At 35.8% G+C, this 144,179-nt stretch overlaps 2 protein-coding genes and 1 pseudogene across 2 annotated transcripts in view; 1 reads left to right on the top strand and 2 right to left on the bottom strand.

Moving 5' to 3' along the window:
• Positions 1 to 15,390, bottom strand: part of AGMO (alkylglycerol monooxygenase) — a 209,080-nt gene extending 193,690 nt beyond the window's left edge. Inside the window, exons 1-3 of the mRNA XM_032876503.1 lie at positions 14,967 to 15,390; positions 13,413 to 13,543; positions 951 to 1,102 (exon numbers count right to left, since the gene is read on the bottom strand). Of these exons, the coding sequence (XP_032732394.1) occupies positions 951 to 1,102; positions 13,413 to 13,543; positions 14,967 to 15,089 (406 nt within the window). The 5' untranslated portion in view covers positions 15,090 to 15,390. The remainder of the gene's footprint in view (positions 1 to 950; positions 1,103 to 13,412; positions 13,544 to 14,966) is intronic.
• A 54,766-nt stretch (positions 15,391 to 70,156) lies between these two features.
• Positions 70,157 to 132,467, bottom strand: MEOX2 (mesenchyme homeobox 2). Its single transcript, XM_032873942.1, has 3 exons — positions 131,582 to 132,467; positions 86,171 to 86,343; positions 70,157 to 71,678 (listed from the first exon to the last, which is right to left on the bottom strand). The coding sequence occupies exons 1-3, from the start codon at positions 132,093 to 132,095 to the stop codon at positions 71,454 to 71,456; spliced, it is 912 nt and encodes a 303-aa protein (XP_032729833.1). The 5' UTR covers positions 132,096 to 132,467; the 3' UTR covers positions 70,157 to 71,453.
• LOC116878986 lies at positions 74,886 to 75,002 on the top strand (annotated as a pseudogene).
• Positions 132,468 to 144,179: the final 11,712 nt, after the last annotated feature.

Below are 144,179 nucleotides of genomic sequence, written 5' to 3'. Positions count from 1 at the left end.
CACACATTGCTCGGTTATTCACCCTGATTTCAGGTCTCTTCTTGCCATCTCCCATCTAGTTTTTATTATTATTCCAGATTTCTTCCTTTTCCTTCCTTCCTCCCCACCCACTCAACCCAACCACCCACTGAAATGCTCAGTTCTACTCTTAGGTAGGTTTTCAAAATTAGCACTTTCCTCCATTTCCCTTCAGAAATGCTTTTGCATGCCTTCTTCCTCCTTAGAGACCACTTGCTCCCCTTACCTTTACAATCATTCTCCAACCTCTACTTAGCCCTACAGAGGTTTAGACTGTTTCCTGTTCTTTAACTTCCCTTTTCATAACAAAACATTTCTTTGGAACGTACAGCCAAGAGTCCCAAAAAGCAGACTGAGTGAACCAGTACTGTAAGAGGGCTTTGAATTAGATGCGAAATTTTGCAAAACTATGGCAATACTGAAATGCATTACGGTTAGTGCCTAGATGACTGCATTTTCATTTGCAATGTGGAATTACTGCCAAGAAGTTGACTCTAGCTTATGTATGACAGCACACATTACCTAGGATTCAGAGCTCTTCTGAATGACCACTGATAATTGTGATATGAAGTCTTGTATTACATGCAAGAGTCTGGAGAGTCTTCCAAGCATGTCATAATAAGAAAAATGGAAGGCAGTATATTAAAAAGTAATGTTACAGCCATCCCTTTCTCAACTTTTTTACAAGTTAGATACAAGTGATGTGAAAAATGTATCTCTAATAATTGCACTTTTTTTCAAAAATGACCAGATTTTTTTCCACTTAAATTTCAAACTCAACTTTTACCATTAATCTTTATATGCTATAAAATAAGCCATGTTATTCATTTATTCGTTCATTCAATATTTATTGAATACCTACTATGACTAAAACACAATTCAACAATTCACAAAACAAGGCATTATCAATAAAACCTTAATTTTCAACTTACCATGGGCCATGCGATGGAACCAGTAGTAGCCAAAATCAACTCCTAAGAAAGTTAAATACCAAGTCCATGGAGAATGCCAAGGCAAACTGATGAGCCTATAGTTCTCCCAGATATAAATGTAAGTGGTCAGTTCGATGCTCCTAGAAAACAAGCTGGAAAAATAAAATTCACACACAATGATCATACTACATTTTAAGTGTAAAACCATGTTAAAACATTTTAGGTAACATTTAAAAATTAGGGTATTCGGGCGCCTGGTGGCTCAGTGGGTTAAACCTTCTGCCTTCGGCTCAGGTCATGATCCCAGGGTCCTGAGATTGAGCTCCGCATCAGGCTCTCTGCTCAGTGGGGAGCCTGCTTCCCCGCCCCCTCTCTGCCTGCCTCTCTGCCTACTTGTGATCTCTGTCAAATAAATAAATAAAATCTTTTTTAAAAACTTAGGGTATTCAAATACAAAAATAAAATTCTTTCTCTCTTCTTTTTTTTCTCACTGTTCTATCATACCTTTTAAAAGGCCCAATTTCACATGCTGCCTCATAGTTATCATGGATGCCAACTATTTACACTCTTAGTTTCATAGAATTTAGGATGCCATTCCTTTTTTTAATGTCTCTTAAAATAATTCCATGGAAGCCATACAACATAAATATGACAAAACTACAACTTATTTTCTGTGACTTTCATTTCCACATCTTAATGAAGAGTACAATAAGGGTGCTTTTTTAAAGGAAGTATAAAAGGTATAAAGTTTAAAGGGGAATGCAGAAATGCCTACTCCCTTAAAATATGTTAATCCCATAAAATTTGCCTTTAGACTAAAGTTGCTTCTGGTTAACTATTCTCTTTATTTCTCTCTATTCCCTCCTTCTTTCTTTTGCACACACACATATACACATACTTTTATGTTTTTAGATGTTATAGTTAGGATCAAAAGTTGGACTTTCATAGCATTTCAATAATTCTTGTAATAATATAAATTACAACTCTCAAGATAAAAGGGAATAATGTTTTCTTATAAATAAATTATAAAAACCTACTTAGCACAATAGGTATCAAATTATACCAGAGTGCTATTATTTTTTTTTTAAGACTTTACTTATTTATTTGTCAGAGAGAGAGAGAGAGCACAAGCAGGGGGAGGGGCAGGTAGAGGGAGAAGCAGGTTCCCTGCTGAGCAAGGAGCCCAGTGTGGACGTAGGGCTTGATCCCAGAACCCTGGGATCATGACCTGAGCTGAAGGCAGATGCTTGACCAACTGAACCACACAGGCATCCCTCAGACTGCTATTATTGAGAAGACAATAAATAATTGGTACTGGCGAGGATGTGGAGAAAAGGGAACCTTTGTGTAGTATTGACGGGAATATAATTTGGTGCAGCCCCTGTAAAACAAAGTATGGAGCCTCTTCAAAAAATTTAAATGGAAATTCCATATGATCTAGTAAGTCCATTGTTGGATACTCACCAAAGAAAATGAAAACAGTAATCTGAAAACATATATGTATCCCTTTGTTTACTGCAGTTTTACTTTCAATAGAAAAGATATGGAAACGACCCAGGCGTCCATCAAGAGAGAATGGATAAACGTGATGTACTGTATAGGGACACCTGGTTGGCTCAGTTGGTTAAGCATCTGCCTTTGGCTCAGGTCATAATCCCAAGGTCCTGAAATTGAGCCCTGCATGGGGCTACCTGCTTAATGGGTAGTCAGTTTCTCCCTCTCCCTTTGCCTGTCCCCACCCCACCTAAGCGCGCTCTCTCACTCTGCTGTCTCTCTCAAAAAAATAAATTAATTTTTTTTATTGTGGCAAATACATACAATGGACTATTACAGCACCATAAAAAGAATGAAATCTTGCCATTTGAGACAACACAGATAGACCTAGAGGGACAATGCTTAATGAATTAGATAGAGAAAGACAAATACTACATTATTTCGCTTACATGTGGAATCTAAAAAAGAAAATAAACAAAAAAAAATTTTAAAAACATTCATAAATACAGAAAACAAACCAGTGGTTGCCAGCAGCAACCAGGGTGAGGGGGTGTGGGGTGAAATAGGTGAAGGTAAAGGGGATTGAGAGGTATAAACTTCTAGTTATAAAATAAATAAGTCAGGGGGATGAAAACTAAAGCATAGGAAATACAGTCAATAATACTGTAATAACTGTATGGAGATAGATGGTAACTACACTTATCACGGTAGCACTGCATAATGTACAGAACTACACAATCACTATGTGATACACCTGAAGCAATTATACAACACTATATGTCAACATCTATTTTAAAACATCTTTTTTAGGGATGCCTGGGTGGCTCAGTAGGTTAGGCGTCTGCCTTCGGCTTGGGTTACAGTCCCACAGTGCTGGAATGGAACCCTGCGCTGGGCTCCCTGCTCAGTGGAGTCTGCTTCTCCCACTCCCTCTGCCTCTCCCCTCTACTTATTCTATCTCTCGCATACTTTCTCTCTCTCAAATAAATTAAATCTTTAAAAAAAATTTTTTTCAAAACTAGTTAAAAGAAGTAATTGTGTTTAAAATGCAGACACCAGAATATGTATTATCACCTATGCTACCAAGTTTCTATACATTATGATTTCAAGAACTTCCTCAAAAATACATCATATACTTCAATTTTATTAAGTGTAGCACTTTCTCTTGAAATTATCTGTAATCAAATTTAAGTTTAAACTAAAAATAATCATTCCTTTATCACTTCTATAAGTTTGGTTGAATGGACTTTTTCTTTTATATTTATCATTAATATGTAAAATAGGGCACCTGGGTGGCTCAGTTGGTTAAGCAACTGCCTTCAGCTCAGGTCATGAACCCCGAGTCCCTGGATGGAGTCCCACATCGGGCTCCCAGCTCCACAGGGAGTCCGCTTCTCCCTCTGACCTTCTCGCCTCTCAGCTCTCTCACACTCACTCTCTCTCAAATAAACAAAATATTTTTTAAAAAATGTAAAATAGATTAATCATTCTATTTAATAAAGATTCATTTATAAACCAGGAACAAATGATGAAATTGTTAAACATTCTAATTTTAAATATAAGCTAAATATAAGAAAAAACTCAAATTAGTCTATTATTACAATTCACCATTTTAGAAGTATTGCCCTCTACATAGTGAGTATCTATGAATTACTTTTAACCTTATGATATGACTATAACTATGATGTAATAATGTTAAAATTGTCTCATATGTTGCCTGCTTCAAGTTATTAATCTCTAACATAAAATGCTGTGTTACTTCACAACAGCAATACAAATAATGAACAGAAATGTCAAATGCCTACATTTTTGAAAAGGACTACACATTATCAGATCTTAAAACCCAATTTCGAATTTTTTATAATTGTTGGTTCTTAAACTGGCCCCTCTATATGGAGAGTAAAGAGAAACCAAAGAAAGAGGCAAACCAATCCAGAATGGTGGGTGGTAGTTTTAATAAGCAAAGAAACTTACACAGAAGGCTGAACTTGGGCAGCCTCAAGGTAAGTAGATCTCTATACCTGCCTGCTAGTCATATATTCAGTCCAGATGATCTCAACACCTTATTCTCTCTTAGGCTTCATCCTTAAAACAGCAGCTAGTGAGGGAAGAGTAGCAGAATATACATCCAAGGACAGGGGAGAAGGCAAGGAGACTCTGATTGTCTGAGTCCAAGTACGAGGGTCATCCAGTGGACACATTCTCTCAATGATCTTCTCCAACAATTATATGGCTAGAAATAGCAGTTTTGTCCCTAAGTGAGAGTCTTGACCAAATGGAAATGCCTAGGCAGAACTCCTGTCACTACCCAGACCATGCCCTGGATATTTCAGAATCCCTATCAAAAGGGCTCTAAGCTGCTTGTAGGACCTGCATAGGCCTCCTTCCTGGTCCAGTCCTCCACAGAGCCAACCTATGCAGGTGTGTAAACTAGATATGACAAGGTAATCCTTGGTTTTTAGATATGCAGACAGAACTAGGACAAGCATTCTGGAATGTTCACATATAAGTGTTTGGGGTCTGTCATGAGATAGAACAGGCTGTGGGCCAGGGGCTCCCACAACTGTTCTGGAACTCTGAGGAATCCAATTTGTTATCCATGTTATTTATTATTGTCTTTATGGCAAATTATGCTCAGAGACTGTCTTTGCTAATAATTTATTTAAGGCAGGTTACTGTGCGAATTACAATTTATAATAATAATATTCCACAAGCCAGTAGCATACAGGATCATGCTTCTTAATAAGTCAATAAAGAAATAAAAACTCCAAACCAGTAACAGATTAATTAGACTTATTGTTTTAAGCAAAAGGGAGATGGAAGAAAGAAAGTCCAGATTTAGTGAAACCTTTCTATGGGTTGATTCTTGGAAGAATGAGCGGAGGCAACCAAGAGCTGATGTCTAGCTGCCAGCACAAATTGAAAGTCCCTGTTGCGAGGGCACAGGGCTGGCAGAACAAAGGCACCAGTGTTGGTAGGCAAGATGATTTTTCTCATGGGGCCGCCGCAGTTTCTACCACTGCCAGCAAAGAGTAGCCTCACCATGGCAGGAGCAAATGTCCCATGGTCTTCAGTGAGAGATTTAGGTCAGCAAAGAGTAGCCTTGTGCAAGCTGAACATTTTCTTTATGTTCTCCTTCTTATTTCTCCTTTCTTTCTCATTTCTCCTTCTTAAAGGACTTTAAGTCCTCACAAATTCTTGATAGTTAAAGTTTAAATATCTATTATATTACATGTGTATATTGAAAGCACTCAGTAGCACAGTAATTATAATGACACTGTCCTGACAAGGCTTCCTCAATGTAAAGAAATTTACTCTTATATCAAAGCAACTTCACTTGAGTGAAGTTAAAAAGCAGATTTGCAATCATGACAAACTAATACACAACATTTATCAAGGTGGGGGATAGAACAAATTTTATCTTAAAGCATGTCAGCTGGGTTGGCAACTTTTATATATTTAGACAATGGCTTCTTAACAGTGTCATTGCTGACATTTATTCAAGATTGTTCTTTGTTGTTGAGGCCTGTTCGCTGGAGTTACTCAAATTATGAAATCTTAAAATTGCTCCCTATTATCCATTAATAGAAGATTAAACATATAAAATTCAACTTTTAGGTAAAAAAAAAAAACAGTGAATAATATCAATTTTGTTTGGTTAAATCTAATAATTTTTTCTAAAATAGGGATTCTAAACTTTGGTATTATTCCCATTTGGGCCACATAATTCTTTGTTGTGAGGGCTTGTCCTGTGAATTGTGGAATGCTCAACAGCATCCCTGGGTCTCCATTTTTTTTTTTTTTTAAGATTTATTTATTTTAGAGAGAGGGAGAGGGAGAGAGAAAGGGAGTGGGGAGGGTCAGAGGGTATGGGAGAGAAAGAAGTCCAAGCAGACTCCTCCTCACTGAACACAGAGCTCTATGGAGGGCTAATCCCACCACCTGCGATCATGACCTGAGCTGTAACCAAGAGTCAGATGCTTAATTGACTGAGCCACCCAGCTGTGCCCCTGGATTTCCACTTACTAGATAGAGCCCTTCAAACTAGTTATTATAATTAAATGTCTAAATATCTCTTGAGGGACAGAACTGTCCCACTCAATAACCCTTTTAAAAAAGATTGATCCAGGGGCGCCTGGGTGGCTCAGTGGGTTAAAGCCTCTGCCTTCGGCTCAGGTCATGATCCCAAGGTCCTAGGATCCAGCCCTGCATCGGGTTCACTGCTCGGCAGGGAGCCTGCTTCCTCCTCTCTCTCTGCCTGCCTTTCTGCCTACTTGTGATCTCTGCCTGTCAAATAAAATCTTTAAAAAAAAAAAAATTGATCCAGAAAGAAAAAAATAAAATAAAACTCAGAAAGTACAACAGAACGTTGAAATAATCTATAGCTTTTTACTTAAGCTTTAGTACATGCTGTTAAAGGAGATCCATTTATGGGTTCACTGAATCATTCAATAAATTCAGGTTAAGAGCCTGCTGGTACAACACGAGACTAGGAGGACACATTGGTGAACAGGGCACTCATAATCACCTGTCTCATCAATGTTCCATCCATTCAGAATCTTTTTTTAAAAGGTGCTAGCTCCTTTGTCAGTTCCACGGACAATTGAAATAGGCTTTAAAGATACTAAGATTTAATAAAAGAGGGTCCCTGGAAAACTTCCACTTACAAAACAAAGAGAACCTGCCTGCAATTGAAATACTTTTTTATTTCCTGTACAGGTGCCAGGTCTTGAGCAGACACCCAATTTATTACTGTGTCAACTTACTTATTAGGGTTGACACAAATCGAGCTGAAATATGCCTGACATACTACAGTCAAGACTTTTTTTTTCACACTTTAGCAAGAAGCCAAACCTTCCCCAAAGCAAAGGGAAAGAGGGGAAAAGCTGTGGGAGTTAAATTCCCTGCTTTCTATCAGCAAGATGAATATGATCCTCTTCCATCATAAATGGGAAAAAACAGCCATGGAGTACCCACAACTAAAAACAATTCAGCAAAGGGTTACATCTGGGAAATTATTATCAAGCTCTGGAAAGCCCTTGATTGCAGGAAATAGCACCTACATTTTCAAAAATGTTCCCACCAGACCCTGAATCATAAACCAAAGATCCTTCCTCTTTTTCTTCCCAATTCCTCCATCCTCTCCCAGCCCCGACCCCCAGCATATGACTCTGCACTGTGGAATTCAGGCTTCAACTCTCTAAACTCCATCCTGTGGGAAGAGACGTATGAAATATGTATGAATGTAGTGAGATTAGTTTATCACGTGGAGATGAAATTTTGGGAGGCAGAGAGACTTTGCATAACAAAATACTAGATCCTTTTTACTCAATAAGTTTGAATGCAAGACAAAGAAAATGGCCTAAATATAAGGAGGCATGAGAATCCTCTAATCAACAACCTGCATTATAGAGGCTTTCCTCCCATTGTCTTTCTTCTTCATAATTTCTCCTCAAATAGTTACTTTCTCTTGCATCTGAGGTAAGTCTTTGGTAAAAGAAAGGTAGCACTTTAATAACATTTCTCTCAAAACTAGAAAATTATCCTGCCAATGTTTAGTTACTGTAAAATCTGGCGAGGTACTAAATTGCTATCCCTGGACTGATTGTTGTGTTTTTAAAAAGAAGTTAGTTCATAAATTATAATTTATAAAGTTGAGACTTAAAAATGATCAGTGCATTGGAATAAATATTAATGGAAGATTGAGAATTACAAAGCTATGCAGTTCTCAAAGTCATCTCAGTATGAATGTACCCATCACCAAAAGCAGAAAGTTAACTTTGAATATGCTGTCCACTCTTCAGAAACTCAGGGTTAATTTAAGATATGAGAAAATTAGGCTAAAATGGCCCTAAAATTCTCTAATTCTCAAATACTCCCATGCTCTAATCATTTATCAAGTGAAATTTGATGTAATGCTCTTATTGTAACCTTAAAATTTCAAAGCGACTTACGAAGTGAAATTTTTTACTCAGTACTCACGGATATCTGCCAATTTATACTATTACATCACTGTCATTAGAGCTGTGTGTACTGTCTGATTTGGCCAGATAACACAAAAATGAAGAAAATCAGTAGGACATCTTTGTTTCTAATAATCCTGTCTTATAAATCAGAAAATAAACCATTATTTGAATGGGATCATTCTAAATCTCCTTACAAGCTTCACAAAGTTATAAACAAATACAGCTGAACAGTTAGATACTGATTTTTCCAAGAAATTTTGTTGTTTATTTATTTCAAAATCTCTTAAACCTAGCCCAGGAACTTGCCCTATCTGTAAAGCTACTGCCACTTTTGCTCCATCTAGTGGAATATTGATTTTCGCTCAGTATTAACAGAATACATAACGTAACCTCTACCTCCTAAAGACAGATAACATCTGTACTGCTATTTCTTACTGTGAAATGATGTTACATTGACGAAGCAATCACTTAATTTCCTTTTACAACAACCACAAAAACCATAGACCTTTATAAATACAACATGACAAATTTGGAAGAAGCAAATTTGCTACATTCTTTACTATGCAAAAAGTAAATTACTTAAGAATTCCATTTCTCTATTGAGTAAGTACAAGGAAGCTTGCTTGCATAATTAGGGACGGTTAGTCTAATAGCAATCTCTGAAGTTCCACAATTAACAACAAAGACAAAGTCTATTTATAAAGTTTGAGGTAAATGTTAAGAGGAAATGAAGCATTCTCCACAGCAAATATCATGAACAAACCAGTAAGTTTTAAAAATATATTTTCTTTACCGAGGGGGTTAATAAAAAGTTACCTTGAGATGTTAATATTAATAATAAAATAACATTATTAACATTACATAAATGCATTTATCTCTTATCTTGAACAATGAATAACTATTTATTAAGGTCCTCATCCAGAATGACAGGCACTGATTTGTTAGTAGTCTGATATCGCCAAAGGCAGTACTGCCTGTGATGCTACGGTCTAGTATAAAATTCCAGTATACAATTTTCCTTTATTCTCCAATCCCACCCCAAGGAGTGAAGTATCCTAAAGAAATTTAATTTCCTCCTCTTTAATATTTTTTTTTTAATGAATTGAAACTTTCTTGTCAGGAATGGAAAATTCCGTGGCAGTCATGGCCTGTAAAACGGTGCATATGTATGGTTCAACATTGTGAAGTTAGCTCCATACTAAAATTTGGCAAGGACCCATATGTATTAAAACTGGAGTGTCCCCAATTTATTTGAAAATTTACCTACTTAAATTATCCCTCAACCTATTGCAATTTGATTTATAATCTGCTGTTTCAACAAACTAAATGAACCCATTAAAAACAAACATACTGTAGATATTTATATCGGGAATAAAATTTCTCTGGGGAGGATGCAATTTATGGAAGCAGAAACACTGGAAGGAAGTAACAAATTGAGGTCCTGGTTTTCTAATGAAGAATTGGAAATTGAGTTCTGCCTAAATAAGCAGGAAAAAAAGATGTGATTATTTTTCACTCATTAGCATTTAAGTCAGTAGCAGGATATTTCACAAGTTTTAGATACATTTTTTTAAAGTAGATTTAGTAAGTATTTGGTTAAGTTTAATTTTTACAGTCACATGTGCAAGTAATTGATAGAAAAGCAGATTATCTACATATGCTCCACTTCATTTAACTATGACAAATAAAAATATCCGTCTATAACTTCAGAACTAGATCCTAACGAGGAAGAGTCTGCCTACAAGACTCCAGAAGAGCAAAACAGATGCAGGTCTGCCCAGAATCTGGATCTTAGGACAGATGGACTTTTATTACAGGTCATCGTCTGTCTGACAGGCTTATAAACAAGATAGAATCTTGTCTGTGATAAATATTTTCCCTTACATAAATATTTGAAAGACACAGTATGTATCTTTTCTATCAATATGCTAAGTACGTTACTAATCTTCAAGATACTTTGAATTTTATGTAATGATGAAATTGAGATCCTCAAACAAACATTGTTTTCCCTCAAAGTCTGCATACAGCATTTCCATTACATGAAGGGCAAAGTGGAAAAACATGTTCATGGTTTCACTTTGATTTCTACAACTTCTTTCGTCAGAGACCACATGCCTATTTGGAATTATTATCCTAAGTGCAATTCCTCACAAGAAGATTAACAAATGGTATAGTACCATTTTTTCTCCCAATTATGTATTTTAAGGATGTGGAAAGTCCCTGTTGCTGCTGTAGAAAATGAAATTAGTCCCTTGGAGAGGATATGATCAATGCCGTGTTAATCTAACCTTCAGCTGTTAATGATTTGCACGAGGATTCCCCTTGATGCTGAAATATTGTTTTATGAGTTTCTGTTAAATCCCCCTTCCTGTCTTTCACTGAAAGGGGACTGAGTAGAGTGGATCCTGTGGATCAGCTTTTCTTCTCTGCTTCTGTGTGTGTGTGTGCGTGCATGTGCACACACTTAGTAGGAACAAATAAGTGAAAATATTTTTGCATTTCTCTTTCAGATAATTTGCTTTGCTGAAATGTTTTAGGTAAAAGGTTGTAAAAGATCAAATTGTTGCAACCCTTACAAAATTATCCACATTTCAAAATTTAGAATTGCTGGACACACATACAAAAACAACAGCAACAATAAGCAATTTGCTAATTCCCGTTCAAAACACAACTGTGGAAAAATATGTTCCACATTCAAATTCACTTCTTTCAAAGGGCGCCAGGGTGAACAGCTTGTGTCAGCTTCCACAGTGTTGTGGGGAGTGGGCTGTGAAGGAAAGGAGCTGTATGTCTCATCCCTGAAGGACTGCTTTGTTTTGGTCTCTCGCTTTCTCTCCCTCTCCCTCTCCCCCTCCTGCTGTCTTCTCTTTCTTTCTCTCCCTCTCTCCCCTCTCCCTTATGCATTGGGGGTTTGTTTATAGCAAACATACACATATATATATATATTTGATTCTGGGGTACCTGTTAAAACTTTGTACACTTTTTATCACACTGCTGAGCAGAAACATTGTGCTGAGAACGCAGTTTCTATTTCTAGTAGTTACCAAGTTATGGCAAGAGAATAATCTAATTCCACTTGTGACCGAAGTCCAACTTGAAAAAGTAAAAGTCATGCTGAAGCATTGAGTCAGCTTGATGTTTCCTTGAGTTCTTAATAAATTCATTCCAACTCAACACAATATATGATCCCTAATTGTACTGGCAGGGCATCTCTCAATTATCAACTTATTCTTCTAGTTCATCACTTGTCCGATTTCCATGAGCTTGTACACTTAACTTCCTCAAACTACAGTAACCAACTGGGTAGTTTTCAATAATCAAATCTATGTATCCTCTCAGTATGCTTAATGTATTTCTTATTCAAGTCTGATCAAAGGAGACATGAAATAGAGAAAATTATGCATAATTATAAACTCCTATTTAGCATATTAGGGGAGTTAACTGCAAATAACTTGGGATATTATCCTCTAATTCTGACAGCAACGTGCAACCATATGAGTAGATTTTCAGTCATTATTATGATGATTATCAGAATTATTACTATTATTATTTTATACCCATTAGCCTACTTTTCCATGGTAACATTTATGAAAGAAATTTTCCTTTCTAAACAATTTTATGCAATTACATGAAATTATTCTACCTTTTCTCAGATATCTTTAAGTTTTTATTTTAAAAAATCCACCTTGGTTTCCCACTGGGTGGTTCAGAAACATTCCAAAGCAATGAGCACTGATCAGAAGTAAAGCTCTTAAAACAGTAAAAGAGGCAATGAGTGGGAAGTAGAAATGAGAACATTCATCAGCAGTGCAGAGCACAGAGTTCTAACGGAAGATTCACCTTCTGCCCCTTTGGTAAATCCTCATGTACTGAAGAGCCTCCCATGCATTGCTTTTCCTCTGCCTACATTATAATTTACTCTTTCTAAAATGTAGTGGGTCATTTATTGTTTACTGTTTGGTACCTTCATCATCTAATCTTACCAATATAGCACTACAAAAATATTAATTTTTAAAAATCTAGAATATACCAGATACCATTCCAGGCATAGGGGTTAAAATTATGAAGAAAGATCCCTCTTACTCTCAAGTTGCATGCAATCTATCAGGAAGGACTGGGAAAAAAACAGGTGAGCATAATGCCATGTGACAATTCTGCAACTGGGGTAAGCACAAGATTCCATGGGACCACAGTGAAGTGATGCCTCATGTAGGGTTGGAGGACAGAGAAGATTCGCTGAACAATGTGACTCTTCAAGAGAAGTCTACCCTTAGACCTAAGAAATGAATCAGTTAGCCACAGTAATGGCTTTCCAAGCAGAGGGAAGCATGTGTGACATCTGAGCAATGGCAAGTGGTAGAATATGAAAGGAACAAATACTGCAAAGGGGTAAGGAGAATGAAGGGAGCAAAAGTAAGCGTAGATAGACAAAGGCTTCTACAGTTCAGGAAAAAATAATTCAAACTTTATCCTTAGGCAATATGGAACCTATGAAGAATTTTCACCAGATCCAAATTATAGAAATGTTTTGTTGAAAATGAGGTAGTACTAGAAAGAGGACTAGAGACCACTTGGGAGACCACGTAGTAATTCAAAGCTTTCTGTGATCTTTATTAGAGAGTATCTGTACCACAAATTGCACAGCACATGAATTTGGCTGGGGCAAAATTAATTTTCTAGTAGATAACTAGACTATATAACTCAGGGTCAGACTAGGCTAAGGCAAGTGAAACACTTACCTTGGGCACAAAATTTAAGGGGGCAGCAATAAACTCGGTAATCAAGATAAATAACATTTAGAGTAGTATCTTTAAAAATGAATACGAAAACAAATCCATGGTGAACGAAATATCAAGAATTTAAATAATGACAGCAACTGGGTACTTTGAGAATATATGTATATATGTGAAAACAAACAAACTCCCCATACAGTGGGTTCGTCTTCCATCTTACTTAGATAATTTCAGGTTATTCATTTAGCATGGCTAACCAACTAACTCACCTTGGAAGCCGAGAAAAAATGCCGGCTGATATTGATGTTAATGCATCATCCAAACGACCTGATGGCTTCCCTTTGAGAATCCAGCTGACGGCCAGTTCAAGAAGCATTAAGGAAATGAAAAATGGAGTTGCCTGGAAAGGAAATGGCACAAAAAAGATGCTATTGTGCTTGATATAAAATTCTTCCACATTTCCTGATTAGTCATTCCAGAAGTAGGAGGCCCAGGGTGCCATCTCATAGCAGGAGAAGGTATATACTTATCCTAGAAGATCACTTCCTCCCAACAGGCAAAGAAATCTGATTATTTCAGACATATACTAAACAGGTGCTCAAAATCTATCATCCAATTTGGAAATGAAATATAACCATATATGTAACCATGATAATTCTGCCAAGAAAATAATAAGTTTAGGAGGGATAGGTTTCAAGTTAGACCAGAAAAAAAAATTAAAATAAGCACAATAATCAGAAGTCTATTATCTCTATGACTAAGACCCTCTTTAAAAGGCTTCACTTAGGATACACATATTTCTAGTTTTTCATGTTAAAATTACAGGAATGACAAAATTGAAACTGTAGGAACAAAACATTTTCTTCCAAGTATTTCAGAGAATATGATTGTTTAAAATGTGTATTTAAAACATCATTCAAGTTTTATTCACTCAGTTTTAGCTCTGTGCTATAATAAGTATTTTTAGGCTCCACTACGGATGACAAATGCTGAAAAAAGTTTGATGTTATAATACAAAAAATAATGATTTATAAAGATGGGAGTATCACATTTTCTCCTTAAAAACTCAGAAAGGAGTAATATCAAATCCTGTAAAAGCTATGGGTTATACTCACTTGGAAGCTAGTCATGAGTGCTGAAGTTTTCTAAACTGAACTCCCAAGAACATATTCTCTGATGTCATTTTTTTTTTCCTTATTTCTGTTCTGAACTCGTAAGTGTTATAGGAACAAACTTTGACAGGGTGGGGAACTTAGGTATTCAAGTTCTAATTCTGGATATTTCCACTTCCAATCATAGCCAGGAACCAGAAGTAAAAAGTGCCTCTGAACACTTCAGAATTTCAAAGAAAACTTGGTTGAAGTTCAAACTTAGGAAGTCAGAGTTGGACTCGGTCAGCTCTATATCCATTCTGCAGAACTACTCTACCAAATTAAAGAGGAAATTGTTTCCTGGGAGGTAGTTTTCCCTTTAAAACCAAAACTGTTACAGAGTTTACTGATGTCATATAACCATTTGACACTGAGCTTCTGACAACTAAATTTGTAACACCACTGTGTCTAGGAAAACTTTGTAAAGTTTTATCATATTCTGCAGTGACATATCCAAGGAAAGGAGTTTAACAGGAGAAACTGGTCTCTGATATTGTACAGAAATTCAATTCAAGTAGAAATTTTAATATGGCTCCATGCCTTTATAAAACTGAATTATTTTTATTAGAATTTAATAATTTGAAGAACAAATGTGAACAAAACCCCAGGATGGGTTTAACATACTTCTTATTAAGACAAACACAACTGTAGCCTCTTCCCATATAGTCTCACCTGCTTTACATAATCAGGCACCTCTTCCAGGGTTTGGAATGACGTTTCATTGGGCTTCACCATGTAAAACATCATGCGAATTCCCTGGGAAACTGAAACATCCTGTTGGGCTTCTGGGTTCATGTCTGTCCTTGTCTGATTCCCAGCTGGAGAATATTTGCGATTCAGTGGTTGAAGCCAGAGGCTGAACAAAGAGGACCAGAACTGTGGTACACAGAACAAGCCCTTTGTCAGAGAACAGCTAGGAACAGAGCTCCATGGAGAACACAGCCAACAGCAGATTCTGTGTAGAGAGACAGGAAAACACAGGGACCAAGAAGGAGTTCAGAGTTCAGTGGGTGCAGGACACAGGAGGGAGGGAAAGGGGAGGAATCATGCCCAAAACAAAGATAAACACTGGAGTTTGACTGTAGGTGGAGTAACTTAACATTAAAAAAAAAAAAGAAAAACAAACAAACAACACAAAAACATGATACAGCCTTAGAAAGGGGAAGAGAAAAGTGCTAACAGGTGAAAGTTCACTCTGAAAACATGGACAGCTATTCAAGACTCAGAGCACAAAATGAAAATTCTTTTTTTTTTTTTTAATTCACATTGTGTTCTGTTTGTTTTCTTCTCAGAGTCCTATTTCCTCGAAGCACAGGGTGCTCTAATCTCAGTAAGGCCAAGCTTCAAAGTCAATAAGCACTCACTATATCACACTGGTTATTGCCTATAGATTTCTGGACTTGTACAGTATTAACTTCTGAATGTTTGCAAACCTATTTAGGGGCATTTGGCTTGTTACATGATCCACCATGTTTAATGGAACCTTGACTAATCATATCTGTATTTTTCTGAGCACTTATGGGGGACTCTCTGATCAAAGCAGCTGTCAAGATATTGCTGCAAAACTGTATCTGTGTGTTGCAGGAGGAGCATAAGTTGATTATGCCTTTCAGGGAGGTTAGAGGGCACTTCATTGATTGCATCATCAGTGAATGAGTGGAGGTTTCCTGAACAGCTTCAGCCCTTCACCTGGAATGGCTGTGATCACTCCTTAGCTACCAACTCATCTTTTAAACATGTTTATATAGATTTCACTAAATTATCAATACATGATTATTTTAGAAAAAATAGAAACTACAGATAAACAATAAATAAATTGTTACCCAAGGAACACTATTAACATTTTGGTATATGAATAGTCAGTTCTGCTGCTATATGACATACAAGCTGCTAAAAATCAGTATAATTTGCAAAGCTGTACAATAAAAACCATGAGGCTGATGAGAAAAATGGGACTTGGGTATAATAAAACTCTTGGGTATAATTGAAAACTCTGTAATGATCCATAAGGAAGAAAAAGAAGATAAAGACCTAATAAAAATTGTACTACACTTTTACACATGCATGTTACATGGTTAGGAAATGTACACTACAATAAGTATGGTGCTTCATCTTGAAAAAGACCTGACATTTGTTTGTGGAGGTGGGCATTGGAAAAGTGGCAGAACCTGAGTTACTGTGGAGTCATCAATTTATTAGAAGTTCCCTCCACTCAGTATGTGGTTAGACTTTTTCATTTTTAAATTTCTTTTACTATTTTTTTTTTTACCAGCTACAGAGGTGTATATGTATACATTCCAAGCAGGAATACAAAATCATTTTAAGTATTTAAAGTGACTGAACACTAATACTAAGAATTAGTTACAGAAACAGTAGAAGAGGTAAAAAATCAAATAAGAACAAAGAAGAAATCTAGGGATTAATATCGATAGGAAGTCAATAGCATCTTTAAGCTATAGGGACAAAAAAAAGGAGGGCGTGTTAATACTGCGCAGGGCCTGGGCAGTATTAACCGCAATGGGCCTAATAAGATCACTGGCCATGGAACAAACCCCAAAAACAATAACCAAAGCAAAGAGAGTTAGGAAAGAGTATGATGGCTACTCCCTTACAGCCAACCAACCTCCCAGAAATACTTCCCATTGGCTTAAGTGAGTCAAAGCCAGTTAAAAGAAAAGCCTGGAAGAAGTCTCCGGCCTGGAGGGACTATGGAAGAGGGAAGAAGAAGGGGAGGAACGGGTCCAAGGAAAAAGCCAATCAAGGACCAGCACACCATTGTAATTTACTCAACTGTTTCTCCACTGCAGTGCAATTAAATCTAGTTTTTCAGTTTTAGCTAATAAATTTAATGCAGCAATGAACATCATGGTATAAATATCTCATACAGTTATGTAGGTTTTGTATTAAATAGATTTCTAGCAGTGGAATTATGTTATTGAAGAGTATGTAAAATTTATGCTTTGAGAGTGGCTGCCAAATGCACCTCCAAGATTGCCTTTCACTCTTGTTAACACTAGTTACTATCAGTCCTTTATAGTTTTAAGCCCATTGGGAAAAATGACATCTTGCCTTAATTTGCATTTTTCCAGTGACTTTGAAAATCTTGGCAATATACTTATTAGTCATTTGTTTTTCTTTGTGTGTGATTTATTTTTAAATATATGTTGCATGTGATTTTATATTTTCTTTCTGTACTGATTTATACAGTATTTGTATTCCATATATATATATATGAAATATATATATATATATATAGCTCCTGTATATGGCAAATGCTCTCTCTCTATATATATATCTCTCTCTATATATATATATGGAATATATATTCCATATATATATATATCTCCTGTATATGGCAAATGCTCTCTCAGTCTTTGTTTTCAACTTTGTTACCTATATGTTGTCATACAGCAATTGTAACTTTGTGTGTCCCGCTATCATTCATTTTATTACTTCTGCCTTTGGGTCTTGTTCATGACTGTTTTCTTCACCAGAATTCTACAAAAATAACCTTCTGTGTTTTCTTCTAGTATGTTTCTAGGACTTTTCAGTTGTTCCTTTAGTCATCTGGAGTTCAGTTTGTATATGGTATGAAGTCATTATTTCATGTTATACCCTCCCTATCTACCCTAGATGATCCCAGGTCTTCCCATACCATTACTTAAAGTCAGTGCCTTCCACACTATTCTTTGACATGTCTGTACCGTCTCCAGACTCTCCACTCTGTCCTACTGATGTATGTATCTATTCTTGTACTGTATCATGTTGTCTTAATTACTGTACCACCATAATAAATTCTAGTAACTTGTAGAACAACTTTTCATTTGTGAGTTTTGTTTTTCAAAAAATTTAAACTACTTTTCACATTTGTTCTAATGGATCTATTTAACATAAACCTAAAAAATCATATTGGCTTTTAAGTGGAACTTCACTGAATTCATGGATTGATTTGGAAGAATTGACATCACAGGCACTCAAGAAACCTGTCTGGAACAAATGAACATAGACATTAGCATCATTTAAACCTCATTCTGTATTTGAGTGATGCCAATGCAAATTACCAATTCCTTATCCTCTCCATTCTTTTTTTTTTTTAAGATTTTATTTTTAAATAATCTCTCCCCCAGTATGGGGCTAAAGCCCACAACCCTGAGAGCAAGAGTCACGCACTCCACCAGCTGAGCCAGCCAGACAACCCTATCCTCCTCCTCCTCCTCCTCCTCACCCTCCTTCCTCTTCTTTGGTACTGGCACAGGTGGCAAGGTTTTCTTTCTTCTCTTCTCTATTTTCACCAGAAGGTATACATATCATTGTATATCTTACCATAATTTTCTCTTACCTATATATGTGAAGAAATCCTTAGCTAAAAATAAAATCTCTACTCAAAAATTAATCCCCCCCCCCAAAATCAACAGAGATAAAACACTTTGGCTAGAAACCCATCAGGTGAAACAAGATAGAAAAGATGGTTTAAAGCCTATACCAGAACCAGCAAGAAAAAGCCAGAGATAGTTCCAGATGCTTTTCTGTCAGGTTTCTATCCAAAGATTCCTAGTCAATGGTGCTTTTTGGCAGTCCTTTCTTTCACCTAATTAAAGTGGAAATGCTTAAGAGCCTGATGTGAGTGATAAGCATCCCGTGAGAGCTCAAGACATGACAACCTGCGGCACTATGCTCTCATCTGCAAATAAATCAGAACAAAAAGACATCAGAAGCTTCTTGTATTGAACGGACACTAAAATAAATAAATAAATAAATAAATAAATAAATAAATAAAATTTTTAAAAAAATGAAACTGATATGGGACTTCTAATGATACTGATAACTGTCCAGTCAAGAAAGAGAGATCACAGTAACTTGAACAGGGGAAGCTTAATACAAAGAATTGTTAGTTTTGACATAGTCTGTAGAAATATTTTTCTAGATATGTCTCCTCAGACAAGAGAAACAAAAGCAAAATTAAACCATTGAGACTACACCAACCTAAAAAGCTTTTTCACAGAAAGGGAAATCATCAACAAAATGACAAGGGAACATCCTGAATCAGAGAAGATACTTGGAAATTCTATATCTAATAACGAGTTAATATCCTATATATAGAGAGAGGATATTTAAAATATATATATTATAATAATATTAAAAATTAAAAATATATAATATATATAAATATATAAAATATATACACATATATGTATATATACAAATTTATACATATATAAATTTGTATGTATATATATACAAATTTGTATATCTCAACACTAAAAAATTCAAATAATTCAATTAAAAATGGGCAGAGGATCTGAACAGGTATCTTTCCAAAGAAGACATATAGAGTGCCAACAGACACATGAAAAGATGTTAACATCACCAGTCATCAGGAAAATGCAAATCAAAACCACAATGAGATATCACCTCATACCTGTCAGTATGACTGAAATAAAAAAGGCAAGAAATAACAAGTGTTGGTGAGGATGTAGAGAAAAAGTAACTCTTGCACATTGCTGGTGGAATAAAAAATGGCATAGCCACAATGAATAACAGTGTGGAAGGTCCTCAAAATAAAAAATAGAATTAAAACAGGATCCAGTAGTTCCACTACTGGATATTTACCCAAAGAAAATGAAAGGACTAATTTGAAAATATATATGCACCCCGATGTTCAAAAGCACTATTAATAATTGCCAATTATGGAAGCAACCTAAGTGTCCATCCATAGATGAATGGATAAAGAAATGGAACATACAAATGGAACACTACTCAGAAATAGAAAAGAATGAGATCTTCCCATTTGCAACAACATGCATGGACCTAGAGGGCATAAGGCTAACTGAAGTAAGGCAGGCAAACACAAATGCTGTATGACTTCACTTACACGTGGGATTTAAGAAACAAAAGAAATGAACAAACACAGAAGAAAAAGACAGACAAAAGGGACTCAAATATGGAGAAAAAGCTGTTTGTTGCCGGAAAGGAGATGGGTGGTGAGATGGGTAAAATAGATTAAAGGGGTTTGAGAGTACACTTATTGTGATGAGTACTGAGTAATGCAGAGAATTGCTGAATCATTATATTGCACACCTGTACAATAACATAACAGTAACATAACACTGTATGTTAGTTCTAGTTCACACAAGTAAATAAAAAAGAATTGTCAGCTATAATAGGGAATTGGAGTAATGAGGAAGTGCCTAATAAAAATTGGGGAAACTCTAAAAAATATGGGAATAGCAGAAGTAAGGAGTAGCTACTACCCTCAGGACTGAGGAACTTACTGGAAATTGTGTTGGAAGAGGTCAGTGAGAGGACCACATTCACTAGTTGACCATCAGACTGTACTCTCCCCTGTCCATGGAATGCACAATCTGCCCAGTATGCCCACAGAATTGTGTGTTCAACAATGACTGTCCAGGGCCTGGTTCTGACAAAGCTTAATATCATCTTGGCTAGCATAGAAAAAATACTTAAAAGACTCAGATCCATTTTCACAGTCAGCCAATAATGTATGAATTTGGAGATGAGAAGCAATAAACTTGTTTTTTTTTGTTTTGTTTTGTTTTGTTTTTTTTTAGAGAAAGAGAGAGAGAGATTGAGAGATTGAGCAGGGGGAAGAAAGAAGGGGCAGAGGGAGAGAGAGAATCCCAAACAGGCTCCACAATCAGTGCAGAGCGTGACACGGCGCGGGATCTCACAACTTGGAGATCATGACCTGAGCTGAAATCAAGAGTCAGATGTTTAACTAACTGAGTCATGCAGGAACCCCAAGAAGCAATAAATCCCTAACTAATACAGGACATGACACTTTTTAATAATTATAGAAAATCTTCTTCACAGTCTCTTCTACATGTGATATTTAGCCTTAATATTTATAAAATTACAAATCAAGTAAAAAAACAAATTTTTAGGGATGCCTGGGTGGCTCAGTCAGTTAAGTGGCTGCCTTCAGCTCAGGTCATGATCCTAGTGTCCTGGGATCGAGTCTAGAGTTCCTCTCTCGACAGGGAGCCTGCTTCTGCCTCTGCCTGCCTGTGCTCTCTCCCTCTCTCTCTCTGACAAATAAATAAAATATTAAAAAAAAAAAATTCTTATGTGATGCTCATTGTAAGAGAAGGGGAGAGAGAGACTCTCCACATACTATTATGTATTTTCTTTTAGCTTTTAACTTTTCAAAGTAATATTAACTCTGAATTCAATGTGCCTTTCCCCCACTTAGGTTACTCAGTTCTGCCTCTTGGATGCTTGTGGAATATTTTTGTGCCCTTGAAATTAAATCATTTTGGTGTGTTACTTCTTCCTATAGAAGAAGTAAGCCTCTTAAAGGTCATATTTCAAACCTTCCTTTACTTCAAAGTAATTTTCTGCTTTTTTGTTTTTCCTATTATTTTTGTTCCATTTATTTTTTTATACTTCTTCACAAATGTGATTTATCTGTTTATCAGATCCCATTTGTCTTCCATATCCACATATTGTCTCTGAGCATTTTCATATTTTGTTTTCTAATAATCTCTAACTGATTTGTTCAAACCAATACTTTTGGTATATTTTTTCTTCACTGTTTCTTTCTTCCTTCTGGTTCTATTTAAATTTAAATTTTTTAAATTCTACAATGACATTATTTTTTTTCTTAAACTCTTCCCTTAACTCAGTTCCCCTATTATGTCTATTTCCTATCACATAATTTCATTTTCCTTCAACTTTATTTCCTATTTAACTTCTTTATGTGCATAAAACAGTTCTGCCTAAAATTATTCTTACTATCCTGGGGGATGGTAAGAAGTCCTTCATCTACTTTTGGTAATCTCCTTCCCAGCCCTCATCCCCAATTTGTTTATTCTTGAGTAAATACAGGTCTTTGTATGCTTCTCCCACCCCCAAAAGATATGGATAACTATTTCTTGGCAATATACCTCCAGGTATATATGGCATATCAGAATTTAGGTTCATCTCATCAGCTCAACCTAAAGAGGTGGTGGAGGGGATGTGGATATGGTCGGTGTCTACCAATCTCTGCATGGTTTTTTAGTGGGTTGGAAATATTTCTGGCCAGCTTTCCTTCTCTTGATTCTTGCTCTTTAGCCTCCTCTACTCCAATCATACAAAAAGACCATTTAATATAGTCTTTCTGTAATTTCTATTTACTGAGACTGAGGAGCGTTGATGGCTCATTATGGAGGGTTTTCAGTAAAAAAAAAAATTTGCCTTTTGATTTTGGACAATATGACAACAAAAGAATTTGTTTACAGAAAAGCTTCTCGGTCCCTGGCTTTTCTCTTCTGTGAGAAATTCTGTTCTCCCTTCCACCTCAGATGGTTCCATCCTCCTGAGCTGTCATTGGCCCTAAAGGCCAAAATCACTCCTATTAGAGTGAGCCAGTCTCAGCTACATTTCTTATCACCTGTCCTGACCATTTGCAGATTACAGGGTTTATCTAATACAGCAGAGGGATAGAACTCTGCTTCTGAAAAACTGGGTTGGAGAAATACCTTGTCATCCTTCTACTAAGTGCTAGTAATAACACTTCAAGGTAGATGCAAGAAAGGGGACCCTGACCCACATTCCTATTGTTTCTCCTTTCATTATCAGAACACCAGTCCTATCAGATCCCACCCTTGTGACCTCATTTAACCTTAGTTATCTCCAAACCCAGTAATACTGGGGGGTAGGGCCTCAACATATGAATTTTGGGGAGTCACAATTCAGTCCCTAATACTTCTCTACACATCCTTCTCTTTCATCATTTGAGACAATTTCTTCTCTTATACCACCATCTTTAAAAGTTTATTTTTTCTGCAATTATAAAAACAGTGTATGTTCACTATAGAAATAGAGAAAAGTGCAGAACATACTTAGGAAAAAAAGTCATAATCCCACCCAACAGATTAGTGCCTTATTAATATTTTAACATACATCCATGTTTAAGGTTTTCTCAGAGACATTTCTTTTTTTTACATAACTGAGTCCACAGTCTATGTGTAATTTTAGGTGCACTTTTTAAAAATTGGAAGCCTCATGATGAGTGACAAAGCCTAAAAATGGCAGATATTTTTAGGGCTCTGGGAGAGCTCTCTATCAATTTAGAATATTATTTTTTAAGTTAAATTCAATTACCAACACACAGTACATCATTAATTTCAGATGTAGTATTCAAGAATTCATACAATTTAGAGTACTAGATAAGCAAAATTTAAACTTATATGTCTTTTGTGTTTCAGTTATTATTCTTTGAGGCTAATGGTGCCCTAATATCAACAAAAAACACTGGAGGGTTTTGAATAGAAGCATCACATAATCCAAGGTAAGTATTAAAATCATCAGTCTGGTTTCCCTGTGAAGAACAGACTTTCAAGGGGGAGAGGCCTGTAGAGAAGTGATTGAGGTAGTCCAGGCCTGACATGTTGGTGACTGACTTTCACTAGGATGGCCTAAGTGGAAATAGTAAGAAGTGGAAAGATTCTGGATACCTTTTAATGGTAAAGCTGACAATGTTTACTAACAGAGTGGATGAGGAAACATGTACTTTCAAGTTTGGTTTAAACAAATTGAAGAAGAGTTTTGTTTACTACAACAGACAAACCGAGGGATCTGGCTTTAACCATGATACGAGATGCCTGTGGGCATCTAAGTGGAGATGGGTCTAGCAGTTAGATATAAAAATCTGGAGTTGAAAGCTCAAAATAGGAGATTCGGCTATGAATAGAAAGAAGAAGTGCTGACAAGAATAGAAGAGCTACAAGCCAAACATAAGGATGATTTCCATGTATAGACCCTTCAACCATGTCTGTATGCATAAACAATCCTAATTTTAATTTGAAGTCCATTTTTGTTACATTGATTTTATTTGCATGACATTTTTGTAGTTCAAGTACAGAAAACACAAAATATAATCTTCACATTACTATGAATAGTCTCATTACAGAAGTAATGGAAATGATCTATCCTATTCCTATTTTAAGATACAGTATAGAAAGCATGTATTTTAACAAACTGCCAAACTGTTTTCCAAAGTGTATGTACCATTTAGCATGGTATTCCCACCAGTATGAGATGCTCAGTTGCTCAACATGCTTTCCAGCCCTTGGTATATGCAGACTTATTTTTGTTGTTCATTATCTTTTTCATATCTAAAAGGCTGTATAATTTGTGGAGAATATATTGTCATAAAACAATGTTCATTATTTTTATTCCTATATGTTTTGAGGGCATTTTTAAAAAAAGAATACAGCTATTTGTTGCCAAAATGTTAATATTGTCTCTAAGAGTGTTTGAATCCTTTGTATTAATACTTTTCATTAGAAACTGGCACCATATGAAACTTAAATCAATCTCTATTTTCTTAGATCAGATTTTATTACTTTTGGCCAAAGTCCTTTCCATGACTTAGAAGGCAAAGATCAGGTAGAACAGGATCTCTAAAGAAATTTATGGCATACACTTGAGTTCAGAGCATAAAAAACAAATAGTATTTCAGAAGTTATTTCTTTAAAATCCCATCAAGCTAATACATCTCATTGTTATTTTAACAGTAGTCAGTGCCAAAAGAACAACTCAAAGTGCTGCACACATATCAGTGTCAGAATGGATGTAACTCGCTCTTTATAGGATTGATTTTGAGTCAATGTTGGAGTTGACCCAACTGCACAGAGCAGAATAAAAGAATGTGGAAGATCTCAAGAGTATTTCTTGAAATAGCTCATGAGGTTCTCTGTAAAGAGAAGAATTTCTTTTGGAAAATACAAAATAATGCATATACCACTTAGAGATTAATCTCATGTGTAATAAATATTTTAAAGGTTCTGACAAGTCCAGCAGCAAATAAATTTATTTTAGTTTGCTCAAGCTGCAGTTTCTCAATTGTAATTTGCTGCAGAATTCATATTACTCTCACAATTGTGAATAACCTGTAGAACATGTATTATATACTGCTTGTTTTGGGGACTGCTAGTTAAATTAGGGTCTCTATATGGCCACTTCTCTTTTAGGGAAAGAATGGACACTTATCTTTGGTCATGGTAATTATTGCCCATAATCTAAGGGGAAAATCACTATGAAAGACTTATGTATGATTCAAAATAAGTAAAAAGGCAAGATTAGTGTTCTATACTACATACAAAAGTGTGTTTCTAATAATGCCAGCAGATCAGACAAAATCCTTTACCTAAATATCCATCACAGAAACTGCTGTATGCTGATGAAAGGACCTGTGAACCTTCTTTTATGAAGCAGAGTTGAAGCAATTCAGCGTAGACATAAATCCAGGTCTTATCATTCTCTAGGACATGTGGTTAGGAATTTCTCCCTAGTCTCAGTACCAAGAATAATGTGTTTCTCCTGAACAGCACTGGTGCTGTTTAATTTTATGGATGCTATGAATCACCTACCTAATCATGTTTCCCACTTCAGATGGTTTAATATGTAGCTTAATGCCAAATTTATGGCATAAATCTAGCCAGTGTGTAGCATTCAAATAGTAGCATACCAAACTCACCCCTGGATCCACATTAATTCCTGCCTATATTTTCCTTGTTTAATTTCTATCACCTATTTTTCTCTGTTGAATTAAGCTTTATTGAGTATATGGGTGTTAGATATTTAATTCCATCTTGTTGTGAGGTAAAGAAAAGTTAATAGATTGTTTAATGAGTAAAATGAGCAATTCTCTAGTTAGTGCCTCATTTTGAGAGGCATTCTCAGGAGACACCTGTAAATTGTCATTATCCTCACAGAAGCACATACTGTAATTAAGAAGAGGCAATACTGGGGCGCCTGGGTGGCTCAGTGGGTTAAAGCCTCTGCCTTCGGCTCGGGTCATGATCCCAGGGTCCTGGGATCGAGCCCCGTATCGAGCTCTCTGCTCAGCAGGGAGTCTGCTTCTCCCTCTCTCTCTCTCTCTCTGCCTGCTGCTCTGCCTACTTGTGATCTTTGTCAAATAAATAAATAAATAAAATCTTTAAAAAAAAATATCCACTGGGATCAGCCTGCTGGTGATGCAAGTGAAAAAACTAAAGATGTTTAGGAACTAATTCATGATCCAAATCCAAACTCATGAATTTTCATTGTATTTAATTTTTAAGAATTATCTCCCCAAATAAACACACATCAATATTTTTCAATCACAGTTGACTTTTACTTCAGACTTCTTCCTGGTGGAAGGAGATTAAACTTCTTATGTGTTTTGGATAAGAAAGGAACCTTGCCATTAAGCACTTCAAATATCCAGTGGGGATATCTGAGTCCTCAGTTTGGGATGTAGCAAACAAAGGTCAATGATGGCCTTAGAAAAAAGCTATTAAAACATGCTTCCACATGGTCTCCCCATGTCTTCCTTCTCCAGGAAGTTCAGGAATCCTCCTCTGGGGAGGGGAATTCTTGTTGGAAAAGTACAGTCCCAAGTTGTTGATGTAACCTGATTGTATAAGTTTGTCCTTGATGCTTGATGACTCCACCACACCATCAGAATTTGTTCGAACTATAATGAATCACTGTGATATTCTTGCTCTTACCTAGTAAAGAATCCTTGTATCCCATTTGAAATCAGAAGTATCTGAAAGATAACTGTTCACTTTTATTGCCACTGCTGGAAAATTAATCGCCCTCTTCAGAGGGATGAATTGGTTCCCTCATGATCTGATCGCTTTTTTTCATTCATGAAAGAAACTCCTCCCAAGTCATAGGGTTTTTCAAAATAGAAGGGAAGACACCTCACACAAACATATCCAAAGTCACATACTTTCTGCACCTTCCCCAATGTCTCAGGATTACATCAAAATTTAAAATTTCTACTACTCAGAAGTCAAAGTTATGAAAATGAAAAGATGACCCAGACTGGGAAAAATTTTTTACAAATCTTATATTTGAGAAAAGACTTGGATCCAAGATCAAGAAATAGCCCAAAACTCAAAAGCAACCTACTTTAAAAAGAGATTTGAATAGACACTTCACCAAAAATTATTCAGATGGCAAATCAGTACCTAAATAATCAATGTCATTAGTTATTAGGGAAATGCAAATTAAAACCACTACACATCTATCCATTCTAGGATAAAATTTAAAAGGCTGGCGATAGCTAGTGTTTGTAAGGATATGGACAAAATGTGAGGATACAGACCTTCATTAACTATTGATGGGAATGGAAAATGAAACAAATCATGATGGAAAGCTGTCAGGCAGATTCCTTAAAAATTTATACATACACTTATATCATGGTCTATCCATTTAACTCCTAAAAATGTATGTAGAGGAATGAAACTACCCACCCATGCAAATACTTATACACACATATTCACAGCACATTTATTTGTATTTATGACAGACAACTCACACTAATCCATCGGTTCATTATGTAGCATGCTAAACGTCACCATTACCACATTGAGTTTCCAGGGAATAATCAGTAGTTCTTTTGAATTTCACTGAACAGCCTATACCTGGGAGTCTACCTTGATTCTTCTATTTCTTACTTTCCATAATCAGTTTAATATTGATTCCTATAGGTTCTACTAGCAAACAAGTCGGTATTGGACCTACTTGCAAACTGCCAAGTCAAATAGAGGGTCACAAACAGAATTTTAAAATAAAATACATCAGGAAGAAAGATAATTAAAATGTTTCCAAATGTCAACATTTCTTATCAGGTATATAAATAAGCATAATTTTATGAAATTTCATTAGTTACATAAAAACCAGACATTAATACACATATCTTACCAGTTGAAATTTTATTTTTGTTTAAATTTAAATTGCAGTTTAAAAAAAATTGAAGACCATACCTCCAAATCTGACTCCTTTCCCACTGTTACCATCCATCAAGCCTCCTTTCTGTCTCTCCTGCACCATTATAATTACCTATCTAACCAATCTCATTTTTTCCCAACACACTTTGAATCTACTGCCTACATAACAATTAGGAAAATCTTTTTGTTATGTAAATCATATCAATCATTTTTCACCTTAGAATTTCACATTCTGTTTCATTGATTTTGGAACAAAGTACAAATTCCCATGGCTACCTTATCTGGCCGTGAGTATAATAACATGAACCAGAACCTGGCAATCCCAGCAACAACCTCACTGCATGCATCCACTTCCTTCATTTCATTCCCTGTGATTTTTCTGTCAGTCTTTCAAATGCACCTTAGCACCTTTAAGCTTATTTTTGCCTCTTCCTTAAGTATTTTTCATGTCCTCTTAGTCTCCTCGGATCCCTCTCACTCTTCATGAATACTGTAACATGTCCTCCTTAGAGCTGTCTTCTTTGAATACAAGCTGACTCCTAAATATCTCACTTGAATACTACATACATACTTGGAATATGACATGTCAATATTGAAATCATCATTGTTTATCACTGCCCTCCTCCTCCTATCACAATTGTCAAAGCTGTGATCTTTCCTAAATCATTACCTCTGCAAAGGTTGCCATTTTTTACAGTTTACATGTTTCTATGGAGTTTAGATACATTCTGAGTATATCAGATTTTTGCTTATGACAGATTGAGGGAAAGAAAAAGAGAGAATGTTTGAAATACACAGTTTCATAGGATTTTTGAACTTCATAGATCTTATTTTCATACTATGACATAATCTGCAGCATCCATGCTTATCTCTAGGACTGTGCAATGTCCTACTGTGTGTGTTCATGGTGGGCAGTGGTTTAGGAGCCCAGATCATTCCTGCATTAGGGCAGAGGTCTCTCAGCCCAACAGCAAAGGGAGGACAGCTGCCAAGTCCTAGTTTCAAATTAGTTCCAACCTGCAGCAGAGTCTCCTACAAGTATGCAGCATTGCTGAACTTCTTCTTTTTAAAATCCATTAATATGGTAATAACACTGAAGACTCCACTAAAAAACTATTAGAACTGATAAATGAAATAAAGTTGCAAGATATAAAATTAATACACAGAAATAAGATGCATTTCTATATACTAATAATGAAGTAGCAGAGAAATTAAGAAAACATACCTATTATATTACAGCAAAATAATAAAATACCCAGGAAAAAACTTAACCAAAGGGGTAGAAGACCTGTATTCCAAAGACTGTCAAACACTGATGAAAGAAATTGAAGATGACACACAAAAAAATGGAAAGGCATTCCATGCTCATGGATTAGAAAAGCCAATATTGTTAAAATGTCCGTCCTAACCAAAGTAATCTACAATCTAATGCAATCTCTATCAAAATACCAACAGCATTTTTCATCACACTAGAATAAATAATCCTAAATTTGTATGGAACCACAGAAGTCCCCAAATAGCCAAAGAAATCTTGAGAAAGAACAAAGTTTGAGGTGTCTCAATCCCAGATTTCAAGATAAACTATAAAGCTGTAGCAATCAAAAACAGTATGGTACTAGCAGAGAAATAGAAACAGAATACAGAGCCCAGAAATAAACCCATGATTATATAGTCAATTAATCTATGACAAAATAGGCAAGACTATACAAGGGGCAAAAAACAGTCTCTTCAACACATGGCGTTGGGAAATCTGGACAACTACATGCAAAAGAATGAAACTGGACCACTTTCTTCTATCATACACAAAGACAAACTCAAAACGGATTAAAGACCTAAATATGAGACTTGAAACCATAAAATTCCTAAAAAACAAACAAACAAAAACAAACAAAAAAAAACATAGGCAGTATTTTCTTTGACATCTGCTGTAGAAACATTCTAGATATGTCTCCTCAGGCAAGGGAAACAAAAGCAAAATTAAACTGCTTTTGGGCAGCAAAGAAAATCATCAGCAAAACAAGGTCACCTACTGATTAGGAGAAGATACGTGTAAAGAAGATATATCTGATAAGGGTTAATATCCAAAATATATAAAAACAAATATAACTCAATACCAGTAATGATAATAATCCAAATAAAAATTGGCAGAGGACCTAAATAGACATTTTCAAAAAAAGACGTACAAATGGCCAACACACACATCAAAAGATGCTCACCATCACTCATCAGGGAGATGCAAATCGAAACGAAAATGAGATATCACCTCACACCTGTCAGAATAACTAGAATCAAAGACAAGAAAAAACAAGTATTGGGGAGGAAATGGAGAAAAGGGAATCCACTGTTGGTGAGAATCCAAACTGGTGCAGCCACTGTGGAAAACAGTATGGGAATTCCCAAAAAAATTAAAAATAGAATTACTAATCAAGTCATTCCACTACTATGTATTAACCCCCCCCAAAAAAAAAACCCAAAAGCACTAATTTGAAAAGATACATGGACCCCTATGTTTCCTGCATATTTAAAAATGCCAAAACATGGAATCAACCCATGTCCATCAATAGAAGAATGGACCCTGATATGAGGAAATTTGAGAGGCAAAGTAAGGGGTTTGGGGGTAGGGAAGGAAAAAAATGAAACAAGATGGGATCAGGAGGGAGACAAACCATAAGAGACTCTTAATCTCACAAAACAAACTGAGGGTTGCTGGGGAGAGGGGGGTTGGGGGGGTGGGGTTATGGACATTGGGGAGGGTATGTGCTATGGTGAGTGCTGTGAAGTGTGTAAACCTGGCGATTCACAGACCTGTACCCCTGGGGGAAAAATATATTATATGTTTATAAAAAATAAAATTAAAAAAAAAAAAGAAGAAGAAGACTGTTTTCTTCTCCACCTTTCCAGCCAATGGGTTTCCACTGCCACATCGCATCCTTAGTGAGCCCCTCTCTTGCATAACGTTAACAGTTTGATCTAGGTTGCAATCCTAACCAAGTACTACGTGATTTGTCTACTTTAAATGTTAGAAATAAATAAACAAGATGTGGATTATACAACTATACAAATACTGTTTATTCCTGGGTAAAAAATAGGTGAAAATTATATTTCTTTTTCATATGTTCCAATGTCAGAAACTCTGGACTATGCAAGAAAAATGTTATTGACATTCTTATTTGAGATACTCTCTCAACTGTTTAAAATCTTGCCACGTTTTATTTTGCTTCATATTTGGAACATAATTTACTCCTTTCTTTTTCTCCCAGGTGTTTTTAATTGTTCTTTTTTGTTTGTTTCTTGTACTATTTGCCTTTACAATACCTCAGGTTTTTTTTTTTTTCTAGTCTTTAATTATGTAATCATTTCCAACAGTTCTGAAAATGGGGTGCAAAACCCCACGGTTCCCAAAGACCTTTTCAGGGGCTGAAAAGTCAAAACTATTTTCACAATAGCTCTAAGACATTATCTGTCTTTTTCATTGCGTGTAAAAGCAATGAACACTACCCATGAACAATGGTTAAAATTGCTAACAACAAATTATGCTAGTTAGGAATCACTGTACTCTTGGGCACAACAGACTGGCAGTGCAAAACAACAACAAAAAAAAACAGTTACACTGAAAAATGTCCTTGCTCAAGAAGTTAAAAATGTTAATTTTATTAAATCTCAATCCTTGAGTTCATACCTTTTTAGTATTGTGTTTGGCAAAATGGGATCTGCTCACAAAACACTGTTGTTGCATAATGAAGTATAATGGATGTCTTAAGAAAAATAATTTTTGTGATTGACTTGTGAGCTTAAATATCCATTTTTTTATGGAAATCTTTGACATCAAGGAATAATGGGCAAATTACAGTTATTCAGGATTTAGTACTTAGAGACATTTTCAAGAAACTGAACTAAATAAGCTTGCCACTTCAACAATAATTCTAGCTTCCTAATAAAAAGTATCATCTTGGAAAATTTATATAGGCCACCATCAGCTTGAGAGTCTAATTCTGTTACAGGTATTTTCCAATAACTAATGCATGTCATTGCAAAAGCATGAACAGACAAATGATTCAAAGTGCAACACAGATGAACATATTTAAAACAACCTCATTAAGGTATCATCTATGTACACAAACTGTATATTTAAAGTACACTATTTATATCTATTTATATACCCATGATACTATTGCCACCATCAAGATAATGAATACACTTGTCATGCCCCAAAGTTCCTCACGACCTTTATATTATTCTATTTCTGCCCCCAAATTCCAACCCCATCAATCACTACAAATTAGTCTACATTTTCTAAAATGTTCTTTGAATGTAATAATATAGTAGGAGCTACAGTCTTTTTCATTTTGGCTTTTTTCACTCAGCATTTGTGAGTCATCCAACTTGTTGTATGTATCACGTTTATTCACTTTTATTGTTGAACAAAATCCCTTATATGGATATTCTACAATTTACTTATCCATTCATCTGTTGATTAACATTGAGTATTTTGCAGTTTTTGCTATAACTAATGAAGCTGCTGCAAACACTCATCTGCACATCTTTGTATGAACATATGCTTCCATTTCTCTTGGGAAAATACCTAGGAGCAGAATGGATGGATCATAGAGTAAGTGTCTATTTAGCTTTTTAAGAAGAGCCAAACCAGGGCGCCTGGGTGGCTCAGTGGGTTAAAGCCTCTGCCTTCAGTTCAGGTCATGGTCCTGGGGTCCTGAGATTGAGCCCCGCATCGGGCTCTCTGCTCAGCGGGAAGCCTGCTTCCCCCCTTTCTCTGCCTGCCTCTCTGCCTACTTCTGATCTCTGTCAAATAAATAAATAAAATCTTTAAAAAAAAAAAAAAAGAATAGCTAAACCACTTTCCGAAGTGTACCAATTTAAAATTCTACCAGCAAGCAGTATACAAGAGTGAATTCCTATCTATTGCAATAGTTGGTACAGTCAGTCTTTCTTAACTTTAGCCTTTAAAATAGGTATGTAATGATATCACACTGTGGTCTTAGTTCACATTTTCCTAATGAACATTAATGTTGAATATCTTTTCATGTGCTTATTCACCACCTGTGTTAATTTTTCTGGTGAGTGTCTATTCAAATATTTTGCCCATCTTTTTATTGAGTTTGGTTTTCTTTTAGTTGTTTCAGTTTGTTTTTTTAATTGAGTTTTGGGAGTTGATTACAAATTTTGATGAGTCCTTTATCAAATATGTGTTTTGAATTTATTTTCTCCCTATCTCTCACTTATCTTTTTATTCTCTTAACAGAGAAAAATCTCTTAAAACAGACTTTTTTTTAATTTTGACTAAGTCCAGCTAATCAACATTTTTGTTTTATGTATTATGCCTCCAGTGCTATATTTAGAAAAATCTTTCTTAAAAAAAAAACTTTGTCTAAGCCATGGAAACAAATGTTTTCTCCTATGTTCTACAAATTTTATAGTTTTAGATTTTATATTAGGTATACAAAATATCTTGTTGTCTTTGTTTATTGTGCAAGATATAGATCAAATTTCATTTTTTTGTATTTGGATAACCAATTGTTCCCACATCATATACTATAAAGACTATATTTGCCTTAAAGCAAAAGAAATTCAGTGGAGAAAATATAGTCTTCTTTGTTAAAAAACAGTTGTCCATATATGTGTAAGCTTATTTCTGGATCCTGTATTCTGTCCACTACTTTATTTTTCTATCTTTACAACAATATATTTTTTTGATTACTATAGACTTATAGTGAGTTTTAAAATCAGGTATTATTAATTCTCAAACTTTGTTCTTATTTAAATTTATTTTGCCTCTTCTAGATTATTTGAATTTCAATATAAGTTTTAGAATTTGTATGCCAATTTCTACAAGAAAAACCTAATAGGATTTTAATTTGGTATTATATGGAAATCTGTGGACCGATTTGGATAGGATTAATATCTTAAAAACCTTCAGCCTTCTGATCTATGAATTTGATACATCTTTCTACTTTTTTAGGACTTCTTTTTTTCCTCACTCTGTATTATAGTTTTTTGCATATAGTTGTTGCATAAATTTTTCAGATTTATCCTTATTTCATAATTTTTGATGCTATTGTAAATTTTATTCCTTTTTTACTTTCAGTTTCTAGTTGTCACTGCTAGCCTATAAAAATACAATTAATCTTGTTTTATATTCCACAACCTTGCTAAATTATTTCTAGTAGGCATTTTGTAGAAAAAATATATATATATAAATAGTATATGTCATTAAGAAAAAGATGTTATTTTGATGTTTTATTTTTGTGTGTGTGGTTTTTCTTCAAGATTTATTTATTTGACAGAGTGAGAGACAGTGAAAGAGAGAGCACAAGCAGGGGGAGTGGCAGACAGAGGAAGAGGGGGAAGCAGGTCCTCTGCAGAGCAGGGAGCTCAATGTGGGGACTCGATCCCAGAAGCCTGGGATCATGACCCAAGCCAAAGGCAGATGCCTAACCGACTGAGCACCCAGGTGCCCCTGTTTTTGTTTTTATTTAGAATATTTTTTATTCCTTTCATGATTTAGGCTTTGATACATGGTTACTGATGAGTATTTTTTATTTTCCAAATACCTGAATGTTTTCTAGAGATCCATTATTGATTTCTAATTTAGTTACAATGTGTTTAAAGGATGCATTTTGTTAAATTTGAAAACTTTTACATTTATTGAGACTTGTATTATAGCCTCCAAGATCCTCTATCTAAATGTTCCCTATGCTCTGGGAAAAAAATTAAAAAGGAGTGTATTCTGCTGTTGTTTGGTGAAATGGTGTATAAATACTAAACAAACAAGGTTGCTATTTAAGTTTTTATATCCTTAGTGATTTCTGTTCAATTTATTTTTGAGGGGGTGGTATTACTATCTCTGAGTATAAATATGGATTTGTTTCCTTTTCTATAGTTCTATTAGGTTTTTCCTTCATGTATTTTGGCAGTCTGTAATTAGGTGATAAATATGAAGAACTGCTATTTCATCTTAATGCAGATTCTTTATCATTAAGAAATAGCTTTCTTTAGCAGTGGTTGTATTTTGGCTCTGAAATCTACCTTGCTTAATATTAATATAACCATTCCAGATTTCCTTTGGTTAGTGCTAACATTAGATATCCTTTTCTATCCTTTTGCTTTTGATCTATTTGCATATTGTTTAAAGTATATTTCCTATAACCATACACTGCCATTTGGCCTCACTATTACATTCAATCTAACAAATACTTTGTGATAACTGTGGTACACAAAACATTGACATTTAAACTAAGTATTGATATAGCTAGATTTAAGTCTATCATTTTATATACTTTCTGCATGTTCTGCCTATTCTTCAAGGGTCTGCTTTTTGTTTTTAATTATTTTTTAAGATTTTACTTATTTATTTATTTATTTATTTTAATTTATTCAAAGACGGGGTGGGGGGCAGGAGCAGAGGGAAAGGAACAAAAAGATTCTGTGCTGAGCATGAGCCTGACATGGGGCTCAATCCCACCAGCCTGAGATCATGACCTGAGCTGAATTCAAAAGTCAGATGTTCAACCAACTGAGCCACCCAGACACCCCTTGACGGTTTTTTTTCTTCTTTTTCTCCATAGTTCTGTAGTTATGTTTGACATAATTGTGGTTCTAGTGATTATTAGCAGAGGTTGATATTACTATCTTTGCAGACACTTAATCCCATGTAATTATTAAGGTTGTCAATCAATTCATTCTAAATTTTAGCAATCCTTATTAAAATTACTTGGGTGCAGGTATCAATATAAAAAAATTCAAAATGAACTAATTGCTAATTTCCAACAAAAATGTAAAGGGCATTATTTTTTATAACTTGTTCAAAACAAGTATTGTACTGCATAACTGGTTTCTTGTTAATTCATATGTAAAAATCCCAAGAAATTTTGGCTGAACTGATACAATGGAGTATGATTTTACACAATTAATTTTTAGCATTACCACAAAGTGCAAAAATTGAAGTAATTTAGAGGAAGCAGAAAGAAATACTGACATTATGACCTCTGAAAATAGAGATAGTTGGATGACTTCTATCCTCATGGCTTATAATAAATTCTTAACATAGGAAGGCCTGTTCTTTAGATTTCACTGTGGCAAATTTGGCACAGACAGTGGCCTGCCTGGAAAAACTCCTTTGTGTTGATGGTTGATGTATAAAGCAGAGTTAAAGGCCTGTATCCTTGGCATAATATGACCACAAAGAGAAGGACACATGGCTCTAGTTTAAGTAGGTTTTTTTTTCCTTAATGAATGTTCTTCCTGCTTTGAGGTACTGGGATTTCCCCCCTCCCAACCATGCAAATATTTACAAAGCATGTGCTTGATAAAAGTAGAGGTTCCGCCCCCAAATTAAAAAAGCACAATGCAGTATGCCTACAACAATAATTAATAAAAAGTTTAAAGTGTGTTCTTCATTGGTGGTATCCTGGGACCTAGTTCTGGTTCTTATGAAGAGTAAGATCTCAGCAAGCATTTTTGAATCAATAAATGTCAAAACATACCATCTTTCCTTTAGAAGAGAAAATTCATTGAATTTTCTTTTATGGACTTCTCCTGTCTGCAAGGTTACCATTCCATGTAGGAAACATCATACCCCAGCATATAAATCATAGCAATTATCTGGGCTAGGATAGTAAACCCCTCACACCTCAGACTAGAACTTGCAACAGTGTTATGGTAAAAAGGGACATAAAAAGATGGTTTACCATAAAATATAGGAGTAAAATCAATAAGAGCTACAGAAATTGAGAAAAGTGACCAGAGAGAAGGTAAGATATGAGTTAGGATGTTGACATATGGGTTAGAGTAAGAAAGGGAACAAAATATAACAATTGGGAATGTGTATGTTAAAGTCCTAGAGGCAAGTTCTAGAAACAAATCAATAGCTACATTTTGCTGGGTGGGGCTGGTGCATTTGTGTACTGGAGCTAAATCAGAAGAGGTATCTAATTGTTGAATTATGAAAGACTATGAAATGCCCAATTATGACAAATGAACGCTGTGTTTATGAGGCAAAACTGGTGTGTGGAAATGGTACTAACAGGAAATCAATTCAGCAGAATTTGACAGTTGGATTGGAAGGAATAAATGGTAGAAGCAGAATGACATTTAGCAGACTTCAACAATGGCCTCAGATATGAGGTGGTCAGAACCTGGCAGTGATGATGGGAATCAGATGAAAGGAATGGATGAGGGATGCCTGGGTGGCTCAGTGGGTTAAACCCTCTGCCTTTGGCTCAGGTCATGATCTCAGGGTCCTGGGATCGAGCCCCGCATTGGGCTCTCTGCTCAACGGGGAGGCTGCTTCCTCCTCTCTCTCTGCCTGCCTCTCTGCCTACTTGTGATCTCTGTCTGTCAAATAAATAAATAAATAAAAATCTTTAAAAAAAAAAAATCTACTGTTAATATAGTATTTAATATTGGGAAACTAGATACTTTTCCTTTAAAGCTTATAAGGAGGGCATGTGTTGTGATGTGCACTGGGTGTTTTACGTAACTACATCAAAACATCAAAAAACACTACTTCAAAAACCAAGGATGTACTATATAGTGGCTAACTGAACATAAAAAAAAAAAAAAGAAGATAAGGATATCCCTTCCCTCCACTCCTACTCAAAATTGTCCTGAAGTGTTAGCTAATTCAGTAATACAATGAAAATGCATACAAAATGGGAAGGAAGATATAAACCTATCTTTTCACAAATGACATGATTGTCTATGTAGAAACTTTCAAAGAATCAACAAAAAGCCTTGTAGGATTAATAAGCTATTATAGCAAGTTTTCAGGATTATAGGCCAGTTTACAAAGTCATTTAATTTCCTATATATCAGCAATGAAAAATTGGAATTTGAAATTCAAAACATAATACCATTTACATTAATACCAGAAAAAGAAAATAACAAAATAAATACCTATCTTTATGAGGAATAGTATAAAACTCTGAAAAAAGAAGTAAAAGAAGTTCAAAATAAAATGAAAGGTGTTCTGTGTTCTTGGATAAAAAGAATCACTATTGCTAAGATTTCAAATCTTGCCAAAGCATCCTACTTAATATAATCTCAGTCAAAATTCTGGTAAGTTATTTTGATTTTGAAGGTAATATGGAAGTAAAAAGGCCTAAAATAGCCAATATGGTGCAGAAGAAGAAAAATGAAGTCAGAGGACTGACAGGACCCAATTTCAAAACTTAATATAAAGCTAGCATAATCAAGAGAGTGTGGTATTGATAAAAGAATATAAAACTGTATCAACTGATCAGAGCAGCCCAGAAAATAGACTCAACAAATACAGTAAATTGATCTTGGACCCAGGAGCAATGGCAGTTCAAAGGAGAAAAGACAGTCTTTTCAACATATGGTGCTGGAGCAACTGGGCAACCATATGCAGTTGGGAAAAAAAAAAAAAAGAAGAAGAAATCTAGGTGTAGACCTATACCTTTTACAAAGATTAACTGAAAATGAATCATAAACCTAAATATAAAGTGCAAAACTGTAAAATTTCTGGAAGATAAGCTAGGAGAGTATCTGATGTTGGATTTGGCAATGATTTTTTAAATGGAACCAAAAGTGCACTCCATGAAAGAAAAATGTGATAGGTGGGTCTTTTTAAGATTAAAAACTTCTGCTCTGCAAATGACACTCTTAAGGGAATGAAGATACAAGCCAAAGAGGGAGAGAAAATATTTGCAAAACACATATCTTGCAAAGAACTTCTTTCCAAAATATACAGAGAAATCATAAAACTCAACAATAAGAAAGCAAACAACTGAACTTAGAAAATGGATAAAAGATCTGAACAGATACCTAAAAACAAGATACATAGATGACAAGCATATGAAAAGATGCTCAACATCATATGGCATTAGGAAACTGAAAGTTGAAACAGTGAGATGCTACTATTAGATATAATATACACTTACTAGAATGACTAAATCCAAAAAAAAACTGGCAATAAATGCTGACAGGAATACAGAGCAAAAGGAGTTTATTATTTCTTACTTATTTATTTCTGGTGGAATGAAGAAATACTATAGCCACTTTGAAAGTTTGGAATTTTTTTTATGAATCTAAACATAGTTTTATCATGCACTCCTGCAATCATACTCCTAGATAGATACCCAACTAAGTTGAAAACTTTGTCTATACAAAAGGCTGCATATAAATGTTTATAGCAGTTTTATTCATAGTTGCCAAAACTTAGAAGTAACCAAGGTGTCCTTCAGTAGCTGAATGAATAAACAAACTGTGGTTTATCCATACAATAGAATGTTATTCAGTGATAAATGAGTTGTCAAGCCACCAAAACCAAAACAGAACAAAATAAAGCAACAACCCCCCCCCCAAAAAAAAGAAATAAAGAAAAAGAAATGAAGGAACCTTATATTCATATTGGTAAGTGAAATAAGCCTTTCTGAAAAGGCTACACACTATAAGATTCCAGCCATATGACATCCTTAAAGAAGCAAAATAATGATAGAGGCAGTAAAATGATCAGGGGTGGCCACCAGGATGGGAGAGGAGGGAGGAGTGCATAGGTATGATAAAAGAACGGGTTTTTAGGCCTGTGAAACAATTTTGTATGATGATGTAATGGTGGATCTATAATAGTATACATTTTTTAAAACTCATAGAACTACAGAGCACAAAGTGAGTTTTAATATAAATTTTGGATGTCAATTAAAAGAAATGAATAATAAATAAAGCCAGATATAATTTTGCATTATTCCTAATCCATATTCAAAGAATTTTGTTTTCATTTATTTTGTAGATTTAAATTTTTTTTTAAGATTTTATTTATTTATTTGACAGAGAGAGAGTGATCACAAGTAGGCAGAGAGAGAGGGGGAAGCAAGCTCACTGCTGAGCAGAGCCCCAATGTGGGACTCAATCCCAGGACCCTGAGATCATGACTTGAGCTGAAGACAGAGGCTTAACCCACTGAGCCATGCAGGCGCCCCTATTTTGTGGATTTAATTAGGCCCTAGTTTGTAATCTAATATTTGCATCTTTCTCCCCTGTTTGTTTACCAACGTCCAGCTAATTACTAATCTAATGCCCTATCTCAAGTTTTATTTCCCCCATACTCTGTAACTGTATATACAGTTGTAGCAATTCAAGTATCATTATTTGCTTTACATTATGCGAAAGTGTTCTAGTTTTTTACTCATCTTTCCAGCATATTCCCAAGGTTTCTACTCTGTCTCTATCCACATAAATACAGTCCTGTGCTTATCTCATGCTCCTTTTCTCTTTATCTCACCTGACTCTTGTGACTTTATGTGCCAGTTTATATAGTTCAATGTTCATCATTGTCTTATATTTAAATTTCTGTCATGGATGTTTGAAAACTTCCTATAAAATTATTTCTATCTGACCTTTCCCCTCAAAATTCAACATATTTAAAACTGATATTATTTTTCAAAATGATTACAATTCCAGTGAAATGTCCCTTCATTGTTGTAAGAATTTGAGTTTGAATTGTTGGAATAATTATTTCAAATTTCCTCTTTCCCCATAGTTAAAATTGCATTTTTTCTAGCTCTTTCATCCATTCTTCTTTTTTTTTTTTTAAGATTTTATTTATTTATTTGACAGAGATCACAGGTAGGCAGAGAGGCAGGCTTCCCTTCCTTTCTCTCTGCCTGCCTCTCTGACTACTTGTAATCTCTTGCAAATAAATAAATGAATAATCTTTAAAAAAAAAAAAAGAATGTAAAATCATTCAGCTACTGTAAAAAACAGTTTGGTAATTCTTCAAAAAACTAAACATAGAATTACCATGTCACCCAGCAGTTCCACTTCTAGGTATCCACCCAAAAGAACTGAAAACAGATACTTAACAAATACTTGGACATGTATGTTTGTAGCAGCACTATTTGCAATAATCAAAAGGTGAAATGTCTATCAATACATGACTGAATCAACAAAATGTCATCTATACATACAACAGGATATTATCCAGCCACAAAAATGAATGAAGTATGAATGCACTGTCAACATAAATGAATCTTAAAAACCTATTAAGTGAAAGAAGTCAGACAAAAAGGTTGCAGATTGTATGATTCCATTCCTATGAAATACCCAGAATAGGTAAATTCATAGACACAGAAAATTGATGATTTCCAGGGATTTGAGGGCAAGGGCAGTAAGGGAAAGCAACTGCCTTATGGTTTTAGGATTTTCTTTGGGGACTATAAGATGTTTGGGAATAAGGTAGAAGGAATGGCTGCACAACCTTATGAATGTACTAAATGCTACTGTACTGTTTACTTTTTTTTTTTTAAGATTTTATTTATTTATTTGACAGAGAGAGATCACAAGTAGGCAGAGAGGCAGGGGGAGAGAGAGAGAGAGAGAGAGAGGAGGAAGCAGGCTCCCTGAGGAGCAAGAGCCCGATGTGGGGCTCAATCCCAGGACCCTAGGATCATGATCGGAGCCGAAGGCAGAGGCTTTAACCCACTGAGCCACCCAGGAGCCCCTGTACTGTTCACTTTAAAAGGGTACATTTTATGTGAACTTACCATAAAAAAAAAAAATTAAGTTTGAAGACACTAGAGAGTAAGAATGGTAGGACTTGATAAGCCTCAGTCCTGAGGAAAAACAAAGTAATCAAACCACTAGCTGATTCTAAGCATCAGCTCAGAAGCTAAATGAGCTGAATGAAGTAACTGACAGGATCAAAAGCTCAGAAAACTTTCTATAATCTGAAGGGGCTAATCGAGTAGGTGTGGAATATGGGGGAAAAAAACACAAACATTAGAGTTCTGTTTCCAATAAAGAGAGACTCAAAGAGTCATACCCTGGAATAAGGATAAATCAGAAATAGATCATCCTCAAATAGACAAACTTCACGACAAATTATCTCATTCCTAACTCGATGAAGGCTATGTGTTCCTAGCCTAAAAGAATGCCAGAAGCAAACCTGATTTTTTTCTGGAGAAAGATAAAGTCACCCAGGTGTCTAATAATAATGAATCTCTTTGTCAAGGTAATAAGAAAAAAAGATGGAGTGGCAGAGCAAAGATTACAGAGGAATTAACTATCTACCATCAATCCAAGTGTGAAGGAAGAGAAGGAGTCAGAAGGAAGATGCAATTTTGGCTTAGAATTGTAACGTGCAGTGGTATAATTTGAGTGGGACATAACACAGGAGATGTCAGTCTAGGAAATGAAAGAGCTAATAAGTTTGGATGGGATTTATTACACTTTGAAGTATCTGTGGATTTGTTCCAGGTGGAGATGTGTCCTATTACAGGAAAAGTGTCTAGGAAAACAATATCTTTTATATGTCTGGACCCGACTCTTTGCATTTGCCATCACTGGGCAACCTGAATACGCATGATGTGAATGCCACCTGTTAACATTCATGGGAAATAGCTTATGTGGTGAAAGTCTAAAATGCACAAATAGTCATGTTAGTCATGAATTCTCTAAGTACATAAAGAAAAAACAAATTTATAAAAGTGAAATGGAAGCCTAACTTCACATATTTCAAGTAGAATTAATTAAACTCAGTCAACTTAAAAAATTATATCTCACTATGGTTATCACATTCAACTGGAAACTTGGCACTACTGAAATATCAGTATATACTGGAAATATATTCCCCTCTTCAGTTTGCAACTTTACAGAAGACATTCCTATCTCAATTTCAAGTTTTATACAAAGTCCTAATAATACTTGAAAACAAAGAAAATCGTAACTTAAAAAAATCATATTTTCTATTGTTTGCAAGCTCTTACTAATTTATATTTCTCTAACCACATTAAATTCTGTTATTTTCTTTCTTTTTTCTGTATCAGCATATTTACATGAAAATCCCTTTCCAGGGAATTTTAACGTTTTTCATGGAGAAAGTGGTTTACGAAGCAGCCCTGAACCATATAAGGAAGCAAACAATTGGTAAAAATAATTAATTCACTTAGAAATTATCTAAAGTAAAATATTCATGTTTTACCCTCAATACAAAAACATACACCTTGTAAATATATTATTTCATTCAAAATAGTAAACAAACAAAGTATGGTAAAGATCTAAAAATAGTGTTTATATTGAATACACTGAAGAATGAGTAAGAATGGGGGTTATAAAGCAATCTGGAAGGAGAAAGTTTACCCCTTGGTTCTGGAAGAAAAGCCAGATGTTTAATTTGGACACTCATTTTTTTAATTAAAATATATTTTTTTAATTAAAATATATCCATTTTCAGAAAAGTGGTAAAAGAGAGTAAGAGTCAATCAATAACTGTTCCTGAATCTCAGCTCAACTGCTTTGATTTCAACCCATACACATGTCATCCCCTCAGACAGCTAGATCCTTAATGCAGAGCAAAACCTGTGAAACTCAGCAGTGCCTGAGTATCTCCAAGAGGACCAGAGGTAGTCTTGGAAAACACTGACAGGAAAGGGAGTTCTAGCAAAAGAAGGAATGAATTCTGCCAGGAAAGTGCTCCTGAAAGGTACAAAAACAAACAAACAAAACCCAATGCGGTGTATGAGTTAAAATGTTAGCAACAGAGCAAAACCATACCCCAGGGTTTAAAGATACGGAAATACATGTGGAAAAAGTAGAGCATGACTCTAATGTCTGGTGCCACTGGGAGTGGCTGGAGATAAGCCACAATGATATATTAACATCTTCTATATGGCAATTTAACTAGAAAGAAGGGGAAATCATTTTCCTCCAAAAAAAATTCATTGAGACATATAAAACCTATATCCATAAACAACCGTACCGGTATATCCTAGATTAGTAAATTAATCCTTTAAAATGTTTTATATAAAACTAATTAATGGGAAATATACACTGGATTAAATTTCTAATTACATCAACGAATTCTTAATACAAGGCCATTATAATTGTTTATTAAGTAGGACTACTATATGAAATGTCACTTTGACTGTGAAAGAGATCACGTATTAGTTGGCAATTTCTGCACAAGTATTTTCCATGTAAGACTAAAAATACTTAACATTATACTGAATTTCCAGGAACTGGATTTATAGACACTTTAGAAAAAGAGCTACTACCAACAACAATAGGCAATCCACTGACTAATGAGGTAGTCATAATTGAAATACAGACACCAGACAGGAGAAATAGACAGCAAACATTCAGCCCAAAGAAAAGAAACCTAACATTAAATCCAGTGTAAGACATATTATGAATTTCTGGTAGAAAGCCAGCAGTATGATATTGAAAAGCAAGATATTATGCTTGAATTAAAAATATAAACTGAAAATGTATCAGATGAAATTATGTGTTTACATAACACTATTTGTGTTGGTCTTGTTCAGCCACTACAGCAAAATTACAAAGTATAGCTTAAGAATTTTCATCTTCTGAGGTGCCTGGGTGGCTCAGTGGGTTAAGCCTCTGCCTTCGGCTTAGGTCATGATCTCAGGGTCCTGGGATCGAGCCCCACATCCGGCTCTCTGCCTATTTCCCCCCCCTCTCTCTCTGCCTGCCTCTCTGCCTACTTGTGATCTCTGTCAAATAAATAAATAAGATTTAAAAAAAAATTTTTTTCATCTTCTGTCTTTATTCAAATCCTCCTCCTTTCTCGCCATGTTTCCAATACTTATGAAAATAATTTGTATTTTCATCTTTTATTTCCTGTTTCACAAGGAAAAATTATCTGAGTGACTTATAATCTGGTAATATCCTAGAAACAAATGTCTTCTCAAAGGTTAAAACTTAAAGTGATAGTTTTGAAATAGAGCAATTTAAATACTTGGGGAGGGGTGGCTGGGTAGCTCAGTTGGTTAAGCCTTTGGCTTCACTCAGGTCATGGTCCCAGAGTCCTGGCGTTGAGTTCCTGTCCAGAGTCTGGCTCCCTGCCCAGCAGGGAGTCTGCTTCTCTCTCTCCCTCTACCCCTCCCACTTTTTGTGCTCTCTCATGCTCTCTCTCTCTCTCCCCACTCAAATAAATAAAATCTTAAGAATAAATAAATAAATAATAAATACTTGGGGAAATGGTGGGGGTCAACCTCCCTGTGTCTCCAAGTTCAGTCTATCCTCCAACATCAAGGATTTGTTAACAACTGACTTATGACCATCAGCAGATTCTAGTTCCTTCAGCCTTAACAGATTTGGTGAGTCCGAGAATATATCCACTAATACTGACATTTGGAAAACCCACCTCATAACTTTTCACCCATGGAGATTTCCCAAGGGTGAGGTAGAGTGGAATCTAGATGTAGTCACAATATCAAGTTCAGGGAGCAGTTTCAGAATGGAAAGCCATGATAAAGGTATATAAAATATCATAATTTACTACTGAACCTGAAGGTGAGAAAATGTGAACCAACTGACATATTTTTTATTTTTTATACACTGCCTTGCTCCAGAAAGATTTTTAGTTAAATGGAATTTTGGGAGTAGGAAGAGTCACCAAAATGAAAAAGAAAATCAAATAATAAGGTAGCTCCTTTTTTCCTGAGTCCTTGAAAGAATTCAAAATACAAAGTTAAAAAAAAATTTAACAAAAGGCAAAAGAAATAATATTTTTTGCTATTGACAGCAGATGAGTATTTGATTATATCCCCTGATAAACTATATATTTATAAGGTTTGCTTCCTTCTAGTTTGTAGTCATCCTGGAGCCTCTCATTACCACAGGGGATCAACAGTACTGATTGCCCCAAGATTAGCCAATACTTCAGCAGTACTACAACACTCCCTTTCCTAACCTTTTGGATTTGTTCTTATTTTCTTAGACTTTTCTTTTTTTCCTTTTCTCTCTACTGGATACATAGGAAAAATATGGTGTTGATATTTACTGGGATATGAAATCGTCCCTTCATATATGTAAAATGTCACAAATTGCCAAATGTTTATAAGGAGAGTGGGTGGGGCTCCCAAAGAAAGGGTAAGGATTTCAGCAGAAACTGACTGAATCCTTCTCTCTTGATAATGTTCTTTCCAGTCTCCTGACATGCGATGTGGCTGATAAAATTCTGGCGGGGGAGAGAACTAAAAATGGGGGTAAAAACTATTAACACTCTGCTAGGGGAAGCTGTTTTATAACTAAGTGCAGACGAAAAAACTTAAAAACTTTGAGACAGGTTTCAGACACTGTATTACCTCCTTGGATACAGAAGAACAATAAACTATATTATAAATCAAATTTGTTTCTGTCTCTTTTAAAGTTTACCCAAAACATCAAAAGGCCTGGATTACTGAAAGTAGTCCCTGCAACAACTTACTATGATGTCATAGGTGGGAATGCTCTTAATTATATACTTAGATGGAAGCCTGGGAAAATCCACTGGTATTTGGAATCAACTGAACCTGTAAGAGCAGGACCCTGGGGTACTGAATTTGATATAAACTTCTAGAAGAAATTAAAAATTTAAAAAAGTTATTTATCAGTGAGAAAAGTAGATTAATATAAATTAATTTAAATATTCAGTTATAAGCTAAGGAACACACCTAGCAAGTCATTGAACTAGAGTCTCTAGACAGATAATTACATTACAGGACCTAGATAAGGAAACAGACCTATGTTGTCATAAAAGTAGTCACTCATTAATGACTGGTAGGTAAAATCCCATGTTTTTTATTCTATGTAGTTTTGTTGAATTGCATATTTTAATGGTTATGTTAGTTAAAAACGTATTATGGCTTATTTGCTACTGAGTCACTCACTAAAAATATATAGCAGTACAATAGCTTCATTTTGCCGTTAAAATTTTAAACTACATGTATAAGACTACACAATCATTATGAAATAATACTTAATTTTCTATCTAACCAAAATAACAAATAGGAGATATTTGGAGATCTAACCAAAAAGACAACAGAAGATTACACATTTGTGAATGAAACTTAGCTCTTCCAACAGAAGGCTGGGTTTTCTTAAGTAATTAGAGGTCTGATGAAGACAATGGGAAATGCAGTAAATTATTTTGGTAAAACACAAAATCTTTACTGTGCAGACAGATTACTTAGAAGGTAAAGAAAAATCTTTGTTTACAATTTCTTATTAAGAGCAGACCAATAATCTAAGAAAACTTTGTTCTTTTAACAGAGAGAAAACCAGATTCTAGTTTTGCACCAGTGTGTTTTTAGATTTTATTTATTTATTTATTTATTTATTTATTTATTTATTTGACAGAGATCACAAGTAGGCAGAAAGGCAGGCAGAGAGAGAAAGGGAAGCAGGCTCCCCGCTGAGGAGAGAGCCTGATGCCGGGCTCCATCCCAGGACCCTGGGATCTTGACCTGAGCCAAAGGCAGAGGCTTTAATCCACTGAGCCACCCAGGCGCCCCACCAGTGTGCTTTTGATATTAAAACTCATTTTTAAACAACTTAAATAAGTCTATTCCAATCTTAGCCAGCTTGACCACATAAAATTCCTTTCCCAAGATTCCTTTTCCACAAACCTTCTACAACTTTTTTATATCCATTCAGTTTTTGTCCTAAAGTTTTTTTTTTCCTTTTTCTCTTTCTGGAACAACCAGTAATTTTACCTTCCTTCCGACTTTTTATACACTGTTGATTCCTTTCACTCTTACTACATCTAAGTAGTTTAAATATACTGAGTAGAATTTTAGCCATTAGAACCTAATACCTAATGAAAACTAAGAAGCAAGCAATTGTGGACTGTTTGGTATACTAGCATTCTGTGCACTGGCAAATTTATAAATGCATTTTATAATTTCTAGAAGTATATTCTTCATAGTAAATTTTCCAGTGTGTCACAAAACATGCTTACTAGTAGGCTCAAGTAGCATTAGCTCCTTAATAAAAAGAAGTCCAAAGTATATGAACCTGCATTCAGTAATTAATGCTTCAGCATTTTGTCTTATTTGGAAAGGATCGAGATACTCAATGAATATTCATCATTTAACTTACGTCAATATAACCATAAGGTTTCAAATTAGGAAAAAGGTTTTGGAAACTATTTTCAAGTAGATATAAAACAATTGTTGTTGAAAAGCTTATTAATAAACTTATTTATATCTACTTAGGTTTTTTTTTAAAGAATTTATTTATTTATTTGAGGAGAGAGTAAGTGAAAGAGAGAGCAGGAGCAGGGGGAACAGCAGAGGCAGAGGGAGAAGCAGACTCCCCGCTGATCAGGGAGCCTATGGATGCAGGGCTCTAGTCAGCGACTCTGAGATCATGACCTGAGCCAAAGGCTGCCGCTTAACGGACTGAGGCACCCAGGTGCCCCTACTCACTTGTTCTTAATACTATGCTTAGATTACTCATGAAAGCTTTATAAGACACTAAATGCTTACCATCACAGATTCTCTTTCTTGCTGAGAAATTCTATAATGGAGATAACGTGAACTTATTTGAATTTCAGTAAACTTAAGTAGAATAAAAGTTGGATGCCTACATTACATTCAATATTGATAGTTCTAAAGATATGCCTGTTTGAATTAAAACAACAAACTTTAACTTTTATTTACTGAAGATTATCCTGGCCTATATGAAGTTGAAAAACATTTGGGTTAGTTTCTATATTTCTGAGAGTATTCCTTTTTTTTAAAGATTTATTTATCTATTTTAGAGAGACAGAAAGAGAGAGAGACAGAGAGAAAGCAGGAGTGGGAAGGGCAGGGGGAGAGGAAGAGAAAAAATCCCAAGCAGACTCCACTCCAGCAGGGCTCTATCTTACAAATCTGAGATCGTGACCTGAGCTGAAATCAAGAGTTGGATGCTCAAATGACTGAACCACCCAGGCACCCTGAGAGTATTCTTAATCACTTTCTTTAAGCCAATTTAATCAAGTTTTTTATAAATTAGTTTTGGCAATACCATCTGGAGGTAAGAAAAATATCACATGTTTTATATACACAGACATACATAAATATATAGACAGACACACAGATCTCATGGCTCTGGCTTCCTAGAGAAGACTGCACTTCAAAGGCACAGAGAAAGGATGCAAGTTTCTCCAAGAAGGGCTTTTGTTATCTAACTCCAGTCAATAAGATACCTAGGAATAAACCTAACTGAAGAGGTAAAGATCTACACTCCGAGAACTATAGAACACTTATAAAGAAGACACAAAGAAGTGGAAAAAATCCCATGCTCATGGGTTGGAAGAACAAATATTGTTAAAATGTCTATACTACCCATTGGGAGAGGGTGGTTGAGTTATGGACAATGGAGAGGATATGTGCTGTGATGAGTGCTGTGAAATGTGTAAGCTTGATGATTCACAGACCTGTGCCCCTGGAGCAAATAATACATCATATGTTCATAAAAATTTTAAAAAATGTCTATACTACCGAAAGCAATCTACACATTCTATGCAATACCTATCAAAATAACACCAGCATTTTTCAAAGAAATAGAACAAATGATCCTAAAATTTGTGTGGAACCACAAAAGACCCCTAATAGCCAAAGGAATGTATTGTCAATCTATACATTTAATGCAATCCCTATCAAAATAGGATCAACTTTTTTCACAGAGCTATAACAAATAATCCTAAAATGTGTATGGAATCACAAAAGACCCAGTGTAGCCAAAGAAATCTTGAAAAAGAAAAGCAAAGTGGGAGGCATCACAATCCCAGACTTCAAGCTGTATTACAAAATGTAATCATCAGGACATTATGGTACTGGTGAAAAAACAGACACTAGATCAATGGAATAGCATAGAGAACCCAGAAATGGATCCACAGCTATATGCTCAACTTATCTTCAAAAAAGGCAGAAAGAAAATCCAATGGGGAGAGAAAAAAAGCCTCTTCAATAAATGGTATTGACAAAACTGAACAGCTACCTGCAAAAGGATTAAACTGGACCACTTTCTTAAACCATACACAAAAATAAATATAAAATTGGGGCACCTGGGTGGCTCAGTCATTAAGCGGCTGCCTTCAGCTCAGGCCATGATCCCAGGGTCCTGAGATCAAGCCCTACATCAGGCTCCCTGTTCAGCAGGAAGCTTGCTTCTCCCTCTCCCACTCCCCCTGCTTGTGCTCCCCCTCTTGCTGTGTCTCTTTCTGTCAATAAAATAAATAAAATCTTTAATAAATAAATAAATTTAAAATGGAGGAAAGACTTAAATGTAAGACAGGAAACCATCAAAATCCTAGAGGAGAAAGCAAGCAGGACCCTCTTTGACCTCGGCTGCAGCAACTTCCTGTTAGACATGTCTCCAAAGGCAAGGGAAACAAAAGCAAACATAAACTATTGAGACTTCATCAAGATAAAAAACTTCCGCCCAGTGAAGAAAACAATCCATGTAACTAAAAGACAACTGAGAGACTGGGAGAAGATATTTGCAAAGGATTTATCAGTTAAAGGGCTAGTAACCAAAATGTATAAAGAATTCATCAAAATCAACACCCCAAAAATAAATAATCCAGTCAGAAAATGGGCAGAACACCTGAACAGACATTTCTCCAAAGAAAACAAAGAGATAGCTAACAGACACATGAAAAAGTTCTCAACATCATTCACTATTACAGAAATATGAATGAAAACCACAATGAGATACCACCTCACACCTGTCAGAATGGCTAAAATTAGCAACTCAGGAAAAAACATGTTGGTGAGGATGCCGAAAAAGGAAAGCCCTCTTACATTGTTGGTGGGAATGCAAGCTAGAGCATTTTCTCTGAAAAAGAGAATGTAGGTTCCTCAAAAATTTAAAAATAGAACTACCCTATAACCTAACAATTACACCATTAGGTATCTATCCAAAGGATACAAAAATCCTGATTTGAAAGCACCCCAATGTTTATAGCAGCACTATCAACAACAGACAAATTATGGGAAGAGCCCAGATGTCCAGACTTATGAATGGATATAGATGTGGGGTGTGTTGTGTGTGTGTACACGTCATCAAAAACAATGAAATCTTGCCATTTACAACAATGTGGAGAGAACCAAAGTGTATTATGCTAAGTGAGATAACTCAGTCAGAGAAAGAGAAATACCACATGATTTTACTCCTATGTAGAATTTAAGAAACAAAACAGATGAACATAGGGGAAGGGAAGGAAAAATAAAATAACATAAAAACAGAGGGAGACAAACCACACAAGACACTATAGTTAAGAGAATGAACAGAGTTGCTGGAGGGGAAGTCAGGGGGGATGGACTAAATGTGTGATGGGTATTAAGGAGGGCACTTGTTGGGATGAGCACTGGGTGTTAAATCTGATGAATCACTAAACTCTATTCCAAAAACCAATAGTCCACCCTATGTCATCTAACTTGAATTTAAATAATAAATAAATAAATAAATAAATAATAAATCCAGATCTTTTATAGTATCAGTGAGCCTCTTAAGATGAGTAAGGAGGTTTAGAGACTAGTAAAAAGGACAGGTAGACTTTGAATTGTTTCTAGAGCTGCATTTCTGTCCTTATATTCTATTTGTTTAGAGAACTACAGTTATTTTTAATTCCTCAAAGAACTGGGTTGCAATCTGAATGATATTTTGGGTAACTCACCTATCCAACTATATTATCCTCCATTTGCTTCTTTGTATCAGGGAGAGAGCTTCAACTAGGATGGAAGTCAAGAGAATCCTATATTCTAGATTTATAACTCTGTGTCTTTGTAATGTTTTAGTAAATCCTTCCACAAAGGCTTTAGAATATTTTTCCTTTTCTCTGGGTACATAGTTTCATTGAAGTTTAGGGGAGAAGAACTTTAAAAAAAGTTCCTATCAGGAGGAGTCAAGATGGCGGAGAAGTAGCAGCTGAGACTACTTCAGGTTGCGGGAGATCAGCTAGATAGCTTATCTAAAGATTGCAAACACCTACAAATCCAACGGGAGATCAAAGAGAAGAAGAACAGCAATTCTAGAAACAGAAAATCAACCACTTGCTGAAAGGTAGGACTGGCGGAGAAGTGAATCCAAAGGGACGGGAAGACAGACCCTGGGGGGAGGGGCCGGCTCCCGGCAAGCGGCGGAGCAACGGAGCATAAAATCGGGACTTTTAAAAGTCTGTTCCGCTGAGGGACATCGCTCCAGAGGCTTAACTGGGGTGAAGCCCACGCGGGGCCAGTGTGGCCTCAGGTCCCGCAGGGTCACAGAAGTATCGGGGTGTCTGAGTGTCGCAGAGCTCGCAGGTATTAGAACAGGGAAGCCGGCTACAGAGACGGAGCCGAGGAGTGAGCTCACAGCTCGGGCTTACCTTGAACCGGTCGCAGGCTCGGTGAGCTCGGAGCGCAGCCGGAGGCCAGGCAGACGGGAGTAATTGGACGCTGTTCCCTGAGGGCACACTGAGGAGTGGGACCCCTAGCTCTCGGCGCCTCCGGGCCGGAGACTGGGAGGCCGCCATCTTCCTTCCCGTCCTCCGGACTCTACGGAAAGCGCTCAGGGAACAAAAGCTCCCGAAAGCAAACCCGAGCGGATTACTCAGCCCGGCCCCTGGTAAGGGCGGTGCGACTCCGCCTGGGGCAAAGACACTTGAGAATCACTACAACAGGCCCCTCCCCCAGAAGATCAACAAGAAACCCAGCCAGGACCAAGTTCACCTACCAAGGAGTGCAGTTTCAATACCAAGGAGAGCAGCGGAATTCCAGAGGAGGAGAAAGCAAAGCACGGAACTCATGGCTTTCTCCCCATGATTCTTTAGCCTTGCAGTTAATTTAATTTTTTTTTCTTTTTCAATTTTTTTCTCTTCTTCTGCTAAATTTTTTTAAACTTTTACCCTTTTCTTTTTTAACGTTTTTTAACTAGTTTATCCAATATATATATATTTTTTCCTTTTTATATTTTTTTCATTATTGGTTTTCTTTTTTTTATTTGTTTCTTTTTTCTTTTTTATTTTTTATTTTTTTTTTCTTTCTGAACCTCTTTTTATCCCCTTCCCCGCCCCCCCTCACGATTTGGGATCTCTTCTGATTTGGCTAAAGCATATTTTCCTGGGGTTGTTGCCACCCTTTTAGTATTTTACTTACTCCTTCATATACTCTTATCTGGACAAAATGACAAGGCGGAAAAATTCACCACAAAAAAAAGAACAAGAGGCAGTACCAAAGGCTAAGGACCTAATCAATACAGACATTGGTAATATGTCAGATTTAGAGTTCAGAATGACGATTCTCAAGGTTCTAGCTGGGCTCGAAAAAGGCATGGAAGATATTAGAGAAACCCTCTCGGGAGATATAAAAGCCCTTTCTGGAGAAATAAAAGAACTAAAATCTAATCAAGTTGAAATAAAAAAAGCTATTAATGAGGTGCAATCAAAAATGGAGGCTCTCACTGCTAGGATAAATGAGGCAGAAGAAAGAATTAGCGATATAGAAGACCAAATGACAGAGAATAAGGAAGCTGAACAAAAGAGGGACAAACAACTACTGGACCACGAGGGCAGAATTCGAGAGATAAGTGACACCATAAGACGAAACAACATTAGAATAATTGGGATTCCAGAAGAAGAAGAAAGAGAGAGGGGAGCAGAAGGTATATTGGAGAGAATTATTGGAGAGAATTTCCCCAATATGGCAAAGGGAACAAACATCAAAATCCAGGAGGTTCAGAGAACCCCCCTCAAAATCAATAAGAATAGGTCCACACCCCGTCACCTAATAGTCAAATTTACAAGTCTTAGTGACAAAGAGAAAATCCTGAAAGCAGCCCGGGAGAAGAAGTCTGTAACATACAATGGTAAAAATATTAGATTGGCAGCAGACTTATCCACAGAGACCTGGCAGGCCAGAAAGAGCTGGCATGATATATTCAGAGTACTAAACGAGAAAAACATGCAGCCAAGAATACTATATCCAGCTAGGCTATCATTGAAAATAGAAGGAGAGATTAAAAGCTTCCAGGACAAACAAAAACTGAAAGAATTTGCAAACACCAAGCCAGCTCTACAGGAAATATTGAAAGGGGTCCTCTAAGCAAAGAGAGAACCTAAAAGTAGTAGATCAGAAAGGAACAGAAACAATATACAATAGCAGTCACCTTACAGGCAATACAATGGCACTAAATTCATATCTCTCAATAGTTACCCTGAATGTTAATGGGCTAAATGCCCCAATCAAAAGACACAGGGTATCAGAATGGATAAAAAAACAAAACCCATCTATATGTTGCCTACAAGAAACTCATTTTAAACCCGAAGACACTTTCAGATTTAAAGTGAGGGGGTGGAAAAGAATTTACCATGCTAATGGACATCAGAAGAAAGCAGGAGTGGCAATCCTTATATCAGATCACTTAGATTTTAAACCAAAGACTATAATAAGAGATGAAGATGGACACTATATCATACTCAAAGGATCTGTCCAACAAGAAGATCTAACAATTGTAAATATCTATGCCCCTAACGTGGGAGCAGCCAACTATATAAACCAATTAATAACAAAATCAAAGAAACACATCGACAATCATACAATAATAGTAGGGGACTTTAACACTCCCCTCACTGAAATGGACAGATCATCCAAGCAAAAGATCAACAAGGAAATAAAGGCCTTAAATGACACACTGGACCAGATGGACATCACAGATATATTCAGAACATTTCATCCCAAAGCAACAGAATACACATTCTTCTCTAGTGCACATGGAACATTCTCCAGAATAGATCACATCCTTGGTTCTAAATCAGGTCTTAACTGTTATCAAAAAATTGGGATCATTCCCTGCATATTTTCAGACCACAATGCTCTGAAGCTAGAACTCAATCGCAAGAGGAAATTTGGAAAGAACCCAAATATATGGCGACTAAACAGCATCCTTCTAAAGAATGAATGGGTCAACCAGGAAATTAAAGAAGAATTGAAAAAATTCATGGAAACAAATGATAATGAAAATACAACAGTTCAAAATCTGTGGGACACAACAAAGGCAGTCCTGAGAGGAAAATATATAGCGGTACAAGCCTTTCTCAAGAAACAAGAAAGGTCTCAGGTACACAACCTAACCCTACACCTAAAGGAGCTGGAGAAAGAACAAGAAAGAAACCCTAAACCCAGCAGGAGAAGAGAAATCATAAAGATCAGAGCAGAAATCAATGAAATAGAAACCAAAAAAACAATAGAACAAATCAACGAAACTAGGAGCTGGTTCTTTGAAAGAATTAATAAGATTGATAAACCCCTGGCCAGACTTATCAAAAAGAGAAGAGAAAGGACCCAAATAAATAAAATCATGAATGAAAGAGGAGAGATCACAACTAACACCAAAGAAATACAGACAATTATAAGAACATATTATGAGCAACTCTATGCCAACAAATTTGACAATCTGGAAGAAATGGATGCATTCCTAGAGACATATAAACTACCACAACTGAACCTGGAAGAAATACAAAGCCTGAACAGACCCATAACCAGTAAGGAGATTGAAACAGTCATCAAAAATCTCCAAACAAACAAAAGCCCAGGGCCAGACGGCTTCCCGGGGGAATTCTACCAAACATTTAAAGAAGAACTAATTCCTATTCTCCTGAGACTGTTCCAAAAAATAGAAATGGAAGGAAAACTTCCAAACTCATTTTATGAGGCCAGCCTCACCTTGATCCCCAAACCAGACAAGGATCCCATCAAAAAAGAGAACTACAGACCAATATCCTTGATGAACACAGATGCAAAAATTCTCACCAAAATACTAGCCAATAGGATTCAACAGTACATTAAAAGGATTATTCACCACGACCAAGTGGGATTTATTCCAGGGCTGCAAGGTTGGTTCAACATCCGCAAATCAATCAATGTGATACAACACATTAATAAAAGAAAAAACAGGAACCATATGATACTCTCCATAGATGCTGAAAAAGCATTTGACAAAGTACAGCATCCCTTCCTGATCAAAACTCTTCAAAGTGTAGGGATAGAGGGCACATACCTCAATATTATCAAAGCCATCTATGAAAAACCCATCGCAAATATCATTCTCAATGGAGAAAAACTGAAAGCTTTTCCGCTAAGGTCAGGAACACGGCAGGGATGTCCGTTATCACCACTGCTATTCAACATAGTACTAGAAGTCCTAGCCTCAGCAATCAGACAACAAAAAGAAATTAAAGGCATCCAAATCGGCAAAGAAGAAGTCAAACTATCACTCTTCGCAGATGATATGATACTATATGTGGAAAACCCAAAAGACTCCACTCCAAAACTGCTAGAACTTGTACAGGAATTCAGTAATGTGTCAGGATATAAAATCAATGCACAGAAATCAGTCGCATTTCTCTACACCAACAATAAGACAGAAGAAAGAGAAATTAAGGAGTCCATCCCATTTACAATTGCACCCAAAACTATAAGATACCTAGGAATAAACCTAACCAAAGAGACTAAGAATCTATACACAGAAAACTATAATGTACTCATGAAAGAAATTGAGGAAGACACAAAGAAATGGAAAAATGTTCCATGCTCCTGGATTGGAAGAATAAATATTGTGAAAATGTCTATGCTACCTAAAGCAATCTACACATTTAATGCAATTCCTATCAAAGTACCATCCATTTTTTTCAAAGAAATGGAACAAATAATCCTAAAATTTATATGGAACCAGAAAAGACCGCGAATAGCCAAAGGAATATTGAAAAAGAAAGCCAGAGTTGGTGGCATCACAATTCCGGACTTCAAGCTCTATTACAAAGCTGTCATCATCAAGACAGCATGGTACTGGCACAAAAACAGACACATAGATCAATGGAACAGAATAGAGAGCCCAGAAATAGACCCTCAACTCTATGGTCAACTAATCTTCGACAAAGCAGGAAAGAATGTCCAATGGAAAAAAGACAGCCTCTTCAATAAATGGTGTTGGGAAAATTGGACAGCCACATGCAGAAAAATGAAATTGGATCATTTCCTTACACCACACACGAAAATAGACTCAAAATGGATGAAGGACCTCAATGTGAGAAAGGAATCCATCAACATCCTTGAGGAGAACACAGGCAGCAACCTCTTCGACCTCAGCCGCAGCAACATCTTCCTAGGAACATCGCCAAAGGCAAGGGAAGCAAGGGCAAAAATGAACTATTGGGATTTTATCAAGATCAAAAGCTTTTGCACAGCAAAGGAAACAGTTCACAAAACCAAAAGACAACTGACAGAATGGGAGAAGATATTTGCAAACGACATATCAGATAAAGGGCTAGTGTCCAGAATCTATAAAGAACTTAGCAAACTCAACACCCAAAGAACAAATAATCCCATCAAGAAATGGGCAGAAGACATGAACAGACATTTCTGCAAAGAAGACATCCAGATGGCCAACAGACACATGAAAAAGTGCTCCATATCACTCGGCATCAGGGAAATACAAATCAAAACCACAATGAGATACCACCTCACACCAGTCAGAATGGCTAAAATTAACAAGTCCGGAAATGACAGATGCTGGCGAGGATGCGGAGAGAGGGGAACCCTCCTACATTGTTGGTGGGAATGCAAGCTGGTGCAACCACTCTGGAAAACAGCATGGAGGTTCCTCAAAATGTTGAAAATAGAAGTACCCTATGACCCAGCAATTGCACTGCTGGGTATTTACCCTAAAGATACAAACGTAGTGATCCGAAGGGGCACGTGCACCCGAATGTTTATAGCAGCAATGTCTACAATAGCCAAACTATGGAAAGAACCTAGATGTCCATCAACAGACGAATGGATAAAGAAGATGTGGTATATATATACAATGGAATACTATGCAGCCATCAAAAGAAATGAAATCTTGCCATTTGCAACAACATGGATGGAACTAGAGGGTATCATGCTTAGCGAAATAAGTCAATCGGAGAAAGACAACTATCATATGATCTCCCTGATATGAGGGAGAGGAGATGCAACATGGGGGGTTAATGTGGTAGGAGAAGAGTAAATGAAACAAGTTGGGATTGGGAGGGAGACAAACCATAAGTGACTCTTAATCTCACAAAACAAACTGAGGGTTGCTGGGCAGAGGGGGGTTGGGGGGGGTTATGGACATTGGGTAGGGTATGTGCTATGGTGAGTGCTGTGAAGTTTGTAAACGTGGAGATTCACAGACCTGTACCCCTGGGGGAAAAAATATATATATATATATGTTTATAAAAAAATAAAATTATAAAAAAAAAAAAAAAAAGTTCCTATCAGGTTCTGAATATAAACAGCTTCCAATCTGGCCAGCTTCTGACCATAGAGCCAGTTTAAAAAATTCTTTAAAGTATTTTGTCTGGTTTCAGCTGAGACAAAGTAAATATTCCTGTCAGTATTGAAAAATCCAACATACACAAGAGGCATCCCCAAAGAGGTGCAAATGATGCTACCCTTCCAACATCCGGAGCTACACCCAAAGATAACCACAGGAAAGATTTAGACAACTACCATCCCTTCCACCCCACCAACAGCCAGTTAGATCCTCACCACAAATGAAGTGCAACCCAAAACTCTATTTGCCCATATTTTGAAAGCCACCAACCTAATGGTTGGTCTACCCACACAGGCAATAACCCACATGCCCTAATTTGGCAATAAGTTCTTAGGACAGGAAATAAGACAAATGAGAAGACAGAGAAAGGATCAATAACCGACTGGTACCAGAAAGCAAAATCACAAGTCCCAATTCAAAGATCCAATCCCTACCGACAGTTTTTTGCTTGCCAATATGAAACGAGCAATGTAGAATTTTACCCTTCTCTCTTGACCTGGCACCGCAAATAGAGGTCTGGGAGAACTGACTTTGGAAGAATTCTCAGCCTTTGCTGATTTCTATAGTTTTCCCAGGATGCCCTCTGCAGGCTCTGGAGCAAGTTAGGTGTTTCAATGGATATCATCCTGGTCACCAAAAACTATACATAAGGAAAAATAATTTCCCCTCTACCCTTTATAGTGAGTGCTTGACTAAGACCCCTTTTTCTCTAGGGCACCTTATAAATAGATAAGCATATCTAGGTAAAAAGTTCCCCACCATGGCCAGTGTAATTCAAGATCACCTCTATTAAGGTTAAACTGCTTGTTCAGCCTTAAGACAAAATTTTACTTACCAGAGGCCTCACATTGAAGCCAGTTCCAGCTTAAGTTGGACCCCGTCTGATACCAGACCCAATGTGGTTTCTAAGCTGGACCCATACTGACTCTGGCCAGCTTATGGATCCAGTCCAGAAAAAGAAGGCCCGAATGCACAAAATGCAAAAACTGAGGAGCCTGGGCCTGAGAGAGACCTACCCACAACCTCCAGGGTCTGAGAGAGGAGTGAGCTCAGGGCACTCAGCAGCTACCTGTGTCTAGCTGCCCATTGCTCCTGCAAGCCCACTGGGGGTCTCCTTTGTTTCCTTTTCTGACCCTAGAGCTATTTAAAAAATAAACTGAGCACATTCAAATTTATAAGAGTCAAGCTGATCAAAATTTAATTCAAATCTGGCAGCATTCAATCTAGCAGATAAAAAAGGGCTCTGAGGACACATACAAAGTGAAAGACTTTTGTAGGCAGAAGGGAGCAGGAATAAGGAAGTTACAAAAACCAGGTTGTTATTGCAAAGTTACTCTCCTTCAGGAGATGGCAGGGATCTATCAGGCACATGACCTAACTAGTGCCCATCTGGTGATTCCTTTTTGACCAGTTTACGATTCCATTTCTGGGAGAACTGAAACTGTAATTAAACCCCAGTGTGCTGTCAGAGGGCTTAGCACTTCATCTGGGGCCTGTTGTCTTGTTTTTAACACATCTGAACAATCAAATCATACCATAATCCAGATTTTTTCATATAACTGCAATTTAGCTCTGTTAAATTACTTAAACTTCGAGGCCTTTAGACTGATGTGAGTCTAATGCTGTGGCCACCCACATAAGCAAGGAAAAGAAAACCTGAGACTGTAAATGTCTCTAGGTTACAAAATCAAAATGCTAAGGCCATCCAATCACAAACAGCCAACTGGAATTCAACCTGTATCTAATCAATTATTTTCCCGATTTTACTTCCTTCTCTTCTCCATAAGAGGGTCTCTGCCCAGCTCCTGTCAGTAGAATGCCGCTAACCACTTTCAGTTTGGCATTACCCCATCTGAATCACTTCTTGCTCAAATAGACCCTTATAATTCTTAATATGCCTCAGTGTATCTTTTAATGGCTCCCAGTTACTTTTTGTTATTTTTCTGTATTCTCCTTTGATATGTAAGCATCTAGTTCATAGCCCTGTGTCTGGCAATAATATCTTTCCCATGTCTTACTTGATAATTCTAATCCACTGTGGGATGAGAAATAAGACAACTGAGCAATTGAAGTGGTTATAAGAATAAGCTTCTTGCTTTAAGTTCCTTGGCTTTAAGAGACCCATTAAATTCATGATGATGAAGAAGCCTTTTAAACTTCCTGTTTGTGGCCCTGTTTGTGCTGCTTACAGTGGCTGAAATTCTAGCTGAAACCAAGTAGTATGTAAACTATAAGATTTTACTATGCTAATGAAGTTTCCTTTGAGATTAGATGAGGTAATAAAAGAAATCCTTCTGCCTAATATACTTGCCTTGGGAAGGGGCTACTTTTGAAATAGTTAAAACGCAGGCTTTGGGGCTCAAAAGCCTTAATTATGAGCCCCAGTTCTGCCATTTGGTGGCATGTGAGTTTAGGCAAGACACTTCGATTTACTGAACACAATGATCTCATCTGTAGCCCAGGACAGATAAGTTAACGGACTCTAACGGAGATGCTGTAAGGATTAAATAATACAATGTATTAATTATATTGCAAATAGGTCACACCCAATAAGCAATGACAAATCTAGATTCTTAAAATGCTAATGAAGACTTTTTATTGTAGTAGACATCTCTATACTCATACTTTAAAAATTGTCTGAGGTTGTCTACCTTGCTTGATATGAGTTAGCACTGTATCAAATAAATGTGTCACCATGAGTCTATGGTAAAACTGTGAAAGCCTGTAATACTTCCTTTTAGTTAATATATTTAAAGGAAATAAATCGGTCATTTTGTCCTGGAAGGAGCTAAAAAACTCCACTGAGGCATGTTTATTCTGATAATAAAATGGGTTCCATTTAATAATTACTTAAATCTAATTTTGACTAATTTTGCAAAATTAATATATATATTTTGGAATTGGTGGCTATACTTTCCATCTCACTGTTCTTCTTTCATGGACTTTTCAGGAAAAATAATTGGGAATCTTCCAGTTTACTTAATGTAAAGCTTCATTCCACTGGTGATGGTAGAAGTAGTTTGAAAATCTTACAATTTTGCTATGTGATCTGACCTTTGCAACACCTCAAAATGGAATGCTTATATGCCATGCTTAAATTCCATTTTACAATATTATGCCATTCTTTTTCAACAAAACATAGTCATTTTAGACCACTGTAAGCTTGACACCTGATTTCACTTTAACAGCACCTGCCCAGAGCATAATTAGCAGTCCATTTCTGAAAAAGGACTTCCATACCGCACAGATGGCATTCCTCATACCAGACAAGCAACAATGTATGTTTGGAAGCCAGCCAAACTGTCTGCAAAAAATTGTGAGAATTTCAAGACATCTGAGCAAAAGGAAAAATTTCTCTTTTCTCTCAAACCATAAGTGAACATCTGTTAGAGCCTATTCTCCTTAACTTTTCTATTTAGTCTCATCTAACTTGATACATTTTTCACACAATTTCAAAGGCTACAACCAAAGTTTTGTTTTGGCTTGTGGCACCCGGATAATAATGGCCATTAAAAACATGTTTCAGAGCTACATTTTACAAGTAATTGAGATTTACAGGTATTTCTTTTAACAGGTTAATTCAACAAATATTTATTGATCGCTACAACCTGTCAAGAGCAGAATCAGTGTTCATAATTGTGCATATTATGCACTGTATATCTCCAGGGGGTGTCCTGTTCCTCACAATGATCACTGTGGTTACCAGGTGTTGGCATCCTAATATTTTGAGGCAGGAGTGCCCTTTTCTTTTCTTTTTCTTTTTTAAGATTTTATTTATTTATTTAACAGACAGAGATCTCAAGTAGGCAGGCAGGCAGAGAGAGAGGGGAGAAGCAGGATCCCCTCTGAGCAGAGAGCCCGATGCCAGGGCTCGATCCCAGGACCCCAGGATCACAACCCGAGCCGAAGGCAGTGGCCCATCCCAATGAGCCATTCAGGCGCCCCAGGCGTGCCCTTTTCTAATTCACAAAAATTCAAGTTAAAGGTTGGGGCTTCCAGGGACTGTTCAAGATGCCAGACACACAGCAATGCACACAGCAGACAAAGTTCCTGCTCTCACAAAGGCTGAAATCAGTTACCTAAACTTACCTAAAGTTAACAAGAAAAAGCAGTATTCCTTAAAGGGGTAGAATGGGACAAGTAGTGCCTAAATTTAAGAAGATCAAGGGTTGCCTAAGAGGAAATAGAGCCTGGAAAAGCATTCTAGGCAGAGGGACCAGGGAATGCAAGACCTAAATGCGAGAGAAGGGTACTCAGGGTGGCTAAGGGTAGGCAGGAAGCAAGAGTGATGGGAGCTGAGGCCCTACAGAGGAAGTATTGACAGACAAGAGGAGTTACCAGTTTGTGGTCTGATCTGTCTGTCTGGAGGCCCAGGTAAGGGTTTTGATTTTTATTCTAAGCCATATGGGTGTTTTGTGTAAAGGAGGGACATGATCTGACTGCCTTTTTAAAATGTCTTTTAAAAGTGTTTCATTATGGACTACAGCTTTCACTTGAAATGGTACATTTGCAAATTCACCATGAACGGTCTATTAATCTGATTTGCATTTTAAAGGAACCACTCCAGCTGCAGTGTAGAGAATTGCTTACAACAGAAGAAAGGAAACAAGGACAGCTATTTTCATGAGTCAGGTTTCCCAAAAGGTTTAAGTGGGCTCAATACAGGACCAATTTTTCTGTCCTGCCCAGGGAACCACCTAGAACATCAAATGTTGTTTGACAAAGAATCACTGTTTTGTACAGCTTTATTCATCAGGAAATTACTATTTTCTAACTGCAGATGGTCTTTCTTTAACCTTGAACATGCTCATCAAAATTATTTTGAACATCTTTAAAACTATCTTTTAGGGGTGCTTGGGTGGCTCAGTCGTTAAGCATCTGCCTTCAGCTCAGGTCATGATCCCAGAGTCCTGGGATCAAGCCCTGTGTCAGGCTTCCTGCTCCACGGAAAGCCTGCTTCTCCCTCTCCGACTCCCCCTGCCTGTGCTCCCTCTCTCTGTCTCTCTGTCAAATAAATAAATAAATCTTTTTTAAAAAAACCACTATCTTTTATAATTGAATTATTGATTAGCAAGAATAACACAGAAAACCATAGGTGTACTCGTATTTCTGAAAGAATGACTTGGAAGAAACTTTATGATTGTAAGGGCCTATTTAGCCAGAGCAGCCCCACCACGGTTGAACTGCCATTTTGTTGTTTATGCCATAAAACTTAAATTGACTTTGCCCATCCCCCCATGGGAACTTACTTAAAAAGCAAGTCCTGGAAACCAGTCCCAGGTAACAAAGCCCAAATACAAAGGCGGGTCAGGTCAGGTGAAGATAATGGCCCAAACGGAGGGATGAGTCCGGTCAGATGGAGACTATCCAATCAGTAAAGCACGCATACTGTCTCCCTAGCTACTAAGGAGTGTGGGCCCCGCCTTTTGGGCACCAATTCTGACCAAGGTGATAGGCTAGTTCAAATAGCTACTATGGGGTGAATTGTAATTCAATTGGCCACCCCGTGTGGAACCTAGCATGAGTGGGCAGCTTTCTCTGTGTTACAATCTCATTGGCCACCTGTGTGTGGCCATGCCCAACCACATGGCCTTTGCGCTATAAAAGTTAGTCTGTAAGGCAGGGAGGGGTCGCCTCTTTGCAAGAGAAGTCCGTGGCCGGTCAGTTTGATTCTTGATGCTTGGTGCGAAATAAAGCTTTGCTTGACCTTCGCTTTGTATCAGTCTCGCTCCTTTGACCATGGACCCAACAATGATCTAGTAAAATTCCACGCAATAGTCTAACAAACTTTTAAAATATATGTATTTTCAAAGAAACAGCAATAAAATCATAACTAGTGATAGGAAAGATGTTAGGGTTTGAAGCCAATGACCAAGAAAGAATTCCTGAGACATCTTTGGGGCAAAAAGGTGCTTTTATTAAAGCACAGGGACAGGACCTGTGGGCAGAAAGAATTGCATTGGGGTTATGAGGAGTGTCCCATTACATTCTTCCAAGTTGGAAAAGGGTTAGGGATAGCGTTAAGTTTCTAAGAAATTTTGGAAGTACGGTTTCCAGGATTTGAAGGGGCTAGCTATTGTTGCAAAAAGGTAATTTATTACTGTCTAATAAAACCTGAGTCATGAGACCATTACGATGTATATCGGTGGGTCATATGCTTGGGGGACGATTGCCAAAATGTATCTTGGGGGAGAGAGATAAAGGGATTTTCCAAAGGAATCTTTATATGTTAAAGTAGACTTACATGATCCTGGGAGTAGGGCTAAGATTGCCTCTTGCCCTTAGAAAATATTAACATTGAGGCAGCTGAGTTCCTAGAGGAATGTCATCTGCCTGTTTCAAGGACTTCTCAGTGGGGTATAAGTAGTAAGGAAATTTGATTTTTCTGTTTCTTTTTTTAAGATTTTATTTATTTGACAAACAGAGATCACAAGGAGGCAGAGAAAGAGAGGGAAGCAGGCTCCCGCCAAGCAGAGAGCCCGATTCGGGGCTCCATCCTAGGACCCTGGGATCATGACCCGAGCCGAAGGCAGAGGCTTTAACCCACTGAGCCACCCAGGCGTCCCCTGATTTTTCCTTTGCCTTTATTTCCATCAGTGATCACATTTGATCACATTAGTGACCAAAATAAATTTCCAAATATGGAGTATAAATGATCAGAATCATAGGATTTGCTACAGTAGCTTGAAAATCTGCTGGCAGAAATAAAATGGTAGTTGAAAACACAGAAATGTTGGGTGATAAATGTTAGCCAGCCCTTGTGAAGTGCTCCCTGTCTTAAAGAGGATCCCAGCCTAGCTATGTCTGCCCCCACCCACCACTCAGAGGATATAAATGAGTTTCTGCATTGACCAAATGGAAATGTATTGAATAAGTACACAAAAATGCTGAATACACAATCAATCCAAATGTGATTTAAGGTTAAGAAATATGCTAACAAAAATCAGTAACATCATAAATAAAACGAGAGAGGAGAGCATTACGTATAATTAGTATATAAATATTTGTTGACTGAAGTAGTGAACTGATCTGAATGGACATTAACCAAGTGTTTGCTAAGGTCACCTGGAAACATCATTTAAAGAAACTGTAAGGTAAGATTATTTTGAACAAGTTATTTGATTTACATACGTCTCCCTTTAGCCACAGGGGCTGCATTCCAAGACACCCAGTACACGTCTGAAACTGCAATAGCACCAAACCCTACACACACGCTGTTTCTTCCTATGCATACACAACTATGGTAAATTTCAAGTTATAATTAGGCATGACAAGCGATTAACAAGTAATAAGAACACTTTTAACAGTTTACCGCAATACAAGTTATGTGAATATTGTGTCTCTCAACGTTCCTTATTAGAGTGTACTCACCCTTCTTGTGACGTTGTGAGATGATAAAACGCCTACCTCACGAGACAAGCCGGAGTGACGCAGGCACCCTGAGGTAAAGTAAGTCTATTATCGAGCTTCTGATGATTCGTCAGAAGGCGATGGATCTTCTGCTTCCACGCCCGAAGCTGCGGGGATCATACCGAAACTGCGGGAAGCAAAACCGCCTAAGGGGGACCTACCCTACGAATTCTGTAATATCAGAACGTTCAAGTAGGATACAATGTTTGCAAATCCAAAGAAAATTAAACCCTGCCCTCAAGAAAGTAAAAGCCGTCCAAATTATTTACCAGCATTAGTATTCTGATTTTAAATATATAATGTAGGTGTGACATTTCATCAAACTGGGCAAGTAGTGATATATTTTGAAAATTAACATTCGTACTAAACAAAATAATATTTAATGTTTTCAACTATCAATATCACACATATGAAAAAACACAATCAGTTTAAATAATTTTAGGATAGTGTAATTATTCCTAAACCACATTATTTCTTTTTCATTTAAATCAAATACATGTTTACACAGTTCATTGGTTCATAAAGGACAGAAATATGAAGTACAACCCACACTTGATATTACTATATACTCAAATCACTGTATCACTCCTTATATGAAGCAGATGTAATAATTTTTATTTGTAAATTCATGCTTTTGGAAGTTTTCTCTGGAAACCATTTTTTAAAGATTTTTAAAAATTATTTATTTATGTATTTATTTGAGAGAGTGAGCACGTGAGTGCACAGAAGCGGGGGGCGGGGGGAGGCGCAGAGGGAAAGAGAGAATCTCAAGCAGACTTCCTGCTGAGTGGGGAGCAGGATATGGTGCTCAATTTCAGGACCCTAACACCCTGACCTGAGTGGAAATCATGATTGGAAGCTTAACCAACTGAGCCACCCAAGTGCCCGTAGAAGCCATCTTTAACAATTTTAATGGAAATTTACCGAACTAGTTGAATACATTGTAATGAACTACATTACAATGATTGTTTCCTTGTAATACAATGTAATACAATGTTTTCTTCACCATGCCTTGAAGCTGGATTTGAATAAAAGCTACTGAGAAGAAAAATAAGATATAAAAGAAAAACTGTTTACCCTCTGAAATGTATTTAACCATTTTAAATGTCAAGATGAGAATATTGTAAAAATATATGATAAGAATATTACTTAAAAGCTGTATTTAAATCCTGAAATATGTATTTATAGGTTTGCAGATCTTTTTTTCTGGAGTCATTTTATCCCTTTGTTTACTACTTCTAGCATTATTTTGCAAGAACTGAAAGCAGAAATGTTGAGGCATCCATAGGAAGGGCTGTTCTTCAGTATTCTGGTCAGCTGTAGGTAGGAAATAGGGAAACATAACAAGAAACCCTACTTTTATAATACTTCTAAAAATACTTTTATAATACTTTGTTCTTGCAAATCAATGCTGCAGATTCCTAATATGTGTATTACTTGGAATGTTTTGAATATCAAACTAAATGTTAAGTTCTAAGTAGCTATGAATTTATTTTTATTTATAGATTGCAATTTACTGAAAAAAATAAAACAAAAGGAGCTGCAAGAAAATATAATTACAATATTCCCCAAATGGTTCAAAAAACTACGCCAATTAAGTATTCGCGCTTGATAGCATTGTAATCTACATACCACTCACCTCAAATATTAACTGAATTTTCTTAATGAAAATTTATTAGAAAATTGTTGGAGGCTACGGCATGGTTGGAGTCGTGGATCAAACCAGGCCCTGACTTGTGTCTCCTTTAAAGTCCAGACGCCTTGATAAGGGGTTAAGGACAGGAAAGTTGAGTAACACTGAGGAAGGGTCTGTGCTACATGTCATGCGCTCGCCTACATGACTTCCCACATGCTTTCCCCAAACAGAAGGGAACAATGTGGTCAGGGTCATGAATTCTTAGTTGGTCCTTGTTGTTCCTGTACTTCCCATAACCCACTCCCTGGTTGATTGTAACTTCTTGTATCAATAGTAGCTAATGGCATTAGCCGTTACTACCTGGCATCACGAGATTTGTTTGTAGTTAATGTAAACTTGTTATAGGAACTTGTGGTTATCTGACTAGATACTGATGTATTACTCCTCCTATTGTGGTCTGCCTTATAAATGATTATAAGATGTGGAATAAAATCGTCACTGTTGGACATCCCCCTCAGTGCTCCTCCTGCCCCCATCTCTTTGTCTCTTAATTTCTTTTCATCATCCTCTTACCCTCACGTTCCTGGTCGATTTGTCGCACCGGCCGCGACAAAAAATAAGTCATGGCATAAGTGACCTATTCTTAAAAATCATCAGCCTAACTATATTTAGAAATTTAGGTGAAAACATAGTAAATATTTCTAGTCACGAACTTAATACTCTACTGTCTTGCAACTTATTTTTAGTTCCATAGTTTCCTCTAAACTTCCCTAAAAAGAAAATCAGCATTTGCCATTATAATTATGCTAGTAATTTTTTAAAAGGTTATTGGAAACCAGTAGCACTAAAAGAGTATATTAAAGAGTATCTCAAGAGTGTATTAAAATGTGTTGGTGTTATTTTAAGTGCAGGTAGTGCACTTAAAAAGGGAATGTGGTACTCAGGTCTTAGGTCTCTGAAAGGGACAATATGGGCTGACAACCCTTGGTAAATATGGGAAGTAAGGGTTAATTGGGTTCATGTTAATAATGGGTTAAAAATATGTGGATCAGCTTTTGGAAAAACTTTGTAGTGTTCGTACTTCCGAATCCTGCTGGAAAAATCGTTGTAAGCATGATTCCATACTATTTTCAGAGAAAGGTACTTTCATGCTATTATAAATTTCCACAGAGCTACAAGTTCTGAGACAGAATTACATGAAAAGGGCATTTTGTGAACAGATACCACGGAAAGCCAGGATCCTAGTGCAGAATAAAAACAAGTAGCGTTCTTTCAGATTTTGCCATTTCTGGAGTAAATTAAACCTGATAGTACATAAGAATATCTTAAATTTCCTCAGAGGATTTTAATTCTAGAATGATGAGGTATTATCTAGCAAACCTATATACCACTTTTAAGATCGAATACAAGAATACTCCAGAAAGACAACAAGTTTTACTTAATATTAAACTAGCCGGGGTGCCTGGGTGGCTCAGTGGTTAAGCCTCTGCCTTCGGCTCAGGTCATGATCTCAGGGTCCTGGGATCAAGTCCCATGTCGGGCTCTCTGCTCAGTGGAGAACCTCCTTCCTCCTCTCTCTCTCTCTCTCTTTCTCTGCCTACTTGTGATCTCTGTCAAATAAATAAATAAAAATAAAATCTTAAAAAAAAATTAATCTAGCCTGCTTGTTTACTTGTCAATGTGTTGTCATTGTGCAAACATGTTCCAGCATCTTATATGGTGATCATTTTAATCTATAATGAATAAAATGATGCCCCCTTTTGGTCAGCCAGTGGTCCTTCCTGCCTAGTGATTCTTCATGGTTTCTGGAGTCAAATTTCATTACATCATTTTAGAAGAGCTCACAACTCTAATAAAGTCCACAATACAAATGCCTCACATTTCCTAACTGTCATTATCTATTCAGAATCACTTTTTCCTACTTCATTTATCATACAAAATTGTAATTCTTATATCATTCTCTTTGGTCACAACAGTCAGTTCTCTCTTTAGCTACTCCTAAGCAGTCTTTTCCTCTTATTTCTGGAAATTATTTTCCTGCCGCAGTGAATTATCCTCCACTTTGTCCCTATTGAACTCAATTCGATTTATATCTTCCCACTTCTCCTATTTGTCAAGATGTTTTGAATTTAAATCTTACAAAAAGAAAGTCAGTCCACCCAAGTAGATGTCATCAGTACAAATACACTTTGTATTCATTCAAGTGATTGATAGAAGAGTGTTTGTTTTATGCCTGGAAGGTGTCAATGTAAATGGTCTTCACCCTCAGTTAATTTAGAAATATTGCTAACTGCTGTGATAACATTTATAACACAAAGGAAAAAAGTGATATAAACAATGTAATTTTTAAAAATTTCTTGAATACTCTCCATATATTAAGTTAGAGTAAGTAAACTGAGATCATTCACATTTTTTTTTTTCAATCTCACCATTCTAAAGCAAATGAAATTAAATAATGAGGTTTTGGAAATTTTTACTGATGAGTTTTCTCTATTTCTATTTCGAATTACTTTGTGGGAAGAGAGAGTTTCTGGGTATTTCTAAACATTTTAGGTTACAATAGGGAACAAATGAAAAAGTATTATAAAGTTATTAGTAGGACTTAGATATCGAATGCATATGCAACCATGCACAAAACAAAATACATTAGTAAATCCTTAACTTCTTACACTGGTAATGTCTATTAGGACTGAGCATTTGGATTCGCCTATTTAGCTTATTTTCACATCAAAAACTCTGGATGTTTTAACTTAGGAACAATTAATGGATTCATCTCTATTAGATGTAAGTTTCAAAATGTGTAACTGTTATTTTTACCTAATTGTGACAAATAATAGTACTTTTTTCCCCTTTTATGTTCAATTTCATAAAATACACACAGAAGTCCATTTGGCATATTCTTCAAATCAGGTAAGCGATTTAATACATATGTATTCTTAAATGTTTTTTGATTATCCAATGATTTATTTTTTTTCACAGTTAAAAAATACAGAAACCAGAGAAAAAAATGTAGATGATTCATTTATTATGATCATCTGGATATACACAACTGCAGATGAATTTAGGACTATGAGTATTTACATTAAAACCTGTAAAAATTTAGGATATCACAGTAGGGAGACCAAAATTATTTACAAAGAATCATTTATTAAACATTTTTTTTTTACAAAATACAAAGATTGTTGTTCTGCATGAATACATCATATATGAAAAAAATAATGTTTTTACTGAATCTCATTTGAAGACATTCAGAATATTATCTTCTACCAACTTGAGGAATCAATTTTGCTTTGCAACTTGTCTAATGCCATCACCAATCAAGGGGAAACCTTTTCCTTGTTAATTAAATCATATAACAGCTAGCATTTTAAAGAAATAAAATCAGACAAAGTCTGTCAAACAAAGCTCTTTCTGTAAGTTAACTGATTTGCCTATGATCCTAAATTTTTTGTCAAGCTATAAGATAGGAAGAATTGAGGAGCTAGGTTAAGTTTTATAATAATGTATTAGCAGCAGTTGATAGAAAATGCAACATAAGGTTTGTTTTGTCTGTGGTACAAGAATATGTCCTATCAGACACTAATGTATTTTCCTCTACTTGAACACAAGTAAGCATGTGCTGATTGTTTCTGGGATGACAAAGTGTATAAACAGACAGGAAGCTGGTTCTGGTTGTCATCGTGAGTGCCTGTTTTCATCAGCTAATATGAATGCATCGCTAAACTTAGTGAAGACAGGAAAATGACTTAAGGGTAATATATACAGAGTTAAAATACATTTTTTATCCACTTAAGAGTGATTTCAGGCACTGTGGCTATTCAGGATAAAATGTTTCATGGTTTATTCGATAGCAATTTAATTGTCAGTGCAAGCGAAAGCAAATACCTCCCCACTGTCATGCGCGTGACCTCGTACATCTGGAATGTTTAAAGCGAGTTCATCTTCTGCATCTTCACTTTGGAGGCTTCTTGAATTAAAATGTCTCATAGTTTGCTCTTGATAGCAATTTAATTTTCAGTGCAAGCAAAAGCAAACATACCTGCTTACTGTCACACACACGACCAACATATCTGGAATAGTCAAAACAAGTTCATCTCCATCTTCACTGAGGAAACATCTTTCATAAGCGGCACTTAGTGTAAACCCTCTATAGATCGGAAAATGAAAAAAAGACTGGAGATGCCTGACTTTAATAATATTAAAAAAAATCACTGTCATCGTCATCTGTCTGTGTAAACGATGTTTGAGTAAGGCTTGCCATCACAACATTTCTTTCCTGAGAAGGGAGCTGATCCTCTCTGTGTATCATAAGTGTGCATGCTCTGAGCTGTGGTCACTGTCGTGGCTGTCTTCATTTACTAGAGAGTCCCCTGTCTGCTGGAGGGTGGCTGCACCGATCCCCGAAAGCTCTGAAGGGAGAAGTGTTCCTTTTTTCACATTCACCAGTTCCTTTTCTCGAGCAGCAGCTCCCTGCTGTCCTCCTTTTACTCTCTTCCATTTCATTCGCCTGTTCTGGAACCAGACTTTGACCTTTAACGAAGAAAAGGAACAAATGAAAGAAAGAAAAAAAGAAAGACAACAAAATGGCATTTTTTCCTTCTTTTGGGTCGTCAACGTAAAAATAGCCCCTCAGAGACTTAGACAAGGACACTGTGAAGGAGTGAATATGAAAAACCAGCACTGAATTTAACCACATAACATATTTATGAGGGTGATCTAAGCTTTCAGAAGATGCATACAAAATACTCTATTTCGTATTTTACAACATGCTGTATAAGAAGAACAAATGGCAGAAAACCATCATTTGGGGTTTCTCAAAGGTACTTGGCTTTATAAAGAGTTTCTATGACTATCAGCTAACATTTTAATAATGATCCTGGTCAAACATTTTTTTCTTCCAAGTTCTTTGACTTGACATTTAGCTGTCAATTCCTGAACCAATTTCAAGTGTACTCAGAGAGCTATTGGGAAAGCTACATCTTGAAGGACCATTCTGTGCCACCACATTCACAAAGCTTTACATGACCATTCCACCTCAGTGTGAGTTCATCTTAGAAACTATATATTTTGCGGGGCACCTGGATGGCTCAGTGGATTAAGTCTCTGCCTTCAGCTCAGGTCATGATCTCAGGATCCTGGGATTAAGACCCACATCGGGATCCCTGCTTAGCAGGGAGCCTGCTTCCCCTTCTCTTTCTGCCTGCCACTCTGCCCACTTGTGATCTCTTTCTCTGTCAAATAAATAAAGTAAATCTTTAAAAAAAACTATATATTTCAAACCATATATATATTTCATATAAGCTTTGTAGACATAAGGTTCCTTCTAAAATTTAACTGAATTTGCCTAACATATTAAAGTATATATGTCATAAAATAAAAAATCTAAATAAATATGCATTAAATGGCCACTTATTTTCAGAACCAGAATAATATTGGCATCATTTCATCTTCTTGTTTTGGAGGAACTTTATGTTCATATTGCGTTTCTCATTAAGCTAAGTGGTCCTTTTACATTACATTGATTTGTCTATTCCAATCAAAGTTACCACATGCCTGAATTTTGTGCTTATCATCTCTAAGCCTTTATATAAAACAACCAACCAAAATAAATAACAGTTTGTGAATAACAAGTGACCTGAAAAAGTACTATTTAATTTTGCTTGTCTTTTATATTTATCAAAACAGGATGTTTCTAACTACAGGCTTCTTGACCTACCCATGTTGATTCAAGAGACTTCAATCATTCATTCTTTATGATTGTATACTATTCCATTGTGTGAATATACCACGGTTTATCCATTCTGCTGTCCATGGGCACTTGAATTATTTTTTTTCCCCCTTTTATAAATGATACTGCTATAAACATTCTCACATTTGTGTTCTGATAAATATATGACAGAACTTCTCTGAGTGTATCATTCAGGGATTGCATCAATGGGTCACAGAATATATGAACATTCAACGTAACATGGTAATATGGAAAAACTGTTGTCCAAAGTTGCATCAATTTACACCCCACATAAACACGTGGAGTCCAGTGTGTAAGAGTTGTTACTGATCAAGCCCCATACTGGGTGTAGAGATTACTAAAAAAAAAAAATCAACCTTAAAAACAACAACAAAAACTTGCTGATGGGTGTTCATGTGTTACTGTTACTTAATAACCAAACGATTAGTAGTTACCTTTTATACCTATTTAAAGCTAGGCAACTATATTATATATTCTAAATATATATATATATAGAATGTATATTCTATATATAAACTATATATTCTAATAGCCACAGTTTTTTCCAGATCATTAACATTATTCCGATTTTATAGATGAGGAAGTTGAGACTCAAAGGTTAAGTAACTTGTCTAAGATGACACAGAGGGGAATACAGGATGCCAGAATTTAAACCTGGGGGTGGTTTGGCTTCAGACTGGGCTTTTGTTGTTGTTGTTCCTGTTTTATTTCAAATTCTTTCTTTTTAAGTATTTAGAATAGAAAAGTAAAACATATAAAGTATGTGAACTCCATCCATATGATTACTATCATTCATGTAATTCTCCTACTCGATATAATTAGGTTCGTAAATATGACACTATTTCCTGTACTATAATTTAGGTAATTATACTACTCAATTTAATTACCTTTGCAAGCTTGACATCGCATGTTGCATTAGATCTTTTCCACATGAGTTGGGTTCTACTCCTGGCTTCACTTCTAAGTTTCTGTGTGAATTTGAGAAAATTATACTTCTCTCTACCCCAATTTTCATATTTGTAATATTGGAATAATGAGCCTTTCAAGATTCTCCATAGGGACATTTTCTCCGTGGACAGTTCCAGATGGAAGAAACACATCATCATCATTGTCACCAAGAGCTGAAACATTCAGTCAAAATAATCTTGGCAGAAAATGGGAGGAATAGATTTCTTTTAAAATCTACACTTATTTCCTTTACTGGGAGAAGGGGTACAGTAGTTCTATAATAACAGTATAAAACCTGTTATGTGTAATTCTAAATGGGAAAAATGTAAGAATATGGTATTGATTTTAGAAGTCATATAGGCTATTTTGTGTTGTTTTCTGTAACCATGTGAAAATTTGCCATTTCACTTTTTTTAAACAGACTGATAAAAGACTTTCATAGTTTTCAATGGTAGATATATGTGCATACATACATGTATGGATGTATGAATAAAGACACATACATGTAAATGTATGTGAAAGCATTTGATAATTATACAGTAATTATATACTATTTTTCTTTAGAGATTAAATTACATATTTGATACTAGAAGTCCATGAAGTTAATAACAGAAAAAAAATAGCAACAAATACATGATGGGTCCATCTTATGAAAATGGAAAGGAAGAATGCAAAATACCAAAAGTAAATGTGTCTGGGTTTATTTTCAAATATTCTATAAAATATTGAGGTGAATTGAAATGAGAAAACATGTTTTTCCACTAGGATAACAATATTAAAAATAAAATTTATAAAAGTAATCCCAGATTATAAAGCAATATTTCCACTAGAATATTAATATTAAAGTTTTATAAATAAATATAGTTTAATTCTGTTATCACCTTATAATCCAGCTTCATTGGTTGAATTGAAAAAAAAAGTTTCTGTTTTATTTTGTTTCCAATTAGCTAAGTATAATCATTCAAATGCCTGACACTTCATTTTTAAAAAAATAGATATGCTATTTATTTTCATTAAACTTTACATGTGCATTTTATATAATCGCTTCTTGGCCTTTGGTTAAGATCAAGTGTAGTATCCATTCTTATCAGTTTAATAATCTGCATTTATAAACCAGACAGAGCAAAATTAATCTCACATTTCCTTAGTGAATTTCAAGCTCCATTTATTCATTTATATAGTTGGCATTAGTGAATGTCTAGCAACAGCTACTGTGTTAGATCAAATATGCAAGAGGTTAGAGGGAGAAATGTACAAATAAATAAGACAAAGTCCCTGCCCTCGAGACATTCAGAGTCAATAAAAGAGACATATAAGTAATAGTTTATTGACCGTATATGAAAGCCTTTGATATAAAGATTAGCTTCATATTTTATAGAATATCCTTAAACTGTCATTCTAGTTGGTATCGTTGCTAATCCATTATTAAGAGGTTCACCCAATGGTCCATGATATAGTAAAGAACTCTACCGCCACGGTCACTATTCCACATGGCTATGCTGCCACATAATTATTATAGCAAATTGTTTGTTTCCTCTGGGAATCTCGTGCTCTTGATATTATTGACATGAGAATTTTTTATCCTAGCAACCTAGAGCCATAGCATAGGTCCTAAGAAATTGGGCCATGAAACATTTTGCATATAATTAAAACAAAGATGTCCGTCTGGGCACATAATAAATAAATTTTGTGAACTTTCATCATTGTGGGAGTCCTAAAGCCAATTTTATCTTCTAGTGTACAATTTCTCTGGAAAGTGCTAGATAAATGAGGTTTTTGTTTTTGTTTTTTCAAATACTTCCTTTTTCAAGCTTGGATCTAAGGCAAGCTTCCATATAAAGTGCATTTTGTTTTGTTACATAGTATGATTAACAATTCAGATAAAAATAAATTCTTTATCCAAAGAATCTGAGTTATGAAAAAATACTATTATTCATGAAATTAAAGCAATATGAACCAAGCCTTATAGACCCCTAATATCTATGCATACAGACAACTTTCAAAAAATATTCATATTAAAAAGTAACAAACATATAATAACCTGCTGTATTATAGTAGTGAATATTTAAAGTGCTCGGTTATACACCTTACTTCTCAGAACATTTGCTTATTAAGAAGTCTCACTTGTGGGCGCCTGGGTGGCTCAGTGGGCTGAGCCACTGCCTTCGGCTCAGGTCATGATCTCAGGGTCCTGGGATCGAGTCCCGCATCGGGCTCTCTGCTCAGCAGTGAGCCTGCTTCCCTCTCTCTCTCTCTCTATCTGCCTGCCTCTCCGTCTACTTGTGATCTCTCTCTGTCAAATAAATAAAATCTTAAAAAAAAAAAAAAGAAGCCTCACTTGTTATCCCTTAGCATACATTTCCTGGATGGTCATACTACTGTTTAAATAAACAGAAAATCATTTATTCACATCTTGACTGTTTTTACTGAAGAAAGCAGCCAAGAGATTTTTGCTGTGATTAATTTGTCTGAATGACGTATTTCAGAATTTAGAAATCATATCTTGTCCTGTGAGAATCATAGCTGCCATTGGCTAAACATTCGTTTTACCTTTTTATTTAATTTATTTAGTCATTCACATTACAGCCTTCTATATAAAAGTCCATAAATACCTGTCCTTTTAGGTCTCACAGTATATCACAGGAGAACACAAGTGAAATATGCACCTGCAACTGCCACACAATTTCCTAAGACGGCCAGAAGCAAATAGATTGATAGGATGTTGGACTACATAAGGCTGTAACCCATATTTATATAACACCATAAATGTCTGTCTTTTGAAGAAACAAACATTAACACCAAACATCTGGATGAAAACTGAATATTTCAGTGACATATCTAGAGGTTTCTAAACATCTGGAATTTGTAGATTTAATACTCTGTTTTCATTTTTATCTGGGCACTTGAAATACTGTAGACATTATCTAACAAATATTTATTCACATCTTTACCACAGGAAAACATGCAGAGAATAATTTTATAAGTACAATTTTTCAGATCTAATCACATGCCCTGAGATTAAATTTGGTCACAGCAGCTGATCTAGTAAGCCAAGGTAAACAGACCCTAGAAAGACTTACCCAAGTAATTCAGTGGCAAAGTCAGCAGTTGAACTGAAGAATTAGAACCAAGAATGCTCCATAAGGTAAGGATGTAAAATGCGAAAAGAAATACTCCTGCCTGAACGGATTTATATCTGATTAAGAGAAGGAATCCCTCAGCTGTTTCAAGGAGTACACGGGAGCAACCAGTTGACTGGGCTGTTTCTGATGCCTTACAACTTGTGGTTGGGTGGTACAGTGTGGGTGTGTAGGAGGATGAAGGGTGCTAGGACACATTCCATGACTACAGCCTGAGTTCTTGTTTAGAGGGCTGCCTTTCATGAGTATCCCCTATTTAAGCACCATGTTTAAGACCAATGAATCATTTCCTCACCTCTGTAATTTTCAGTTTTGAAACCTCTTTTTTTCCCCCCTAATGCTTGAGAATTAGGCTCACCAATGTCATCATAAAATAGTTACTATCTTGCATATTTTTAAACAAAGTGAATACACATTAGCTACTGGGAGCAGTAGGCAAGTTATATATTCAAAAAAAAACACCTTTTTTGAGGCAATAAATGAAATTATCCATAATAAATTGTATGTTATGGGTGTTATTACAAGCCAATGACACATTTCTCCTTTCCAAAAATGCAACCAAAGTAGTAGTCATTCACATGATGGGCAAAATTCTCAGAGGAGTGATTCCTTTTAACTGACTTTTTAGAAATGTAGTGGAGTACATTAGTACAGTAGTAAGATGCTAATGACAATACCTCTTTCTGTCATATTTGAGGAAATTCAACTCGAATGGCCTATTTCAATAATATTTACAGGGAAATTCATTATTCCTAATCCTATTTTTTACAAAATTAAAAAATAGGTATGCCTTTTACTTATTTTAAGTGAAATACTGTTTACATGAGCATGGTGTGAACATATGACTTCAGTAAATTTGTGTGGAAATACCAAAACTAAATTAGGAAACTTTATCCTGTATTGTGTTAAAAAATTCCTGACTAGCAAATCTTTTTTTTGTTTTTTAAAGATTTATTTAATTTATTTGACAGAGATCACAAGTAGGCAGAGAGGCAGGCAGAGAGAGAGGAGGAAGCAGGCTCCCCACTGAGCAGAGAGCCTGATGCGGGATCATCTGAGATCATGACCTGCGCCGAAGGCAGAGGCCTAACCCACTGAGCCACCCAGGCGCCCCTCTAGCAAATCTTTAATACATAAAATTGTGTATTCTGAGCCGCTACCCATACTTGTTTTGTTCACACCCGAAATCAACTAGAATGATGGCCTCTGTTCACAACATTTTCCTAATCTCTGGAATGAAGTTTAACAAGAGTTAGCAGCATATCACAGTCAATATATACCATTTTGACTAACAGACTCTTCTAGTCATGATCTAATTAAGTGAAACCCATCAAATATAAATATGTGGTTGAAACATAGCAACACACTTTTTCTTTCTTTTTTATAATTTTTTAAAAGATTTTATTTATTTATTTGAGAGAGAGAGTGAGAGAGAGCATGAGAGGGGAGAAGGTGAGAGGTAGAAGCAGACTCCACATGGAGCTGGAAGCCCGATGCTGGACTCGATCCAAGGACTCCGGGATCATGACCTGAGCCAAAGGCAGTCACTCAACCAACTGAGCCACCCAGGCACTCCAGAACACACTATTTTTATCAGCACAATAGAAAAAGGCAACTTTCTACGGTTCAATCTAATGAGATTAATATTCTGATTATTTCCAGACAAGCTTATATATATGAGCCTTCACCACACTCATCATTTCATTTATTTAGGGATTTAGGGATCACATCCTAAGATTATTCTTAAAAAGTATAATAGTAATTATTACTATCATATTCAAATGCACTGACTACAAAAAATAGTCTATAACCTAAAATCTGGAAAAAGTTCAAAAATTAAAAAAAATAACTGTCCAGGGGCACCTGGGTGGCTCAGTCCATTAAGTGTCTGCCTTTGGGTTAGGTCATAATCCCAAGGTCAGTGCTCAGTGGAGAGTCTGCTTCTGCCTCTCTGTGTGTCCCTGCCCCCATTTGGGTTCTTTCTCTCTCTCACCCTCACTCTCTCTCAAATAAAATAAATAAAATCTTAGAAAAAAAGTCCATCATTAAAAATGAGAAATAATAGATTTGAAGCTAAACATCTATTCCAAATTGAATGCATTTCTGAGGTTTTCATGAAGAGTGATGTGACTATGACAACTAATTGGCAGAAAGTCTTTTACAGCCAGATTCTCTACAAATTGTTCTCTTAGGCCTGTATTTATCATTTTATGGATGTCATAGACCATATACATATACTGATGCATAGACTTATGTAAATAATAGAACAGGTCTTTAGAACTGAAGGTGTCTAAGGCAAAACTGGCTCCTCAAAATTTCTGGAAGCTTCTTAGTTTTAGAATTCTTTAAATGACCAAAAAAAAAAAAAAAATCACATGTATGCAAGGACAGTATGGAAAAGGAATAACCTTTCATAGCAGAAATTTCTTTCTTTAAAATGGTGATCCCAGGGACACCTGGGTGGCTCAGTTGGTTAAGTATCTACCTTTGGCTCAGGTCATGACCCCTGGGTCCTAGGATTGAGTCCTGCATCAAGCTCCCTGCTTAGCAGGGAGCCTGCTTCTCCCTCTGCCTGCCAACCCTCCTGGTTGTGCCCTCTCAAAACAAAACTGATTTGTTATATATGTTCAAGACTGTTTCAATAAGGTTAGGGCCTTATTTTTCTGAGAATTTTTTCTACATTATTGTTTAGATATTTATGTTTATGCTTTTTATATATGTTTAGATATATGTTTAGATATTTATATTTATAAATTATTAGATATCAGTCAATTGATTATTTCTCAGCCTTCTACATTATACAGGTAACATTTCTAAAAATTGATTTAAGACAGGTTTAAATCATTGAACTTTCTTTATAGATCTTGCTTTATAATTGATTGTCTGACATTACTCTTCTTATTTCCTAGTCTTTGGTGGTTTTTTTGTAGTATGTAAGATAGTGCTGAATCTGCCTTTTAGATTGCACATTGTGCCGGGGTGCCTGGATGGCTCAGTTGGTTAAGGCTCTGACTGTTGATTTTGCCTGGGGTGGTGGTCTCGAGGTTGTGGGATCAATCCTCAAGTCAGGCTCCCCGCTGAGTGGGGAGTATGCTTTCTCTCTCTCCCTCTCCCTTTGTCCCTGCTCTCACTCTTTCTCTAAAATAAATAAATAAATATTTAAAAAAGTAAAGATCATACATTGTTCATATGCATTCCTTAAAAAAAAAAAAAAAACAGCAGTACTCAGGCAATACCTCTTTCCATTACAAATGAAGATTCCATCACATTCCATCATCAACTCCTCCACCTTATGTTAACCACCATTTTTCTACTAGGGGTTAACTCATGTTTAATCTATTATTTTTTTAATTTTTACTTTTTTAAAAGATTTTATTCATCTATTTGAGAGAAAGAGAGAACAAGCAGGCATAGGGGCAGAGGGAGAGCAAGAGAATCTCAAGCAGGCTCCCCAGTGAACACAGAGCCCGAGGCCAGGAGGGGCTCGAACCCACTACCCTGAGATCAGGACCTTTGCCAAAACCAAAAATCAATGCCCAACCGACCGAGCCACCCAGGCACCCCTCATGTTTAATCTTTTAAAATAGCAGACACACCATGATTTAAGCAAAGAAACATCTTATTGTTACTTCAGGTGACTGTTAAATACTATTCTACAGAAATAAGGAAATATTCTAACATCATTGGCTTCGCAGGTAGTCTTGAATTAAACAGACAATATGTCTGGTCATGGGGAATAATTTATTAGTTAAATAATTAAAGCATTCATATGAATTTATAGAAATAAACTTTCAAAAGACAGGGATTATGTAAATTGATGAGCAAACAACAAAACCGCTGTTAATTTGGCACATGGAAAATTCTTCTTCATAGTGATCCAAAAAATTAGATGCCTATTTTGAAAATACTTGGCACTGAGCCATTTAATGATTTAGAAGTAACAAACAAAGCATAATCCCTCTCATTTCCAATAACGGAATCTGATCCAAGTAGGTGGGACTTTCCACTTATCTTGGCAGAGGTATCATGCATTTGGTCTGTTTCTTCCAGTAATCTTTGCTAGTTTACAAATCTGCAACACTGCACCTTTATTAGCTTTGTGAAATGAAAGGATCTCCCATCCTTTCAATATTTGGCAGCTTTCACTGTATAAAAATGTCCATTTTGTCACTCCTGTTATAGTTTCATGCAGCTGCCTTCTCTCTTCTTCCCACAGTGAGGTATTAAAAAGTTGGCAGCAACTTTCTCCAAGTGTGTCTGGACAGATGAAAAGACCCGAATAAGCGTGTCAAATGTAAAAATACCTTGGGACAGGAGGGTCTTTGGACTGATGGGCTCTTCATAATATTCCAAGGGGCTCTGCCAATTGAGGCTTATTAGCTGTTGATTGAGAAGGGTATATAAGAGTATGTTGTAAAATGGAAACTCTAAGTTAGAAGCTGGGAGATACTAGAGTGGTAACTTCCACACAAGAGCAGTATATAATTAAAAATATTTGAAGCTCAACTGTGTTCTGGTATCTCCATTTTTATTTAACATAAAATAATTTTCTTTAATACCAATGTGCTAATGCGGAATTACTTTGCAGAATGAGCCTCTTTTTCTTCTTCTTCTTCTTTAACCAGATGGAGTTCAAGTGGGATTATAAACTTCCCTGACCTATTAAGGTATTGCATTATGGGAGACACAAGCATTAAGAATCTGACTTCTTTGTAAAATTGCAGAAACTGTTCTTCAGGTAGGGATTTGAAAATTCAGGTCCTGAGTAGTATTTAAGGATTTAATATATCTTACTTTTTTCCTTAAAGGAAATCTAATCATCTTAGTAAATCTGTTTTTTATAGTAAGACTTTATAATGACATGTACGGGGCCTATAATAAAATGCAGCAAGTAGGGCACCTGAGTGGCTCAGTGGGTTAAGTCTGCCTTCAGCTCAGGTCATGGTCTCAGGGTTCTGGGATCAAGTCCCACATTGGGCTCTCTGCTCAGCAGAGAGCCTATTTCCCCCTCTCTCTCTGCCTGCCTACTTGTGATCTCTCTTTCTCTGTCAAATAAATAAATAAAATCTTTAAAAAAAATGCAGCAAGTATGTTGATTAGTGATATAAACAAAGTAGGGGTAAATACAAATAACATATCAGTTATACACAAGCACATTTCATAGGCAATTATATGAAATTCCTAGATGAAAGTACATCTAAAGACTACTTCTGATTATAAATCATGTTTTCATTTAGGAGAAAGTTATTTCTGTAAAACAGTTCTGCCATAAGTTGTTATAGATTATTTAATACTGATTTTTTTCTCTTTACATTATACACATACAAGTTCTACCTTAGCATTTGAGTCTTGAAAAGCTTTTACAAAGTCAAGAAAAAATATTTTGGGAGATTGAAAATCCTATTAAAGTTAAGGAAAACACTGTACAATATGGAGTTAGATGTAAGTCTCAGGTTATTTTAAAGCATGGCAAGATAGAGATGACAAGTAGGCAGAAAGGCACACAGAGAGAGAGAGGAAGGGAAGCAGGCTCCCCGCTGAGCAGAGAGCCCAATGCGGGGCTCGATCCGAGAACCCTGGGATCATGACCTGAAAGACAGAGGCTTTAGCCCACTGAGCCACCCAGGTGCCGAAAGCATGGCAAGATAAATCCTGCAAAATGGATATAAAAAAAGTACATGTCTATAATTAGAATATTTTACATCTGGAAATCCTGTAAAGGGGGTGTTATTTAAGAATACGTAGGGTTGGGATATAGATTACATAGATAAGTAAGTATAGCACTAATGCAAAATCAAACTAATGGAATTGCTCTGTCACAATTAAAAGAAGATGAATTAAATGGGTTCAGTTTATAACTCTACATTTATAACTTTAAAAGCCCAAGCTTGAGAAAATAAACTGAAAATGTCTCACTGGGACAAGAGCTCTGGCATGTTGGAGGAATCTGCTTTCAGACCTTTAAGAATAATAAAATTGATGACTGACAGCACACAGCATTTTTCTGATAAATTTAGCATAGTAAAATTCATCCCAGAAAACATAAATAAAGCCTTCAGATTCTCAATTTAAGATACTGATTGTACAAAGAAGACGAGGAGTAAAATGAAATCTGGCATAATCAGGAACATTTTCCCATACAACCTTGTCATTCCTCTCTTGTGACATTCAACACTCATCATAATTGGTAGTACTTGTTCAATCTTTCCCTCTTCCATGTTCTAGCAGAGACTCATCTAACTTATTTTAGGGAGATTTTATTTCTAACATCTAGCTCAACAAATATTTGTGTTACAAAATAATTCACTATACCTTGAAAGGCAAAGATTCCCACCCCCACTTTGTTGACAATTGTGTTTTATAGATTATGCCAGAAATTCTTTCATATCCATTATGACATATAAACCTGAGTAGAAGCAAGAGAAGGTAGTTTTAATTTCCATTTTGTGCCTTGGGGAGATTTTTACTGGCCTAAGAATACACAATTTCAATTGGAAGATCTAGTTATTTTGTTCCAACTTCTATCAAAATAATTCAGTTTCTTCTTACTAACACAGAGTGGCCCTCTAAAGACTTATTTTTGATTGGGAATTTGGATTCCACATGCATACATCTCCTTTTCATATGAACTTGCAAAACTGGAAATAAAGATTTACAGGATAAAAAAAATCTTCTGCACAATACAAAATTTCAATTCTTTGAAAATCCAATTATATCTCAAAAGGTGTTTTTGTTTTTTCCCCTATGATCCTATAGTTAGATTGTTTCAGTAATGGCCTCTGACAAATGTTACTTTCCTTCCTTTTACCCATTCCTTTAGATGGTCCCCTTGTACGTTGACAGTGTGCTTGGTCATATGACTTTTTTTAGACAATGAGGCACAGTAGTAAATATGTGGTAAGCAGAGTCTTTGAAAGCCCTTGTACACCGGAGTTTTTCTTCTACTTTTGGTAATGCTTCTACCCCCATTTGAAAAGTCCCAGAGAGCCTATTAGAAGAGGATGAAACCACACACAACGGAGACAAGTGTCCCAGCTGAGGCTACCTAGACCAACCAGCTCTTCAAACCCACCGGTGACTGCAGCTCTGTGTATGAGGCATTTAGGTAAGGCCAGCAGTCTAACTATCCAATGAGCCCAGTCAAAACCCCTGACCCACAAAATTGTGAGCAAACTGAACATTGGTTATTGGTTGAAACCACTAAGATTTCCGAATGGTTTGTTACATAGCAAAGACTAACTGATACAAAACTGAAAAGGGACCTTAAAAAAACAAAAAACAAAGATTAAAATTGGTGTGTGTGTGTGCGCGTGCGCGTGCATATATAATTTTGCTTAAAACTGCACATCATTCTTTTCCATAAATGGCAACTCTGGAAGAAAAAGACATCCAAAATACCTAATAAATTTCCAGACCAAATTTATAGAATTGCTTCTAAAAATAAATTATTTTAAACCAAAAGTGAAACTTCTGCCTTATAATCAGATAATCACAGGTAACCAAAGCCACCCCCGAACAGCAAGCACAGAATCTTCACTTTTCTCTTGATTAAGAGTGCAGTACTGCAAGCCATTATTTCCGTAGGTTGGAAGCAAATCCTAGTTTGTTTCCTTTATGTATCATATAAAACATGACTGCATTTCTTAGAATTCAGTCTATACACAAGAACATTAATGTGTAATGCTTCCCCTCCCTTCTTTTTTTTTTTATCAGCTCCCAGTTCTTTTTTAAAAATGAAAATAAAACAGGTGTCCAATAATGCAGACTTCAGATTCTCCAACATTTCCAGCAACCCAAATGTTGTACCCTTATGGAGAGAATTTTGTATGTGACATTCAAGGGAAGGAAAATGTTGTGCTTCACAACTTAGGCACTAGTCATAATATTTAATAAAACATAAACTGCCAATAAGTAAAACCACATAAAAGTGTTTCTCGATATATTCCACTACCCAGAAATATCCTTCCAAAAGCTGAAATCGAGAAATCAACAGAGAAAAGCAGATGATTTAAGAAATTGGATAAAATAATTTGCTCTCCTAAGACAGTATTCATTTGTCCACACCCTGTTGGTATTTCTTTGGTGCTGATGGGATCCCTGGAGGAGTGCACAGAGTGAAAGAGGAAATGAGACTCTAGTCCTAGGAGTGCCAATCATAACTGCACTGTCCATAAAGATGTTTGGATTTGCCTTTCAGGAATGTTTTTCTAAAGATTAGCAACTGTTAACCATCAGTAGGCTAGATTCTCCCAGGGCAAATCAGAATCCATAAAAAGAATGCACTGGGAGCACTACTGGAGCAAATAAAATCCAAGAAAAGACCTAAAATATAATTAATTAGAAAAGCGTTTTTTAGGTTTTATCAACTGGGGTCCACAGATCATTAATTTCAAAGTATTCTCTAAATGAATCAATGTCAGAATTTTTAATTTTTGAGACCAAGATAATTTCAAAAATATTTGGGAAATATTTACCAATGATCTATGTTCCCTTACTCCCATGATTTCCCAGCCCCCTTGAACTTAAGTGGCACCACTGATGATTTCCGGACCTTAGAGTATAAATGAAAGTGACATGGGTCATTTCCAGGTGAAAACATTTAAAGGTCAATGCACGAACCTCCAACTCTTTCTTACCTCCTGTGGTTACCAAGGACACCACATGTCGAGATGCCAGAGAGTCAGATTGGGTCCGTGAGTGATTGCTTGTAATGCTGGACTTGTAAAGTTAGTATGGAGACTGAGCAAACAGTGAGCTTTTTTATTATGTCATTGAGGTCTGGGGGTTAATGTGTTATAGTAACATAGCAAACCCTGTCCTGGAGCAGAGGAAATGAACAGGGGTTGCCAGCTTTCTAGTACACCAAAATAAGGAGACTTTAAAATACAAGCAAACAAAATTGCTCACTACATGCCATCATTATATACAAGAAATAATATTTTTAAACCAAAATATATAGGAAGGACATAATTACAGAATAAAGAATGATTCCTTAGACTGAATAAATGTCATTATCCTTAATTGTATCATTTTGCTGGGCCAAAACTTCATCATGGAATGAATGGAACACCTGTTTTTTCAGTGGTATATAAGAGCCACAGGTATAGATATTTCAAAAATGGTGAGAGAAGACTGTTGACTCAGTGTAATTAAAAATACCATATCACAATAATGTCCAACTTTACCTGTCTTTCAGTGAGATCCAGATTTACTGCTATCTCATATCTCCTCAGTCTGGTCAGATAATTATGATGGGCAAATTCTGCTTCAAGTTCTCTGATTTGCTCTTTGGTAAAAGCTGTCCTTTCCTTCCTGGGTTTGCTATTGACTTCTGACTTGTAATTTCCTTCCTGGGAGTCTGGAAAAAAGAAAAAAAAAAGTGAGACAATTAGACTTACTTTATTCATTCAAATGTCTTCGATCCCATCATTCATACCAGGCACACATACTGAGTATTTTTTTAGACACTGAGTTAGATATGGGAAAAATAGATGGCAAAGACAGTAAAACACAACAGGGTAAGATACATTTCTTATTTTTTTGATCTGCTCTCCAGCCTAAGTGGCAAAGAGTCTATTATTTTTTCAAAATATGGGAAAAAAATTGCTCTTAATATGATAAAAAGATAAATAAACCATCTCTGGAAAACAATTTTAGATACAAAATTGTGTTTAATAAGCTGTTTAACATGTACACTTGGGATCTAAGTATGACTGAACGTTTTAACTCCTTAAAAAAAAAAAAGGCATTGACATAGTATATGAACAATTCAAATGTTTGGCAACTGAACCACAAGTGTCAGTTGAAGCTCAGACAAAGCATACATAAGAGTGTATATATATTTGCTGACCTTTTAATTTCTATTTAAGTTTGGTCTCTTTGAGGGCAATAGCAATACTATTCTTTTACTTTGTACAATACACATTCCAGTGTGGAATCTATAAATGAAATTGTGTTTGTATAACTCAAACTATGGAAAGTTTTAAAATGTTTTTTCATTATATGTGAAAAAAACATAAGTTGCACAACACTCGGGTGCCTGGGTGGCTGAGTCAGTTAAACTGAAGACTCTTGAATTTGGCTCAGGTGGTGATCTCAGGGTCCTGGGATTGAGCCTGGCATCTGCCTCTGTGCTGAGTGCAGAGTCTGCTAGAGGATTCTCTCTCTCTTTCCCTCTGCCCCCCCCCACCCCACCTGTGTGTGCATTCTCTCTTTCTCTAAAATAAGTAAATAAATCTTTTTAAAAAGATGAACAACACTAACAAAAGGTATCCAAATGTCAGATCTTATAATGCCATTTAGAAATAATAATAATTTGGAGCATATTGTTCCATCTTTCTTCCTATGCTTTTAAGGCATAATTAACATATAATATTTCATGTATCCTTATCATATCCCTGAGATGTAGGTTACAAGATATTCTAATATACTGAAGAACAGAATGTGTGCCTATAATGGAAAACAAATTCCACATAAACCAATAACAGGTAATCATACCAGCTCTAGTAATTCAGATCAAATCTATCTTCAGGGAAATAGCAACATGATGAAGGTTGATCTAGTAAGTGGTATGTTTGTGCTCTCTTAAATATTACTTTAATTCTCTATTTTAGAGCACATGCACACAAACCGTGACATCTTTAGAAGGTAAGAGTACAATGAAGTCTTCTATGAGCCCAAATGAGAGAAGCGATAGGAAAAATGATGGGTAATCAAAGATTACAAAGTGTGGGACACCTGGGCGGGTCAGTCAGTTAAGCATCTGATTCTTGATTCTGGCTCCAGTCATGATCTCAGGGTCATGAGATCGAGCCTGTACTGGGCATGGAGCCTGCCCAGTACAGGCTCCTCTGCCCCTCCCCCATCTCTTAAAAAAAAGGTTCCAAAGAAAGATATTTTAATTTTTTTTTAATTGACAAATGTGATATGGTATATTTTTAGGAAAGACCTTTTTGGGCAGCATCGGTTTCTTCATCCAGTGATGCTTAAATATGCTAGGTAATACGTATTATTTAGTGTACACACACACACACACACACACACACACACATTAGTGTTCTTTTCTGTCTGGCGGGGAAAGTCTAACTGAAGTCAAGAGGGTCCTCTATAATGGGAATCCACCAGACAAGGCACTCTAATGTAAACAGTCTGTTCTGACTCTTACTAAATCTCTGTTGGCCGGATGTAAAGTTGTGTAGACCTAGCCGCAGCAGCAGCTACAAAAAGTTCACATCAAAATTTTGGCACACAGGCCATTACTTTTCCTCTGAGGGATCATAGGAGGATTCACTGATGCAGTGGCACCGTCGCAAATTCCTCAGATTTCACTGACCACATTTCTGGGCTTGTCACTTAGCCCTGCGCTGACTGACTCCCCACCTCGGCTGAGCAGGCAGGGCTTGATTCAGGGCAAGAGTGGTTTGTGACATGACACACACGGGCCTTACTGGATACTATGCCACTAGGACAAGATAAGTTCTGTGATAGATGATGTGTGAGCTTTCAGACGGGCTGTGCTCACACAATGCCAACTTCCCCATCTCAAAGTGGAACCTCCCTTTGTCATCCACTTACTGTTTTTAGCTACAGATTTGCCAACCTCTACATCTTTACAGCATTTAGCTATTCTGTGTGAGCGAAACTTGTTGATGACTGATTTTTTTTTTTAATTTAATGTTTCCATTGGCTGTCCTGGCAGACTGCAAACTCAGTCACAGCCTAGATTACTCAGATAAGTACCTCTCACAGGATCTATATTCTCACATGAATTAAAAGTATTATTGCCAATTTGGAGCCATGCTCAGTCTGAAATCTGCAGCTGATTATTCTTTATATGGGGACAATACTCCTTTCCTTTCTGTAAAGCAACTCTGGAAACTAACAGCAAAGCCAGAGCATTTTTTCTCATGAGCAATTCAATTTGAATGATTCATGATTAACACAGTTCCTTATATAAGTGTGAATGAACAAATTCACATTGAGGAAAGCCTGTTACTTTATATATTTTTTTTAAATACTTTAACTTTGTAGTATTCAAAAGTATTTCAAAATCAGTATGTGCCCACACACACACACACACAAATACACAAGCGCACAAAACTTGGGCCAATGCTTGTAAGAAGGTTCCTTGGAGTGGATCTATATACATGCCCATCGTAATCAGAAATATACGACAGGAGGTTTATATATCCAGTGACTGAGTTTAAACAAAAGTCTGGCTATAATTCAACATTTAAATCCAAAAACAATTTATTGAATGCCTGAATTGCAAACCAAAGTAGCTCACAGGGACTAAAAGGATGTGAACTGCGCACACTTAACACTTACCATAATGGCACATGGAATAATTACATTGTACTTAACTTGACCAAGAGTGGGTGTGTGCTTCCTGAATTCATCACCTGAGAGAAAGCAAACCCAGTTGAGGTAGCACCAATGTTAATTAATTCTGTGTACACTTTCATCCGTCTAACTGTGATTCTGCTGTGGTTTTCACCCATGTTGCTGCCACTATTTCTTACCTATTGAAAACATGCTCCTTGGAACCACGTTTCTGGACTTGTATTTCCTATGATCTTGGATTTTTAAATTTTTCTCTTTCTTTTCCCCAACATGTCTTGAAGCCCATCATTTGCTGACCCTAAGGCCTCCACTGCTATCACCTGACTAGTTTTTCTTTGGTGGAAAATGGGTGGGAGACTTGGACAAGGCTTTTGGCAAATTACACATCAGCTTCCATCTGTTTTCCAGCTGTTTGAACTGAGGCAAAAACCCTCCGTTTTCTTCAATCTCCCATATCCTATGCCAAATGGTAGGTGTTCAGGGGGAATCTGGAAACTGCCTTACTTTCTTCCGTACAACCACAAACAAAATGTCACCCATATGTACAGTATATTCCAATGTAAAATATTATAATTGTTGTTTCTCGTCTCAGATACTTTAATGCACATGCGGGTGCACTCTCACACTCCCTCGCCGCTTGGAGGAAATGTTGACTTATGTGTTCAGGTACAGTTGGCAGTCCCAGTTCCCTAACCTTTTGCTCCCTGGGACTATGCTAATGGAAGAAGTCTGCAATACTTCCGTGGAGGATAAAAATTGCCCTCCAAGGATCATTTCTGTCTAGCATTTAGAACTTCTCCACATGTGACTTTTTATTTCCCCTAGTGCAAGAGGATGCCAAAAGATAATAATGTTTCAGTGAAGACAAGTAATGTAAGGGCTTGGTCTGTTCACTAGTGGTATACAATGCTTTTTAGCAAAAGAGAAATATTAAAGTATGATTGAGTATATTTCTTGGCTACCCTGGGTAAGCTTACTGACTTGTTTAAAAGAAGAACATAATTTACCTATGTCTGTAAAACATCAAAATGTAAAGGAATGTCTCTATAGCTTAGACTACAATGAATATTTATTCCATATTCTGAAGGAAGAATGAATACTAAGCCATTGTCTATCTTCATCCTTTGCACTTCTTGTATCAATGTTTTGTAATCTAATCAAAATGATATTCTTTTATTATTAACAAAGCTGCACAAATAGTTGGTATAGGAAGCTAAAAATTATCTTTATGTGAACATAAGGATTGTGAACGTAGGCAGGGAAACTTACAGAATAATCATATTGATGCTAGTATTTTCACATTTAAGTGGGAAATAGCCTATCTTATGGGAAATTCTTCCAACTTGCTACTCCAGTTTCTTAATGAGTAGAAATTTCAGCCTCTCCAGATTTTTTTTTCCAGAATAAACAATCTTCCCCCAGGGGTTCGTAAATCCTCTTGCCAATCCATGATCCCCTCTCCAGATTTGAGAACCATAGCACTAGTGAGCTACTATTACTAATGAGTAAGTCCATTATATACTGAGATGTTACCAGAAAAACGGGATTGAAAACCACCATGCTCAATCTAGAATAGGAAAAGGCACTGAAAACATCCACTGTATCTTGCACCTTTGATGTGAAAAACATACAGCTATAACAATAAATTTCCCTCGGGGCGCCTGGGTGGCTTAGTGGGTTAAAGCCTCTGTCTTTGGCTCAGGTCATGATCCCAGGATCCTGGGATAGAGTCCCACTTTGGGCTCTCTGCTTGGCGGGGAGCCTACTTCCTCCTCTCTCTCTCTCTGCCTGCCTCTCTGACTACTTGGGATCTCTGTATGTCAAAAAAAAAAAAAAAAAAAAAAAAAAAGAATAGTTTCCCTTTACTTATAAAGCAAAGCCAAATTTCAAAGGCCATTTTTCAGTTTAGTAATAGTAACAGTAATGGTAATAGCTGTATTCAACATGCAAAAATCATTCTGTAGAGCTTCCTTGTTCATTGCCTCTTTGATTATTAGTCAATCATTCATTTCAATTCCCTACGTTTTTTGCCATCAATATATGAATTCATTTTTACAAGCCATTTTCATTTTACATGAATCCATTTTACCATTTTTACAGCCTCTTCTTAGTGGAGTTCCTTTGTTCTTAAAGAATGACATATTAACAACTGATTTTAATTTTATTACCTTGCCCTTTTTTTTTAGATTTTATTTATTTATTTGAGACAGAGAGCGGGAGATCGCAAGCAGGGGGAGCTGCAGAGGGAAAGGGAAAAGCAGGCTCCCCCAGGGAGCAGGCTCAGTAGGGAGCCTGATGCCCATGCCTATGCCAATGCCGATGCCAGCCTGGATCCCAGGACCCTGAGATCATGACTGAGCCAAAGGCGCTGCTCAACTGACTGAGCCACCAAAATGCCCCATTACCTTGCCCTTCTTATTATTTATTTACTATGTAGTTCTTTCTGATACTGAGAGAATGTCAACCTAATAGTTCTTCCTCTGTGCCATAAATACAAAGTAAAATACACAAAGAACTAACATATTCTGATGAAATTAATATTGTGCAATTCCAAATATATTTAATAAAATCGTATTTTGTTAAAAATTTAAAAAGAGGCAAAGACACACAAAATGGGAATACAGTGCAACTTACTTGAGTCAAATTTAGCATAGTTTTAGTTCTCACTACCAAGTTCAAAGTATTGAACACAAAAACAAACCTAGCATATGTCTTCTGGGTAAATGTAAACTTCTTCAACCTTGCTACATACTTCTAGGATTTAAAACTGGTTACAGATGCCCAAAATTGACTTTCTGCCTCTTGCTGTATCCCAGAGAGAAAACATAAACTACAGAAATATCATGACCATCTGTCTGTCAAAAGAAGGCACACATACATGTACATGTTTGAATTGTGCCTGCTAGCAAAGGATTTCACAATAATCACCATTTGCATTCCAGGCGAACCCCAGTGAAGAGCTTTTGACACACAGAATTCCATTACATTTTCCTGATCCTATCAGTTTAAAGAATGTACCCTTCCTCTGAGATCTCATCAAATGATCTTTGTTCCTTTCTTCCAATGTTTACCACATTCTGTTACTATATGGATCCTTTGTTTTCTTAACTGGAATATAAATGTTCGATGCATACTAAAGTTCTTATCTATTCAAGAGTTGGAGGCAAATACAAAGATAATCCTGGCATTCACATTTACATCTCAATACATGCAGAAGCAACTGACAAGGGCATGAAGCGGATGCAAACTTCCATAGGCAATACCCACCCCTCTTTTGCCTCCTATTTAGCTCTTACGTCAGGAAATGGTTTGGGATTACATTGTGTTTCTGTGTCCCTGAGAGAATAAGGAGGGAAAGAAACTTTTTTCAGAAAGTAAGGACAATAAGGAACTTGGGAGTGTCAGAAGAATTGTGACTTTTCTAATTGACTGTCAAAAGGGCAAAAAGGATTTTGATCTCCTATGACTTCAGGAAACACCACACAGCTTTTGCAGTGAGGCACCAAAAAATTCAGTATCAGTTCTGCTAGCATCTTGGTAAATTCCTTGGACATGTCACAGGAGGGCTTCCAAAAGGTTTTTTGTTTTGTTTTGTTTTTCTTCTAGAAGACAAGTCTGCATTTCCTAAGAGTGTGAAGGCTCGCATTTATGCCATGGTTCTGAGCCTTTTTTGTCAAGTCACCATAGTGACTCTAACGTATTTTTAGAGCAGTAACTCTTTTTTTTTTTTTTTATAGATTTTATTTATTTATTTTACAGACAGAGATCACAAGTAGGCAGAGAGGCAGGCAGAGAGAGGAGGAAGCAGGCTCCCTGCAGAGCAGAGAGCCTGATGTGGGGCTTGATCCCAGGACCCCAGGGATCATGACCTGAGCTGAGGGCAGAGGCTTAACCCACTGAGCCACCGAGGCGCCCCAGAGCAGTAACTCTTATAATAAAGTACGGAGCTTATTATTCATCTCCATGTCTGCTTTACTTCTCTGAACTCTAGACTCCAGCTAACTTAAGATTTAAAAACGAGCTTTATTCATCTTCATATTTCCAATATTAAGCATCTAGTTCTGAATCTCTGCTGAAACTTTGATTTTCATGCTCTGGTTGTGGATTATGATTCCAGTGATAATCCTAAGGGGTTTTGTTCTGTTATCAGAATTTAAATAACCTTCACCTTAAACAAAAGAGAAAGCATCACAGCAAAATTGTTTTATATTAACTTTTCAAAGCACATATACCAATTAATAGCAGATGGGGACAAGGAATATTACTTACATTTTTATATCTATAATGACATCTCCAAATATGTTCAGATAGAAAAGCACCAAATCAGTGTCACTATTATAAAATTTAAAACCGAGGAGACTGAGGGCTCTGGGTGGACTCAGTCAGTTAAGTGTTTGACTCTTGGTTTCTCCTCAGGTCATGACCTCAGCGTCCTGAGAAGGAGCTCCTAGTTGGGTTCCATGCTGGGCAGAGTCAGCTTGGGTTTCTCTCTCCTTGCCCTCTGCCCGCCCCCCACTCCCAGCTCTCTCCTCTCAAATAAATAAATAAGTAAACCGTCAAACTATAGGATACTTTCATTCTGCAAACAGAACTCAACCTAAAGCCTAAGAAATTCAGAATTTACACAGTAACTAGCAAACTTCTATTTTACACTTAAAATTAATGAATCCCTAAAAATATCTGTGTCACTTTTGATTAGTGTGCAATTAAGCTTAAGGTTTAATTATGATTTTCCAGTGAAACTGTTGAAATGACAGTTTATAAGTCCTGTGGGATCAATGTATGGATTTTTGTTTTCTCTGAAAGTTTTTATTTAAAAATTTGATGAAACTTAACTAAAACTGGCAATCCAATAAACTAGAGTCAGGTTGTGTGTGTGTGTGTGTGTGATTCTTTTCCTTTAAAGAATCCTGACAGCCATTCACATTGATATAGATAGGTAGGTAGGTAGGAGTCACATTCTGCTTTGATGTTAGAGCATACAAAATGTTTAGCAAACACTATTAACTGGGTTAAAAAAAAAATGGGGTCAGGCTTATTTACTAAACAAATAAGCATACTCTCTTAAATACTGTGCACTTACTTGTTTGCTGGGAACTATTGTCTACTAATAATTTTCCTCACATAGAAGGTTTGAGAAGTAAATTACTTCTTTTTTAATATGATTTAATAATAATCATATTAGAAGATTAATGGCAAATAATTTATAAATTGATTTTGCCTTAATTTCATAGGAGAAAAGAAACTATAAAAATAATAATATATTAAAGTAATAAAATGAAATAAAATAAAATAAAATAAAAACAATCATAAAATCCCAACCAAACTAGGGTTCTGGTCCAGGCACCGAGCAACAGTTCGTTTCCTTCTGATTACTGTTGGTAGAGTTAAATGTTTTGTGATCTATTTATTTATGGCAGCTTTGCCAGCAAGAAAGCAAGCAGTCTGGGGTGACTCATTTGCATTAAGGTCAATTTGTGATTATTTTTGTAAAGGGATTTTCTCAACTGGAAGAAGCGTAAGAATTTAGGACTTACCTTTATGGAACACTACCTAAATCCCTTCCACAAATAGAATTCTGTTCACACTGACTAGGGAACACTTGCTTTCTATCACATAAATACATAAATAACCAACCAATCACTTCTCTGTGATTAAATCAGCTGCTTGTGTGATTTGATAATTTACCTAAATAATAAAGAGTAAGTGTGATGTAAACATGTTTGAGCATATTATGAAAATGACAAATGTGCTGACGGATCTCAAAATGTACAAATCATATTATCCTTTTTCTCCTCATCATTATTACTACTACTTACTACTTATATATATTTTGAGTTGGGAAAAACTGCAGTGAAACTTACTTGGAAAAAATCTAAGACAGGAGATCTGAGTACAGGGATCAAACGATAACTAAGAAGGATTTCTGACAATAAAATGTTAAGAACCGCTGGCCTGTGCCATAAGGATATGCAAGCAAAGGCGGCTGGTGGCAGAGACCAGTGAAGCCTGAATGGTTGCAAGAGTCTAAAAGATTATGAATAAGAGAGGAAAAGATGAGGCCTTCATTTAGCTCATAAATACTATTCTGAGAGACGAAAGAAGAGGTTGAGGTCAGAGAGACCGATTCCAGAGTTCTATTTCTTGGACAAAGGAAGGTATGAATGATACTCAGGTCCAGAACCTGCCTGTCTATGGAGAAAGGCGTATTAGGAACTGACAATATTGTTGAACTGTGATGGGCTCAATCATAAAGTGTCGTTTCCATACCAGCTTGTGCTATAATCTATCTTTGAGTCAGGTATCCATGGCTTATACTCTGTAGGTGTGGTGTGCTACATGCATACATGAATAATTTATTGTGTCATGTGCTATCAAACCATTCAACTCAACATAATACTTATCCTAAAGTAGCTTACAATCAAGGTGGGAATAAAAGCTGCTAAAGATAAATCCACAAATAATTTTAAGTAGTTATTTGGGGTATAAGATCACCACAGCTGTTTATTAAAATTTAATGTTTGGAGATGTATAACTTGTGTTTCTGTCAGACCATTTTGTGGGAAATACCTGAATAATATCGCAATTACTACATTTTGAGGGGGGCAATTATAGAAAGATACACACATATATATTTGCATATATAACAGATTCTAACCATCTACCCATGAAGCCTTCCTCTAATCCCACATATGGTATGAAACATTCTATAAAGTCTTAAGAATGACTCTACAGGAAACTTCTAAAAGACATTTTTAAAAGTCTTAACATGCAATTATACATTTGATATAGAAACTCAAGAACTTAAGTGCAGTTATTATCTGTATATCCATAAAATGTTAGAAGCTAACTTGAATGTATACTAAAAGAATTACACCAGGAAGGTAACTTTTACTGAAGTTTAAAAGTAAAAATTATAATATACTACATGTGAAAAAACTTCTACATCTATTTCTAATCTCTACCAAGACAGTATACAAATGGTATGAAGTTAAGCTAATGAGAGAGTGAAGCTTTCATCTAGGTTTGGCAGACAATTCACGGCTTGTAATTTTACATCAGATTGAGGCACTCCACCAAAACTCACAATTTAATGATTTTTTTCACATGTCATAGATCACAGCCTATAACTTTTGAAATGTTTCAAAAGCTTATGAAGTTTAGATGTTAAATAGCATTTAGTCTTCCACTACACACTGGAAAGGGGCTTGAAGTATCAACATTTTTGTTGTTCTTAACACCTGAGTCGACACCTGTGTTGTACAGAAGACATGTACAATTTGCTCCTACATGTAATTTTCCAACACATACACACATGCATGTGCACACACACACAGATAGCATATCGTCTGCTTATCTTGTAATAATTTTCAATCAATGGAAAAGATCTTAGTACACATTTTTTAAAGTTTTGCATTGATTAAACAGAATTGTGATTATAATTAAAGCTGTGTAAGTTTATAACTTTACATGCTGCTTCAAATTTTTACATATTTGGAAGGGAAGAATGACTTGGGGGGAAAGTAGCAGGACCTTTGAAGCCAGCCAACCTGAGTTAGAAATCTACTGTTGCTACTTACTAACTGTGTGATCTTCTGAACCTGTCTTTTGAAATTCAGATTCCCCATTCACAGAATCCACATGGGATTGTTGCTAAGAGGAAAATTAGGGAATTTAGAGTGTGTGTATATCTAAGATGTAGAACCAATGCAATAATATATGACTATTATTAATAATATTATTAAACTAAAGATATATCCCGAATCAGACTTAATTAACTGAAATTTTTATTAAATCACATTAGACTTTTAATTTTATATGAATCACTTAACTGTCTTTTCACACCTAGCCTTTAGTGAAATACATCTTGATGTGTTTTGTAAAAATGAAATTGATTTTAAAAAGGAGGTTATTATATTTTTTTTAGCTCTTTCTACCAATACATATTTTAAAAGACCCAGCTGTGCTCATAATTTCTTTGGCCAATCAGCAAGTTTTAATTATGTTTCTTTTAAAAAAATAAATGGGTTTTGCAAGTCTGTATGATTTTATTTCTTTCATATTTTCTTTTTACAGCTTTAGTACTAAAAAGTGGATTCAAAATTAAAGTATACACTTTTTTCTGAGTCTAATTAAATGGCACTATCTTTTATTTTCAAAGTAAGCCAAATAAAAAGTATATGTTTGTATGTATGTAAGTATATACACATTTATACTTGTACTCAAAACATTTAAAATATTTTATTTTCTTCAATCACTATCAGTCACATAGGCATGCAGTCAAATTCATGCTCATTTCTGATGAGCATGCTCATTACAAATTTAAAACATTTGTAAAAAAATTTTATATTTTAAAATTTTCAATCACTAGTGCAATATTGGAATCTTCTTTTTGAATGATCTGAAATGAATTATACCCAGTTGCTATTGGTAGGAAGGGAAAAGCGCTCTGGTTTGTACAAGGTGCCACTTCCCATGATGTAAATATTCTCACCTTAGTGAGTTTCAAGCCACTGAGTTAAGGTGGTATCAACTGGTTCTCAAACTTCCCCAAAATTTTAACAACTGACTTCCAAGAGTCCCTACTTAAATGACCCCAACAGAACAGTAACACCTTACTACTTCACAAACTAAATCCTGGTATTCAGAAACTATCATAAAATCATGAATAACAATGTTTATAGTAATAAAGTCTTAGAAAAGATCAATCAGGCTAAAAGTGTATGCTTAGCTAATTTGGAAATAATCTCAAGGACTAGACAATAATATTTACAGCAGTATTCTAAAGTTCATCTACAAAACTAACAGTTTTCTACAATTCATTAATAACCCTTATTGTTGTGTTGATCTGATAATCAATTCAACAACATGGGTAAATCACAGAAACTATGCTCATGCCATTGTCGGCAAAGAAAGGCCAGGAGTTGCTTTAAATAAATGATGAATTATTTTTAATCTCATGCAACACAGAGTAAACCACGGCCAATCATAGATTATTGGGGTATCCAGCAATAATCACATCTAAGTGCTTTGTTGTTTAAATGAAATACTAACTGTGCCAAACCTAAAGCACAATATAAAATGCATCAAGAAGAAAGGGACCACCCTTCAATGTTCAAATACTGGAAACTAAAAGTATAGACATGGTCTCATACCAGTGAAAAGAAACTCCAAACTTCCCACAACTGCAATAATATTTTCTTTTTAAGATGGAAATTGGACTTATTTTCTCTTGAAAATTTTTCTACATTGAAATCACCTAAGGCACTTACAACTTAAAACAAAGAAAAATGTAAAAAATTATTTGGAAAAAGACAAGAGAACACCCGAATTGTCAGGACTGTCAGCAAAGCAAACAGCATTTCTCAGATGGTCTCTGGACTATCATGCTATTTTAAGTACCACACAAAGTAAGTAAAAAATACAAAGCACCTGGTATCTCAGAAGAAGTTGGCTTACAAATAGTAAACAGAAGGAAAATTACACGGAAACAGACATAAACCTTGTATTCTAAGGAATGTGTATGAGTAGTTTTGTGTCACATGCATTTTAAGGGCGTGCATGTGTGTCTGTATGTGTGGCAGGACTAAAGGGGAAGGTTTCCTATTTTTAAACTTACACTGAATTACATCAGGGAATCTTGTATATTGGGTACTTATATGAAACATTGTAAATGAAAAAGTATGCGTTTATAATTAAGCTCCATGTTAGAAACTCCACGATAAATGTTAATTAATCTATACTAAAACACTAAGCTTTCTGGGGATAGCTGTGGAAATGAAAATGGCAACAGGCGTGGCATAAAACCTCAGGGACTGTCTCTATTTAACCACCTAATAGCTGTAATCCGTTTATCCTCAGTTTACTGCCAGCCTCGAAGATTTCTTAAACGGGTAAGTAAGATAATACACGTGAAAGTGCTTCACAGATGTCCCCATAAATGAACAGTTTTACCAGAAATAAAGTTTCTAAAGTACTTCGAGATATGTTTTCACAATATAATTGCATTTTTTTTTCCTCTCCAGACCTCGGATGAAGTGACATTGACTTTGTATTACCATCTCTCTCACCTACCTACTCATTTACCTCTTTCCACTCTGGAATATACCATTTCTCAACTGAAGAAGACGCTATCTTTGCGACATAGAAAAGTTTTGAAATTCAGTTTGATAAAGTAGATGAAACAGTAAAATCCATGCTATTAAAGATCTGGGCTATTAGAAATACTGTATTTAAGTGATTAGGTTTTAAATGCTTACTATATTGCAAACAGATCTCCATCACGTGCTTAGCTGGCTGTCAAGCAATATCTTATTAAAAGTACTCCGTGGTACTTGAGAAGGTTTTCATAATGAAAAGAGAAAGCTCTATAATTCCTAATTATATTTAATCACCAATTTGAAAAGAGCTCTAGTATTTTTCACTTAAACAAATCACACTGACATAAAATTAATATCCAAAGTATGAAAGAATAATGATTTAGTGAATCCGTGTTAACCTTTCCCATGATAATAATTATTTAAATAAGTGTTTTCTCTTTATTGCTAGCTCATTATCCTCAAGGTACTATAGAGAATGTTGTTGATATGTCAAAATATATTTGCCACACTAAATGCAATTTAGCCACATATTCTGTGTTTATACACATGTGGATATGCACCAAGAAACAAATATAAAAATAAATTTGTTATATGTTAAACAAGCCATAACTAAAGCTTACACTTTACCTAACATTTATAAATAAGACTCAAATATTGGAAAAATTCCTTAATTTAGGTATTTCAACAGTTCTGTGAGAAGAAAGTTTTTAATAGCTTAAGTAAAGTCTTCTGATTGTGATTATGTTCTAAAAATATCAAATGAGATTTCTGTTGAGAGGAAGAAATCATCATGCAATTCCCACAAACCAATGATACTTAAACATGCATAAAATGAGTGTAGGAAGAACACTGTCAATGCTCCTTTTAACCAATAATCCAGGTCTGCCTCATGAGCCCACTATAACATTATCTCAGTGAGGTCTCTGTGCTTCCCACATTAAAATGGTAAGACATTTCCAGACATATGGCTCAAAGATATGTTTTAGTAAATTCTATAGCTAAGTTCAACAAGTTTGTTATGCAAAAGTCTACTTTGATGGCTTGATTTCTTTGTCTTCTCATATTACACCATTTCCTTTCCTTAGTAATTGTATGCATTAACATAGCAAAATCTCAAGGATCATGATCTAGGTTCTAAAATGTAAAGACAGGAAGCTCAATTTTATGGAACATGAAACTAAAGCTGCTGTGGATGGTTTTATGTACTAGTGGCAGTTCTGCAAAATGGAGAATTTTAATTATTTGTAATAGCCAACAACAACAAGAAGTCACAAAAAGTTTGTTATTGTATGTTTCCTTAAATTGCTGGAACATAATCTCTCATTTTTAAAAAGATAATAATTTACTAAAACAACAAGATATTTAAAAATTAATTAACTTCACCTTTTCTAGGATTACCATGTATGCATTAGCTCATCCTCTAACAAAGATACCACTTCAGAACTCTAATTTACTTTAAACTCCTCAATTTACAAACCCTGTTTTGAAGAGCTCATCAGACAAACTCAGATAATGGAAACATAATAATCTCAAAAGAATTGCCTTTATTCACTCATTGAAGTGGGAAAATCTGGCCTTCAAAATGCTAAATATTAGCATGTTGACCCTATTGGGCTAGTGATAGTCCCACAGCATTCAAATTTATCCTTATGACATGTACTTTTAAAATTCCATTACTACACATTGGAAAATAAGTATCAAGAATAAGCAAGCTTTGTCTTTTTTTTTAATTTTTAAAGTCTTTAAGATTTAATGTTATATTGGCTTCTCTGACTTATTATCAGCAGTATGAATAATAGATGTTCACAGATAAAAAGTAGAGCTACTTTAAAAGACAAGACTTTTAGCATTATTTCACTGAGCAACAAGACAGTTTTGAACATTCAATCATGATATAGGAGAATGCTATCTTTTTCTTCAAAAATATAGCTACACATAAAAAATGATTTTATGCTGTTGTGGATGGGAGGGAAAAAAAGGAAAGTGAGGCTCACATCACATAGTAAATAAATGACAGATTTCATCTAGAAGTTTTAATATGGCTCTCCTGTTGGAAGCTGTATGATCACTGCCGGGATACAGAGGAAAGGATAGCAAGCCAGAGAAGGGGATCTGGGTCCTTTATTGTTACCATTAAAGTCTTACATAAAACTGTCTCCACATTCCATAAAAATGCCATGGAGCTTCAGGAAAAATACAGACCTGAGACAATAGTTTATTTTGGCTGGAAGTGAAGTTCCAGAACTGAAGAGTTACTGCCAGAAATAAGCACCAGCTTTGAGAAAAAATTTAACTGAGCTAGGATGCAGCGAAAGTGCTGCAGCATTAATACCCTAGTGCTTGGGGATCTGAATCAAGGGTCCTTTGTTAAGAACCCTGCAACATAATTAATCATCCAGAGGAAGTAAAGAGCTTTGAGGTTGGAGTCTAGTTACCCAGGGAATTCCCTTTTCCTCTGGCACCCACTTGCCAGTACAGCTATAAAATAGGAGCAGAAATGTCTCACTCTGTAAATGATTAATATAGCTGATTTACATGAAATTAAGTTGTTCACTGGCTAAGCCATAGTTGACCTGGGTTCCAGGGAGGCCCTCCTACAACTCCCTGAATAACCAAAGCAAGTCACCGTCTCTGGGCTGCCCCATCTCTGCTCCCCCTACCCTTCCCTCTCAAAATGGAGAATTCTCCAAGGGCCGTGCTTCTCTAAAGAATTTCCGTAACTAAACTGTTCACAATTTTCAAGGTGGCGATTATCATATGAATTCCACCCCACAAATGTTTACTGACTATGTACAAACATATTGATAAGTCATACATGTAACTCATTAAGGAACTTATAAAAATTGTGTATTTGTATGTGTGTGCTTGTGTGCTTGTGTGTGCGCGTGCGCACGCAAGTGGTACAGATACCAGAAAGAGATTTTTTTTTTTTTAAATCTCAACAATAGCTCAAAATACCAAAGAACAGCTTAGTGCCAGAAAAGAAGAAACACCTATGGAAAATCGAAGAAGAATTTAAAACAAAACAAAACAAAAAACTGCATGAAATTGAGGGGTCATGAAATGTTTCATGAAGAGATTACATTTATGATGGTTCTGAAAGAAAAGGCAGAGCAGCTACAAGAGAGCATTAGAAGGTTTTTCAGGTCATACGGACACTAAGGTTAGAGATTGAATAATGGGTACAGAAGAGGGTTAATAAGGAAGACATGATCGGGATCATCCCTGAAAGATAGGCTGAAGCCATATGATGCCTTGAAAGACCAAGGGAGGGAATGAATTAGTAAACTGTTGAGCAGAAAAAAAGTGTTCTCAGGGCAGGGCTCTAGTTTAGCAGAGAGCCTGATAGCCTATAGAAAAGTAAAATGGAAGGCCTTCAAATTTAGAACACACAATAGAGATTAAAGGGTGGGATGGGCCTGTATATTTTGCAAAACAACTCATCCTACCCTCTCAAAGTTTGTAGCTAAAGATCAAAGGTTTTGAAAATCAAAAACAAAGAAGGGGTGGAGAGCTCCTGCCTGCCCTTCTAACCGCCTACTGGGCATTCCTAAAATTTGTCCTGCCAGCCCCTGCGGGCAACCATTTTGAGTTAAATTCCCCAAACTAAACTAGCTTCCTTTTCCAACCTATCAGTGGTACAAGTTAATCTTTAAAGGACTTTGATTCTTTCTACTTGTCTCCATCCCCCACAACCTATTAGTCACAATGTTCTGTGTCGTTTTCCTTTGAGATAGGAAACAATACCGGAGTCAGGTTCAGCATCTTGTACTAAGATTGTTACAATAATCACTTAGCCCAATCCACATTTGTTTGCCTGCCTTCTAGGTACTTCTGAAATTGCTCTTATGCTAGTTTTAAAAAGTACACTCCTATTACATCAAGGAAGATACCGTATGTCTAAATGATGCTAGTCTCATTATGGTATCTCAAGATTATCTCAAACCAATTCCTTCTCCTGCAAATGCAATTATTCATAAAAGGTTTACTGAGCACTTCCTATGTGCCAAAACTGTGCAGGATATTGAGGGGACAAAAAGAGGAGTAAGAAATTATCCCTGCCCATGAGGAGCACACAGCATTGACAAGGGAGAGAGAAAGGGAGGGGGAGAGGGAGAGAGGCGGGAAGATGGAGAAGAAAAAGGAGGAGGAAGAAGAGTAGGAGAAGAAAAAAAAAAAAAGGAAGAGATAGAGAAAAAAAAACGCAATACAATGAAGGAGGTGCTAATAATGCAGAGGGATTTCCATTGTGGTTTAAGAAGCGAAGCAGTAAATCTGTCTGATTTTAGTTATGACGAAATCCACAGAAGGCAAATGCAAGTCAGAATTTGGACATGGAGAAGAGTTTTCCTAAAACACAAAGCGGGAATTGCATTAAGGCCAAAGTGAACAGAAAACTTTACAGAGCCCCTGGAATATACCCGGAAAACTTAGTACCTCAAAGTGCTAGGAACCAGCATGTGGGAAAAGATGGGAGAGGAGGCCATAAGAGCCTTTGATTTTCATGCTGGGTGTTTTCTCTTGATAACAGAAAACCACTGATGGTTTTATTTTTATTTATTTATTTTTTTAGTTTAAATTCAAGTTAGCATATAGTGTATTATTAGTTTCAGGGATAGAATTTAGTGATTCATTAGTTGTGGATCACATCTGCCACTGATGGTTTTAAAACGGAGTAAAAGATTGATTTTGAATGCTTAGTTTTGGTATCTATAAATAAAGTATGATACATGCTCCCTCTCAGCTGCTATGAAAATTTTCATGCTCCTATCCAGAGTAGTTTAAGGCAAGAATCATTTAATATATCACCACCAGTAGGCACTGAACAAAAACCAATCAATAAATTCTAGCATAATCTTGATGGTCAAAGATGATAAGCTATTGTCTCTGGTGAAGTTCCAATGGAGTATCATTTCTAATCACTGAAAAAAAAAAGGACGTACTTTAAGAATACTTTCTACTTTAAGAAAACTTTCTACAGGATCCTTAATGTTGGCATAATAATAATAATGGCTAACCCCTAAGTATTTCTTATTATGTGCCAAGCTGTATTGTAAACACCTACATTTAATGGCTTAAGTAATCTTTCATTTCAGGAATAAGGAAACTGAGACACAGAGAGAATAAGTAACACATACAAGGTCACATGGCCAGAAAGCACACAGCTAGCTAGGCTTTAATCCTGAGGAATCATCAAAGTCTGTGTTTTTAATCACTGCATAGGACAATCTCGTCCAAGTAGTCCATTTTGAAACCATATCAAAAGACATTCTACTGAAAGAAATGCAAAATAAGGAGAAAAGACCACTGTGAACAACAGCTAACATCTTGTAACTTCCCAATCTAAAAACTTTAAATTCATACATGATTTCAAAATTCTCCAGGTCTTTAATTACATAGGTTACCACATCATTAATAGTCCTACATGATTACTTCGCAATTTCACTCCTCCAGCATATGACCACTGGACATTAGCAAGCATATCTTGGGGAAGAAGGAATAATCTAGAACTCATCCAATGCTTAACTCATCTTCTTCTAAGCCCCAGATTCTACCAACAAGGGATTGAAACAGCTTACAAAATACCAGCTGTGATAGTGTGATATTATTATTGAATATAATGATATTGGGTGTCAACTGCTTCGAACTTATGGGCATCTCAGCAATGAATTCATTTTCTTTTGACTTTTCTGAAAATTTGTTTCAAGTTCAGTTATTTTTAAATTATTATTCTGCTCAAAAGAAATCATGTTAGGTGATGTATGATATTCTTAGGATGTCTCTTTAGAACCCTGCCACAAAGTGTAAAACTACTATGTAATTACTCAGGTTTCCTCAATACTCTCAATTAATTAATTTATAATATTTTTAACAAAATATATATGACATAAAAGCATACAACATGTGTTGTGACATCTTTTATAAACATCAGTCAGGTAAGCAGGTATTCTATTCTCCGCCAAAAGAAGTTGTTCCTATTTGAAAGCAGCACTAACATCTCCACATGGGAAGAGAAAATATCTACTATGAGTATGAATAGTATCATGGCCCATAGAAAGAGTCAAATAAACTTTACGATAGTAGAGTAGCTGTAAAGACATTCTAAAGAACTACTAAGCCATCATATTTTTTAATTAAATTAACCTTTTTGAAATAATTCTTGATTCACATGCAATCCATAAATAACACGAGGAGGTTCCTCGGACCTTTTACTCAGTTTTCCCAGTAGTCATGTAGCTAAACTAGAGCACAACATCACAATCAGGATATTGGCCATGAAACAGACAGGACACAGAACATTTCCATCACCATAAAGAAGCAACATGCTACTCTTTTACAGCCACACCCAATTCCCTCTGGACCCCACCACTTCTTTAATTCCTAGCAGCCACTATGCTATTCTCTATTTTCATCATTTTTGTTCTTTCAAGAATGTTCTGTAAATGGAATAATATGGTATGTAACCTTTGGGATTGGCTCTTCTCACAGAAAATAATTCTTTGGAGATTCATCTAAGTTGCTGAGATTCATGGACAGTTCCTTCCTCTTTAATGGCTGCCCCTCTTAACAGGGTCTTGCACAGGGTAGAGGTTGTTTTACTTGAGTAGAGCAGTTACTGTGTTCAAGTATCTTGTCCTGTGAAGCTTACCCCTTTCCTGGACCTTTGCCTAAAGATAGCAGACTTCTGTCGGAACTTTTTATGTTTGTGTTTGTTGGGTGTTTTGAGGGGGCTGGCTTCTTCAGCTCCACGTCTGGGACACAGAAGGCAAAAGTAAATGCAGGCGATTCACCACCACGTCATTCTTGGGTCTCAAAATCACTACCCACTCTGCCTTCCTGTCTACCTTTCAGAATCTTCTTAGGTTCATTTTATATACAATATCCAGTATTTCCAGTTGTACTTAGTGAAAAGAATCGAGAAAAGTTTTCCAGAAAGATTTATTCTATCTTTCTGGAAGCAGAAACCCCCAATACTACTTTAATGTATCAACTTATTTATATACTATGCAATGTTATTTTAAAATATAAGTGTGTCTTTTTTTTGCAAGCAAGCAATCTCTCTATGTTTATTTACAAGTATAGGGATTATTAGTAGGAGAAAAGGAAATGATCTTATACTCTCATGTGTGTACAGAGAATGCAAATTTCATTTCTACGTCTGTTTTATGTTAAAGGATGCCTAATGCCTAAACACTTGAGAGTAGAGTACATCAAATACATTTATTTTTAAAGTTGCATGCAATTTAGATCCTTCATTCTCCTACAACTATTCAGGTACTTATTTCATTCTTTTATCAAACATTTGAACAAAAAATTTTTGCCAGACATTGTCATAGGTACTTGGAGCTTAAGACTCAATCCCTGCTCAATCAAGTTTAGGAGATAAGGGTTAATAACTAATTTTAATGCAAAATGACTCATTCAAAAATAAAAGGTTGCATGATAAGCTATAAGACTTATGTGAGGAAGACAGTGAATATATTTTCTTTTTTGTTTCAGTGACTACCTTTGCTAGGGTGACTTAAGGATGGCTTCAAGGAGGAAGTGACATCTGCAGTGAGATTTAAAGAATGCATTTCTGTAGATACAGAAAGAAGGGCTTTCCAGACAAAGAGAAAAGCAAGAATAAAGTCTTACAAACCCAAGGGTACAGAATGCCCTTGCCTTGCCTTTGGAAAGCAATACTTTTCTTGGATTGAAGGCCAGCACGTGCAAAAGGCTGGAGATTTGGAGAAAAAAACTGGCAAGAGTGTGTGGGCTATAAACAACATGGAACATATTAATTTGACGATTTTAATCAGAGTAGGATTAGATGGGTGTGCCTGAAGAGCTGAAATCTGACCTTATTCTTTAGAACCTTTCCACTTATACCTCCCCACAAGACTTTCTGAATTCAGGCACAACTGACATTTTAGACCCAATAATCCTTTCTTCTGGGGACTGTCATGTACACTGGAAGATATTTAGCAGAATCCTTGGCCCCTAACCACTAGTTGCCAATAGCATTCCACACATGAAAATAATTTGTCTCTAGATATTGCCAAATGTCTCCTGGTTCAAGAGCAACTGAGGCTGCCTTTGAGTTCCAGCACTAAGCTTGACATATAGTCAATGGTCAAGGAAAGATGTTTAAATCGACCATCACACCTGCATTAAAAAAAAAAAATGAGGAAGGAAGAAGCATTGGGATAAACTAGGGAGAAACTCTTGTAATTATACAGTTGAAAAACTATATTCTAAACTAAGAGATTAGGGCATGGGGTTATATGAAAAAGTGATTCAGAATGGAAAATCGGTAGTTTTTGGTAACTAAATACATGAATAATTCTACTATTTGTAAGTGGCTTTCTTCTTTCCTTATCCAACTTGTCATGATCTATAGCTGAGATCTTAGAGCTAAGCTAATAAGCATGGTTTGAAAGGGGAATATTCAAATTATTTCAATTTTCTTCTTAATTGATGAATGTATTACCATTCATTAAATTGATTTGGTTATTAAATGGGCACCTACATAATATATGGGGCCTGAGCTTTGAGACACTTTCTGCTTTTTGAATCAACCACACATTTTGAAAAAAGTATAGCACTTTGCCAATGAGAGGCACTCAATATGCACATTATAAATGATTGAAAGACTGAAGGAGTGGGGGAGATGAATCAATCATCTTAAAAATATGATCAACCATTTCAAACTGGCATTCTTAAATGGGTTTTCCATTTATGGCTGGGCAAACACACACAGTTCCCTGTGTAACCCAGAATGCATTTATTATATGCCTGGCAATGATTAGGGCAGCGCTCTGTAGAGCCACGAAGGAAAGTCATTCTCTGAAAGACGCTAATGTCACAAAACCTAAGCCTATGATTTTAGCATGATTAGCACCACTCTAACGGCTTAAGCTAACTGACAAATTTCCGGAACAGATAATGACTTGGCTGAGGTAACAGATACAGGTTCTCCTACCATCACAGTTATATTTAATCACATGAGATAACATTATGAAATGGAAAGAGTCCAGTTAAATAGGTAAGATGAAAATAATTTTATGGTTAGAGCTATGCAAAGGTGACAATTTCATTTTTATTTTAGGCAAGACCATCCTTACACGCTGGAATTAAAAAGGACAAGATGACTACTCTCCCACATTATAGCGTATTCTCTTTTTGCGTGTTGACTAAGGAAATCTGGAACAGAAAATCAATACTGCTACTGCTATTTGCCTTCTGGATTACGTTGGAGAAAAAAATAAAATCAACTCTATATAAATACAGAGCCAATCAGTTGTTCTATATTTAGCAGCTTTGAGGTCTTCAAAGAACACACCATCTTAATGTTACAAAACTTTTTCTTTAGGGAAGTATTTGGGTTTTAGTGTATTTTTAGTTCTCCATTTTCCTAAACTAAAAACAATTAAGTATATTTGGGAAAAAAATCTCAAATTGACTATATTTATAATCAACAAAGAGGTGTATATATCAAATGGCTCCTACAGAATGAGGAGATTATCAGCTGTACAATATTCTAATGAGGTTTTTACTACTGGTCGAAAAGAATTTTTTTTTTTTTAACATTTTATTTATTCATTTGACACAAAGAAAGAGAGCACAAACAGGGGAAGCAGCAGGGATAAGGAAAAGCAGGCTCCCCGTGGAGCAGGGAGCCCATGCAGGGCTCAATCCCGGGATCCTGGGATCATGATCTGAGCCACAGGAAGATGTTAATTGACTGAGCCACCCAGGTGCCTCCAGATCAGAACTTTTGAATGAAATGGATTCAAAATAAAGGAATAAAGATAGGGCTGAGAAAATTAAACACACCTTGTAGCTGCCAGGCAATAATATTTTTCGAGGTTAAGTAATGTATTAATCCCCTATAGGAATATGCAGACTTTTAGTTTCCATAGTCTTATAAGCCAAATTTTGATATTTTTGGCTTGGAAAAATGGAGCAATCCCCCATTCCTTCAAAAGTTTCCAATCCTTTTTAATATTCACACAGAGCAGTGACTGATATTTTTGGTAATGTATTTGTATTTCATCTTGATATTTATAAAGAATGAAACCGCTCCAAAAGATTTATGATTGCATGTAGTGCATATAAAAATTTAAAAACAGGGGCGCCTGGGTGGCTCAGTCATTAAGCAAATGCCTTCAGCTCAGGTCCTGATCCCAGGCTTCTGGGATGGAGCCCCACATCGGGCTCCCTGCTTGGTGGGAAGCCTGCTTCTCCCTCTACCACTCCCCCTGCTTGCATTCCCTCTTTTGCTGTGTCTCTCTCTGTCAAACAAATAGATAAAATCTTTAAAAAAAAATTTAAAAACACATTCTATTAAATCAATGAACATTTCCCATAATTAGAAATCAATAAACTCAAAGACAATGTATTCTTCATGTTCTGGATTATCAATGTGATAGCAACGGAAGTCCTAGAATTAAAAGTCCTCTGGACCTTTTTATCAAATAACTCAGAGATGTACATTACTCAATCCACAAATAAACTAACATAGTGGTCATTCCCTCATCTGTATATAGCCAAAGATATACCTATGGACAGAAAATCAACTTTCCCATTGTAGCTCCAGATGACTAGGGCCACACAGAACATACTTTTTCACAGCCACAAACTGCATTTTGTTTAAAAGTATCAGGAATCTCTAAAAATGAAAATAATTACATATCTATTGATGAAAAGGTGAAGAATGGAATGATTTAATTTTCAGGAAGGCAGAATGAGATAAGAACTTTTGTACTGTGGCCAAATCTGTTATTGTCAAGTGAGAGAAATTTCTACAGTAACCCATATTTTAAAAATATTTTATTGAAGCATAAATGACATAATTATATTAGTTTCAGGAGTTCCACATAATGGCTCGACTTTTGTATACACTACAAAATGATCATCACAATAAGTTGCTACCATCTGTAACTATACAAAGCTACATTTTTTTTCACTTGTGACCAGAATTTTCAAGATTATTCTTAGAAACTTCATATTTGAAATACAGTGCTATTGAATATAGTCACCATGCTGAACATTACATCCCCAAGTAATGATGATCACTAATTAGCAGGGAAATAAAAATCAAAATCACAAAGAGATCCTACCTCATGCCTGTTGGGATAGCTATTATCAAGAAGAAAATGTAATAAAAGCTGGCGAAGTTGTGGAGAAAAGAAAACCCTTGTGCACTGCTGGAAATGTAAACTGATATAGCAATTATGGAAAATAGTATGGGGGTTCTTCATAAAAACTAAAAGTAGGAATACCATTTGATTCAGTAATTCCACTTCTGGGTATTTATCCAAAGAAAACAAAAACACTAATTCGGAACAATATGTACACCCCCATGTTCACTGTAGCATTAATTTACAAGAGCCAAGATGTGGAAATAACCTAGGTGTCTATAAATGATTGAATGGAAGGATAAGATGTGGTACATACAATGTACCCACTTATAATGGAATACTATTCAGCCATAAAAAGGAATGAAATCTTGCCATCTGTGACAACAAGGATGGACCTTGAGGGTATTACCTGAAGTTTAAATAGCTCAGAGAAAAATAAATACCACATGAGTTCACTTGTGTCTGGAATCTAAAAAACAAGACAAATGAACAAACAAAACAAAATACAACTCATAGATACAAAGAATAGTTTGCTAGTTGCCAGGGGGTGGGAGCAGTGTGGGGTGGGCATAACAAGTGAAAGTGATCAAGAGGTACAAGCTTCCAACTATAAAATAAGTAAGTCATGGGGATGCAATATACACCATGATGACTAGAATCAATAATACTGTATTGTAAATTTGAATGTTGTTAAGAAAATAATACTGAAAATGTCTGAATGGCATAGCACTAAATTTATTTTTAAAACAAAAAAAAATGTGCTTTTGGAAGGCAGAACTATTATAAATAATTGCACAGTGCAGGCATCCTTAAAAAAAGGACAGACTAGTATAAGGAAGGCAGTAAGAAGCATAGGTATAACAGCAACATTCCAGTCACTGAGCTACTAGAAAACACAAAACAACTTGCAGTTGTTGTTTTTTTTTAAGATTTTATTTGTTTATTTGACAGAGATCACAAGTAGGCAGAGAGGCATGCAGAGAGAGAGAGAGGAGGAAGCAGGCTCCCCGCTGAGCAGAGAGCCCGATGTGGGGATCCATCCCAGGACTTTGGGATCATGACCTGAGCCGAAGACAGAGGCTTTAACACACTGAGCCACCCAGGCACCCCACAACTTGCAGTTTTGGTCTCCCAAATTACACTCCTAGGCCTTTCAACATCATGTATTAGAAGGGAAAAAAAAAAAGAAAAAAAATACACACACACACACACACGCATACGAGTTAAGAAGTTTATCAAAACTTGAGATAAAGAAAATTTTTAGTTCAAATGAAAACTTTAGTTTGGGTCAATTGTTTTTTCGATTTGTTTTTAATATTATGATTATTGAAACAAGTAATAACCACAGTTACATGTGTTCCAAGAGCTAATAACTATAAAGAAAAGGCATAAGTTGAGAGGATTGGCTCTGTTGTTGAGACAAATTCCTTAATCAAAAATAAAGGATGCAGGCAAAATTTAGAAAAAAATAGCAAAGTATCCCCCCTTTTAAATTTAATTTTGGGATATATGTTCAGTTATTCTTTTAATGGCTATTTATTTCCTTTGTATCTTATTTGTTTTTTGGTCTTTCTAGGGGTTTTGGCATTTGTCTTCTCTTTTTACTTCTGCCTCTCATGTGAAATTATATCTCCCTAGTGAATCAATAGTTAGAATGAATGTGAATTTACTTTAAAAGAACTCTTTATTTTGGTTGAGATAAATAAAAATAAAATGTATGTCTGGAATTCAGAGATTAAAAAAGCAAGCAAACAAAAAAGCCCTTGACAATGGATGCCTGATGTTTACTCCTTTACCAAATCCCTGCCTTTCTAATAAAAGTTATTTACGGATCAATTACCATTTGATTTAAAGTAGAATATGAAATAATCTAAAGATAAAAAAAAACTGTAGGGCCAATTCAGTTGAGGACCGTAGGCCTTCAGATTTCTAGCCTTTCCTCTTCAAATTTCCTATGTTCCCACAGTTCAGGCTTTCTACTTAGGAAGTTTCCAAGTACCCTACAAAAGTTCATTCTTGGTTTTGTCTCTGCACTTGTGCTGAATGTCAAGGTTTGAGGTTTGTTTGAATTCCTGCTCTGTGAATATCTGTTGGACTTTAGAGCAGGTGTGAAGACCCCACGGCTCCTTCTGCTGCATCTCATTTCCACTTATTAAATACTTTATCTTGGAGGATGAAGCAAAAGTGACTTTCGTGTTTCCTGGCAGTCTCTTGCTTCAAAGGACTTAATAGTGATTTGTTTATTTCAGAGGAAATGGAGACCAGTCAGTGATGACAGATTTATTAGTTAAGTGGACATCACACACACAAAAACCTTTTCTTACAGTTCAGGCTCCTTTCTAACCACACTCTAAATGTTCAAGACAATGTCATGTATTTGCCAAGTCAAACCTGCATGATTGAATACAGTCAAATTTGTGAATTAATATGACCTCCTCCACATACATTTCCACAATAACTCAGAAAAGAGAAAATGGGCAAAGAAAACAAATTATTATCCTAAATTAAAAGAAAAAAAGACATCCCGATGAATTGGTGACACTGAAAATCTTTTGGAAAATCACCGAAAGAATATTAAAACAAAGAGTCATGAATTACAAGGATTCAAGTAAGATGCCTGGGATTCAGAAAGAGTACTTGCAACAGAGAAAAACCCTCAAACTCAGATCATTAAATAACTGCAAGTGTAACAATATTACAGATTTAATGATAAAGTATTTGTTAATTTTCAATAATATTTTGTAAAATTTTAGAGTAAATTTGAAAAACAGACATCAACTCCAGAACTACCCAAGTTATTGCTTCTCAATGAATGACCAATTTTACCAGGAAATAAATGTCATACAATACATGGAGAGTGATTAACTCAACCATAACACTGCCAGTCTAGGGGCACCTGGGTGGCTCAGTGGGTTAAAGCCTCTGCCTCCACTCAGGTCGTGATCTCAGGGACTTGGAACGAGCCCCACATCGGGCTCTCTGCTCAGTGGGGAGCCTGCCTCTCTGCCTACTTGTGATCTCTGTCTGTCAAATAAATAAATAAATAAATCTAAAAAAAAAAAGAACCAAAAACAAACAAACAAAAAAACACTGCCAGTCTAAAAGAGTAAATTTACATGCTAAATTTACATAACTCCTGTTGTAGAAAGTAATCAGTTCCACAATCCTCAAAAGAAAAATTTCAATGATCTGACATCTTAATAAATAAATGGAATGAAAATTTCAAATTGGAGAACTAAGAGAAAGATACTAAACTGAAAATTAGTTCTAGCACTGCATGCATTATTTTAAGGATGCCACTGTCTGAGCCTTAATTTTCTCATCTTTAAGATTAAAGAGATGGTTTTGATGAATCTAGAATCCTTTCCAATTCTAACATTCTTTGAAGGTACTTGAATATGGCCTGCAGGAAAGTCCTAATAACTCTCAAGATAAAGATGGAGAGAAATGCCAAGAAGACTAAAGGGAAACTAGGAAAGACTAAAAGTCATTTCACTTGTTTCACAATGTACACCTATAGTCAGCCCTTGAAATATGGGAAAGATAAGAATATCAGAGCTACATTGGTAAATGTATTCTGCAGTGTCTTTCATAGGCTTAATTATCCCTTGCCTTATCAAGATGACATTGATTTCATAACCAAAATGATGCAGCATAGATACTTAACTACCTAGCAAAATCTCTTACCTTTCACTCTGATTTTATCGAATGACAACCTGGAAATAATATTTTTGAATTGCAAAGTTTAGCTGTCTATGATCAATTACTGCCCACAAACCTTGGTGCAGAAGACAAAGAAAAGCTTAAATCTTAAAAGTGAGGATACGAACAAGAATGTCCTAGGAATGCATTTTGTGCATGAGTCTAGGAACCCAAAAACCTACTCTTCATTTCATATGTTTATGATTCAACAAGGGTCTTTATACTTTTCACCAATGGTGATTTGGTCCAGTTGCAGTCTAATAGATTTTCATGCATTCATAATTTCCAAAGTAAAAAGTATGAAGTGAGAGGAACTGAGGCAGGTGCCATACATTTCCTAAAATCTTCCTGGATTTCTCTGGATATTTTCATCACCTTTGCTACTTTATTATATACTGTCTCATAGTATTGCATCCAGTTGCTTCCAACTTTGCCTTCACGATCATGCTCTGGACCCTTCCAGAAACCTCAGGGTGTTCTATCCATCTATGTGTACCCACTGCACAGAACCACACCCTGGCACATAGCAGGCATTCAGTGACATAATAAGTATGAGTTTGTGAATTAGGATCCTACTGGAACACCCATGGCATTGGTGCGTGTGTCTGGGGCCAAAGTGAGGATGGGCTACAATCTGACACTCATAACCATTTATCTAATTAGATCAATCTAACCATTTATCTAATTAGTTTGTCTCAGAGCTACTTATTTTTAAGGAATTCAATTTGATTTAAAATACTAATGCTCCTTCCTAAAGTTAATAGGTGATTCAAAGTCAAGTGAAATTCTACTAGAAAGTCTAAAATGAGGAGGGCTTTTTTCCCCCCAATATTAGGAAAAGCAGAGAAAATGTGAGAAAGTATTTATATCGGACCTGAGAACAACACAACCTCCTCATGAAGAAAATCTCCTAATAATATTTCTGCTTATAATTCATGTTAAATAGCTCTTCCCACCTCAGTTCAGCACCTCTTAAGGACATAGTTAAATTATGGATCCACTTTTTTCCATCCACTTTGAATAACATATTTAAATTTCTTACTGGTTTAGTTTGGCTTTCTCACATTCTGAGTTTTCAAGGTAAAAATCATTCTCTTTGGAAGTCAACTATTTCTACCGTATACTAACACGTATTTAACCACTTAATTGCATGTAATTAACATATTTTAATTAGTGATGATTATTTTTATACTAATGCTTTGCATATGGAGACTATTTCTTCTAAGTGGTTTCTATAAAAAAAACACCACCACAAAAAACCCTCTCATCTCTGTTTACTCTGTCCATGAAAAAGGACACTTTAAGTGGGAAAAACTAAGATTTATTCATCTAAAATATAAAAAGTAATTCATCTAAAATAAAAAAATAATATAGATTACCATGTCCGTGTATTTATGCACCAATTTTCAAAATAAAAGCAAACTTACAAATTTCACTCATTGAAAACTACTAACATGGTTTCACTACTCCTCTGCCACACTGACAATAATACTTTATTGCAAATTATAGTTGATCATGATTCTGTTCCAAAACATCTTAAAAACAATCAGAGCTGCCTGGACATTTGCATATACTTGTCCCAGAGCTGTAATGTGTAGATTTGTTTTTTGTGTTCTTAAGATAGCCTGTATGGAATCATTGACATTTTTCCTCATTTTCATACGTGAATGTACTCTCTCTACTCATAAATTCTAACATGAAATATTCAGTGATATCTTCGCTTAACACGTAGTGTTAGTATTGCCCTTTCTTGCACAAATCGCTAACAGTTCAATCATCAATTACCAATTAATCCTATTAAAAATGAATCCACTAATGAATACTCCTCCCACTTCCCACATATTAAAAACTATGCAGTTGTGGCAACTTAATTGTGTAAAGTATGGCCCCAGCCAAACATGCCCAGATGTTTCATTGTACAGACCTGATACTCCCTATACTCCACTCTTCATTGCATTTGTTCTTTTCTAATGCCAAAGGGAATGTTTTATCCTCATTTTTTCCTTAAAATTTTAAAAATCTCCTTAAATAGGCTCTTCTGTCAGCTACCTGACTTGAAATTCTGGAAATCACACCAGGGACTGTGAAAGACCAAATCTTCCTGCGAGGCTATAAAGTTAACAAGTCTTTGTCATTTACTGCCACTGTCTTATTCTATTAAGTTTTCATACTTTCCCCCTGGAAAATCTAGCCTAATTCCTGGCATGTTCCCCACCCTTTCCCAGAAAAATGTTCTCCTCCCTATTCCTCAAGAGGCCTAGAAGAATCTCCCTAGTTGACCTTACATTTTTGATATGCTTTGTTTGCCTTCCCTCTTCCAAAATTCTGGTTTTTTTTTTAATATTTACATCCATTGTTATATTGTCTTATTTTATTTGAGTTCTGTATTTATAACTCAACCATGTAATATCTCTGACTTTACTTTTACGTTTAACTGCCCAAACCCCAGGCTTATTCATTATGTTTAATTAATAATTATTTTATGATACATTTTGGCCTCCTTAAAATTGTGAATGTATTCTATTTTAATAAACAGTTGGCTGACTAAGCAAGCAAGCATTTATCCAAAAAGTCTTTGAACAAAGTAATGCTCTTTACATTTTACTTTTATATATGCTTCAACTCTACAGTTAAACTTTTAACTGCATTTAGCTTAGTGTGATACTAAATTTGCATAATATCTTTCTCCACTTGAGGAGATTCCCATCCTTGATGATTCTTTCAGTAGCTGAAGAGTAAGATAAGGGAGTTTGTCTTTTTGTCTAAAAGCCCTGTTCAGCTGAACTTTCTAACAAATGGAAATGTTCTGTATCTGTACTAGTTAATACATTAGCCAGAACAGTCACATATGGCAGCTAAGTATGTAGAATGTGCTTAGTGATACTGAGAACTGACTTTAAAATTTTATATAATTTTACTTAATTAAAATTTAAGTAGCCATATGTGGTTAGTGATTACCACACTACACAGCATAGAAAAGTATTATGATCATTGGTGATGTAGTCACACAAATGGCCATTTTTAGTAAATCTATAATTTCTTATTGAGCAACCAGGTCTAACATTGCTCTCCATGTGCAGAAAAGGATAAGATTCTCAGAACTTTTCAACCTAATAACAATATTCTAAGCCAGTAATTCCCAATCTCTATCCAGAATCACTTGGGACTTTTTAAAAATACCAATGTCCAGGTGAAATAAGATATCTGAGATTCGTTTCAAAATTATTAAGGGTGCCTGGGTGGCTCAATTGGTTAGGCGTCTGCCTTCGGCTCAGGTCATGATCCCAGGACTCTGGAATGAAGCCCTGCGTCCAGTTCCCTGCTCAGTGGGGAGTCTGCTTCTCCCTCTGCCCCTCACTCCACTCGTGTGCTCTCTCTCACTCTCTCTCAAATAAATAAATAAAATCTTTAAAAAGTAACAATAATTAAAACAAGGCAAAGGAGGAGTGGGATGGTATAAATGAGATGTGTTGCCATGTGTTGATAAATACTGAACACAGTGGACAAATGAGTGTTTGTTATATGCTTTTCTCTATTCTTTAAATGTTGTAATTTTCTCTTAAAATTAAAAAAAATTCCAGCTCTACTCTAGATTAACTTAATCACGATATATGAAGCAGCAGTATTTTTTAAGACTGCCCCAGTCATTCCAGTGTAATGTCAGTGTTAAGTTACTGTTCTGAATAATGTAATCTTATGATTCCACGTTGATAAAAAAGACCAGAAGCAAGGAGACATTGTAAGTTATTTTTCTTTATGAAATGAAGGAATTGTTGAAACAGAATCAATAGCAGAGTCATGGATAACACAATTTTTAAAAAATCATCAAAGTGAATCACAATATGGATTAATTTGAACTCTTTTACAGAAATAAAAGCTAACTCACTCCACAGGGAGGCTTACTGCAAACCTTCCCCTCATTAGTTTATATGATATGTGACTAAGCTCAGAACCGCAAAGGAGATGAGTTATTCAACTCACCGGCCCTTCACTATCATTGCTTTTTCCTTAAGAACCAGACTACTTGTCAGTGTCTTAGATCCATATTTTCTCATCACATAGCACTGTTTGAATATGGTTAGCCAATCACGTTCAAAACAGGATCCAAGGCATTGTGGATTGAATCAGCATCATTGCAACAATGTCCTCATAAAAAGGCATATGAAAATAACCCATTTTTCTCTCCCACATCACCAACTATTTGTGCCACTACCAAACACAACAATGCAGATCAATTAATATTCCATATTTTTTCCAACTGCCCAGTGATTTCAAGTTTAGGGCTTTCTTGGACAGACATGTTAAAGAGACTTACTTGGTTGACTGTTATGTGCAGAAGCTCAACAATGCATGGCATAAAATCATGTAGAATCTCATGTTTCACCCAAAAATAACAGAATGAGGCATTCCTATACATTAATTAACAGGAAGCTAGGCTTAACAATCACTGAACTGTTGAAAATATAGACACTTTAACTTTTAAAATGCAGGATTTTTTTACTGATTTATGATAAAGTTTTTAATAAATGCATATTTATTTTTGTCTTGATTTATTCACGAGTGGTAACTCTATACCACACACTTACAGGTATTTGATCTTAGAAAGCATCCATACAAGTCAATCAGAAACAAACACAGATCATTACTTAGGGTTTATATTCACTAAACTCTCCTATGGACTGCCCAAGAATCTTCCAAATTCGTCCTACTACTGAACACCTGGAACCAAGAATTCCAAAAAACCCCTAATACAGATAATTCATTTCGTCATTAGTGAAGCATTTTCTATGCCACAAACAGGATTTACCAAAGACTTCTGTCTGCATACCTAAACTGATCCTGGATATCACACTAGAAGACAAAGACGACACTGACTTTTCCTTAGGGAGTGCGTGCGATTCAAATTCAAGACAGGAGACTGAAATAGGAATACCAAAGAGAACCTCAAGGCAAAATTTAAGTGTATTATTATGCAATATATAGACATTAATGTGGTAAGGGAAATGCAATGATTAGCACAAAGTGGTAGTGACCCGAGAAGGTGTCAAAAGCCAGCTTTTAATGAAAATAATGAATATGTATTGATAAAAGCTATTGCAGGCTATGGGATCAAAATACAAAATAAACCTGGCAGACAACAAAGAGATGACTACACACACACATAAGTGCAAGTAAAACTAGTGAAATGTGAGTAAGATTAGTGGATATACCAGTATCAGTTTTCTGGTTAAGGCAGTGTCTTATAACTATGCAAGATATTACCACTGGGGGAAAATGGGTAAAGGGTAAATGAGATCTTTATATTATTTCTTATAAAACGCATATGAATTTATTTTCTCAAAAAATGAAGGTTTTTCTAAGAGGGTAGGAATAAATAAATTTACTGAAGAAATATTGGTTAAAATAAAAGAAAAACCAATAACAACAAAACTGCCCCAGCTGATCGATAAAGGCTGTAATGACTGTGTTGGGAGACTTCAGCTGGAAGCCCCTTAAAATACAGCCCTAAATTCTTACCAAAGGAAGTTAGACAGTAAGTAATACATTGCATATCATGAGGAGTTCTTAACTAAATGGGAGATACAGAAAATCTTGTGGAAAACTTCTTGAATGCAGCTATAATGATATATAAATATTTAGGTACCCACATAAGGAGTATGAGAACACTGTTTTAAACTAACACAAATGCTGAGCATTGTGTTCCAAAGACTTAAAAAAAAAAGATCACTTTGTCAGAAAAGCACTACTTTAAATATCTATGTGGTTATATATATAATACATATGAGCTTCTAAGACATATTATTATATGTTAGATCTAATTATATGTTATGTACATAAGATAGTAAGCAAAATTTGGTTGCACACAAGAAACACTACAAGTTAAATCTAGTAGTACATCATTGATGGATATTAGCCACTCCGTGTGCTTTATGCATCAAAGCCTATAATTAAACATTCATACTATAAGTATGAAATAATTTCAGTTTAATGTAGAATTCCAAGAAGAGGAATGAGAATCAAATATTACTACATGCTGAATACAGGATTTCATTAGGGAAACGTGAAAAGAGATTAAAAAAAAAAAAAGATACTCAGAAGAGAGCCATATCAGGAGTCCAAGAAAGAAAACTAAATTAAGTGCAAGAGACATCAAAGTACAAATAGAGAAGAAGAAAAAAAATACAGAAGAATGTGAAATAGAATGGATTTGGGCCAAGCTGTGTAGGAAGAGGCTGCACAACTGAATCCTGAATATAAGTCTAGTAGAAAAGGAGAAATTATCAATTGAGGTGATTAATGTGAAAGCATTCTGAATATAAATTAAAATTAACTACATAAAAGAGGGATCATGTTTTATTATTTTGAAAATGGTGTTGTGTTTAGAGAAAAAAAAGGAAAATAAAACTTCTTGAATGAACCAACTATATTTTTGATGTTTAATTTTGTGTTTTAAGGGTCCAGTAAAAACTTAAGACTCTGGAATCATCTTGAAAGGTCGGTGTCAGAGTGATCCAGAGGTTGTATGGTTCAATGATTTGGGGAGGAGCAGATGGGTCTGGTATTTAGAGATTGTGGTGAAGATGGGTGTGGGCAGGAAAGGACGAGAAACAAGAAAGATACAATTCGTTAGCCAAAGCTAAATGGCCAAGCACTAATATTTCTGAGTATCTTCTATGCAAGAAGACTGCATTCAAATCAAAACTAAGATCAATACTTTTCTAAGAATGGAGATAAAGTTAATGATTTAAGGGAGAGTTGCTTGGTATCTACTTGTAGCTATTCATTACTTTGAACACAAAAGAGCAAATACTTTTTAAGTAAGGCTCAACTTAACAAAACTCACTTGAGTTAAATTAAAAATTTTAAAACAGAAAACAGATTCTTCAGTTCACAAATGGCTATCCAAAATATGATTCTGTTACATAAATATCTATTATTTAGAGATATAATACAGCAAAGTCCATCTGCACCGTACCAAATACTGAACTTTAAAATGCTATGGTTTATTGTAGGCAGTGTTAAAAATATACAGGAAAATTAGTAATTGATAACAAGAGCTATGTCATTAGAAAACCAAAGCTAAGAAAGTATAACAGTGTCTATATTCATAAAACAAGAATGAAAAGCAACTGAGGTAACTATAAAACCAGATTTAGAGAGAGGCAGTTTACACCCAAGAGAAGCACTTCGTCAAATTCCATTTTATTCACTCAAAAGCAGTAGCCAACATTTTAAATGATGCTGAAATTTATTTTTATTGGGAAGACTAAAAACTTAAGGTTTCAAAATATTTTAGGAGATTTTCCTTTTAAGGGCACTAGGCTGAAGTCAGGATATGGAAGTTCAGCTTCCACTACTTGGCTGAATGGACAGACGTTACTTAATTTCCCTGGGCACATTCTCTCATCTAGAAATACATTCATTGAACTGGGTGATGCCTTGGGAGTCTTGTAGTGCCTTGATAATTCAGATTCTAGTGATCCATTTAAATATTAAAGATCACAACTCATTTAGAAAATCGACCAATCAAGCCTACCTTGATACCAAAGAATAATGAACTAGACAATGCCATTTGCCCTTTCTTGTCACTGCAGTGTAGCATGGAACATTTAATATTCTGTTCTTCTTCCTCTACCTCTCTCCCTGCTCCCTCTCAGCCTTTTCATTATCCAGCAGAGACGTAATCACTAGTGATTTGAAATTCTCTAATTTTAAGGATTTAATTGCTTTGAATCTAGGAACTTTCAAGTGTCAACTCTGGCATTTAGAATTTCAATACAGTATTTGATTCTACTACTTATTCAAAAGCAACTGCCTCAGACCATCAAATATAATAAAATTTCCCTAAAGTACTTGTCTGGAATTCCTCATTCTGAACTGTGGGTGTAGGAGAGGTGATTAAGCTTACCAGAGTGAAATCAGCCAATCATCGAGGAATTGTTACTCAGGTGAGTAGTCTATAATTCTCAAAAATATATTAAACATAAATAAATATGCAAACAAGTAAAAATATTGCCTCTTTCTATAAAAAACAAAAGTATCCAATAAAACTGTTTCTATGCATTTTATGAGAGATATAATACAGTCTTAGCTTTTAGTGGTATCTGCATATTTACCATTCCTAAAGGTCTCCAAATGAAACCACCAAAAATAACAAGGAGATATAATACGTATATTCTCTCCACAATAAACTTCATAACATGGCAGAAAAAAATGTCATACCTATATTCTCCTAGTTAACAACTGAAAATAAGAGACCTGAAATTTCACTATAATATTCAAATCCCCTTGGTTTAAATTCTGTTCCCTTTTGACTAAATGCTCCTTTGTTCCTCTTGAAAGGAAGTGTTTGATGGAAAAGTGGCAGGAGACACCTGAGAAAGGAGTTAGGAGATGCCCAAGCAAAAGACACTATGGAATGGGAATCTTAAGGGTGATTAAGTGAAAGAGACTTGAGTATCCTACACTACGTGGTCTCGAATTCACTCTACATTTCAGGAAAACAGCATGGGACTTAACAATTCTAGTGGCAGTGGCATATTATTTTAAATCTTCAGCAAGCTTTTAGGCAAGCAATACTTTCCACAGCAATATTAGTGGTAAAATACAAATAAACAGGCAACATAAGACAGGGATTGTTTTCAGATGGGCACACCCATGACATAATTGCACCTACACTGATACATGATAAAAATAACAACACTTACTGACACAGACCCTGTTCTAAGGGCTTTATGCTTATTAACTTGCTTTGATGTTTAGGAAACGAAGAAACAGGGAAGTTGATTCACAGCTAGCAAGACATTGGGTTCTCCCAGATTTACTATTAGTATTTCTCCCTGGTAGCCTGCATTCCTTTTTGACTTCCATGGATTTAATTACCAAGACTAGTGTGATCTCTTCACTGTCTTCTGATTATATTTGGCCAATGGGAGGTAACAAAAGGAGACTGGATGGCACGGAGATAGTTTACTGGATGCTATTTGATATCAGCTGCAATCCTCCACCTGAGGTCCCCACTTTGCCAGAAGGCTTCTGTCCGGCTGCTCTTGTTAGATTCTGGATTCTTGTAATAGCTCCCTTTATTTGCCGCCTCAGGTTTAGAGGAGCTAATGTTTTCCAAATGTGGGCAGACCCTGGATGACTGACCATTTCTTGTTGCTCCCCTACATACTGCTCACCCTCAAATAGTCATCATCAAACACTATCTTTAGTTATTCCTTTGAGTGTGACACCTATTTCCTTGTCTGATAGGATGACTAATTAATAAGATAGATCCTTTAGGATTTATCAACTAATGGCAAAGTAAGCAAAACAATTACACACACACAGTGTTTCTGTTACTTTTTATTTTCTCAAATATCTGAGTATTCAAGAATGAATTTGGTAAAGGTCAACTTCCAGGAGCAAAGAACAGTTCTAGAAGAAAAGATGTATGTAATTCCCTGAATTCTGAAGGTGAGCATCCAAAAGATGATAATCCTGGAAATGTAGGCAGCAGCAGGACCCCGGATTTGGACGCCTAACCTCTGGCTTTCCTGTCATTTCAATCTGTCTCAAAAGCTTACTTCTAGATGCTCTCTACTTTAATGCATCCAGATCTGTTTGTTTCAAATTTTAAAAAAATCCCAAAGTGAATGTAGCCTGCAGTTGGACAGATTTTAATTGTTAAAGGCAGTAAACATTCTGAGAGCTCATTTTACATTTGAAAAATATTAAATGAGAGATGTCACTTAATTTCAATCTGCCCAGTTAACCGTAGAGCTCTCTTTACATGGTTTTTCAAAATGTGAAAGCCATTTGTTAAATTATTGGCATCCTACAAAATCAAAGCTACATTTTATCTGTTTACTTCCCACTAAGTTTCTGATGACACAATTCTATTTTCCTGAACTCCATGTTTTAGCTCTCAAAATAAAATCAATCAATTTGTGAAATTTGCTTGGTGTTCACTGTTCATTTGATAAGAGCCATTGCCCCTTGCACTTTTTTTTTTTTTTCTGACTAATAAGAATACACTTCAGTTTAGTTTGCTAGTTTTTCAGGATGCTAAGAATGATCATCTACAAGTTTACTCTGCAGTCTAGACAATATAAGAAGCCGCCTCTACAGACAGTGAATACATTTCACCACTACATTTGCAAATAACTATCACTTTGCAAAAATAAGTTTTGTTTGGGTGTCATTTCTGGCAAAGTTTTAAGAGCAAAATTCCAGGCCTTTAAAATTCTACTGGCATCCACCCGCCTAAGCTGGACCCTCCTCTACGTTTCCACAGAGCCTGAGAGACAGATGACTTCATCTTAATCATTTTCTTGCCCATAGTCATGTAAGATAGCTGAGCGTTTTTCTTCTCTTAGAGCATTATGGGATCTCTCGAAGTGTGTGAAGAATAATGAGCGAGAGGAAGAGAAAAACAAAAGAAAACAAAAACTGCAGGGGAGTTGGCAGATTTGACTTTAATGACTATCACTGATTACCAGCCTTAGCCTGGTGGACTCTCCACACAGCTGCATATGCTTCAAACCTAATATTTTATTTTCTCACCGGAACATGTAACGTTATACTGAGGTCTCTGATGTGAATGGTCTACTTCAGATGATCTTTTATCAAGAGATTGGGAGTCTATTACTGCGTATGTATATCTGAATGTACCTTTATAGAAAAAGATTATTTTAAAGGATTTTTTAAGAACAGCTACCACGTCCTAGTTAACTTAGCTCCCTCCTTGTTTTCTTCTCACCACTAACCTTTCTACTGAAACGCAGGAGGAACTGAAAACTATTAAGAATAAACTCCTTATACTCATAATTTCAGCCAATCTAGTTTATCCAAAATTCAAGAAACATACCTGAAATTTCTTAGCAAGAAAGCTTATGAAAACAAAGAGAACACTTAAATACATTTGAAACATTCGAATATGAGTTGATTCTATAAAATTCTGAAGAGCAATAATTTTTAATTTAAATCTTTAAACAAAACCCTAATGTTTTTACCACTATAACTTACTACCTCGTAAACTTATGTTATATTTACAGTAAATCCAAAGATGTAAGAATTGAGTCACCAAAATACACAAATATTTTAGAATCATTAAACTTTTAGGAGATGCTAACTGTTTAAAGAAGCATGTAGGTTAAAGATCTGATTTGTTCATTTTTAATATAGGATAGAGAGAACTGATTATTACTGAAAGTATTTTCCTCTCTTTCACACAAACTCTTTCCAAGAATGTATGCATATAGTACAGATTTCACCTGATGAGTCTTGTTCATATGCACATGTAAAAGATCAAAAAAGGTATCCTAGAATATTTTCAGAATCCTACAAGAACCAGGATCACAACATACAATATACAATTTACAGAGAGTAACATGTAAATTAAGAAGTATTATATTGCTGTGGAAAATGTAACATTACAAATGAAAGTTTCGTGAATAATTGGAGACTTTTTTACTGCATATTTAAAATTCCAAATACAGGGAAAATTAATAATTGACCCATTCAACCACATATGAATGTATACTCTTACTAAGTAATTTTCTGTTAATTCAGTAATAAATATGTCAAAAGGTTTCAAATAGAAATGCTTATTCTGAAATATAAAAACTATATCTGAAATTTACTGGTTATTTTGTATCTTAAAATACTAACACAACTTCTTATGGGCAAATAAATGCCCTATGCTTTTATAATGTAAATGAAAACCATCAGAGAAACATCAGAGAAACCATCAGAGACATTAGATTTAAATTAATTCTGCTTCAACATAGGTAATGGCAAATTGAAGGCTGAGACCTAAATGACCTTTACCGTTGTACGTTTTACTCCATGAGAGCAATAAAATACTCTGCAAGGTTTTCGCCAGTTGGATTTTGAACCTCACTGATGACTATGATAGAGTGTTACAAGTAACTTTTCTTGACTGTGTTCCTCCATCCCTACTTAAGAGGTTTCAGTGTAATACAGTTGTTCCAACAATCATAAGAGCATCATAACAAAAACAGGAAAGTTGTTAGTGCTTCATTTTCTTTACAGAAAGAAAGGCTGTCATTGATAATTAAGGCACCTTAATGACTAAAACACATAATCCAGAAAAATAAGCTGTGACAATAAAAGGTGTTTTATTTCTTAAATACATTAAAGAGGAAATACATCATACCTACCTCAATTTCTAATTTGTGGACTTTCGTCCTGGTTTGTATTTCATCCTTTTAAAATTTTCTTTTTATTTTAACGTCTAGAATCAGTCACCAGTACCACAACGCAGGAAATGCAATTTAACTGGCCACTCAAGAATTAATCCTTCTTATTTTGTGATTTCATCAAGGTGGAAAAAATGCTACTCCTGATAGTCTCACTTCATGTGCTAATATACTTTCCCAGAAAATGTCTTATTATTATAAAAAACATTATAACAAAAATACAAAAAAATTGAGAGAGATTAATCACCTACAACTATTAATTCAACAAATATTAAGTAAGGAATTCCTGAAAATATTTTGTCTTCTAATAATTTCCCTTCCTTAGCATATATCATTTATAGATGTTTATAATCATTATAGAATGCTTAGAAAAGAGACATGGTCTGAAATTTTATAAATAAAATACTTAAATGAAAAAGTCCTAAAAGCCAGAATATATTATTGTATTATATTGGTCTTTCCCATTTGAAATGAAAATTTAAAAAGTCTTCACATCTTTGTTTCTGGCTGCCATTTTTAATATAGTTAATAAAACTGCCCAGCATATATATATATATGCATATATACATATATATATGCATATATATATATATACACATATACATCTCTCTCTCTCTCTTAACTATAGCAAACGAATAAAATTGGCACCAATACCAGGCCACGTATATGAAATAGATTTATACGTGGTGAATTTTTACATTATTCAGCTATTAGTTCATCCACAAGTTATTTCTCAAATGAAAAAAAAGTTAATTTTTCTATTAAATATGGAATTAGTCTCCCAAATTTCTCTGAATCTGATGAAAAAGTTTATCCACATTTGTGATTTCATTTTTGTTTAAAATTAATTTCTTAGAGGTCTTATAATAAACACTATGTTATTATAAATACCAATGTTGTGATGAAGGACTGATGTTTTCACATCGCACAGAGGAAAAACAGGGTAATACTTAAAAGGTTTTTTCAGTTTATTAGTAGAGATCAGCTTATGGGGTGCCAACATAATGGTTTCCATTGATAGCTACTATAAAGTAAGATTAAAATTTTAAATATTCATTACGGGGTTTTCCACCAAAATGAAAGTTTTAGCAGTGCCATGCCTTGTATTTAATGCTTTTCCTTTCCAAAGGAACTATAAATAAAGACATTTACAAAGATCTTAAAAACTAATTCTATTTTTATTTTCATTCTTCCTTCCATTCATTGCTAACTTTCAACAATAGAGCGCCTTAATTCTAAAGAGACTGCTGCTCTTGACTTTTTTGAGTGTAATCATTTGAAAACACTCATGTAGGTCAATGGTACTTAGAATTTTTTTTATGTCAGGTCACCATTTAAAAATGTTCACACCTAAAATTGATCTACCACTCCAAGAAAAAGACTTAACTGACATTATTTTTATTCCATAGATTTGAGACATTTAATTTGTTCAGTAGTCCTCTATAATTATCAAGATCCAGTACTCTTTTTAAATTCTAAAGCAAATGCTGAAAAGTCCTAATCCAGTAACACAGAGATGAATAATAAAGTATTTTTTTCCTTTCAGAAAACACGGTGATTGAAATATCTAGAAAAAATTACAATATAATATTAGAGTTATGGTGGAGAAGAAATTCCTCTATATTTAAGTTCCAGCTTATTATGGTAATGCTTGTCATTCTGCATAGCCAAGCATATAGACAAATATAATTGACAAGTATTTTATGATATTGTAGCTATAAATATTTGTAATTTTACAAGAATCTAATATTATTCAAAACCTTGTAAAATCCACATTCCCAAACCACTTCCTTCCTTTTTAATGTAATTTTGATTTTTTTATAAAATGTACACTTACATTCATTAAACTAATTTGAATAAGAAATATCACATGTTTATACTGTATTTTACCTGCATAAAAACTAAAGTTAGATTGACTAATCTGTTTTGGTTATTTTTGCTAAATCTGGACAGTTTACACCTATTACTACATTACTTTAAGAACAATCACATGTAATTGAAGCCAAGTAATTCACACTATTTATAGACATTTTTTTCAGAATCACCTGCTTTGTATAGATTGTTTTAAGTGCAGTTGTAAAATTTTGATTTTTAAGAGTTCCTTTGAAGATGTCGCAGATGTTGGCTTTGCTAATAATGCTGGAAAGCATAGCAGGTTCAAAGTTCCAAAAATGTTGAACACATATAAAAATAACAGTGTGCTTTTCCATTAAACTTGGCTATTTTCAATTGTCAATAAACTATAATGGAAGCCCAAAGTCCATAAATATTTGTTTCTAGACCCTTAGGATTCTTGAGTTTGCATATGTGTGTGTTTGGGAGGAGAAATACATGTAAAGGCATACTAGAAAATGTTACACATTGTAGCTTTAGCATCATTACCATGGATAAAAATTTGGGACATTTTTCAATATTTTCTGTTGCTTAAAATTCTATCTGAATTTCACAGGGCCATGCACATGTTCACATACACAGATAATCTGGGTATTATATGTAACGATAAAGAATTCTGGTTCTGACTTTGTCTGGGATTTATGTACTATATTTACTTTCAATTATAAGTACATAGTAATTATAAACTTCCTAACAAAATATAAGTAAACTCTACGAAGCATGATATGACTTCCGTCAAATACAATTTTAAACTTTTCAGAGTTCAGAAATTAATGTAATTTTTTTTGAAATATTGAAATATTAAAACAGTGCAGTAAGCAAGGAGAGATTCATGTGTTAATAATATGCCAGAATTATATGATTTTCTACATTGCTTTAGTTCCCGCTAGATCAGGTTGCCCTTATAATACTATGAAATGAAATAAGTATAAACATGAGTATGGAAGACCAACTGAAACATCACAGGAGAAAGATATCTTGAATCTAAATCTACCTAAAGATCTAATAACATTAACCCAAATAGTGAGATTGCCAAATTATATTTAAGAGTACACATATATTTAACTGGAACCCATTGCGATATTTCCTTTTAGTTAGTCAAAAAGTTCTTTCAAAATATCCCATCATGAATAGAAAACACTCAATCTAACTCCGCAGTGATTCTATCCTTGGTGATGGCTAATTGTATTTCCCACTCAAGATCTAATGGATTAAGACTATATGTAGCTGATGTCCCAGTATTCTAATTAGTTTCATCATGTAAATATAAAGTTACTTTGTTATATGGTTATTTCCCACCAAACGATAGGACTATCAGTATAACCAGTTTCCTTAAGAAACTTGCTATCAAAATAATTTAAGGGAAGCAGTTCTTGGATCCTGCTTTTTTTGTTTCCCCCGAACCAAAATAATATGTGCCTATATGAAAATTCAGTTTACCTAAGAAGCTTGGGTACACTGATTCCATTCAGAAGCAAAAGGAATAGTCCATCACAGGTTTTTCACTGCAGAAAGTAAAATGAACAGTAAGAGCCTCTGTTGATTGCAAAAATGGACTGACCAACCTGAACTGGGATCTGCTTCCAAAAAAGTTACATTGATATCAAATGCTGAACCCAGGAAATGAAAACTGTATTTTTAAAAGTGACTTTTTTTTTTTAAAGAAATTAAGATGGAAACCTTTTGGTTATGGTTAACCTTTCAACTCTGTCTTAAGAGAGTTTCACGTATGGTTATAAAAACCATTAAAAATGAATGATACTGCTGGTAACTTTCTTAGATATTAACTAATTTGTGATGGAGCATTAAAAGTTCACCCCTGACCTTGGAAAGTAAAAGTAGATTTTAAATTTGTGGTAGAAGAATCCATCTCATACTAACGCTAAAGAACAACCGATACCACTGCTGCAAAGGAACATGAAATCAATGCAGCTCAATCATTGCCATTTATGTGGGCTCTTACCTAAAGCATTGTGAACAACAGACATTTTTCAATCCTTCACATCAATCTCTGTAGTTACCTTCTAGGACTGTTAAACCAATTCCGCAAATGAAGAAAAATACGTAAATACTGTATTTTAAAAATGACACTTTCCTAAAAGACGGAACGCAGGATACGCTATAGCTACAGAAAACAAACGCACAACTCTCTTAATTGTAAAGTTTCTTTTAACAATGTCATGATGATACAGATTGTTTAGGGCTTTAAGGAGCTCCCCGAAGAACTAGTTTCTCGGGATTGCTACAGTTTACTTGGCACTCTGGGCTCTCAAGCATCTGCTTTTGGTAGGGTTCCTTTTTGCGTGGCTACTCAAGTTATCCCCACGGAGATCAGCGCCTCCCCCGCGCACCCTCGCATATCAGCCTCTAGCACGTAGAGAACAAGCACTACCCCGGCTGCTGCTTGTTTCCAAATATTGCCTCCAATAAAACTGAATCGAAGGATATTTTACTTTCCACTTCTGAAACTCAGATTCTCTGTTTAGATCAGCACCACACGAATACAACTACTATTAAAAATCGTTTTTCTTCAAGAGTCTGAACATGTATTTATTTACCATTCTTTGATACATTCCTTAAAATCCTCCGAATTCCTAGATTGTCTTCCTCCCCAAGAAAGCGAAATTTTTACCATTTGGAATAGGGTGCTATTTAAAGAACTCTGAAATCAGAATAATAATAATTTTTTTTAAAAAAGTAAAAATTTTTTTTTTCTCATACGCTCTGCCAAGTTCCACTGCCAAACATTGTGCAATAATTTAGAAATCCAGTTAACGATGGGAAAAATCGAGCCACTCCAAGTCGGGAACTTGCAAGGGAAAAGTCAAGGAGCGGCACCCGCACGCACGCCCAGCGGACGCTGCATCCCAGGGCGCACTCCCCTCCTCACCGCTCAGATGGAAGGTCACGCTTCGCAATCGATTTCACATACTGTCACTTGTCCTTTTTTCTTAACCCTCTGGTAAACTAGTTTGAAACTTGGAGAGCTTAGCGCTTTGGCTGCAGTGTTGTCCTTGGAGAAACACGTGCCCCCAAATAACAGGACCAAAGCAGCCCCACGGAATTTGGCGGCGGGGAGCCAGAAGGGCAAGACACATACCGTATTCCCTGCGGCGGGGAGCCAGAAGGGCAAGACATATACCGTATCCCCTCGCACTATATAGTGCGAGAATCTTCTCCGTCATCTCCCCGCCCCCTTTCGCCGACGGTACCCGGTGCGCCCTTACCTGAGCTATCGCTTTTCCTTTTGCCGCCACTTCTCTTCTCCGCCTCTGCGGGTGACAGCGCCTGGCGGCCGTAGTCCCCTGGCGCGCACGCGGCCCCGGTCGGGGTGCTGGAGCCCAAACTGGAAGAATTGGAACACAGGACCGGCGGGCTGCTCCCCAGCTCCGGGGGCCCTCCCGAATCCGGCTGGAGGCAGAGGCTGTGACGAGCCGCACTCGGGGGGGAGGACATCTGCGGAAGGTGCCAGTTGGTTTGCAGAGCTTGGTGCTGCTGCTGCTGGTGGTGGTGGTGGTGATGATGGTGGTGATGGTGGTGCCCCCTGTGATGCTGGCTGGCAAACATGCCCTCCTCGTTGGGGTATCCCGCGATTATGCAAGACGAGGAAGAAGTGGAGAGCTCAGGATAGGACATATGGTCAGATCTTCCATGGAGGGCGAGAGAGGACTGGGAAAACGGGTGCAAGCCTTGCGCGGTGGCGTGAGGGCTGCGCAGGCAGCCAAAGAGCGGGTGTTCCATAGCATGCAAGTCTCGGGTTCCAGGCAGAAGACTTCACGGTGGTTCCAAACGCTACCAACCTCTGTCACTTTTCACTGGAAATCGTGTGTTTTCCCCCTCCCAAATAGCCGCCGTTTCTGTAGAGCTCGGATAATCCCGGTCCTGAGCCCTAGCGGCCAGTCTCCTTTACGTATAAACACTCGGACCTGGGGAAGCTTCCCTTCGAGCTACTCAGATGTCAAGAGTAGGAGAGGTTAAAGCCAAGAGAAGGTGGTCCCAGAGAACGGCTTTCAGGGGGAAACGGCTCTGAGAGGTTATAAATAGAGTGTAATGTGAGCTGGGGGCTGGCTTAGCAGCCCGGAGCTGACCACATGCAAACTCCCTCCAAAACTCCCGCTCAGTCTGCGCCACGCGCTCCCAGTTCCACTTCCTATCTCGGGCTGGACGTACGCAGAGCGTCCACGCCCGCCCGCCCTCGCCAGCAGCCGAGGCTGCAAGGGGCGCGCCTGGCGCTTAAACCCGCACCCGGGCGGACAGCGACTCTCCTCTCCGGGCCCGGTCGGCCAATGTGCTCCTCCGTGCACGCCAGCCCCAACACCGCACCCAGTGTCCGACCCGCTCACTTCTCTTAAGAAAGTTGTCAGTGCCACTTGGGCACTGTCACCTGCAGGAAAGCTAGGGTTTCGCCTAGCTTTTGAGGAGCACGAAAGGGGAAGTAGGATTAAGGTTAAAAAGATCAGAGTTTGGCGCGCGCTCAGACAAGTTTTTCAAACTCCACATCAACTCGTGCCCTGGGCTCAGTGGCGCGTCTAGCTTTTTGCAGCTGTTTTCTCCGGGTGGGCTGCTAACGGGCTCGGAACTGGCATCCAAGGTTTCTGGGAAGTGCCCGCGGGTAGGAAAGGGCCATTCTTAGCGCCCAAAAGGGACAGACCTGGTGGGGTGAGTGGGACAAAAGCCTGGGGCGGCGACAGTTGCAGATGTCCAGAGACGCTGGCATCCTCACCTGTGGTGTCAGGTGGGCTCCTTCTCTGGCTTTCTGAATATGCCCTTCCTACTTTGCACAATGTCCTTTCCCATGCTCGCCTGGTCCACGTCAAACTAGCCATTTGTCAACCCAAAACTTTTCGGTCAGAAAAACCCAAAGCGATATACTTCTGGTCACACGTGATGTGTATACTGCAAGCACATTTCCAGTCTTTCCCAAACCTCAGGAGCCAGCCCATGTCCCCTCATCTCCCTTCAGAAATTCACCCTCTCTTCAGCTCAAAATTAAATCAGCTAATGGCACCTCTTCTGCCTCTCCACCTACCACCACGGTTCCGTTTACTGGGAAATATTAACACTTCAATATCCCCCAAAGTTCACTCAACATGGGTGCTGCTTCAGATCTCCCTGGTTACAGTCTTGCAGTTTACAAAATGAGTTAGAAAACTTGGCATTGGTGAATCAGTATGAGCAGCGGCTGGGTTTTAATATTGCCACTTGCTTGAGGGGTGACACTGCTAGGGGCAGAGTCCTTTACACAAGGCAAGCAAGCTGCATCTAATGAACTACAGGAACAGTCAAGTCTTGCCTGGGACATGTGGTATCAGAAAGGGGTCTCTCACCTATGCTGCCCAGGACCCCAAACATGCCACCAGCAGTGTAACCCCGTTATTTTCATTGTCTCACGAGTCCAGAGGTTGGGGACCAGGTCTTTGAAGTTGTTAATGGGATTAATGAAGACAGCAAACTGGGCCAGCCATCTGGTTTGAATTAGGAAAAAGTATTGATTAATCTTTGAGAAGTGTTCCCCAAGGCAGAACCTTTGCCTCAACCAGTCCCTCAGGTTTCAGTCTATCTCCCCTGTCTGTTAAGCCCTACTGCAGGAGAGTGGCCTCTCAATAAACCTTTACATTCGTGTGAAAGTTTGAATTGTTTTCCATTGCTTTGAGGTGGGATGGGGTGGGGGTGATCAGGAATTCTGAGATTTGTAAGCGCTGCTTTCTTTAACGGAAATTGAGCCCTATTTTGAGGGAAATTAGTTTTGCAGACTTCGTTAAAAAAAAAAAAAAAGCTAAAACTTTTGTTCACCAGCTGCTCAGCTTTTCAGTCTGGGTCTGAGCTGGAACCTGCTGCAAGCGTTTGACGGTAAGACTTTCTTTGCCAATACGTTTTGGGAATCTAATATTGTTTTAGACTTCGAAAGGGGGTGTTCTTCAGGTTGCACGTTTCTAGGGGTTTTAAGCACTCCCAGGATGGCTTCCAGGGCTTAGATCTTGAGAAAGTTTCTTCCTGCCACTCCCCACACCCTTGGCTCTTTAAGGATAAAAAAAAAAGGAGGGGGTATATTCTTCTAATATGGTCGGAATATTTTTTGAATTTTCATTGTGTTTATGGTTTCAATATGTGCTCTGATATTAAAAGTTGAAGTACAAAGAGCAACACTAAACTTCCCAAACTTGAGTAACTCCTCTATAGGGATTATGGGTGAACGCATTAAAGGCTTTATCCAAAGAGAAATTTAGGCAACCATCTCCATAAACAGTAACCAGAAATATTTACATAATATAATGCTGTCTACTAAAAGCATTGTGGAAACTGTCAGACAAGGCTAACGAAAGATACACTTGATCTACACAGATCAACAAAACATCCATAAAGGTTCCCTTTTGGATTGCATTATAGTGGTTTAGAGGGAGCAAGTAACTGAGAAATGAATGGATTTGAATTTAACCAGGTAACTAGCAACTAGCAAACACAAACTTTTCATCTCCAGGAGCTGTCAGTTCTCCTTGAACCTGCCCAGTGATTGTGCTGGTTTTTTTCTCACTTACTGTGTCAGATGTTAACAACATATCCAGAAATTTCTCTACAACCTGCCTCAGTCAGCCTCCTAGAACTATGAGGCTAAAAGACAGGGAATGAAAAAATAGAAAATATTACAAAAAGAAGGAATCTCTTTGAAAAGTACACAACTAAAACAAAGCTAGCAGAAAAGGTCTTTTAATTGAAGACCCAAAATACACAATATCAGTAAAAATGATGAAGTCTAGATTTTTAATAGAATGCATAATACATGAAAAACACTATCTGAAAAAGTGCGATTCAAGGAAGAAACAAAAATGGTCTTGATGCATTCCAGAATTAAATATTACTTCATTTTCTTTGAATTTCCAAATATATATTATTCAAAATATAATATTTTTTCAAAAATTTTTTCAAAATTTTCATTTCCTAGGATATTTGAAATAAAAAAATACTGAATTTTATTTTCTAGGCCACAGGAAAAGAATTTAAAATGTCCTAACAAGAAAAAGCCCTAACATTCCCTATAATAGCTACTTCAGCGTCCACATCTAATATCCCAATATGTGAGAGATGCCTTTTTACACTTAATGGCTAATTTTATTATGAAACATAGTAAAAATTACAAAATTACAGACTTTTTAATAGCTTTCATTTTAAACTATAAATGGTGTTTATCCTATATTTGTAATATACTTCTATTTTCCTGAAAAACATTCTATTAATACCAATATTTCATGCAGGGTTTTGATACCAAGCAGTGCATTATAACAAGAGCCTGAATATATGGATAACGTAAGCTGCCAGTCTTTTCTAGAAAACATAAAATTATTTTAAGTATGTGTTAGGCTCATTAAATTTGATAAATGTGTACATCTATTATTCCTCTTGCTTAGCAAAATGATATTCAATAGTAAAAGCAGAGATTTTTAAAAATTAAGATTATTTTATTTTAAAGGGACTAAATTAAGCAACCTAAAGAATTTCTTTAAATTTTAAGAATCACGATGCATCTTTTAAGAGCTGCTATTCCTCTGTACATTTGTGACATGAGGTATGATGGGAAAAATATTTAAAATTAAATATGACCTTTAAGCTAAAAATATTATGAACTTTGTCTTGTATTTTATCAGTCAGACAAACTTATCTTGGTAGTATATACTCATGATATACGAATTTAAGTATGGAAAATTAAGCCAAAATTGGGATTTGTCTCTCAAAGTTTTATTGTGCAAAAAAATATTTTTCTGCTACATTTCTCCAAGAAATAAGTTATGTCCCTCAGTTGATACTTCTGAAATTAAAAAATTTGGAAATTTATTAAAAAATGCTAAATAGCCAATGGTAATTTATGTGATTTATGATGCAATCCATATTTTAAAACTAAGGAACTGACTTTCTCCAGGAATTAAGCATGGTAATAATTCAAGAGCAATTTTGCTATGGCCAGTGCATGTTATATGGTGATTCTATATACTTTTACTGATTTTTAAAATAAGTTGCTATTTTTACATAACACTAATTGGTGCTTTCATAATAAAGTTTAATTATGTTTCTACATTACTAAATGAATACCTACACATTACTTCAAAAAAGTGTAAAGTAATACCCAATATACTGTTTTCCTAACTTCTGTCTCTTCCTACATATAGTTTTATGATTTCTTTCAGAAATTGGTGATTTTCTTCAAGTATCACATAGTAAATAATGTTCAGAAATCTAGCATGAAATACAGATTTTGACTGATTAAATTTATAAAATTTAACAAAAAGTTCAAAATACATGAAATCTTTCATTACTCCAATTCCTTAACACATACATCTTACGAAATTCTAATTATCCTTTTGTATGTATGTAGGGAGTGTTAAAATTAAGAGACAATGACATGACTACCTTCTCAAGTTTCAAAAATCTCTAAATGAACTTCCTTTTGTCCACCTGTTTCAAAATCAGAATTTTCAACAGTTTCCTTATAATGCACATGGGAAATAATTACATTCAGTTTCTACATTTTCATTTGCATTTACTTTTTTGTTGATAAATGTATGCATCTCAAACTGCCCCCCTGACATATCTACCTACAAGAAGCATAGGCACCCTAATGTAAGACAGTTCCATAATGAAATGCTATATATTACATTATATATTCTATACCATCAAATTCAGAAGCATTAAATTTCTATCCACAATTTAAGGGAAATAAACCATTTATTTCTCCTATGCCACAAAAAGCAACGTTATACTTTTAAGTGGACCGAGTTTAGAACAAGTTCATAAATCTCGGAGGGAAAAAAATTCAATCGAAACTTATAGGTAAAACCTTAGTCTTCTGTTTTAAATTTTCCAACTTGAAGAGTTTAACATGACTAATGTAATTCTGGCACTATGGTAGGTTATTCTTATGTGTTTTTATTTTTCATGCTTCATCAATTTGTAGCATATTTTATTTTTAAAGTGGTTCTTTCGTTTTGAGCTTGGGTTTATGATTTGAATCACTAAAAAATCTCTGTGTTTTAGCTGTGTTGGTATAGCTCTCCCAAAATATTTAATGGCACACTCTAGTTTTATATGATTCTGACTCAGCAAAGAAACACCAGCTGCCTTTGATATCAACACTTTTGTTTGTAGGAATAAAGGAAAAATGTGTATTTGTGTACCAAACAAAATAGAAAGTTAAGACAAAACACATGCTCTCTTATAATAAAATATTTTAAGGGTTTAATATTAGTACCTTGATAAGCTCAGATTTATAAAGGATTTTGAGAATACAGAATATCTTTATACAAGGAAATGGCCACAAGAAAATGGATCAAAATGACATGGAAAATGATTAAATGACAACTATCTGCTTATGTCTCACTTGACCAAGGAATTAAAATGACAGAAGCACAAAATAGGCCAATCAAAAACCAGAAGAAGGTGTTTAGTAGATGAAAAGACAGAAATAAGACAAGCTGAAATATGTGAAAAATAATTCTGTATTTGATAATACAAATATGTAATTCACAAGCCACATACACTTATGATAATGGTAAAAAGATCCCAGGTACAAGTTTTAGTTTAAGTAGAATTTTTAAAAAAGTAATCATGTAGGCTTATGTTTAAATATATATATATTTAATATATATATATATACTTATATACATATATGCCAAATATGTTTTTGATAAAAGAAATACTAGCAAAATACTGTTATCCTGAGAAATAGTTTCAAGTAGTCACATTGCATAATATGAAAGTTAGGTAAGGTAGGGTCAATGCCTGGACATGTGCAAGCTGCTGAGTGTCTAAAATTCTGAATCACTGCCTTCTTGTCTTACAAATCTGTAACCTGAAACTCATTGTAGTCGATTGTTTTTCTAAATTCTATTTATTTTCAGAGAATGATTTCTATAAAGTTGGTGTAACAGAATATGGGAAAAAAATAAACTAGTTTTTAAAAGGTTTCAGTGGCTGAGAAAAAAGAAAAAAAAAACAACTATTGGGCCAACTATTGGGCATCTTTTGAGCACTTCAAAGTACAAGGGATTCCAACAGAACCAAACACTAACCGGAACTCAGAAGGAGTATTAGTTCTGAGCCCAAGGGCCCAGCATAAGGCAATTATTTATACCACCAGCTAACAGTAGTTTCCACCAACTAAGGAGACCTATGATCAAAGTGAAGCTTTCTCTGTATTAGGTAAGAATGTATAAAATACTAGATGCAACTTCTTCAACACAGTGACTGCAGAAGATTCTTCCCTCCTACTTGGCCTATTCATTTTGCACGACCCTTGCCTAATAATCTCAGAGAGGCAGGAATCACCTTGGTCCAACTCCATGTTTCTAATGATGGATTCTAGAGGGATAAATAATGAATAGGGAAACAGAGCTATGACTAAAAAAGTCAAAACAATCTTGGAACACTTTATGATAAAATACAGTAAAACCTACTACTGATCTTGAAAGTAGGCTACATAGTAATGGGACACCTGACAGTTCTTTCCTCCAATTTAGAGCATCTGTAGTCATCTACAGCAGCAGATGATGATGTGTTCTGGCTACAGTGAGGTTAATGTTTCTGTGGAGACATAGCAAAGTCAATTTAAATCAATTTCACCCACAATCAAATACAGTCACACCTCTACTTATTGAAAACAACTTTACTATTTCCCTGATGTAGTAAATGCAGAGAAATAAAAATGGCACAATTATGAGTTTGCAGGATAATTGTTACATTTTTTTTTTTTCCATAGCAGTTCTCATCTGTGGACCATCATTACCTGTCCATAGTTTATAAATTGCCTGGATACCTCCAAGTTTTGTTCTTAGGCAAATCTTGTATCCTATACTGTTCAAGTGAAAATATGATTTGATCAGAGTAGAAACCTGAGTTCCTTTGGATTTTTAAGATCAGATTTTCCAAAGTACGTGGCATATCATCATCTGATCGATTTTGCCAAAGCAGAAGCCCAGGTGGCAACACTTGGAATTGTTCTTTCAGGCCCAAAGACAAACACAAAATTAGAAAACTGTAAAAATCTCCACTGTTTTATGTGTGGTGACAAAGCTGAATGAGTATCTTTTTGAAAGACATAAAGGAGCACACAAAATCTAGTAAATGTTACATTCTGTATATCTGAGGTTGTTGAACTAGATGTTGGTGTTCCTCTTTCTGTAATGTTAAAGACTTGGCCATCCATATGTAGTTCTTTAGTTAGACTCATTAAAAAAAAAATAGTTAGCAGATGCCATGATCATCTGGCATTTGTGACCAAACGTAATATAGATATGGTTAAAACAAAAAAGTGAGTAAGGTTCCTTGCACTGTATGGGCATTTCCAGTGATCAAAAACTGCTAAATCCTACTTCAGATTAGAAGGCTCATGTCAGCCTCTGTATAAACAGCCTCACTGCCAAATCAGTTGCTCAAGTTAGAAGAACCCATTCCCAACAAGCACCTCCCTCTCTATCCCTCCCCAATATGCAATCAATCATCAAGTAGAACAGTCCCAATTCTACTTGAATTTTCATTAACCCCATCCTTCTCTCCATCACCAACACTATTACTTTAATTGGGGCCCTCATCCTTCTTGCTTGGATTACACAGGACTCCCCATGTTACCCTACTTGTCCTACACTGCTCTAGCTCCAGAGGCAGGAGGGAGAACTGGTTTTAACCTTAGCTCTGTCACCTTCTAACTCTATGAGTGCATTCATTTATTTACTAATGTAAAAGAATATTAAAATGAACAAATATGACAATGTTATGAGTGTACCTAAAAGATGCGTAATAAAACGTGGAATAATTTTAGATGCATCTAGAGCTACAGTGTTGAATACATCATTATGTGTCTGTTGAGCATTTGAAATGTAACTTATCCAAATTAAGTTATGCTTTAAAAGACTTCACATGAAATTAATTCACGTGATTTCAAAGACTTGAAATTAATAGGCTTTTATACTGATTGCAATTAACTATTGGGTACACTGGACTAAATAAGGTACGTTACTGAAGTTAATTTTCTAGTTTTTAAATATAGCCACTAGAACATTTAAAATTACATATGTGGCTTGCACTGTATTTCTCTTGGATAGCACTGATCTAGAAGATGCCACTAAAATTTTTCTCTCATCCCCCAGCCCCTTGCAAATAGGTACCAAATTATATATCTATATATCAAAATGATGTAGGATCTGAAATATCTCTGTAAGTTGATCCTCTTGACCCCCTGATTAGGAGTTTCACAATGTGGTACCACACATAGAAACCTCCCAAACAAAAATCTCAAGGAAACACAGGAAATTCCTGAAGTGGCAAAACATCCTATTTGAAGACCCTCAGCTATTCCTTTGTGCATCAGGAGCATCATTATTAACTAACTGTTGATAAGCTTGAAAGAGTTAATTTAGCAATAATCTTTACAAAGGAAGAAGAGCCATGTGTATTATCCATGATGGACTAGATGATGTGGTCGCAATGGGTTAACCTCTCTATCTTAAACCTTAACAAGACTTTAGTTCTTATTCCTACAAATTCTGAACCAAGACAGTTGGCTCTCCATTTAGAAAGTAATTTTGTGAATTAGTCATCTCAGCATGTTTCTCCAAAATATCACAGCAAGGGAAAAAAGATGTGGAGGGTTATACCCATGGTCTTACATACTTTGATGGAGATGTGATACATGTCGGTAGCCTGTAGGCCAGAACCAAGCCTGATACACTTATGAGAGGCCTGCTCCATATTCTGAAACACATGACTATTTTGTGAGCAGTAAACGTTTCTGCCGCATCAGGAGTCAGCAAACTTCAATTTGTTCTTCTTAGGCCTAATTCACACCACTAAACAATATATCCCTGGAGTCTTCTTGGCATCTTATGTTGGTGCTTTCCAGCAAAATATCTGGCACAAACACTCAATAATTATACTCAACAGAGCACTTACGTCTGCATGTTTCACTTTATCATTAGGCTTTAGTACCCATGAAGCTATCAGAAAAGTGTATCTGTACTATAACTACAAAGAAAATTAAACTGATAAATGCTCAGCCCGTCAGTTTTGCTTTTTGTATTTTTTGCTTTAATTTTTGCTCTAGAGCAGCAATCTATTCTTAATTTTCATTGGAATTAGAACATTCATGCCATATGTAAAGACAATGGTTCAAATTCTTTGGGGGAATTTGCCTTCAAATATCTACAGTCATATTGTGACGCAAATCTCTGTAAATGAAATTCATTCACTATCAGATACTGTTATTTTCAATCAATACTGTCCATTATGTAATAGTTCATAGCACAGACTCTGAAGATGATACCCTGGGTTATGTTTTGTTTTTGTCACTTAATAGCATTTTGATCAGGGCAAGATTAACTTTTTTGTACCTAGGTTTCCTCATCTCTAAATAAAGATATTTATTTCTATAGTTTCACACTGACAAATGATATAAACATGCAAATCAACCTAAGTCTATTAAGTATAACTATAAAAGACATATTATTGTGACAATTATCATTATCATCAGTCTTGAAGATCTTGTACTGTCTAAAAAGGAGTCCCTGTAAGAAAATTTGGAAGTATTACTTTTATCTAGCCATTCATTCCATTTTCCCTCCAATTAATACTCTAATAATATCTCATGACGTCTTATCCTAGAACAAAATTCCATAAGTGTCTGTCAGATTAAAAATGTGCTAATGATAACTGCACCTTAATTATCTCAACATTTTGTAAATATTGATCATATATTCAGGCTGTACATTTATCACCTGATTTTTCTATTTCCTTCAAAATATGGTTTAAAAAAACCCTTTTCATCATATAAAACTTATACTGGAATGAGTGACAAAGACTCTTCATTATGGCCAAAAGAACTATTAATAAAAAAGAGGCTACATGACACTGTTTAATTGTAGTACCTTGGAATGAATTTATTTGGCACCTTTTATTTTAGGCTTTACTGGATCTAACATTTGTGTCAGAGGTAATGAACACTTCTTTAATAAGACATTTTTAGTAGTATAGTAACAACTGAATTAAGCCTACTCTAAATTCTGTTGAAATATGTAATTTCCTCACCTCCAAACAATAAGACATAATAGCAATGAAACAATATCCCTTAAAAAAGTAACACCTAGAACTTAAAATTTAATATCTATGTACTTAACTTATGCTTGATTCAAATATTTGGTATATGTAATTTATGCTAAAAGCTAATTGTTGCATGGGTAATGTCCAGATACTGCTATATCACCAATATCATCTATACCTGAAAAATCTGAGATAGTCTTAGTAGATATATATGAATACTATCTCTTACTATGCTGACCCAAATCCATTTTTTTCAGAACTGAATCTCTTCCTAGATCCTGAAAGATTTTGTGGTGATTTATATAACAAGATAATTTCACATGAAGATATGAACATTTTCTAGAGCAGTAAATCTTAATTATCAAATAAATTCTCTTTTAAAAAAAATCTTTTTATATTTTTATTTTAATGTTTTTTAAAAAAATTACAGAAATACAGCTCTGTAAAGTGAGAAGTGAAAGCACAGCAGTTATAACAAATACAGGTAAAGGAGACCTGGTACCACCTGTCTAGTGTTTTCTCTTCACCTACCACAGGTATGTGTGTGTGGCACCTACAAAGAAATAAAGGATTCTAGGGACACAAAGTGAAAAAATGCTCATCTTTAATATATACAATCAGTCCAATAAAATGGCCCCTGAAATGCCATACCTGTGTTCCTTGGTCAATTAATTCATTTGAGAGGCATATTCCTGGGGCAAATATTTGAGCCACGTTACTTTCTTTTATTTCAGTCTTCCAGTGCCTAATTATCAATTCCTTCAGATTTTTTCTAATTAAAAAAAAAAAAAAAAAAGGTAAGGCTAGATTGCCAAAAACTATAAGTGTAGAAATATTTTTAGTGTAGAATACTTGAGTGTTATAATCCTGTATTTATCAAGAATCCAAATAATTAGAAAAAAAATAGCTGTGAGAAACATCTCCATAAGGTCTGAACAGCACAGTGCTATTTAACAGAATCTGAAAAGGATCTTGTTGTGATGAGTACTGGGTGTTACATATAAGTGATAAATCACTAAATTCTACTCCTGAAACCAGTATTACACCATATGTTAACTAACTAGAATTTAGGTAAAAACTTTAAACAAACAAACAAACAAATAAATAAAATTAAAAGGATCTAATCCCTCTAGAATTCAGTGCTAGAAAAACAGATTATCAGATAGGAAAAGGAGAAAGGACACACACTGCTGAATTATTGAGAAAGAAATATGTATGATCAAGAAATATAAAGTACTACATGCTTACTTACAAAGAAAACACACATTAAAGAAGACAGCATTTTCCACTTACCAAAATGACAAAGTTAAAAAAAAACAAATTGGCTATGGTGACAAGAATTTAGAGAAATGATACATCTCATACACTACTGGTAAGAGCATACTTAAAACAGACAGCCAAGACAAAACTAGCAATACATAAAAGGTTAATTATTGATTCTACACTTTCAGATGAATGTATTCAAAGTCAAAATTTGCATATATAATCAGATATATTGAAAAGTTCGTGTGTAACCAAGTCTCAAATATTTATTGTATTGAAAAAATATATAAAATAATAAAAACTGATTGAATTCTTTGTGGAAAATTATGACAAATACATTGCAACTATTAAAAATCATGTTCTAAAATAAAAGAATAGAAAATCAGTTATGATACAATGCAAGAAGAAAACAGATTACAAACATATGTAAGAGATGATCCAAATATAATCACATTATATATCTTGTTATATCTATATTATATATTT

Source organism: Lontra canadensis, unplaced genomic scaffold (genome assembly GCF_010015895.1).
Source record: "Lontra canadensis isolate GAN:19392208 unplaced genomic scaffold, GSC_riverotter_1.0 scaffold2, whole genome shotgun sequence".
Lineage (NCBI taxonomy): Eukaryota > Metazoa > Chordata > Mammalia > Carnivora > Mustelidae > Lontra > Lontra canadensis.
The sequence above is the reverse complement of the archived record's forward strand: the minus strand, read 5'-3'. Positions and strand labels throughout refer to the sequence as shown.

Coding starts and splice junctions, on each gene's coding strand:
- MEOX2 (XM_032873942.1), bottom strand. CDS start 132,095: ATGGAACACCCGCTCTTTGGCTGCCTGCGCAGCCCTCACGCCACCGCG. Junction 86,344..131,581: donor AAGGAAAAGCGATAGCTCAG/GTAAGGGCGCAC, acceptor TCTTTTTTCCAG/ACTCCCAGGAAGGAAATTAC. Junction 71,679..86,170: donor TGGATCTCACTGAAAGACAG/GTAAAGTTGGAC, acceptor TCTTCGTTAAAG/GTCAAAGTCTGGTTCCAGAA.